At 44.9% G+C, this 141,284-nt stretch overlaps 11 protein-coding genes across 18 annotated transcripts in view; 5 read left to right on the top strand and 6 right to left on the bottom strand.

Moving 5' to 3' along the window:
- The window catches only part of smarca4b (SWI/SNF related BAF chromatin remodeling complex subunit ATPase 4b), a gene marked incomplete at its 5' end in the record, with an annotated part of 20,813 nt that extends 9,605 nt beyond the window's left edge, over positions 1–11,208 (bottom strand). For all 4 annotated transcript variants that reach the window (XM_084440502.1, XM_084440503.1, XM_084440504.1 and 1 more), the window contains 18 exons: positions 1–116; positions 476–586; positions 952–1,018; positions 1,303–1,466; positions 1,705–1,852; positions 2,259–2,368; positions 2,478–2,532; positions 2,891–3,021; positions 3,177–3,224; positions 3,490–3,660; positions 3,816–3,989; positions 4,265–4,438; positions 6,918–7,044; positions 7,939–8,197; positions 8,443–8,541; positions 8,792–9,337; positions 9,576–9,708; positions 10,981–11,208. The exon at positions 1–116 is cut by the window's left edge and continues 127 nt beyond it. In XM_084440502.1, coding sequence (XP_084296628.1) covers positions 1–116; positions 476–586; positions 952–1,018; positions 1,303–1,466; positions 1,705–1,852; positions 2,259–2,368; positions 2,478–2,532; positions 2,891–3,021; positions 3,177–3,224; positions 3,490–3,660; positions 3,816–3,989; positions 4,265–4,438; positions 6,918–7,044; positions 7,939–8,197; positions 8,443–8,541; positions 8,792–9,337; positions 9,576–9,708; positions 10,981–11,208 — 2,861 coding nt within the window. The remainder of the gene's footprint in view (positions 117–475; positions 587–951; positions 1,019–1,302; positions 1,467–1,704; positions 1,853–2,258; positions 2,369–2,477; positions 2,533–2,890; positions 3,022–3,176; positions 3,225–3,489; positions 3,661–3,815; positions 3,990–4,264; positions 4,439–6,917; positions 7,045–7,938; positions 8,198–8,442; positions 8,542–8,791; positions 9,338–9,575; positions 9,709–10,980) is intronic.
- A 1,115-nt stretch (positions 11,209–12,323) lies between these two features.
- Positions 12,324–22,284, bottom strand: atg4da (autophagy related 4D, cysteine peptidase a). The gene is made up of 11 exons (XM_084441136.1): positions 22,001–22,284; positions 20,103–20,383; positions 17,866–17,949; positions 17,107–17,280; positions 16,408–16,774; positions 15,961–16,025; positions 15,641–15,804; positions 15,453–15,531; positions 15,278–15,354; positions 14,896–15,015; positions 12,324–14,703 (listed from the first exon to the last, which is right to left on the bottom strand). Exons 2-11 carry the CDS (start codon positions 20,344–20,346, stop codon positions 14,527–14,529), a joined length of 1,551 nt encoding a protein of 516 aa, XP_084297262.1. The 5' UTR covers positions 20,347–20,383; positions 22,001–22,284; the 3' UTR covers positions 12,324–14,526.
- An 8,930-nt stretch (positions 22,285–31,214) lies between these two features.
- kif16ba (kinesin family member 16Ba) lies at positions 31,215–54,827 on the bottom strand. 3 transcript variants are annotated; one of them, XM_084441197.1, is made up of 27 exons: positions 54,528–54,827; positions 53,400–53,469; positions 53,090–53,203; positions 52,583–52,699; positions 51,810–51,907; positions 49,607–49,716; positions 49,118–49,260; positions 48,426–48,594; positions 47,959–48,090; positions 46,830–47,005; positions 42,195–42,260; positions 41,967–42,026; positions 41,670–41,789; positions 41,425–41,476; positions 41,095–41,232; positions 40,909–40,991; positions 40,518–40,606; positions 39,225–39,278; positions 37,629–38,939; positions 37,116–37,271; positions 36,772–36,877; positions 36,535–36,582; positions 36,125–36,175; positions 32,093–32,218; positions 31,824–31,913; positions 31,646–31,729; positions 31,215–31,392 (listed from the first exon to the last, which is right to left on the bottom strand). In XM_084441197.1, the coding sequence occupies exons 1-27, from the start codon at positions 54,572–54,574 to the stop codon at positions 31,231–31,233; spliced, it is 3,972 nt and encodes a 1,323-aa protein (XP_084297323.1). In that variant the 5' UTR covers positions 54,575–54,827; the 3' UTR covers positions 31,215–31,230. The 3 variants fall into 3 exon arrangements, with proteins under 3 accessions (XP_084297323.1, XP_084297324.1, XP_084297322.1); XM_084441198.1 differs by having other exon boundaries at positions 32,093–32,215; XM_084441196.1 differs by lacking the exons at positions 31,215–31,392; positions 31,646–31,729; positions 31,824–31,913; positions 32,093–32,218 and adding an exon at positions 33,173–35,380.
- A 341-nt stretch (positions 54,828–55,168) lies between these two features.
- Positions 55,169–58,299, top strand: snrpb2 (small nuclear ribonucleoprotein polypeptide B2). The gene is made up of 7 exons (XM_084440843.1): positions 55,169–55,187; positions 55,517–55,600; positions 55,948–56,120; positions 56,621–56,755; positions 56,871–56,909; positions 57,267–57,355; positions 57,927–58,299. The coding sequence occupies exons 2-7, from the start codon at positions 55,537–55,539 to the stop codon at positions 58,084–58,086; spliced, it is 660 nt and encodes a 219-aa protein (XP_084296969.1). The 5' UTR covers positions 55,169–55,187; positions 55,517–55,536; the 3' UTR covers positions 58,087–58,299.
- Positions 58,300–62,274: 3,975 nt separating this feature from the next.
- prokr1a (prokineticin receptor 1a) lies at positions 62,275–65,391 on the top strand (the record flags this gene model as incomplete). Its single annotated transcript, XM_084441409.1, has 2 exons — positions 62,275–62,657; positions 64,689–65,391. The coding sequence occupies 2 exons, from the start codon at positions 62,275–62,277 to the stop codon at positions 65,389–65,391; spliced, it is 1,086 nt and encodes a 361-aa protein (XP_084297535.1).
- A 2,573-nt stretch (positions 65,392–67,964) lies between these two features.
- aplf (aprataxin and PNKP like factor) lies at positions 67,965–80,052 on the bottom strand. Of its 2 annotated transcripts, none has more exons than XM_084440703.1 (11): positions 80,013–80,052; positions 79,567–79,662; positions 77,895–77,966; positions 75,899–76,062; positions 73,959–74,154; positions 73,746–73,872; positions 70,996–71,360; positions 70,404–70,678; positions 69,689–69,805; positions 69,335–69,381; positions 67,965–68,251 (listed from the first exon to the last, which is right to left on the bottom strand). In XM_084440703.1, the coding sequence occupies exons 2-11, from the start codon at positions 79,660–79,662 to the stop codon at positions 68,046–68,048; spliced, it is 1,665 nt and encodes a 554-aa protein (XP_084296829.1). In that variant the 5' UTR covers positions 80,013–80,052; the 3' UTR covers positions 67,965–68,045. The 2 variants fall into 2 exon arrangements, with proteins under 2 accessions (XP_084296829.1, XP_084296828.1); XM_084440702.1 differs by having other exon boundaries at positions 69,705–69,805.
- An 86-nt stretch (positions 80,053–80,138) lies between these two features.
- fbxo48 (F-box protein 48) lies at positions 80,139–85,277 on the top strand. Its single transcript, XM_084440791.1, has 3 exons — positions 80,139–80,194; positions 83,590–83,943; positions 84,630–85,277. Exons 2-3 carry the CDS (start codon positions 83,722–83,724, stop codon positions 84,789–84,791), a joined length of 384 nt encoding a protein of 127 aa, XP_084296917.1. The 5' UTR covers positions 80,139–80,194; positions 83,590–83,721; the 3' UTR covers positions 84,792–85,277.
- Positions 85,278–86,089: 812 nt separating this feature from the next.
- cnrip1a (cannabinoid receptor interacting protein 1a) lies at positions 86,090–87,425 on the top strand (the record flags this gene model as incomplete). The annotated part of the gene is made up of 3 exons (XM_084440849.1): positions 86,090–86,268; positions 86,842–86,986; positions 87,261–87,425. The coding sequence occupies 3 exons, from the start codon at positions 86,090–86,092 to the stop codon at positions 87,423–87,425; spliced, it is 489 nt and encodes a 162-aa protein (XP_084296975.1).
- A 1,287-nt stretch (positions 87,426–88,712) lies between these two features.
- ppp3r1b (protein phosphatase 3 (formerly 2B), regulatory s1ubunit B, alpha isoform, b) lies at positions 88,713–104,867 on the top strand. The gene is made up of 6 exons (XM_084441228.1): positions 88,713–88,891; positions 92,417–92,456; positions 101,496–101,672; positions 102,105–102,164; positions 103,717–103,901; positions 104,007–104,867. The coding sequence occupies exons 1-6, from the start codon at positions 88,889–88,891 to the stop codon at positions 104,052–104,054; spliced, it is 513 nt and encodes a 170-aa protein (XP_084297354.1). The 5' UTR covers positions 88,713–88,888; the 3' UTR covers positions 104,055–104,867.
- An 8,069-nt stretch (positions 104,868–112,936) lies between these two features.
- Positions 112,937–116,686, bottom strand: etaa1a (ETAA1 activator of ATR kinase a). Its single transcript, XM_084441201.1, has 6 exons — positions 116,361–116,686; positions 115,936–116,067; positions 115,676–115,758; positions 115,370–115,479; positions 113,546–115,254; positions 112,937–113,255 (listed from the first exon to the last, which is right to left on the bottom strand). Exons 1-6 carry the CDS (start codon positions 116,539–116,541, stop codon positions 113,131–113,133), a joined length of 2,340 nt encoding a protein of 779 aa, XP_084297327.1. The 5' UTR covers positions 116,542–116,686; the 3' UTR covers positions 112,937–113,130.
- Positions 116,687–132,051: 15,365 nt separating this feature from the next.
- meis1a (Meis homeobox 1 a) overlaps positions 132,052–141,284 on the bottom strand; it is a gene marked incomplete at its 3' end in the record, with an annotated part of 25,224 nt that continues 15,991 nt past the window's right edge. Inside the window, exons 8-11 of one of the 2 annotated variants that reach the window (XM_084441052.1) lie at positions 139,444–139,520; positions 134,393–134,478; positions 132,754–132,843; positions 132,052–132,110 (exon numbers count right to left, since the gene is read on the bottom strand). In XM_084441052.1, the coding sequence (XP_084297178.1) occupies positions 132,052–132,110; positions 132,754–132,843; positions 134,393–134,478; positions 139,444–139,520 (312 nt within the window). The remainder of the gene's footprint in view (positions 132,111–132,753; positions 132,844–134,392; positions 134,479–139,443; positions 139,521–141,284) is intronic. The other variant, XM_084441053.1, reaches the window with a different exon arrangement.

Raw genomic sequence — 141,284 nt, 5'->3', positions numbered from 1 at the left:
CCGGTCAGGAGCACGCGGCGCGGCGCCAGGTAGTGGGTGTTCAGCACCTGGGTCAGCTTGCAGTGGTGGTTCTTCATGCGGTGCCCCTCGTCCACGATCATGTACTTCCAGCGGATCTGGGGGGCGAGAGGTGTGTGTGTGTGTGTGGGGGGGGGGGAGATGGGGGGAGTGGGAGGGGTGAGGAGATAAGAAAGGTAGGAGAGAACGGAGAGAGAGGGAGGAGGAGGAGAGAGGGATGGGAGGAGATAAGGGGAGAGAGATCGCCAGGACTTTGTTTAAAACAGCTCCACCCGGATGAAGCCCGGCTCCTAGCCACTGTTTCTATACAGTATGGTGTGTGTGTGTGTGTGTGTGTGTGTGTGTGTGTGTATGTGTGTGTGTGTGTGTGCGCGCGTGTGTGCGTCCCAGGGTTTTCTGAGCGTGCGCGTTCCACCAAAACCGTTACCCAGAAAAAGAATGGCGTGTCGTCGGCTACCTTGGCCAGGATCTGTTTGTCCTTGATGATGTACTCGTAGGTGGTCAGCAGCACGTTGAACTTGCCGCTGCGCAGCTGAGGAACAAACCCTCGCCTGGCCGCGGGAGACCCCTGGGGAGAGGACACACACACACACACACACACACACACACACATAGAGATATGGAACCTAACGTTAATACAATTCGTATCACATTTGTACTCGCGTTTCATAGACTTCAAGATTGTGGGGGGTGGCTATGGGTGAGGCGGTAGAGCAGGTTGTCCAATGATTGTAGGGTTGGCGGTTCGAATCCCGGATCCTCCTTCCACGCATCGAACATGGCAGCTGCCACCATTGGTGTGTGAATGTGTGAACAAGAGGCCATTGTAAAACGCTTTGGATAAAAGCGCTATATAAGTACAGTCCATTTACCAGGTCACGCTCTTAATTCAAAGTAACACATATTTAACTAAATATCACCATACAAACTCACCTTGTAGGACACTTTGACCACTGACGGCGCCCACTTGTCAAACTCATAAACCCAGTTAGACAGAGTCCTAATGGAGAGAGGAAACGCAGGTCAGACCATCAACCTACTGTACATCATACGCTAAAGCCTGTTGTGACATACAGTACAAACATCTGTCCCGACACGCTCCATTAATGAGATCTAATGTTTGAACTCTGACTGTAAAGGAGAGAGATACAGAGAGAGAGAGAGGGGAGAGGAGAGCAATATACAGAGAGAAACAGCGACAAAGAGACAGGGGGAAAGAGAGAGACCGGGAGAGAGACGGAGACAGATAGACAAGGACAGACAGAGTCCTAGAGTCCGGCTCACGAAAGAGGTACTATGATGAGGAAGGGTCCGTTCAGGCGCTTGTTCTCCATGAGGTAGGTGATGAGGGCGATGGTCTGGATGGTCTTGCCCAGGCCCATCTCGTCAGCCAGGATACCGTTCAGGTTGTTGTTGTACAGGGACACCAGCCACTCCAGACCTTTAATCTGGGGGGGGGGGGGGGGAGAAAAGACATTTCCAGAGAATATTTCAAACTTTCACTAGTTACTTACATTAAAAACATAAGAAACACAAAAAATTCGAGGCTACTCATTTCCCTTTGTTAATTTCTTCTTAGTTTTAGTTAGCCTCTTGTTATAGTTTATGTGGTGCTAATTTAACACTAGAGAGCATTCGTTTTCTCAGTTAGCCGTAATGCTACCCAGTCGCGGCTAGCTAGTTCACCTGGTACTGTTTGAGCTGCCCGTTGATGAGCAGCGTGGACTGCCTGTCCACGTGCTCCGTGACTGCGTGGGCCACGGCGTAGTAGGACTGGAGGCCCCGGGCGAACGCCGCGCTGCCGTACTCGTCGTCCACATCCTGCTTGGCGTGCCTGCATTCGGAGGGAAAGAACACAAAATGGCAACCTGCCAATGAGCGGCGCTTAATGTGGAAACTACACTACTTGGTGGTCGTGTCTACGGAGAGAGAAAAGATAACATGAGGAGACACAAAATGGCCGCCCAGTTGTACTGTACTGTGAGGAGCTAGTGGTAAAAAGTAAGTGAAATTTATTTATAAAGCGCCTTTCTCAGACATGGTCACAAAGTGCTTCACAGAGATGATAAACGCATAGATACAAATTTGCTGAACATAGAATATTAACCCCTCCTCCCACAGAAAGAAAACTAAAACAACATCGGACATTTGGTTAGAGCATGGTCCTAAACATTGAATTCCCCCTGGGGGACAGCTATAAACAGCTCATCTCAGCCTGGTCAGTAGTGTGGTTTACGTACTCAATGATGTGTTGAACGTCCACCTCCGACACGTCCTCGCAGTCTGGGTCCGGTATCTTCTTCTTCTCCTCCACCGGAGCCTGGGAGGGCTGGGGCTCCTCTTCTTCCTCCTAACAGGAAGTGGGGGGGGCGAACAGCAATCATAAAGCACCTCAGGGGAGAACGAGGAAGTGAGGCGACAGTATTTGTTTTGTCACTTCAACTACAAAGCGAACGCACCTCTTCCTCCTCCGTGCAGCTGTCTTCGCTGTCCGAGCGAGGGGCCACCTCGTACCTGAACACACACACACACCGCATTACACACAGAAACACCACACACACACACACACACACCGAGTTACAGCCAGAAACACCACACACACACACACACACCGAGTTACAGACAGAAACACCACACACACACACACCGCATTACAGCCAGAAACACCACACACACACACACACACACACACACACACACACACACACACACACCGCATTACAGCCAGAAACACCACACACACACACACACACACACACACACACACACACCGCATTACAGACAGAACCCCCCCCCCCCCCCCCCACACACACAAAGACCCCTCCCGAACACTTATCCGCCCTACTTCCCCCACCGCGCCACCCGGTCTCACCCGGGGTTCATCTCCAGCCAGGTATCCAGCTGTCCGGCCCTGGGGGCGTCCACCCCCGTCAGGATGTTCCCGCTGTCCACGTGGATCACCTTCACCGGCAGGTCACTCATCTGGCTCGTCTCATCTAGGGGCTGGGGGGGGTGATAAACGTTCGCTCAGCTATGAGACATTACATTACATTACAGTCAGTACACTCAGACCTGTGAGTGTGTGTGAGAGAGTGTGTGTGTGTGTGTGTGTGTGTGTGTGTGTGTGTGTGTGCACTAGAGATATAGAAGTGGCTCACCTCACCATCAGGGCCCAGGACAGGGGGCTGACCCTCTGCGTTCTCCCGCTGTGTGTGGGGGGGGGGGGGGGATGGGGGGAGACATCAGCTCTCTCCCACACACTGATAGAACACTCCAGAAAAGGATCCATTCACAGGCGTGGAGACGACCACGCAACCAACCAAACTCGAAACCCCCGCTAGGACCGAATGAACGACCGTGGACTGTACAAAGACGTATACGATACCTGAAACATGCCCCCCCAAAAAATATGTGTCTGGGTCAACACCCCTCCCCCCCCTTCTTTCTCTCTCTCTCTCTTTCGCTCCATACCTTCTTCTTCCTCCTCTTCTTCTTCATCCCCTTCAGGGCCTGCAGGGCCTTGTGGGCCCGGACCAGCTCGGTCAGGTTGGCCACGTACTCGTCGGTCTGCTGCAGCAGGTAGGCCAGGCGCTTGTCCTTCTTCTGGTCGATCAGCTTCCTGTAGCCCTCCTCGTCCTCCGCCTGGTGGGGGGGGGGGGACAGAGACACATGTGTGTGTGTGTGTGTGTGTGTGTGTGTGTGTGTGTGTTGGCGAGTATTGAGAGCAATGAGAATGAATTAGGAGAAGTGTATGTGTGCTCCAATGTGTGTGTGTGTGTGTGTGTGTGTGTGTGTACCATCAGCCTCCTCATCCTCTCCTTCTCGATGCGCTCGTTCTCCTTCTTCTGCTCGCGCTCGGTGTTGGCGTGGTAGGTGGCCACCGCCTTGGTCAGCTTCTGGCCCTTGCCCGTGATGGAGCGGTGGTACTCCTTAAAGTCCTTGGCATGCTGCAGGATGATGTTCAGGTACTCCTGGAGAGGAGGTGGAGAGGAGAGAGGAGGTGGAGAGGAGAGAGGAGTGGAGAGGAGAGAGGAGTGGAGAGGAGAGGAGGAGAGAGGAATGGAGAGGAGAAGAGAGGAGGTGTAGAGAGGAATGGAAAGGAGGGGGTGGAGAGGAGAGCGGGCTTTAGAGCATTCCTAAATTCCTAAAGACAAGGAAAGTTCTCGTGACAACCTTCAATTGAGGTGTGCATGTGTGTGTGTGTGTGTGTGTGTGTGTGTGTGTGTGTGTGTGCGTGCGCGCGCACCTGGTGTTTCTGGCGCCGCTTGCGCTCCTGCTCGATCTTCTGCTGCTTCTCCAGTTTCTCGGTGATGCGCGCCTCGCGGAGGGACTGGCGCTTGCTCCGCTTGTAGGCCTTGGCGTCCAACGCCGTCTCCAGGGCCGTGTCCCGTCGCATGCACACTACCACCTCCTGACGCAGCTACGGGGGGGGAGACGTGAGGAAGAGTGGAGCATTTCCACCATCACCATCATCATCATAACCCTTTAGGACAATGTCAGTCTGTTTTTTTTTCTAAGTGGTTTTATTCAGCGAAAAAAAGAAGAAGCTTCTTTTCATACTGCTGATCTAGAACCAGTCTTAGGAATGAACATTCTTGTGTCCCTAACAATAAGGAGTTCCAGACTCATGAATTCAAGTGTAAAACAAGTAAAGGTTTGATTTATTGCATTTTTAAGAAAATAAAGCATTTCATATTTGCCAAACTAGAACTTGGAGGTTTTATGATCACAGTCTTGGCGTCCAAAGACTAAAAGGTGTGAATACCTATGTACATGTGATTTATTTATTTTTTTTGCAAAAAAATCTATCATCGTTCACATTGTTATTATGATGTGTAGTGTGTAGATTGATGAGAAAAAAAAAATTTAATCCATTTTGGAATAAGGCTGTAACATCACAAAATGTGGAAAAAGTGAAGGGGTGTGAGTACTTTCAGGATGCACTGTAAGCGAAGTTCATCTCAAAATATCTGTGTAGCTCCAACCACTTGAGGCCTTTAAAAAGGTTACTATTAGATAATGATTTCAATTACTAGAAAACTGATATAAAGTACAAGATATAAACCCCATTGGTAAAATATTTACAATTATTCCTTGGGGGAAAAGTACAGTGACAAACCAGTGCCAAGTCAAATGATGTATAGAATAATTAATAAACGGTCATCGATAAGGAATCCTTTGTCTGCCCTGACTGCCATGTCCTTAGTGAGACAGTATTGATGACTGATGTGCTCTTCGTTGCTGATAGAACCTGCGTATAGTCGGGATATGAAGCTGATTGGTCCGTGAGGAGCTGTCATGCCAAATAGTGTCTGGTCGCCAAAATCTGTCCGGGTGATGAAATGGGACTCTCGTTGCTATGCCAACGCAACGAGCTAGGATTCCTGACATTCCTGAGTAGCGTTCGTCTACTTTACCTCAGAATCAACCTTGTTTATTGTACCTGGTAGGTACATTTGTCCTTAGAAATAAAAAGTCAGCAGATATCTTAGTTACAACAAGTGTGTTTATGTCAGTTTGGGAAATCCCATGATTTCAAGAAAGCATTAGCACCAGCCTGAGCGAGGAGTAATGCTTTCTAGACAGGACAGGATGTGACGGGGACGCCATCTTGTGAGAATGTTGGTGAGTTGCAGCTATGAGTTGGAGGCAGTCTTTTTATTTGTTTATTTATTTTGGGTGGGAAGGGGCGGTTTGTGATTCTGGAAAACGTTGCCATGGTCAGTGCTGCTGCATCAATACCTGCCATAGTTGGTCACACCATCATTCAGGGAGAGAACTGGACAATGGAATGTTTTTTAAAAGAAAATAGCCTCCAACTCATACCTCTAGCTTAAGCTCACCAATAGGCAGGGATCCTCACAAGTAGGGCTGTAACGATTATTACATAATCGTCAAACTGTGATTATTTTTTCTGACCGCGATTGTTTTTTGTAACCGCGGTTATGAAAAAAATGTTTTAAAATATTATTATTATTATTATTATTATTTTTTTTTATAAAATCAAAATCTGTTGCAGAGTTGATATGGTAGCAACCCTAGTTCAATGGAATTCTTCAACTAGTTGGCACTTGTCCTATAAGTTCATAGCAAATAATGACAAGAGACACTGTATTAAAGAAGTAAAGAAGCACTGATGCATTGTCCACTTCATGTGCTATTTGTATACTCCAAATTTAATGTAATCTTAATTTTTCAATGCTTTTTTTATTGAGGAGGATATATGTTCTATGTAAATGTTAACATTCATGATATTAAAGAGGCGTGGTTTTAAACCACAGGTATACTTCATAGGCTGAGTACTTGTGTTATTAGGCTAAAAATGAGTCAGAACCCGGAACCCACCCACCCACCCTCACTCACTCACTCCCTCTGTGTCTGTCTTTCTCTCTCTCTCTCTCTCTCTCTCTCTCTCTCTCTCAAACACACACTCTCTCACTCAAATCATGTGGACATGAGCATCAGTGCCAGGGCCGGCCCGTGGCATAGGCGAAGTAGTCGGCCGCCTAGGGTGCCAGATCGGCAAGGGGCCCTAGTGGTGTGATGCGAGCCCCCCCCCCCCCCCCCCCGGTCAACAACTCTGACAATTATTGTAATAATTATTTTTCTGACAATTAATCGTTAAGCAAAATTCATAATCGTTACAGGCCTACTCACAAGATGGCGCCAACGTCCTAACATGCGTACCTTCATATTCTCTGTGGGTCATAACCACAATCCCAGTCCAGCTACACAGGGCTTAACACCACGAGTAAGCATGTGCTAATGATTCACCATGTAATGTACAGGACTTTCTCCAGCCTAATATGGTACTGTACATGACTGTATATGGTACTGTACATGACTGTATAACAGCATCTGAAGGCTCGTCCAGCAGCGCTGCAGTCTCTCCCGGTTACCTGTCTCTGGAAGTTGAGGAGGCGGAGGGCCTTGAGCTCAATGGTGGCCTTGGTCCTCAGGTCGCCAGCCAGCGAGCCGGGCAGGTTCTCCAGCTCGGCGATTCGGTGCGTGATACGAGCCTGCAGCCTGACATGCCACGCCACGCCACGCCACGCCGGGGACACGCCGGGGACACGCCAGGGACACGCCGGGGACACGCCAGGGTTTGGGGTGAAAGAAAGCCAAAAATCATCTAACATCGATCTTCATTATCTTAAGAGATACTGTAATGTACTGATTATGTACTGTTACTGTGTGTTGAATCGGGGCCCTCTTATCCATTTTTTGTCTGCCCTGTGAAACCTAATAACAACTGAAGCCATTCAGAATATAAAAAGAAAACAGTAAAATACCGGTTTGGTTATGAATTCTAATCAAGAATGCCATCATTGATGGACAATGGTAAATGGTAAACTGCACATAGCTCTTTTTTCCAAAGCACTTTACAACGGCCTCTCATTCACCCATTCACACACACATTCACACACCAGTGGCGGCAGCTGCCATGCAAGGTGCCACCCTGCTCATTGGGAGCAATTTGGGGTTCAGCGTCTTGCTCGAGGACACTTCGACATGTGGACAGGAGGAAGCCAGGATTCGACCCACCGACCCTCCGATCATTGGACGACCCTCTCTACCTCCCGAGCCACAGCCGCCCCGTGAAAAAGAGAGGAGCAGAAGAGTTTTTACTCGTTTTTGCGCACACTGCTGTAGTACAGTGCGCTGCAGCACGCCACCAGTTGGGTCTGTGTTTACATCAATCAATCAATCAAGTTGGATTTATATAGCGCCCTTCATGAAACCCAGAGCGCTTTCCAGAGTCCAGTATTCATTCAGACACAGTCATACCGGTGGTGGTCAGATACATCTGTAGCCACAGCTGCCCTGGGGCAGACTGACAGAAGTGTGGCTGCCAATAAGCGCCTACGGCCCCTCTGACCACCACCAACATTCATTCACATTTATACGTTGCCTGCCCACCTGTACTCCCTCTCCTGCAGGATCTCCACCGGGTTCAGTCCGCAGGGCTTCTGGATGGGCGTGATGCGGTTCTGCTTGGCGTGGTGGGGCAACATGGGGGCGGGCTGCACCGGCTGGCCGGGGGACTGGGTCTGGGGGGGCATGACCGGGGAGGCGGCCGGTGGCCCGGAGGGCGGGGCCGGGGAGGGCCGGCCGGTGGGCTGGGGCGGGATCAGCTTCTGGGGGGCGTTGGAGGGGGCGGCGGCGTTCACCATGGGGCCTGGGGGAGGGAGGGGGGAGGGAGGGAGAGAGGGTAAGAGTAGGATAGGGGTTGGGGGAGAGAGAGAGAGAGAGAGAGAGTGGCGGTGGAGTGGAACTCAAACAGATTTGACAGTAGATATTGATCAATAACTCATCGACTGAATGAATGTGTTAAACCTAAGTTTACTGCACAGGTAGGTCTCTCGAACTTGACACTTCGCAATCATCTCATCACAGCCCATCCGATGATCCTGTAGAGTCTACCTTCAGGCCAGGACTTGGGGGGTCCGTTGGGGTTTGGCCCCTGCATGCCAGCGGGCCCCCCGGAGGGACCTGGTGGAGGCATGTTGGGCCCCATCATCCCTGGAACCACAGAGAGACAACACCATATCCATGTCTGAGACACCAGCAGACCCTCCAGACCCCGCCCCTCTTTTCTCTCTCATTCATCCATTGGCCGACCCCCCCCCCCCTATAAAACTACCTGAAGTCTTCTGGATATCAAACAACTGTACTAACTGTAGTGACCAACCGTCAAAATGTCACAGCCTGACTGCTAAACACGATGTCTTCCCCTATTCCCAAGACCTAACCCGAACCCCCCCCCCCTCACCGTGAGCTCTACTGTACCCCTGGCCCATGGGCCCGGGTCCCGGAACTGGTCCTGGTCCCCCTGGCCCCGGCCCCCCTCCTCCGCCCCCAGCTCCCCCAGGGGCCAGGCTGGGGATAGGCGGCTGCTGCTGCTGTTGATGCTGCTGCTGCATCCCGGGCATGGGCCTCTTCCCCTGAACGGCCATCTGGAGGTGGTCGGGTAGGGGCTGCCCGCGGGCCAGCATCTTGTAGGCCATGATCTGGGCCCTCAGCTGGTGGAGCTGGTTCTGGTTGAAGGGCGTGGGCCCCCCGGTACTGGAGCCGGGGCCGGGTCCGGGTCCGGGTCCGGGTCCGGGTCCGGGGCCTGGGCGGCTCTGGGGGCCCGCAGACTGGGGGTCCGCTCCGGGGCCGTCCAGGGGGGCTGACGCCGGGGGGCCCTGGCCCGGGCCGCCGGAAGAGGAGGAGGAGGAGGAGGAGGAAGAGGAAGAGAGGAGGGGACCGGAGGGTGGGCCGTTGGCGGGGACCGGGCTGGAGACGTGGTCGGAGCCCCCCAGCGGAGAGTGGTAGCCTGGAGGAGAGAGGGATAGAGGAGAGAGAGAGAGAGAGAGAGAGAGAGAGAGAGAGAGAGAAAGTAAAAAAAACCAACTACCAGTACGATGGCGTAACCTAACAGCAACAAACCAGACAGTTGAGAGCCATATAATCTCCCCTCCCCTGTGACTCATCCAAAATCGCGTCTCGCCACTGGGCGGGGCCGTCTGGGCTCCTCCTCCTGGGGGGGGGGGGCGGTGGGGGGGGGCACCCACCTTGAGAGTGCGGATCCATGGGGCTGGGCGGGGGCCCCATGCCGCTGTGCCCGCCCTGTCTCAGGGGCAGGCCCTTCAGCTGGGCGAAGCGCACCTCCTCGCTCATGCCCTTCTCATGCATGCCCTCCATCGGCTGTGGGCACACACACACACACGCATGCATGGGCAACCATCTTAGTACAGACTACAGCAGGGGTTCCCAGCCTTCCTTCCCCGGAGCCCCCCTAACTTACACTCGATGGAATTTGCTGTTCACATTCTGTGAACGTCCAGTCTGTGTGTGTATGTGCGCAAATTCCATCAGGTGTAAGTTAGGGTACAATGAAGCGTTTCGCCAGTGTAGCAGAAATATTAATGTTGACACAATTCATAGTCTCATTAATTTCTTGAATTTATATGGTATTGTAGTGCCGTAAATACAATAAAAAAAATAAACTTTTAAATAAATAAATACTTTTTGACCCTTCATCAGATATGATCATCTATTTTGTTAAAATTGTTGTGCGTCAATAACATGATTCTTTGTCTAGCTAATATTAAGTCCTCAAATTGTCTGGGGCCTGGCGCCCCCCCTGCGATTGTTGGCGCCCCCCCAAGCGGGGCCCGGACCCCAGGTTGGGAAACCCTGGACTACAGCATTATGACAACGCGCTTGGTCAAACTAGGAGAATGAGATCACGGTCAAGTTGTTACTGAAAGACGGTCGACCCAGTCCATGTCTGAGCAACAGGCTGGTGGACTGTGTCGTTGAGGCTACCGCAGCAGAGTACGGCCAGAAAGCCACAACCTGCAGACGCGTGGCTGATTGATCCATGGCAAAGAACGTGCCTTCTATCTAGCTATCCAATCACAGCTGTGCGACGAAAGTGACGGCATCTGCGACATTAGACATTTTGGTGGGTGCAAGACACCCCTGTCCGACACAAAAAAGCGTAGACAGTGACGTCAATTCTGTCTGTCGACACTTTGAAAAGTGTCATACGACGAAGTATAAAATGTTACTTACTACGTCTTAAATGTTACTCCTGTTCTGTGGCTGCTCTGTTCCCTTTACTGTATTGCTGGATGATGTAACTGTATGCAAGTAGAGGGTGTGTGGGGAATGATCGGGTCTGTGCTGCTGTTTCGTCCTGTGTTGAAAATGTCGGGATCTGTGCTGCTGTCTTTTAAACAAGTTGAAATGTTTGGATGTGCGCTGCTGTCCGTTAATTGTGATGACTGTTTGGATGTGTGCTGTTGCCTTTTAACTGTGTTGATTTTAAATTAACTTTGACATTCCTTTTCAGTCCCCCCCCCCTTTGCCGCTTGCCAAGCCGCTATTGTAAATAAGAAATTGTTCTTAACGGCTTTGCCTGGATAATTAAAGGTTAAATAAAATAAAATAATAATATTCAAGTCTTCTTACTTTGTGCAGGGGGTGCATGTTGTCCTGGGTGTAGCCCGATGGCCCCGGCTGCGGCAGAGGGTGTCCCCCAGGGGGCGGCGCCGGCCCGGGGCTGGGGCCCATAATGCTGTGCGAGGAGCCAGGTGACGGCCCGGGGCTGGGGCCCAGCATGGCCCCGGGGGAGGGACCCGGACCCGGGGAGGGACCCGGCCGGGGGGTGCCCGACATGGGCGGGTCTGGGGTGGACATCCTTCAGGACCCTCCTCCCGCTAGCGGACGGACAGCAGAGCCAGAGATGTCTGGGAGGCAGACAGTGATTAGGAGAGCGAGAGAGGGAGGGAGGGGGGGAGGGAGGGATTCATGCTCTCTCTGGCCAATTTGGTACCCAATATACCCAGAGGACAGCCAATTGAAACTGACAGTGCAATGAGCACTTTCTGTCAATTCCATGCAACATGCATCGGAGACGAAATACCCCTCTAAAATAAATAGTTTATGTTGTAGGGGGTTGAGACGTTCGTTTATTGATTCAGGCCAACATGCGTTACGGGTCCACTTATACACAGAGGTAGACAAAGAAATGATACTGGTTAATAACAATGCAGAATATATTTAATTAATTCACCCCGCCGCCTAAAAGCTCACGCTGCCGCGCGCGGCAGGGCTGCGCCAAATTCCTCGAGCCGCGCGCAGCCACAGCTGCACTGCAATTGCAGCGGTTTTGTCTCGCGTTTCAACTCGGAACACGAGAACGGGGAATCGTGGAAATATGAACATGAGCAAGCGAAATCCTTTCTATGCACTGCATGAAAGTGAGTCTCGATTAATTTGAAAATGGGGGAATGGCGGATTGTGCTTATGCTACGACACTTACCAGAATTCATTCAATGCTCTCCAATGTGAGTTGTGGCCTTTGTCTTGAATGTGGCTACATCAGAGACGGAGCGACTGTAATTACAGGCTATGCATTGCTTACCCTAGTAGTTAGAACAGAATCTGCCGTGATGCGTTGATTTGGTTCAGAGACGTGGCTCGAGCGCCCCCCTTTCTCCGTTATGACCAAGTGTCGAGTCACGGCAACGGACAAAAGCGCATGCGTGCGCGCGCAGCTCACTGATAATTGTGCTCTGTGCACTGTAGTGTTTTATTCAACTGTATTGTAATGTAGTTTAGTGTAATCACGCCTCCTTACACAACTAATACACTAATGTTTTGAGCATTGGAAATGTTAAGTAGGCCTATTCCAGCCGACTATAATAATTCCAATCAACTTCCAAGTTAGTCACCAGAAAGCTGAAATAATTCCATTCAACATATGAAGGTCGAGAGTGCACAGTTTGGAATGAGTACACGGATAGAGCAAATAAAAGTTAAAATGTTTATTACCTTTTTAATATACAGCAGTTCATACAAACCCACCCTTTGCTGTGGAGCTATGAGCTTACCTATGAGCTAAACATAGGACATATCACCCAGGACATGATTCATTCACTTGACAGTGAAAATATGACTTTTATGATATAACAGACATGAAGGAGAGTGACATGTAGATTCTGAGAAGGTGGCCTAGTCACATAGATAATAGACTCCAAAACACAAGCTCACTGCTCTTCACTCACTCAAATGGACCTCGGCACGAAGGGTACCTAGTAGGCCCTGTTGGCAAACTCTGAAAATGCTTCCTTCCTTCCTTCCTTGAGGTCATCTCTGATCTAAAATGATGGGATAGGCAGAAAACACGCACTCCAGCTAGTTACCAATCCACTCACATCAGGTCAGTGATTTCCCAGGAGAGGAGGAAAGAACAAGGAAGCATTGTAACATAATTCCAAGAGCCAAGGAAGTATCTGCCTCATCCTCCCTACAGGCTGTGTGGTCCACCTCTCCAGCAGCTGACAGGACTAAAGCAAGCCATTGTATCTTCAGTGTCACATGTGGAAGGAGATCGCAGCAGACGTCATGACTGAGGCGCCGCCGTCTGCGGTCTCTGGGTGAGCGGTACATTCATTCAGCAGTCAGTCTCTGGGTGAGCGGTACATTCACTCAGCAGTCAGTCTCTGGGTGAGTGGTACATTCACTCAGCAGTCAGTCTCTGGGTGAGCGGTACATTCATTCAGCAGTCAGTCTCTGGGTGAGCGGTACATTCATTCAGGAGTCATGCTTCATTCCCGGAGGAGATGTTTGTAGGAGACTGGTGGAAATTGGTAGTAAAACCCTGATTCTTATTTAGTGTCTATTTCATTCTAATGAGTGTCCATTTCTGTCCAATGGCAGGAGGGATAAGACGAAAGGAAAGGATGTTGCAGCGAGGACTCAAGGGTTTGAGGTTCAACCCCAAAACATGATATTCCAGTGTTGTACGATTGTAGTTCAGTCTAAAAATATGGAAGTAGTGCTCAGCGTTAGTGCAACTGGCAAGAATAGCCCTGTACAAGAACAGCCTTGTACGAGACCAAGAGGGGGAACTAACAACCCGAATGACAAATAACATTCATAACTTTCAACGCACACACGCACGCACACACACTTTGAACACAGACAAAACTAATTCTCTCAAGATGATCTCAAAGCACCATATTCCTTTCCACCACTGGAACCAATCCAGTCCCATCAGATCAGTGATTTCTCAGAGTTAGGGAGGGAGGAGGGAATGTTACATACACAACAAATACACACAAACATAACTAAACACAAAACTAAACTCTTTGTAAATTATTTTCTCCCCAGCTGGGTGTTGCTGTAACTCTTTACACTAGGGGTGTGTTGTAACAGCGGACGCCAGGTTGATCACACTGGCTGGACGAGACCAATGGCCAGGCTGTTAGAATGAGAGCGAGGGGACAGGCTGGTTAGCAACTCATTGTTGACTGCAGGTTACGGGGTGTGCGTGCCCGGAGGCATCCGAAATCTAGGCTGGGCTACTGCGGTGGCAGACTTGATGATGATCATGACGCTATGTTGTAGGGTTTTTTGAAAGGAAGGAAGGGAGGGAGGGAGCTGACGTTTGTGATTCAGTGTACGATCGGCTACTCCACCCACTGGACACGCTAACAACTCATTTCAGTAAAGATGCACTTGTACACACGCGTACACACACGCACACACACAGAGTATCTCTTAGAAAACGGATAAATTAATGTCAACAAAATAAGAACATAAAACAATTTACATTGATAGATCACGGCAGAACTGGTGTATAGCAGACCATACAATACCATCCTTCCCAGAAAAAGAGTTCCTCATGTCCAAGAACCAGACTACAATGTCCATTCAATGAATTTGTGGACGATATAGCCCATCACCTCCAATGCCGCCAACTGCGTTCGTCCAATGAAATTGCAGTACCAAGTAATGCCTAGCTTATACCCGTTTCTGTCCGAGCAGAGACCACAAGATACAGTGACCGAGGCTGTGAGGTCAAGCCATGAATGCCGTAGTGAGCGATGTCAGCACGATGAAAGCAGCAGTGTCCACTGGAAGCTGGACTGGGAGGAGTCCCACTCAAAGCTCCCTTCTGCTGCCCCCTAGTGGCAGGAGCTGGAACCCCCCCAACACCACCACAGGGTGTCACAGGAAGACGAAGTCGTCGCTGCTGCCCCTGTTGTGATTCCTGCTCAGCTTGCCTGGGGGCAGGATGTGGGCGGGGCCGGGGTCGGCGCTGCTGTGCCCCTCCAGGGCGTAGTCCTGCCCCTGGCCCTCCACAAAGGTGAAGACGGGGTACTTCTCCTTGGAGGACGACAGGGCCTGCCAGAGAGAGAGAGAGAGAGAGAGAGAGAGAGAGAGAGAGAGAGACAAAGAGGAGGAAAGGGCTCGTGTCAGCACATGACTAGGCTCGTGCAAAGTAAGAGCTTTCAGGTGAAAGGTGAGTCGTGAGACGGGTACTTCATTGTCCATTTGAATAGGCGACATGAGACGAGCACAGGAGGAGTGACTCACCATGCTGACGGCGGAACACAGAGACTCAAAGTCCTTCTGGTTCTTGGCGTAGAAGCCAATGGTGCAGCTGGGGTCCATTCTGCTGAAGGGCATCTTCCTGGGCGAGCTACAGTGGAACGACTGGGGGGGGAAGAGAGAGAGAGAGAAGAGAAGAGGAGGGAGGAGTGGGTAGAGAGAGAGAGAGAGAGAGAGAGAGAGAGACAGCGGTAGACAGATACGTCAGGGAAAAGGGGACACAAAAAGTGCACCTCGCCTCACAAACACAGGACACTAAGTCTAAAAGCCTAGACACACACGGATAACGAGCAGACACACACAGATAACACACACAGATAACAACAGAGCACGTCGGTGATAAGAGAGAACGAGTTGGAGGTCTCACCTCCAACGAGGAGTTGTCCTGCGTGACGTCCACCACCGGCTGACAGTAGTGCGGGTCCAGATAGAGCAGCTGCTCGTCTGAGGGGGGGCAGCAAGAGGGAGGGGGGGGGGGGTCAGGTCAACCAAGAGACCAATCGGAGACCACCTTAATCAGGAAGCAGCGTCTGGGCTCTCACCTTGGTAGCCAATGAAGAAGAGCGAATGCTTGGGCTTGCCCCCGATGATCCCGATGCAGCTGTCCAAGTTGAGAATGTTCTAGAAATAAAGATAAATACACAGAGGAAAAATGCTTTGTAATTCTGGGTTTCAAACTGTCTGTTAGTGTTGTGTGTGTGTGTTTGTGTGTGTGTGTGTGTGTACCAACCTTCACACACTCGATGTAGCAGGGGTTGAGAGACTCCCCGCCAAGTCGTACTGGGACCAGTATAATGACGGACTTCCAGCCGGGACTGGTGATCGTCTCAGACTGGTCCTCGGACGACGAAGACGACGACAGGTCGCATAGATGCACCACGTCCTCTTTGTACACTGGACAGGGAACGCGCACACACAAACACAGACACACACAAACACGCACGCTACATTTGAGATAAACGTGGACGCGTAGAGGACGACTGGAAAACAGCTCGAGCGTCCGCCACCCCGAGGGAGTGAACTACAGCGGGTTCAGAAGGTCACACTCACCGGTGCAGTCCTGGGCCACATACACAGCCAGGTTGTGCACCTCCGTCGCTTTCGCTACCGCTTTCCTGGAAAACACACGCACACACACACACAGAAACACACACACAGAAACACACACACACACACACAGTGGTCAGCGTTAGTGCAACTGGCAAGAAAAGCCCTGTACAAGAACAGCCTTCTATGAGACCAAGAGGGGGAACTAACAACTCAAATGACAAATAACATTCATAACTTTCAACACACACACGCACACACACACACGCACACACACACGCACACACACACGCACACACACACGCACACACACACACACAGAGATCACAAATCCAGGCATCGCATCGTCCCCGCGGGCGTCCGTAGGCGAAGAAACGACACGGAACGATGCGAAACGGCGTTAAAAAAAACAAACAAACAAAAAACGCCGCCGTCGTCCCCGTCTCTCACCTCAGTATGTGCGCCACCACCGAGGGGCCGTACCAGTCGCCGGCCTTCTTCCCGGAGCTCTTGCCCAGCTCCACCAGCTGGTGGACGCCGAAGGGCGTCGGGGGCTGGTCGCCGAACCAGCCCGCCAGCCGCCGGTGCACGGGTTCGGCCCGCCGGTCTCGCTCCGACTCGGGCCTCCTCTGGCGGGCGCGCTTGGGAGCCTGCTCCCCCGTCGTCGTCGTCCGCCGGGGGGTGCGGGCGGCGGCGGCGCCACGCGAGGAGGAGCCCCAGGAGGGGATGGGGACGCCGGCGGCCCGGGACGGGGAGCGCGGGCGGAACGCCTCGAAGTCTACGTCGGCCAGCTGCTGGGCGTCGGGCCACGCCCAGTCTACGAAGGAAACGGTTAGTTGTTTATTTATTTATTTGCGTGCACTCCAGGACAGAGAGAGAGAGAGAGAGAGAGAGAGAGAGGGAGGATGAGAGGATGTACGAAAAAAGATGGAGGGGACGAGGAAAGCGGAGAGGCAGAGACGGGGGGAGGGGGGGGGCGGATATCGAAAAGAAAGATGGAGAGTTGGACAAAAGAACAAGCATAGACTGTACAGCGGGACCAAACATCACAGGTCTCTGAAAAGAAAAAAGAAAAAAGCAGAGCAGGAAGCGGGTCCAGAGAAAGAGGATGGAGGCGGTAGCTAGGGGGGGGGGGGGGGGGGGCCTCACCGCGGGGCAGCAGGTGGACCAGGAGGCCCTGGGCCAGCATCATCTGGCCGCTGCGCAGCATGCAGCCCCAGCCGCAGTCCGTGGTCCAGCCGGAGCCGTCCAGCGCCGGGAACTCCCTCCGGTACGTCAGCCAGAGGCACGACACAAAGGCCAGCCGGAAACGCTCCACCTCGTCTGGACGGACGGACGGGGAGGGAGAGAAAGAACGGGTGAGAAAGTGAGAATTTTTTATTTAAAAAAAATAAAAAAATAAATAAAGAACAAAAAAGAGTTCGACCCATTGAGGAGATGTTTCTTCTTTTTTTACCACATGGAATCAAGAATTACTTAGTTCCTTTTCTTCCGAAGAGAAAACACAGCTGCGGGGTAGGGTGTGGTGGACAGCCGCGTTCGCTCACGTCACACAAGAGGAGAGACACGCTAGCCATGCCCGTTTGACAGAGTGATAGAGAGAAAGAGAGATAGCTCACGCACACACACACTCTTATATTTGTGTTTGGTCTTTACCTTTACTGTTAAGCAGATCTTATATATGTGTTTGGTCTTTACCTTCACTGTTAAGCAGATCTTATATATGTGTTTGGTCTTTACCTTCACTGTTAAGCAGATCTTATATATGTGTTTGGTCTTTACCTTCACTGTTAAGCAGATCTTATATATGTGTTTGGTCTTTACCTTCACTGTTAAGCAGATCTTATATATGTGTTTGGTCTTTACCTTCACTGTTAAGCAGATCTTATATATGTGTTTGGTCTTTACCTTCACTGTTAAGCAGATAGGTGTGTCCCAGGATGATCACTGGTGAGGTCTTGTTGAATGTTGTTTTAGACTTGACTGACCAGCCTGAGGGAGAGGGGAGAGAGAGAGATCAGTTATTAGATTAGAGATTAGTTATAGAGAATTCTTTAATGACTAAACAATAGGGGGAAGTTCAGGAATAGGTTTTGGAATAAAAAATGTTTGGGGATTAAATAGGCCTTTGTTGTTTAATGGAAATGTTTTTAAAACACCCACATGATGTCATTCCTTTGTCATTTAGAAACCAAAACACGTACACTACAAACGTACACTACACACGTACACTACACACGCGCATACACACGCGCACACACACGCGTGCGCACGCGCACACACACACGCGCACACAAACACACAGACGCACACGCACGCACACACTATACACACTATACACACTTGGATGGGGATGGGGATCATTCATTTTTATTGATACCGTTATCGAGTCTGCTTAATGATCCGGGTCCTTATTGATACCACTATCGATACTTTTGTATGGGAAAAACGAGACGGACGGCAAAACATGTTTAACAGAACTGGTTTCGTTAAATATGTATTTGTTTATGTTTCACTAAGTATTTCGTTTTCACACTTAAGTGTCTGTACTGTCACTTTAAAGTCGCACAGAAACGGACGTGAGATCATCCAACTTCCGTAATTTGACGTGTTTCCGACGCAAACAAGCTATGAGTGTGGGACATGCGTTTAGAGGAATTTGATTGGAACATTGACAAGTGGACGGGTTTTAAGAACTTTAGACAGATTCGATAGAAGGCACACACACATGTACACACACATACACCAGCCAACTTCCGGCTTAGGCCTGGGCCATAGCAAACACACAACAGTATTTGCCATGTCTCTCCTATGATGCTTTTTTAGCCTCTCTTCATCTGAAATGTAATTTAATGTAATGTACTGCTTTATAAATGTTCTTAGCCGGTAGACAAACATACTCCTGGAGCTTGCTCGATCGCCTTGTTGAGAGGGGTCAGGGAAGAATTTTTACAGCTCACTTTTCTGGCCCCCGGGTGATTGTTTTTTTGCTTCCCTCTGGAATATGTAGAGGTGGGTCGTATGCCCATCTCCCTTGTTCTCTGTAAAGTGCATTGTGTTGCCTCTGGGTATGAAATGCGCTATACAAATAAAGCTTTGATTGATTGATTGATTGATTGTTAACAGTGCTCACATAGGTCTGGCTATGATTGATTGATTGTTAAGAGTGCTCACATAGGTCTGGCTATGATTGATTGATTGATTGATTGATTGTTAACAGTGCTCACATAGGTCTGGCTATGATTGATTGATTGTTAACAGTGCTCAGATAGGTCTGGCTATGATTGATTGATTGATTGTTAACAGTGCTCAGATAGGTCTGGCTATGATTGATTGATTGTTAACAGTGCTCAGATAGGTCTGGCTATGATTGATTGATTGATTGTTAACAGTGCTCAGATAGGCGAGACTATCTCCACACTTTGTTTACGCTGTGTCAGCGCCGGAGACAGGTCTGGCTGGACGTATTACCATTCTGCAATAGGGGTGGGAAAATTTCTTTAAACCAATCACAGTTGTCTTGGGCGGAGCCAGCCCCGGACGCAGCGACAGTGCTCTTGCAAAATAGTCTGGATCGAATCTGATTGGTGCCGAGAGAATCTCTCAGCCCGAATCAGATTAATTTGCGTCACCAGTCTCGCCACTGATTGGGCAGTGTGACAACGAATGACAAGGTTTATTGCCAAAACCTACATCTGTTGAGTCAGACTAGCACTCACATGACATTTATCAAGTTAATATGATCTTTACGTCGGCATTCCTACCTACAAGACAAAGTGTAGCCGAGTGTGTGCAGACCAATATGTTGCTTGCTGGGAAGCTGTCCATGATGCTGAAACTGAAATACTTGTATCATTCTTGAAAACGCCTGGTTTTGGTGCTCGAGAATTATATATGCCTACTGTACTTGTGCGCTTGCATGAACGTGCAGTAGCCTAGCCTACACTTTTGATTGTCCCAGTTAAAATGGTCACTCGGCTGTAGGCTCGATAGCAGACCTGATAAGCTCCGACGTTATTAATTACTGGGTCTTGAGAAATTTGGAACAGGTCCTTTTGGAACCGGGTTTTGGTCCCCATCCCTATACACACTACACACTACACACTACACACACACACACACACACACACAAATACCCCACTCACCATACTTGACGTTATTCCACGCGGACATCAGCTTGGCTTTCAGTTTGTCCACCTCGTCCGGCTCCCCTCCCGTCCCCCCCTCCTTGGCGGGCTCCGCCCCCGGGGGGACGCCGTTCTTGTGTCCGAAGAAGCTGCTCACGGTCTCCAGGGCCTGCTGCTGCTGGGGCCTCCTGGAGTCCACGACAGGCTCGTCCTGCCCCGCTACGCCCACATACTGGGCCGAGCTGGGGGACACGGAGTTCATGGCTCTGGCTCACAGCTGGGTAACCTACAGTAGAGGTCTGAGAGAGGGAGAGGGGTAAGAAGTAACGATAGAACAGTCAGCGGGCCTATCTGATTGGGCGTTATAGTACAGCGAGTAGTCTCTCTCCAGACTCAAATAGTATGTTGAATCGCTGCGCTCCGCATGCTACATAAGAGTTAGTGCCACTTCGCCCCCCAAGCTGGTGTGAGGGTGTATCGATGGGTCAAAATTGAAAAAGTGACAGCCAGGTTGTATCAGCCAATGAGAGACACTAGCCCAGGTTAGATGGGTGGGAACTATGGGTGGGAACGCCTGATCGCGTTACTGATTCATGTCGCCGGGATTCCAGCGCTACCAATGATTTGCCAGGATCTGAACACCAGATTTTTGCATGAAGTGTTCCAGACCCATAGAAAGATCTGCAGCATGCAGTATGTAGCTCACGTACATATAGTGTATCAGCGAAAGAACTCTCATGGGTCTGGCATTGAGACTATACGGAGGGAGACTGAAGAAGAGACCTTTGTTAATCAGTCTAGAGATAACACACAGCCTAGTAAGTAAGTAAGCCTCTGACTCGCAATTCCAATCAATATCAGTCTTGAATAGATAACCTTTTACCCATCTTAGGTCGTGTTAAATTATAATCTTTTCAGTGGCCAGATTAGTGAGTCCAAAAGAGACTGTCAAAACCAACTGCAGGGGATGTGAAATGCACAGTAAATGAATCCCAAAATTGATTCACATCTACGTAGATGAGGTCTCCTGACTTGAAGGAGTCTAAGGAAATGTATCATCACGATGGATTGTTATTTTTTGCATATATTCTCTATTTATTCCCACTGCTGAAACACCAAATTTCCCCCACGGGGATTAGTAAAGTATCTATCTATGAGAGTGACAAAGACAGAGGGACAAAGACAGAGAGACGGAGAGAAAGAGAGAGAGAGTGAGCAGAACGTTACACAAATGCATCACTAAAGTTAGGAATGCATAATGACTTCGCCGTTTTGCTGATTAGCTCTTTGACCTCAACCCCAACAAGAAAGGGGACCACTGTCCATCCCTACTATTAACGGGAAGTTCGATTCACGTGAAAATACCCGTCATGTGAGTTTAGTGTGACCAGAGGAGCTTAACAACCGTCAAATCCTTGGTTTAAGTCACGGATGAGGCAACTGTAGACGTATACAGTAATGACTGTAGTATACTATTTCCAATGTCTATAGAGATCCATGATTATCCAGACAAATAAGCCTGTTAAGAGGTTTCAAGTGAGTTTTCAGCGTTACGAGCTTCAAATGAATACTTGGCGACTATAACGTTAATGTAGATTCTACTTATCGGTCTCCGACTATTTTCTGGAGCTGGAACATTACACGGAGAGTACCACGTGAGGTGACCAAACGTAGCTTCGCGTGGTGTCCAAAAACAGTTTAAATAATAATAATAATTTAATTTACATGTTCAAATCATAACTTTTTTTAAATCATGGATTCCAAAAATGTATCTGAAATGTTTGTTTATTCCTGGCCCTCTGAACTGTTAACTTACGTTTCAGCAAATAGACGGAACCAAACACACCAGCTATTATGTTAGCTACCAGTTACAGTTGCTGCTGCCTGGGTGGCCTCATATCAAACACTGTCCTTACCCGGTGAAGAGTATCATGGTGTTTCTATCCTCCAGTTTTCATCCAGATAAATCCAGTTCGAGGTCGATGGCTCGAACGCAACGTTAAATTGACCAAACTAACGTTAGCTAGTTTGCTAGCAGTCCGACGAGTCAGATTCGCCGGCGGCACTGGGCAGCTAAAAACGTAACGTTATGCCCATACAATGTCACTGATATACAGAAGTCATTATTCTACATGAAGCTACTAGTCAGTAAACCCATTCGAGGTATGAATGTCTTCGAGGACACGCGTTTTCGAGCGAGAAACCAGAGAAAATAGCATTCGACGGCAGATAGCCAGTGCTACGTGCACTTCCTGTTGTCCTTGCCCGACACGGCGTAAAATAACGTGATTGGATAATCTGCTATACAACGCACCCCAATTGGCTAAAATTTTATCAATCGGCTGCATCACATGTTTCATTGGCTAATATTATACACTGAGGTTATGTAACGTCTGACGTCCATGAGCAATGCACCTGTGAATTAAATTTACACCTCTTCTTCTTCTTCTAAATTTACACAGATTATGAACTATGAACATATTAAATCTGTCATGACTGGGTGGAAGAGGTAGGCTACGGAAACACACTTGGTCTAATTTGATGTCACCAAAAAACAAAGTAGTCTACTTTTTTGTGCATGGCTGTAAACCCATAGCTGTAAGCCATGGCATTTGTCGGGTTGTCACTCCCTCCCTTCCTTACTCTGGTCAATGTTGACCTGCATTTCTCTGTTGGCACCAGAAGAGGCAGTAGTTCCAACACACCAAAATAAAGAAAGACACCAAAATCAATTGGCCGATCTCCACTGCACAAGTAGAGTAGTGGTGAAAGTGGCAAATTTAATAAATGAAAATAATCATAAAGCAAATTTATGATTAGGTTAGTACTGAAGAAGTGATGATGGATGGATAGATAATTGACTGAGATGAAGAAAGAGCGGAAGAAATAAGTTAAAATGTCCCCTAGTGTTATGGCGATCAGTTCCTGATCAACTGGATAGAAAGAAAAATTGAATTTTTAGCCTACACAGTTATAATACCAGCTGACCGTCATGGTTCTAGTAATGGAAATCAACACCCCTCCTGACTGCTTCTGGCAAAAGTCGTCCCCAGTCAGAATCACGAACCCCCCCCCCCCCCACACACACACACACAGACACACTCAAATTAACTACCATAGGGAGGAGGGCTGACAGAATAAAACATTCCAGCAGGCAGGAAGGTGGCCTCTCTGAGTAGTAGGTTGGTGAATGCTGTGCAGTAAAAAACGAATGCTGTCTAAACTGCTGGCCATCATGGACAATCTCTCCCACTCTCGACATGACACTCTGGTCAGGCAGAGGAGCATAATCAGTAGCAGAGTAATCCTCCCATGGTGCTTGACAGAGACCGCGACGGTTTCTTCATGCCATGGCTGAAGCAAAACAATGATCTTTGATGATGGATGGATAAATAGTCGGTTGAGATGAGTTGCTTTTCCTCCCGGGGAAGGGCGTCCCACACTCGGACTGTGAGGAATCTGGGTGTGACCCTGGACAATCAACTACTATTCTCATCAAAGACTGCATTGGTTACACACTCCTGAAGATTCCTGCCCTACATTAGGAGAATTCGCCCCTTCCTCACTAACGAGACAGTGCACTTCCTCCTTCCCAGCTAGCAATCAATTGTTCTAAGAATGTGAAAACATTAGCAGAACGTGTTGGGAATGTTCCCCAATGTTGTGGAAACATTCCCTGCTAGCTGGGTTGTTGGTGCCACGGCATCTGCCATCAGACCTCTGGAGCTGGTCCACAAAGATGCAGCTCTGCTTGTGTTCAACTGCCCCAAACAACTGTCCCACACAACAAGGGAACTGTCCCACACAACTTCCCTCTCTGTTCTCTCCACTGGCTCCCTGTAGCAGCTCGTATACCGTTTAAGACTCTGGTGATAGCCTACGGTGCCGTGAAAGGAACAGTTCTGTCCCCAGTCAAGCCCTACACACCCACCTGACCACTTCTCTCTGCTGCTTCGAGGTGACTGGGTTCACCGTCGCTCCATGGCCCCTGCAGTCAAGCGGTCCTTGCCCCACAATGGTGGAATGAACTCCTCACTGACGTCAGGACAGCAGAGTCGCTGCCCAGCTTTTGCCGCTGGCTGAGAACTGGCCGTTTTTCATTATTCTGAATCGATTGCAGGCATTTGTTTTACACCAAAACCACACCTTGGCAGTAAAATGGCCACCCCCACTTTTCCCGCTCATCAGAAAGCCATTTTTTGGGGATGAAAATAAATTTGCTGAGCATGTAAATTAAAAAGTAGCTTTATTAGTTCATTTCAATTTCAAGTTAAGGTGTGATGGGTATTTGCCTCTACCTACAGTAACATGCTGTGTATTAGAAATGTCGCTCAGAGAGCACAGACCTCCACCCCTGATTTAATTTCGTGGCCCTGTGCATGCCAAAATTGAATAGGTTCTAAATTGGCCCATGCTACACCCCTCCATCGAGTTTCATAAAAATAAAAAATAAAAGGATGTGAATGGCCATCCGGGCCGTTTTGGCAGTTCATGGACCCACCGTGTGATGAGTTAAAAATGACTAGAGGTGAATGGGTGGCTGTATTTGGCCGGCTCTGTTGCTCCCCCCTCGGGTCACAGCCGGCGGTGAGCAATGCGGTGGGCTCTCCCCTCGCAAACCCAAGTCCAAACCCTGTGTCTCTAGCACCCTCACACAGGGAGCTGGCTTTGTTCTAAGTTTTAAGTTTTGTTTTCATCTTGTGTAATCCTAGTCCAAAAAATGACTGGAGGTGAATGGGTGGCTGTATCTCTGCCACGCTGCTCTGTGGCGCCCCTCTCGGGCAATGTGGTGCACTCTGGGCTCTCCCCCCGCACACCCCAGTCCAAACCCTGTGTCTCTAACCAGGGAGCAGTTTGGTCGGGCGGCCAGCTCTAGGAAGAGTCCTTGTGGTTCCGCCCATCAGCCAAGGGAGCAACAAAGCCAGGGACACACAGAGGGAGGGAGGGAGCATGTGAGAAACAAACAATCACTAATATTGGGTTGCGGGCTGTGCCAGCCCGTCAGCCAAAAAGAGGGAGAGAAAGACAGAGTGATAGAGACAGAGTGGGTATAGTGAGAGAGAGTCAGTGTGTGTGCTGACAGAGAGAGAGAAAGAGAGAGAGAAAGAGAGAGAGACAAGGGGGTAGCTGGGACTCATGAGGCCTCCATCTATAGGGTTGGGGGGAGATCCTGCCTGACAGGCAGTCCCATGGGTACACAACGTGTTACACAACCGCTTCCCGCCTCATTTGCCCACGCTGGGATCGATCTCGGGTCCTCTGACTGGCACGCACTTGACCACCACTCATGAACATTACTGTAGCCAGCTACGATTTGATTTGATGGTGTGGCTGGGAGATCTTTATACTGAGTAGTGAGTTTAACTAATTCCACTCGGTTACATCAGCCAGAATGTTGCTTTAGCCACAGTAGGTGTCCTGGGTCTAGGACTGTTTGCAGTACACCTGGATAGATCAGGGCACGGCAGGATATGAACACGTAAACACAAATAAATAGATCTTTAGACCTCAATATTGAGACTGTGTCCGATTCACTTCTAACATGGGTTGGAAGACTGTTTCAGAGAAATGGGGAGTTATCTGCATATCAGGTATGATGGCAAATTAGCGATATTACTGTTTTCTTTGACATTACTGGACAGCTACACACTTGTAATTTTGTTGATTAACGGCTTACAGCGTGGTGGTTTAAATCTAAATGTACTGGGTCGGAGGGAGTGTAGATCAGGGTTTAAATAGACTAAAACTAATGTTGTCCAGGCAGTGATCTACTCAGATATTGTATACTACTCTCTCAGTCACTAAAGTACCCCATGCTGCCGTGTGAGGGAAGGAGAACACTGATCTCATCATCACAGTTAAATAAGAGAGGTTGGTTTCTCTCTTTGCAGATCTCCTATTCCAACCTATTATCTCCCCGTCTTCCTCCATGGGAAGGGTCTCCAAGGGCCAGCAGCAGGGGCTGCAGGTGTTCAAGGACCACAGCTTCAACATGACCTGCTCCATCCGGCCACAGTACTCTGGAGGCTCCTTTCCACCTCAACTTCACCGGCTCCAACACAACCCTGAGACGCACCCTCCCAGCTGTCAAACACGCTGCCAACTTCCTCTTTCCTGCTGCAGACCATGCCCACCAAGGAAACTACAATTGTATTTATGAGGTCCACGTTTTCTCTCATAACTTCACGTCTGAGAGTGAGCTCCTTTCTGTCACTGTCACAGGTAACCAAGAATAGAGTTTTGAAACCAAAATCTATACCTTTTTCACTCAATCGAAAGGGTTGCCATGAGCCATGACATGTTTTTGTAAACCGCTTGGGGTTGGTCTTGGGTGAATCTACTGTAACTGTCAGTGAGTCATTTGATTCCCGTGATCTGGGGATAGGTGACCACAGAATTCTATGTAGAAAGTAGCAGCACCTTTGACTGGAAATGAAAGTTAAATGACTTAAACATTTCAGTTGACATCTTAATCAGATTTGATGATTACCAGTCATGCTCATTCGCTGTTTCAATCTGCTCAGAGCTGTCAAGACTCTCCTCTGACAGCTTTCGTCATCAGAGTGATGGTGGTGCTGCTGACTATGGTGATATACAATGCTGCCCTCTGTCTGTTCTTACAGGTAAAGGTTATTACCCAGTCGGGAATTATAGCTATGGCACAGAGCTCAAGTCTTTGCTTAACTACCAAGTTTGCACATCTGCTTGCTGAGCCTAGGCTTGTTCATGGTCTGCGATCTGTTCGTGTAGGCCTGTGATAATTAACTTGCTGCTCATTTCTCCAAGTCTCCCCCTGTTCCTGACTCTTGGTGTTGTGTCTCTCAGATCAGGGGGCGGAGGCCAGCAGAGAGGGAGGGCATGGAGATGGGGTCCCTGCATTCCAGTGCTTAAGCGGGGCCAGGAGAGGAACGAGCAGCCCAGAGGATGGAGTAGGAAGAAGCTGCTCCTAGAGGCTGATATTAGGTCAGTCATATGGTGTCCCAATGGGCCAATGGTGACTGAGTTTTGGGGGAAGGTGGTCTGATCCTGGATCTTTGAAGTTCAACCCACAATCTTTTTTATCATAGCTTTTTTCTTTTTTTTGTTAGCTTTTTAGATTGAATTAATTGCCCTTCTTTAGATTGTAGTTGCATGATCCGCTATTAACATTGTTTACTGATATATTTAGTATGCTGACAGTAAAATAAAAAAGAATATAGAATCCTGGATCTGGGCCTGAGGATAAATTCTACCCAGAGTCCCTGCATTTTTTGATTATGAGCTTTTCTTATTCAAGCATTTCTTCATTCAATCTTTTATAGATTTACGTAAATGAGTATTTCTTGTTCGTTAACACGTTAGTGATATTTTCGTACATATATATTTAATTTTGCTGAGGATATTAGGGGCTTGGGACTCAATAAGTTAATAGTTCTAGATAAGAGATAATTTCTACTGGTGTTTCTATGTTTGATACAAACAAATTATGCATTTGGCTTTTATCTTTATTTCTTTTACAATTACTTCAGTTTTCTGAGATGTGCTCTTGTCTTTTGTGAATGTTGTCTTTTATAGAAAAATATTTTTTTACTACCTTCTCCTGACCTGACATAGTATAAATAAAGTTACAGTCAAAGTCTGGCCTTTGTATTTATTTAAATTTATTTTTACTGTATTTCACAAGTCTCTAGTTTATTCATCAACAGTGATTTTATGAACCTTTATTTAACCAGGTTGAACCCATTGAGATTAAAATGTCTTTTTCAAGAACGGCCTGGCCAAGAGCGGAGGCAGTATCAGTTTCAGACAGGTCCAGCCTGGCTTATGTGCGTGGCTGGCTTGTTTCTGTTCAGGACTGGTAGGACAGAAGCTAGTCATGCCACTGAAATAGCTGTGAATTGAAATGACATGAAATAATGTCTGATAAATTAAGATAGGTCTTGTCGCCTCGACACATCAGTTCCAATGCTTCCAATGCTAATCCAGCACAATAAGAGCGGGATAGCCAGTTAGCTCATGAGCTCACAACAACTAAGTAGCAGCTTCCATAACATTAATGGTAGCGGTCAGTGGCTAAAGCAATTACACTGATGATTATCATCCCCACCAAGTCTTGAACCCCGGTCTCCCAGATGGGAGTCCAATGCTCTCACCACTACTCTACTTGTGCAGGAAATCGGCGGGTTGATTTTGGTGTCGTCCTTTATTTTGGTGTGCTGGGACTACTGCCTCTTGTGGTGCCAACAGAGAAATGCAGGTCAACATTGACGACAGAGCGACGGAGGGAGGGAGGGAGAACCGGACAAGCGCTATCCTAGGTGTGCTGGCTTACAGCCACGCACAAAAACAATAGATCAACTCAAAAGTGCTGTACAGTTAAAGTGCAGGGAAGCCATGAATCCTATTTTAATTAAAACTAGAAACAGTGCACAGACCTCCGCCCCTGAATGCAATTGTGGCTCTGGGCACGCCACAATTGAATGGCCACCCAAATATGGCTGGGCCAGGCAATTCACCGCATTTCATCTTTTGGACTAGGATTACGCAAAAACTACCAGACTGCTTTTCATGAAACATGGAGGGTTGTCGTATGGGCCAATTTAGAACCCATTCAATTTTGGCGCACACAGAGCCACGACATGCATTCAGGGGCAGAGTGCTCTCTGAGCACCATTTCTAGTTCTTTATTCTTTCAATGTTTCTAAAGATACTCTTGTGTATATTTTGTTTCTATTATTATGTTAGAACAATGTTAGATCAAATTATTGTGCATTAATCTTGCTTCTAAGAAAAATATAATTAATGTGTAGGCTACAGTAAAATACTGCATCAAATAATGTATGGCTGTCCAGCTTCTCATACAGATGTCATCCAACTTACATACAGTATGATGAGAAAAAGTACACAAATGTAAATATTTATCCATGTGAACTAGACATGTATCTGAAAAGTGGTAGATGCCCAATTTCCCTCCATTTCACACTGTACTGTAAATGACCACATTACACAGTGAAATCTATTGCATGAGATGCATTACATTTATTAAACTAATAAATGTATGAAATACAACAGCCATAAAATGATAGATTTTGAAGATGAGTGTATCATTTTGTTTCCAGGTCAAATACAAAATACACAAATAAAGTTGTCAGTTATGCAAAAACCAATGCTTCCATTATATTCCAATATGACATTACTGTCTGGAAGTACAAAGTAGTATTGAAAATCAATCGTCATCTCGGATCCACAGACTTTTAATCCCAACTCAAAATATGATGGGGTGGAATACAGAAGCTACTAATATTATATTAGAAAGCTGCACTCGGTCTGAAATACCGAGTTTCCGAATACCGAATTACCTACAGGGCAATGAAAGGAACAGCCCCCTCCTACCTCCAGGCCATGGTCAAACCCTACATCCCCTCCCGACCACTACGCTCTGCTACCTCAGGGCGACTGGTTGCCCCGTCACTCCGAGGCTCCTGCGGTCGATCGACACGGTCACGGCTCTTCTCTGTCCTGGCCCCGCAGTGGTGGAATGAGCTGCCCACTGATGTCAGGACAGCAGAGTCGCTGCCCATCTTTCGTCGCAGGCTCAAAACTCATCTCTTCAAGAAGTACTACAACAATCCTCCCACCTAAGCACTTATTATATTATATTGCACTGTACTTTAGATTGTGATTCTTGCACTTTGCCTTCAGCACTAGATTATGCTCTTAGTCACTTGTTTGTTTTAGAAAGAAGATGCACTTGTGAGTTCTGGCAAGTAGTAGTACATTGGCTCTTCCTACGTTAAATGCAATTATTGTTAGTCGCTTTGGATAAAAGCGTCTGCTAAATGACTAATGTAATGTAATGTAAAATATAAGTGTACATTCCCTTTAATGACATTCAATGTCAATAGTTACATAACATGTGTACAAGCCGTTCAAGTAGAAAATGATGCACATTAACATTGTTATACATTCTATGTATATAGTATGGCTTATAAAAGAGGGTAGCATTGTATTGGCTATTCAGACAATTGTCTTTCAGTTGCTATTTAAATAAATTCTTAATGAGTAGACTTCCAGAGCCAAATTTATCTTGAATTCACTCTATGAAGTACAAGTCTAATATTTGTGTTCTTAATTCATAGGTCAAAAAACAAAGCAAACCTGTATCTCAGAATTAACGTTTATCATCTACAACTTAGAATTATTAGTACCTACTTTAGTATCATCTGATCATTAGCATTAAAATATGTAACATACAGTAGATGAGAGGAGTGGAAGAGGTAACCAAATCATTCTCTAATCCACTATTCTCTTTAGAAAAATAAAACACATTTGCATGGCGCAACAGCTTCCAGGAGTAATACTTTGCCAAACTACTAGTCCACAAATACAGTCCATGTTGCAGAATGTACTCTGATTTTCTGAAAACCGTTTTGAGCACTATTGAATATTTAAGTGGATGTGACAAAAGGGCAGCTGAAGGTTACCAAAAAGTGCAATATGAACATACAGTACGCTTACCCCTGGCCTAGGCTAATGTTTCAAATCCACTTCCAGTGATTGAGCTAAGCTAGGCTAACAGCTCTAACAGGTCTCAATGCTTCCTACTGCATGGAGAGAGAAGAGAAGGGTATGTATCCTCTTATTCGACTCTGGGGAAGATGGCTTATTCCCCCAAACGTTGGCGAGTTCCTTTAAACAATTGATTTGTTGATTGACCAATCAACACAAGGTCTTTGGAATGTGAAACAATGGGGTCATTATGTATGGGAAGATAAATGTACTTAAGCAAAACAGCAAGTGACTACCGGTACACTGAATGTCAGATATAAATGAACAAACTTCTGTTAATGTTAGAACATTTAAGCGGTACAAGTTTAAACATCATGGCCTATTGCTTTAAGTTGAGTCAACATCATCTAGTCTTTACACTGGGTCAATATCGTAACAACTTCTCATTGTTTACATATCAAATAAACTTAAACAAGTATGAAAACATGTTTGGCCAACAAAGACTGCCCTGGTGGTAAAGAAGAGAAGTATTAGGCAAACTGCTCCACAGCACTTTGGCCAACTGAGATGAATCCCTAAGACTGTCACCTAGAAAGGCACCAAGCATTTTGGTTTTTAGTATTACATTTGCTTCAACAGTAGTTCTTTCCAAAATGGCTCAGCCAGTGCCATGGCTGCTATAGTCAAAAACACCCTTCTTAAAGAACGGCGAGAGCTCACAGATGGCGTGCTTGGACAGCCGCAGCCCGCCCTCAGAGTAGGCCTGGAGAGGGTAGCCTGAAGAGGACATCATCACCCTGAAGAAGTTCTTCAAATACCTCTGTTAAAAATTGAGGGAAAGATCCGTTAGGGGTTACGCAAACAAATTAGGCTCATAAAGCAGGTTTTACACTTTCATGGACCGATTTGACCCAGTAGAGGATTGTCTGGAAAATTGCAGTACTGTGGCCCCATCTTGGTTTGTCATCAATTTACACATTTCTCTTTAGCTCATTAAGTTTAAAATGTTAATAGCAATAGCATGCTACTATTTTTAGTGTTTGGATATATTCTGACAAATTGAGAGCACTAACCTCTAGGTGGTGACTCCTTTCAGCAACCATTCTCTCATCTCTATTTCCAAAGAGTTTTTTGGGAGGAAATTCCAGAGCTACAAGCTGAAATGGAAGCCATTGAGAACATCAGTAAATTTGTTTGTCATACTTATAATTTGAAAGAACAGACCAGGGTGTTTGTGGGTGCAAATGACACCTCTGGATACTTCAGCTTGAGAGTTTTGTGCATTTCCCGAAACCGGCTGTATCGCCTGAAGACGGTCCATGTTTCATCCATCACTGTGATCTATGGATTTAGATAAAAAACATAAAATAAACAAAGTTAGCAATTTTTTTTTGTCAAAAATGACAATTATTACAATAAAACATACCTACATAAGAAATAAAGACCAGGACAAAACTGCATCCAGGAGCAGAGGTGGAAAACAACAATCCAGGAGCTGAGGGGCTAAATAAGACCCTCACCTTGATCTCAAACTCAAAGTGCTCATCTTTCCCCTGCCCTCGGAGAACGTAGCGAGGAATGCTGATTTTAACAGGGTTCTTCAGGTAGTCAGCGTTGGTTCCCAGAGGGACCGAGACCAGTCGCTGCTAAAAGAACAAAGGTGGAGAGAGAAAGATGTGGAAGGAGGGGGTGGATATACAGTATCTCCATATTTATAGAATAATAATCCATTGGTAAGAGTCAACACTAGATATGAATATGACATCACACTCAAAAGCAGCTGCATAAAACAAGACAAACCAACATATTTATACACAAGTACTATCTTTATTTATTCTTTTGTTAACATAATGCTCTTTTAGCAACATAAAATCATTGGTCATATGTCACATACAGTATATAGCACAAACATGTCTCCCTTGATTTATACAGCACATTTAACATTCCTCCTGGAATTATGTTCGATATCATTCATATTCCCCCTGAAATTGTACACATTGCACATTGGATAAAAGAGTCATTTCCCAAATACCACCAGAAAACATTTCCTATATATAACATTTTTGCAAATCTCCAATCAAATTCTGAACTTGTTACTAACAAACTGTCAAAAATCAAAGCGCAACAGAACCCCCACAGTGTGAAGAGAAAAGTACCATCATGTTCACTCACAAGAGAAAGGAGGAGTTAATGAACAGTCCACATTTTCTTTACATCCACTACGTTTCTTTTACTTTAACTATTGGTCATAATTTGAGCAAAGTATTCCACCGCTATTACTTGGAATTACTGGTTTCTACATGAGCAACAAGTTAAAAAACAACAACACATAAAATATTCTAAAATCAACTATTAATCCAATTAAGTCAAATTCTTTAAAAAATATCTAAATTGATACTACCTAAATGTAGAAATCGTATGGCACCACCATGTGGATAAATATTGTAGTCAGTGATTTTTACATACCTGGTGAGCACCCGATGTGAACTTTGGAACAAATGTTTGTAACAATCAAATTGTATTGCTAAATTCCAATTGAGAAAAATCGATAAATCGATAAATGTCTTGTTTTTCAATATCCAATTTTCTTTCATCCACCATTATATTAATAGCATTTATGCACAAACTGTATAAAGAATTCCTGAGTGACTAAAAAAATTAGGACCAATTTAACAATAATTTGCAAGACAAACAACATTCCCTTTATCAAAGACCAACTTGAAATAATCATTGAATCTCATTGAAAACAGACATTTTCTTTTCGTTCTTAACTTGGCTGTTAATCAGTTGGACAAATGATTAATCAGGGCCAAGGCTTCTGAGGTGCAACCAAACGTCAACTTCCAGGAATTATTCATGGGGCTGCCATCAGGAGGGAGAGGAATGTCCGCTGAGTATTCCTTGGCTTTGATTTTGGTCCCAACCTGTATTTTCTGATCCTTGGCAAACAAAATGTCAAGTACCATGCAGTCGTCATTGTGTCTCACAAGAACAAACTTGATGTCTGAACGTCTGCGAAGTTTAACTCCCTGAAACTGGGGCTGGATGGGAACGAAGCTTGAGCATCGCGGAACCGGGTGGAACACACCATCCTCCTGCAGCAGGCCCACATGGGTGTCAGTGAGGAAGAACTGGGAGAGGCCATCTTGACATGGGTTGGAAAACTCTTCCACCTTGACACTTGCGTAGAGAAGAAGGCGAATGTCAGCCAGGGAGGGCTTGTCATGTCCTTCCATGTTGCCATGTATGATGTACAGCAGGTCAGCAAGGACCCTCTTGAAGCGGGAAGTGAAGCGAACATGGCTGTTCAGGATGAGGTCTGGGACATGGGAGCTCCAGTCCAGGGAGAGCAACATGAGGTCTCCATGGAGCAAAGGGTGAGCTGCGGCATCCCCATGATCCTTTGATATCGCAAGGATGTTCAGAAGTGCTCGGCATAATTTCTGGGTAAGATCTTTGCTGTGGGTCAACACAACCAAGATGGTTCCCTCAGAGGAGCCGGTGAGCCGGACATGCTGCCCAGCCAAACTCACTTGGATTTCCTGGATGTCCAAGAGACAGGAGTGGTGAAAAACTTCCAAGGCCTGGTTGTCTTCATGAGAATCAATTCCACAGGAGATTGCATATAATTCTGTTTCAAACAAAAGCAAGCAGCCTGGCTGGGGGGTGGGTTGCTTGTGGTTGGCAACTAGGAGCCAGTAGATACCCAAAAGTTGGTGAGAAGTGCAAGAGTCCTGGAGCACTAATCCATTCAAACGTTGTAGCAGTTCCAGAGGTGGAAGAGACTTTAGTACCAAAAGGCATGTCGGAAACCTTACAAGCCTCTGGAAGAAAACTTCAGGATTTTCAATTTTGCATGACTTCACAGAACCTTCAGGACATTCTGTGGTGCCCTTGACTGCAAGCACATTGTCCCGGTCAGAGGAACTGAAATGCACTTTCTTTTCTCCAAAGCTAGATTTTGACACCAACTTAAACTGCCCTTGCTGAACCAGTGGAAGCTCTCTTGCCACTATGCTCAATACCATTGTTTCTTTTTCTCGAATTTGCCAAATTAAGTTCCTTGTGCTTTGCAGCGGTTTTCCAGCATCATTGTATGTGTCAGTTAGCTTTCCTGCTAAGTATCTGAGAAGATAACCCTGTCTGGCTCCCAGCATTCGGGTTAGCAGATCAGTATCAGAGTTCCCCTGATTCGGCTTTTCTTGACCATTTGCAGACTCTTTGGAGGTCTGGTTTAGACCAAAGTAGCCATTCAAAGAGATCTGACTCTTTAGCACTTCAGCATCTGCCACAGTTTCAGGATACCTTTCTTTCTCTTTGGTTTCTTTTTCAGAGTAGAAATGTGAGGATCTGTCCAGTGGTACATTTTCTTCCCTAGTCTCTCTGGATTGGCAGCACTGAAGTTGTTGTTTCTTGTCACAGTCAAGAATGTAGTGACTGAAGTTGATTTCTTTTTCCCCATGGACATTTTCATTTACATAGCTACCCGTTGTGACAGCCGTTGATGTGTATCCAAGATCTTTGGTGCCAATATCACAATCATAGTGCTTGCTCTTAACTAGATCCACCTTTCCACGATGTACCATCACTTCTACATGCCACAATTTGGCTTGGTCGCCTTGTTTGTGAAGCGGACTCTCTCCTTTGATAAAGTCTTTGCTTGTCTTTTCTGCATTGCTTGCTTCATCTAACTCAAACTGATCTTTCCCCTTTTGTTCCTTTGAAGTTTTATCACCATTCAGGTGAGTGCTTGTCACATGCCCAGGGATGTGCAGGGAACTCCGCCACAGCAAGGGCATGGAGTTCATCTGTGTGGACAAGGGGGGATTCCATGACTATAATTTCAGACTAGAGATCAGGCTCTCAATTACAGCCAATTACATAACAGTAATTCACTGCAGTACGTGATGGTGGTGCACCAAGTGAACCAATCACAGCCATTGAAATTATGCAAAAATTAAGTGACAGTTCCAATAGAATTAGAGACAAAGGGATCATTCTGGATAGAAATGTGAAATTATACACTTTTGTTTGAAAATCCAAAACCCCTATCTGGGTAATGCTAATACTTTTCACCATTTTCCAGTCTGGTGTCCTGAATTATTTCAGTTCTCACACAACACAAGGCAAGCCAATTCACCATTTCTTGGTTATGATATAGATTTTTCTGGTGTATTTAAAGTTACATGCCACACTTTAATAACTACTTTCCTGTAGGTTGTGCTAAAACTGTGTGAACATGTTAAATGGTTAATCTTTTTCCTTGTTGTGGAAACAAATTGTTTTTAGTCTTGCTTTTTTCCCCTTTTTTTTTTTTTTTACATAGTCTTGCATTTTTACAGAGGAAAATGCAAGACTGAAAGGCATTTTGGTTTCTAAAATGCCAGAATAAATGCCATCATGTTCCTACTGTACATGATGCTTCTTGAAGTGGTAGTAGCATGTGTTAGTGAAGATTCAGCGTGATTAACATTTTCTCATGTTACAGGATTGTTTACTAAATTCCGGTTAGTGTTCTCCACAGACAAACAATTATGGGAGAGGAGACCTACCTCATATTTCAGTTTCCTTGGATTTGCAGAGTTTTGTAGCTTTTCATCATCCTGAAATGAAATTAGTCCAAATTAAATTAGCTTTGACAAAAAATACCTTCCAAAGCCATGTTCTACATTTACTAATGGCTAATACATTTAGGCAATCTGATTAGGAAGAACAAAAACAAGCAAGAACATTGTTTTTCCTCCTTTTTTTTCTTTAAATAAAAAATAAAATAAAAATAATACATTTTACATTGGTAGACAGGATAAACAAATAGGCAACAAGAAAAGAAGAATGTCCAACAATTGGTTGATTGGTCCAAAGAATTCATGGAGAGAATTATGGGAAAGGCATGCAGATTACAAGGCCATTCTGTACTGTACCTCCTATAGTGCAGTACATACTAGGCATGATCTGGGCTTACCTCGTCTGTTAATCTAACAGAACTAGAGTCACTAACTTCTTCCTCCTCCTGTAGAATTAAAGAACTGGATATCATTTCAACTTTTGAATGCCATTTGGACATGGAGTGGGAAACTATGTGTATGTCGTTTAAGAACATGGGAGGTTCCTGAATATGAAGCTTCAACAATATGGTGAGACTATCACTCACCATATGCATGCACAGTACATGGGTGAGGTGGATGTCACTGACACCAACCTTCAGTGATTCAGATGAAAGGGAATGCTCCATGTTATTGTCTCCATTGAGGCAGTTCAGCTTCTGTAACCTTCTTTGTACCTCCTCCTCAATGTATGCATTGATCCTGTCACAGAACAAAATATTAAGACAGTCAACATGGTTAAAGATGACCAGGCCAACCAGTCAAAAAAACTGCTACATTACCATTGTTATCATCAACCACGTGTTACACTAACTGTGTAATAGGCACTTCATTGTGCAAGGTGCCTGTGGTACAGGAATTATTCATAGTTATATAAATTTAACATCACAGTTGTTCAATGGAGACGTGCTGCTAGGAGGGTAAGGAGAGTGAGGTCCACCTGTCGTCTGCGAGGGGCAGCACAGCAGGGAGGCCGGGCATGGGGCTGATGGGGGAGTCGGTGTGACTGCTCTTGTCGTCACACGCAGAGTGACTCCTCCCACTGCCGTCGGCCTCGCTGATCCTCTGCTTCAGCTTCTGGATCTCTCGCTCCACTCTGAGGAGAAACGGCGCAAACAATTGTGGTTCATTGTTTGTCCAAAAGAAAGATTATATTATGATTGTATCGTGATATGATTATATAAGAAGTTAGCTAATTTATCTTCTCTATGAGTGCAGTGCTTTTACTGGAGCTGCCATTTCCAGGCCATTTCTTTTCTTGTTATCTTTAACCAATTGTCCAATAACAGCATTATCACCATGCATGATCATAATGCATGAACATGTACCTGTAGGCTACATTTCAGCACAAGACCACGGGAAATTGCTTCAACATGCTATTCTTTCTGCCATATTTCCGCCCGGTAATTCAGGTCGCTAAACCCAAAGCAACAAGCGAAAGTGTGCTGCTGACCTTTCCTGGTCTAGCTCCGACCCGGGCCGCGCGTCCCCTGGGGCCGACCCTTTGCGCCTCTGCTGCCCCTCGCCCTCCTGCTCCAGCGAGAGGCTGCGCCTCAGGGCTGAGTGCCTCCTCTCCAGCCTGGCCACCGCCTGCTCCAGGGCCTCGCGCTGCTGCTTCTCCCGCGACTCCAGGATCTCCATCTCCTTCCGGCGGACCTTCTCCTCCTGGCGCGCCACGTTGGCGGTGAACTCGTACTTCTCCTGGAGCTGCTGCAGCTGCTCGGCGCCGGCGGCGTGCAGCGCCAGGCGCTCCTCCCTCTCCTCCAGCTCCTTCTCCACCTGGTACAGCGTGTTGTCCAGGCAGGGGGGGCTGTCACGGCCGCCGCCGCCGCGTCTGACAAGCTCCGAGGCCCTCTGCCTCTCCTCCGTGACCGCCGGCAGGTGGCTGTCCGACAGGCTGGCCAGCTGGCGCTCCTTGAACAGGAGCCGCTGCTCGGCCTGCTTGATGCACTGCTCCTCCTGCGACAGCGCCGAGGCGTCCTGCACCCCCTTCTCCCGGGTCTCCCTCAGCTGCCGCCGGCGCTCCCCGTGGGCGTGGACCTGGAGGGCAAGGGCGGCGCGCTCTGCGGCGACCTCCTTCTCCAGGCGGTCCCTCTGCTGGCGGAGCCTCTCCTCCAGCCGGCCCAGCTCTTCCGCCTGGGCGGCCTTGAAGTCGGCGTAGCGGGCATGGGCGGCGCGCCCCCCCTCGTCCCCGCCGCCGGCCTCCTTGACGCAAAGCAGCTCCCCGCGGATCTCGGCGAGGGCGTGGCGCTCGTCGGCCAGGCGGCGGGCGTCCTCACGCGCCAGCAGGGCGGCGGCCGCCTCGCGGCGCTCGCGCAGCTGCTCCTCCAGCCGGCCGACCGTGCCTCGCTGCTCGCTCTCGCGCTCAGCCAGCTGCTGGCGCTCTGCCGCTAGCCGCGCCGCCTGCCCCTCCCGCTCGCGCTCTAGCCGCTCCAGCTCGCGGCAGATCTCCGTCTGCTCGGCCGCCTCCAGCCGCCGCCTTGCCTCTTCGTTTTGCGCCTCCTCCTCCTCCTGCTTCCGCCGCTGCAGGTCGAGCTCCTGGGCGTCGCGGTCGCGCTCCTCCTCAAAGCGCTCCTTCTCGGCCAAGAGGTCGCGAAGGCGGGTCTCGATGTCCTGGCTGCGAAAGCGGAGGCTCTCCTCTTGGCGCCGGATGCGCAGCTGGACCTCCTCCGACTCCTTGCGCTGGGACTCCACCTCCTGCTGCAGGCGCTCCAGCTCTGCCTTCTCGCACTTTTGCTTCTCCTCCATCTCCTTGATGAGCCTCCTGTAAACCGACACACACACACACACACACACACACACACACACACACAACTAGTAATCGTCTTATAGTGAAGACAGTGAATAAGACCTCACCCAAGCATTACTTCCTGATAACTAGAGGTTAAAGTCTAATATTCACATATCGCCATTGTCTACAACACTAATATTTGGCATTTCTTGTCGCTTGAGAGTGAGGTCTCCTTCGTGGTGTGTAAATCAATTACAAGCTTCATTTCACCAACTGTTGCAAAAATAGGTGTCATAGAACATATCTTCTCTGAATTACCTTTTGAGCTCCAGCTTTTCCAGTTCTTCGCGTTGCTGTCTCTCAAACTCCAACCTTTAAGCAGAGCAGAGAAACGCCAACACTCAATAAGGATAGAGGGTTTAGGAGTCCCACAAACAAAACGGTTATACTTCACATGACCGGTGACAAAGACAAGGTCTGCATTTCGCACACGGAATGGCTGGCTCCATACACAAAGCAATGGATGAAAAGCTCGATCACGTTATGAGACGTCAAAATGATGACAAAAGCAAGCGGGGCAACGTGCAAAAGAAAAAAGTTTTTTTTTAAAGTTTTTTTTAAAAGACAGAGGACATGATGAGGTTTTATATTAAAAACAGAGACCGGTGGAGCTCAACACATCAGAAAGATGACTAGGACTGTTAAGTGTACATTCAACATTGAACACGCTAGTTCGGTCTACCTGAGAAAGATTGGCCCCTTTTCAGTGAAGAGACTGCCCGGGGTGTGGGGGGAGGGAGGTGTTCGGAGAGAGGCAGAGGTAATTTATCAAAGTACATTTGATTGAATATTGTGTAATTGCACAACGTAATGAAACCAACAGCATTTTCATTTGAGTGTTCACAAAATGGTGGTTCTTTTCCTTAGATTGACTGATTATACTTTTTTGGGCCTGACATCGATGAGTAAATAATAAACCTATGCCTACTCAGTATCACAAAATGACCAAGTTCCATCACTGGTGTTTTGTATGACAGGATGATGCTGTAGGAATTCTCCACCGGGTGGAGCTACACAACAACAAAACAACCGTACTCTGAACAAGCATCAAAGTTCGAACTCACCACATTTTTTGGAGAGTTAGTAACAGAGTCAATGAAGCCTGTGAAGGCTGAGTGATTTGGTATAGGAGATAAGCAGTATGGCCAGCTCACCTCATTTTACCTTGAGTAAGAGGAAAATGCAATGTTACAGACCTCATCCTGTCCAGAGTTCACTTTTAGCACGTTTTTGCAACCACACGACCCATTCATATTGTTTTCCCGGCACCGTAACATAGCACGTGAAACCTGTCCTTTTACTCAGCGATGATGGGGGGGTGAGCAGCAAATACTGGCAGGATATTTCAGCACATGGAGGGAGACGAGAGCTAGCCACTGCGTGGAGGGGGGGGCGGGAGGGCATGGCCTGGGGGGTGAATTCTACATACACTCAGTCTCTCCCGTACGTTGTCTCTTCGAAACAGGCACGCACGCACACGCACACGCACACGCACACACACACACACACACGCACACACAGCCTCTCACAAATACACTCACACTCACTCACCCTGGGTTGTAGAGCATGACTGTGGAGAGGCTCTCGCATGACTGGGACAGATTCGTCATGGACAAACTGAACGTGCTGAGCAGGCCGCTCTGGGGAAATCAAACACACACATACAAGGTTGGCAATACGACTCCTCATGACTCGTTATTGATGAGCAAATCTGAATCCCATCAGCACAGTGATTACACTAAGTGTGCCATTCTACTCAATGCTAATCTACATGATTAATAAGCTCAAGTGGCTAGACTGAGAACGAGAGAGAGAGAGAGAGAGAGAGAGAGAAGAGCAAGACAGAACGAGAGGAGAGAGGGAGACAGAAAAAGAGACAAAGTGAGAGAGAGAAGAGACAGAAAGAGAGAGACAGAAAAGAGGAGCAGCATGATTGTCGTACCTTCCTCTTTTCCCTGAGCTTAGCTGCCTCTTTGGGGTGGTTGAAACGGAACATGTTGGTTCTGCCCAGCAGGATGACGGCACCTGGCAAAACAGTGAAGATCAGCACTGGTAAATAAAAAAGGTCTTGCGAGCGTGAAATGACCGGCCTGGTTAACTGAGATGGCTAGGTATCTGGGGGTCCTACCTTGGTTGAGTGGGGACGGTTCTGTCACTTGCACTCCATTCACAGAACACTGGGCCCCATTGAGAGGTATCAAGGTGACAGTGCCATTCTGGTTCTCAAACATGCAGTGTTCGCTCTCCAGATCCAAGCCATGGAGAACTGCAGTGAGAGAGAAACAGACAGAAAGAAAACCGGGATTTAAACAGCAGCCAACTATAATCCTATTATTTCCATTTACCCATTGCTAGAGACATCAAGTTATCGCAAGTTTGTTTCCCAGGTAGATCGCTGTTTAGTTAGCATTGTCAATAGCTTCCAATGCCAAATATTATCAAAGGAGAAATCACTCACTGATATCCTGTTCTGTTGAAGCGTCATCTCTGCCCACATACGTCCTGCCCTCCTGAAAGTGCAAAGGTACGCCAAATACAAACTGCTTTTAACCAAGCTTACAAAAATGCATTATAAAACTTTTGATGTTATAATACTGTATAACCGATTTGTGGCGCAGTCAAGATCAGGAAGAAGGTAGGAAATGCAGGAAAAACTTAAGCCTATCGACATCACCCCAAAGGTGGCGCCAGCAGAATACCGACCTTCAGATGGTAGAGGATGATCCCTGTGCTGAGGAGGTCGTCGTCAATACCGATAAGGTGAGGCAACTCGGAGTCCAGGACCACGCCAATCCCCTCTTTCCTCAGGGCAAGGGTCTCTTCCTGTTGGGAGAGTGTTCGTGGAAAGATTGTTAGAATTTGGCTGATAGTCCGTATCAGCTACCTAGCCACCTCAGTAACAGCTACCTAGCCACCTGAGTTAATTTTTCATATACATGCATTGAGTGTGAAGTGCACTAGATGTGACGTTTTGTACCAACAGCTTTTGAGTCTGCTCACCTTGAGGATGTTCTGCGTTTCATTCCATTTGTTGGTCCACTCCTTAGTTAGCTCTAACACCTGAAAGACAATCAGCAGGTAAGTCAACAATAATAATAATGTGCTGCAGGAAAGTCAAGGTTCCAGAAAAAAAAAGTCTTCACTGAGGTCGTGTCACCCCTTCGGTTTCAAAGATGGATTGTTCACTAAGGCAAACAACTTTTTGAAAGAACAACACATTAGCCTCACCCTGGCTTCGTTCTGGAGCAGTTTCTCCTCCATGCTCAAAGCGGTGGGCGAATCCAGGAGAGCAATCTGACACAAAAACAAACAGGATCGATGTACTACAACTGCATCAATCATAAACTGCCGACACATTAGAGACATTAGCGATGGCAGACAAAAAAAATCTGAGATGCCTCTGTAGTACACACAAAAAAAAGCTATGCGCATTTTGGTATTTGCCATTTTATATTATTCTATTATATTACAATTGTATATTATTCAAATTACTAATTAATTCTACATACACTAAGAAGTTTAGTTTAGATCAGCCAATGAGGTTAGGATAAGGAGGTCATGTAATATTCTGCCCAGCTCCTCTTGAGGGCGCGCGCATTTCCGTCAGAGATTTGGGAGAGAAAAACGGTTCACGTCTTTATCATGTGACTTTTATCCTGTTTCCCAGGTCAGTAGATCGTGATAAGCACAAGAAACTAACTTCTAAGGTTGTTATATTCATGTAGAATACGTCTGATGCAGTTTGTGTACATTTGAGTGTCAGTATTTGAGTTTAGAGTACAGTTGTGCCCCGCTGCCTCTCTGCATTTGCCAGCTAGCTAGAAGTTAGCTAGTAGCCATTACTACAGCCTACTTACTATAAGTACATGCAATTTGTAGCATACAAACCAGCATGAATGCTGAGACGGTGGACATTGAATTGAGATATGGACATGGGCATTACACACTAGCACAAGGGACATGATTGAATGTAAATTGTATTTTTTTTATTGAATGTTGTTAATAAACAGAGAAGATTTGGGAGAGAGAAAACCGGTTCACGTCTTCATCCTGTGACTTTTGTCCTGTTTCCCAGGGATTGAAGGGCATGGACCCAGCCACAGTGCTAAGCTTTGTAGTCTGCTAAAATTTGGAGGCTCGTCAGGGATCCATCCTCTTCACAAGCATCAGAGGGATGGGTCCAGTGATTCCAGAACCACGAGAGACAAGGTGACAAAATGTACTGCAGACCAGGAGTCAGGTGGATGTCCATCGAGGGAGATCAAGGTTGGGTCTTCACTTCGCTACGGAGCTGCAGTGCCGATCCGAGGGTCAACACACAGTCACCAGGAGCCGCTGGTTCATCAGACCAACACACACACACACACACGGGACGATAAGAGCTGGTGTGGAGCATCAAAAAGAACTTGGTCAGACTAACATGCACCGACATCTAAAAAGTTGCCAGGGATCTTGCACCTGACAGCGACGACCAAGCCAAGCTGAGCCCAAGTGACGAGGAAGGCTGCACAGACTATGTTGTTGCCTACATACAGTCTCAGAAGCTGCTAGAAAGTGAGGATGAAGGTATGGCTCAATTGTTGATGTTGAATGATTTGTTGAATAGTGATTGCTTCTGTTGATGTGCCAGCTAATGGGTCAGGTGATGTACATGTTGGTCCTAGTCCATCCACTGTGAACACAGACTATGTAACACACCCTGAACCAAACACATTCACACAACCACATCCCCACTCCAAGACACATGTCCACACAACTTCAGAGTCGGTGGGGGAGCTGAGAAGAATATATAAAGAGATGGGTGAGCAACTGAGACGATGTATTTAAGGACATGCTCGTAAATAAAGATGAGATGAGTTGCAGAACAAGGGCTTCCTCCGATCTCACCTTGGTGAAAAAGCAACAACAGAACTGTTCCAGGAATTGATGTGTACTAGACAGCTCGAGCAAGAGTCACCCCAGCAGTTCCTGTACCGCATGATTGGACTCAAACAGAGACTCTTTTTCCAGTCAAAGCAGACTAACACTGACATCTCCTATGATCCTAAAACCATTCAAGAGGTTTTAGGATAGGAAACGGCCAGGCGGTTTATCCACAGACACCACCAGCCCAAGCGCGCCTCACCCCCAGCCCTGCCTCTCTCCTCAGTCACCCCCCAACCGATATCCCCAACCCCCACACACTCAAGAGAGAGGAAGAACATCTTGTTGTCCAAAATGCTCTGAACAGAATCAACAGGAGTGTAACCACTGCTTTGTGTGTGGCGAGACAGGACACCGGGCAGTAGGGTGCTTGAAGCGGACCAAGTTTCAGGAAAACGGGAGCCGGTCCCAGCCAAGGGAAAGCATCAAGCAGAAGAAGACGAACATCAAACTCTCCCCTCGAACTCGTCTACATTGACTATCTCCATCTAGAGGCCAGTCGGGGTGGATGTGAGTACATTTTGGTCGTGGTCGACCAATTCACCAGATTCGCGCAAGCGTACCCTACCAGGAACAAGGCTGGCAAGACGGCAGCTGACCGGCTGTTCAACGACTTCATCCCCAGATTCGGCTACCCTGACAAAACTCCCCCATGACCAGGGAAGGGGGTTTGAAAACGAACTGTTCAGAACTCTCAGACAGTTGTCCGGCGTCGGCTATTCAAGAACCTCACCCTATCATCCCAAGGGTAACCCCGCAGAGAGACTGAACCGGACCCCGTTACAAATGCTTCGTACCCTTGGTGAGAAAGAAAAGGAGACCTGGAAGGACCATCTTCACCACGTGATCCACGCATACTACTGCACGAAGCATGAGGCCACGGGCTTCTCCCCTCACTTCCTGTTGTATGGACGTCATCCACGCCTTCATGTCGACCTTCTCTTCCGCCTGATGCAGATGAAGTAGCTGAAACTCCAAGAGGATATGCTGAGAAATGGGCCGGGAAGATGACAGAAGCATTTCGGATGGCAAACGCAAACAGCCAACAGTCCTGCTCCAAGGGGAAGAGATACTATGACAGAAGGAGCAAAGGTGTAACTCTTCAGCAAGGAGGCCGGGTCCTGGTACGAAACCTCAGCGAAAGAGGTGGCCCCGGAAAACTCAAACTATTGGGAGAAAACAAGCTACATTGTGAAAGAGAAAGTGGGGGACAATGCTGTCTACAAAGTAACCCCAGAGAGAGGAGGTACCACCCGCACTCTGCACCAAAACATGCTGTTACAAGTGAACGACCTACCTGTAGAGCTGCCCGAAGACACAGTCACTACCAAAATACCGAAATCCCAAAAGAGAACTAAGAGGTTCCCAGCATCTGAGGCCACAGGACGGACACAGAGGCCAGATAGCAGTGACTCTGAAGAAGATGAAGAGATGCCTGGTTATTGGCTACGGATACCTGTGAGACAACAAAAGGGCGAGTACCTACCAGCTCACTTATCTAACAAACCTGGACAGAGGGAGACCCGCATGAGGGAGATAATCCATATTGAACCTGAAAGAGAAATGGAAAATGGAACAGATGAGGACCAGGGAAATCACACTGACAATGAACATACAATAGGCTCACCCCAGCTGAACAGTGATACCCCAGAGGCACCCAAAATAACTCATCATGAAGAAGAGGTCCCCTCACCCCCTCCAGAGTACCAAGTTCCCTGAGACAGTCCACCAGAGAGAGACGACCTCGCCACATGTTCACATAGACCTCCATTGGCCAACCTACCTATCAGTTACATCCCACGGTGAATGCAGTCGGAGTCCGGCCAACTCCTTGGACTTACCTGGGTGACCCTTATCACTACATCCAACCCTCCCAACCGCCATCCATCAACCCATAACCATACTCACCCGTCACACACCCAATACATTATTTCTGAACAACTACTGATTACACACAGACAACAGTTCATACTTACCTTTGAAATCCTGTGTGTTGCTGTTTACATGGTGATGTTATTTTTGAATTATTATTGTAAAGTGTCAGGAGCCACTTCTGTTTGTGGGGGAATGTGTAGTACACAAAAAAAAACGATATGCATTTTGGTATTTTCTATTTTATGTTATTCTATATTATATTACTATTCTATGTTATTCAAATTAATAATTCATTCTACATACACTGTAATAAGTTTAGTTTAGATCAGGACTGAAGAGTGGAGCCAATGAGGTTAGGATAAGGAGGTCATGTGATATTCTGCCCAGCTCCTCTGAGGGCGCGTGCGCATTTCCCTCAGAGAAGATTTGGGAGAGAGAAAACCGGCTCACGTCTTCAACCTGTGAATTTTGTCCTGTTTCCAAGGTCAGTAGATCGTGATAAGCACAAGAAACTAACTTCTAAGGTTATATTCATGTAGAATACGTCTGATGCAGTTTGTGTACATTTGAGTGTCAGTATTTGAGTTCAGAGTAGAGTTGTCTGCTGCCTCTCTGCATTTCTCCGGTCAAAACGTTAGATGACTGTATTTATTCACTTGACAGTTTAGAACATATTTTTATGGATTTGTTGTTTATAATTACCAACCAAGATAACCTACTCGTGTTACGTTTATTGAATGGTAAAAGTCTCATAGTGAGACTAGTAGACTAGTAGACTAGACTGGTACTCGTGACACCTCTATTCTACAATACAATTAGTAGCAATACTCAGTTATTATACGCTGTTTAATATACTTTATACCTCAAATAGAATCCTTTTGAGCTTACCATAAGATCAACCTATTTCACAGCAAATTTTAATGGACAGAATTATGAGTTTCTGTTTAAGGGATATCGGTTGGTGTTCAGGAGGGCTATAGGAAACGTAAAAGAGGCTGTACATTCAAGAGCCATCATCTTAGACCACCGGCATAAAATCTAATTAATGTCTGTGACAATCCCAACCTGGTTTCCCTGGACCAGCAGCGCCTTCAGCCGGGCGATCTCCGCCCTCAGCTCCCTGATGAGCTTCACGTTGCAGTCCTCGTTGATCGTGGGCTTGTTGATGATGTTCTTGGCGCGGTTGGCGTAGCGAAGGGTACTCAGTGTCTCGCCATAGTTGACATCGGCGGGCGAAATAGCTGCCGTGACAGACAAAAAAACACTTTGGAATAGTGGCCTTACTGCTAATGTACCACAGCTGAACCCAGGGGCCACGCCTCAGGCTAACGATAGCTTTAAAGGTATACTTAGTTGGATTTTCCTAAAAAAATAAAGTATAGTCATAGAAAAACAATCCCTCTCAAGGATCACTTAGGCCTCACTAGAATGTGTGATGGTGTGTTTATCTGCAGAGGCCCCTCCGTCTGGCTCTATTTTGTTGTTCATTCTTTGGGACATTTCTGGGCATCAATCTTTGGGCTGTGCAGGTGGGGAGTTCGGGGGAAGTGGGGTGGGAGTACCCCTCTACCAATACAGTTGTCAGTCTGACTGGAGAGTGCAGTCTGACTGAGTGACAAATTGAGAAGCTAAGATAATTGAGGGGGCAGAATCTATGTAAAATACCAAAATATAGCAAGGCTAAATGGCAAGACTGACAAAGCTCTTTCAAAATCTGGGGTCGGCGTTCACCCACTGGCGAACACTGAAGCAGTGGATGGTGATGAAGAGTGATGCGGAGTTGGCTTATTTTCAGTTCGACAGGTATGTCACTCTTACTAGCTAAATGCAGAGGCTTTTCCTGGCGAAGTTCATTCTAACTCAAGTGGACGAGTGCGCGCTGGCTTTGTACTATGGGAGAAAAGCCTGTGTGTGTTTGTGGATCAATTGAGCTCTTTGATGTTGTGTGTGTGTGTGTGGGGGGGATGTGGTTCGTTTCTCGCTGACTTGCAGATGTTACACTGCAGATGGAAAAAATCTGTCCGGCTTGGCAACCGTGGTTAGGGGGAGGAGCAGGGGAGGAGGGGCGGAGTTTGAATGTTGTGTTTACAAAACACAACCGACAAATCCTACTAATTATACCTTTAACCGATTTGAATGAGCATTTCTGTTTACTTTCCAAAGCATCTTTTTATTTAATTATTATCCGACTCACTTGCGATCATGATGGTCTTGGCGTTGCCTCCCAGGCTGTCCTTCAGCAGCCAAGTTAGCACAGAGTCTCTGTAAGGAACGAACACCTGCTTCTTCTTCAGGTTGGTGTTCACGCCGTCCTGGGTGATATCAGCTGGAACACGAGGTCATCAGTCAATTAATGATAGTCATGTCTCTCCTGTGAAGTATTTAGCCCATGTTTACTGCTCTGTAAATGTTCTTAACCAAATAGACAAATATTTTCCAGGACCTTGGTGTCCCTGGGTGTAACTGTTTTTTGTTCCCTCTGGAATATGTAGGGGTGGGACCTACGGCCACCCCCCATTGCTCTCTGTCAAGCGCATTGTGTTGCCTCTGTGTATGAAATGCGCTATACAAATAAAGATTGATTTGATTTAAGCCAATAACACTGATAAGCCACAGTAGAAAAAAAAGAGCCCCGCACATGCAGGACTGAGAGACGCTCACCCAGAGCGGAGATGACGTTGCCGAGGGTGACCAGGGACTTGTTGATGTTCCCGCCCTCCTTCAGCCGGACGCCGGTGGCCCCTGTGGCGTCGGCCCGTTCGCTGCCCGCCAGGTCCACCAGGTGGATCTTACTGACCGTCTCGCATGGCATCTCCGCGTCGAACTTTGCCTTACGCGGGGAGAGAAAAAGAACAGAGGACTTAAAATTGACTAGCAACGATGACGCCGTGATTAAAAGGAGTAGTTCAAGCAAAATGTTACTATTGTTATTTACGGGTCTGCCATTTGCTAAAAATAATTGCCCCGAAAAACTGTAAATACCATTCGAGCCAATCATGCATTTTGTAGCTGACTGCATGCTTTGGCGAAAAGCCTCATGACATGATGAATCATCGAAAACTGGTGGGGTAGTCTGACAACTCCATTCACAGTATCTGTTAGGCACGAAGTGGAGTCCACTCCTTACAAGATATGCAATAAGGTCAGGCTTACTAGTTTTCAACGCTTTGAATGATAATGAAGAGCTGAAGAGTAGAACAGCAATCCAACATAGCAAGTGAACTGGTACTAAACCGTACGGCTACAGTGTGAAAATACAAGATTAAAACAGCAGTGTCCATACACATGGTAACAAAACGCAGCCGGCAAAAATATCTTCCAGGGTGAGGATCCTGCTGGTAGTCAGCGCCCACCTGGGTGAAGTTGATGGTGAAGATGGCGTGTGAACGGCTGCTGGTGTCGTTCATGCTGGTGCTGGCCGTGGTGCGGTTGATGTTGCCTGCATCCATCAGCTCCTCCACGTCGTTGTAGTTCTGCACCAGGTGCTTGGACAGATCTGGGGTCAGGGGAGAAGGTCGATTTAACGCAGGCATGTATTATTATAAAGAGAGACGATCTGATATAAGCATCTAGCTACGGGTTGATTTCTCTGGCATGGACAGTTTGGAGACCAGTCTTAGCACTGAAAGCAGCAGAACTATGGAAAATTTGAAAGCACTAGGGTTGAAGTGTACTAGCACAATTTCCTAGTGTACTTTTGTGATCTCGGAGGCAATACAATTGACAAAAATTGACCAGTTTAAAAAAAGAAACGTAAAAGTATTTCTAAACTAAAACCCATTTGATTGGCCCAACTCTGATCCCCAGTATTGAGCACCGTGCAGGTCAGCCGGCAGGCCTACCCTCAACGTAAGGTCCGTCTTTGGGGTGCTCCCGGACCCTCAGGTTGTAGGTTTGGCTGGACTTCCTTCTGAGCAGGTCTCTGACACGCTCATTGTAGATCTCCAGGTAGCTGACAACAATAGCAACAGGGAGATAGGGGTCATGGCAAAGTTTGGTGCACTGATACACAAGAGAGTAAAGGCCCTGACACACCAACCCGACGTCAAAGAACTACTCTAGCACCGACGATGACAACTGCTGTGTCGCCTCGCGTCGCCCGTTTCCGGGCCGACAAGTTTCACTTGAACACACCAAGCGGACAACAGCCAGTAGCTGACGAGCGCGTACATTTGAGCCTGCGTGAGATTAAATAACTCCACACCACCAGGTGGCAGTAGTCTGTAACATCAAGGGGAAACGGAACACCGCCGAATGTATAAACCGTAAACAACACAGCATTTGTTTAGCTACATATACAGCACTCTCGCTCAGCATAGACGGTAATCTCAGAGAATGTGTACTAAATTGTGTAAATTGAAGAGGTCTGAAATTGCACTGTCGTGATCAGCCTCTATGATGAAATCAGATGCAGATGGCCCATCTCTATGCTAAAATATCCGGGAATATTGTGGATGATGATGAGAGAAATTTGGGTGCAATCATGCCAGGTGGCATAGAATACATGTAGCCCCACCTGGACAATCAGTGGCCTGTACATTTCATGGGTTGTACAATGCAATCATTTCACCTCGACTCGGGGTCCAAAGCACGACACATTGTATTGTCTTGTTTTCCAGTGCCCAGACACAGTCAAAGAGTGGCAGGAAGTAGCAGATGGATTCCAGGCCCAGTGGAACTTCCCAAACTGCCTAGGTGCTATGGATGAGAAACGCATCAACATCCACCCCCCAGCCGGAAGTGTCCCGAAAAGATAGAGACAAGACCCTGACCTACGGCCTGGCCTCCCTGTCACACACAACCAATGCTACAACACGAGCAAAGCTGCAGAAGGATGAACCACAGTATGCCGTTACTGTGTCCGATAGTGATGTGGTGCCTTTTCAGTGGGACAAAATATAGGAAATGTCATATTTTAGTGTAGTGATTTTGTTTTCTCGTGCGCTACCCGCGTTGCACGCCACGCCAGCTCATGTGCAGCGGAGGAATAAGGAAGTGTTTATGAACGATGACTAAACTGAAGTTCTGCCGTGTGTGGCCAACTTCCATTTGTATACCTCTGTCTACTTGTAAAATAATCAACTGTAACAAAACAAAAGTAATTGACTGACTTCTATCTTTCCCCCCTTACTTAGTTCCCTCAGTCGATAACCCATTGACTTCCTTTCTGCAGCTCCTTCCAGCAACATTTTAATCAATTTAAACCTTTTGATTTTAAATCACGTCGTTACGTTCCTACCTTCCTTCCGTCCTACCTACCTTCTGTCCATTGTAACCAAGGGTGTAATGGAGGGTAAACCCAAGTAAACTCGGTTTACCCACCTCTTTAAAATGAGGCTGAGTTTACTCAGCTATTTTCTGATCAACTATTATCATCAATGAGGGGAAACTGCACTCAACAGAGTTTACCCACCTCTGTATTTACCACTACACCCCTGATTGTAACTGAAGGTGTTTGCATTATCCCCTCTATGTTGTAAAAGGAACTGGATTGTTACTCAAGACTCTTCTGTGTTTGAAAAGAAACCAAGGCGTAAACTACTCATTTTCTTCTAAAGTCGTCACATTTAGATTCTGAATAGAATGCACTGATAGCCTATCAGATGAGCGGAGATGAGCGGAGCCTATCAGATGAGCGGAGATGAGCGGAGAAGTGCAGGAAAATTGCTGCTGTGTTTTCTTTTCTTCATACAGTACTTCTACTTCATACATGGGACATGGAATCAATTATAAAATTGTCCTTTACACAACGTTCTAGATTACATTGGATTCAACATTGCACCGTTGCCTACAAGTAGCTGGAAGGGATTCTTTTAAGTCCTCTAAAATTGGCCTGAAACCTACTGTAATGTGTGTGCATTCTAAAGTCTAGTAATCTACTTTAAGGAGGAGTAGTGATTCAAGTTGAGACTTGTTTATTGACGTTTTGGATCTATGGTCTTTCACAAGATGAGGCACAATGTACACAATGTACAAAGAGTTTACCTGGTTTTATTGATGTTTTGTGGCACCTCAGACAGTTTTTTTTTTTTGTTAATCTCTTACCTGACCTCCGTGCGGAACGACGCCTCATCCCAGCGAGCCATGCCGGCGATCCGGCTGAACAGACCCTCACATATCCTGGGGATGAGGCCCGCATCGGCCTGGAAGACAGACAGGATACAGGGCTCCCTCTTAAAGACACATTGTGAACTTACCGCATTTTATTGAAGAATACTCTACAATAATAAAAAAATAAAAAAAATAAACTACTACAACAACAATAACTATAATATATAACAATAATCATAATCATTATTTTTTATTGTTATTATTATTATTAGTGAACTCCAACCTTTCTTCCCAGACGCTTAAAAGTGAAACTGACACAGACCGATAGCCTGGCGTTGCCAGCCTGATCTCGCGAGCTCACATTCTATTTCACTCCACAGATCAGTCTGGACATCCAAATCATTGTTCTAAATGAATCCACTCGAACAAAGATTGGTTCATGACAATCGCAACCGTTTATCTAATATGGGGCGGGTTTAATAATATGAAGGAACAGAGGAGCGCCGTTGAGGCATTTTCGCTGATTGGTTGTAGGTCTGTCTGTCTATGCCCGTTGGTAACGACCCTTGGGAATCGGAAAGCAACTGTGAGTTTCCAGACCATTCGCATTTTAGAGAATTGGGTCTGGAGAAGCCAGGCTAACAGACTGAGCCCTCTCTCTGTAATGCTCTTTGTTAATTCTATACAGACAACCAGAGTCCAGATAGCAGATAACAGTGCCTGTCATGTTTGATTTGGTGTTTAGCATCTAGATCTGTTAGTCTCACTGGATTTCCCATCATGGTGTAGGACTTTCCCGATCCGGTCTGGCCGTAGGCGAAGATGCAAGCGTTGTAGCCTTCAAAAGCAGCCTTGAGTACATCAGAGCCCAGGTCTTTGAAAACCTGCACAGGGAAGGAAGGAGAACAGACACAGGTTCTTTAAACAAGAACATTACCTACACAGTTAAAGGAAAACATTACCCTGCTTAGTCAAATATTTTAAATGTAATAAAATCAAGCAAATGCATGTAATGTATTGGAAATCTTATGCATCAAAATGGAAGTCATGTAATTATCACGCACTGTTCATTACTAAGAGAGGGACTATTGATATTGCATCCACATTGCTGGCAATACACTGTTTTGCATTTTACCATATCTAAGCTCAGACATAATATCATAAAGCTGCTTTTTTCATAATCTGATTTAAGCAAAACACATTTTCAAAAAAAACAACCAAAAACTCCTCCGCTGGCATGAATGATTTCCTCTGACCACGATGTGACTTTTTACCTTTTCCTGTGAAACAAAGATGGTGCTTTTGCAGTCAGCAGAATCGTAAGAGAAGTCATATGTGAAGCTCTTGGTTCTCTCCCTCATGGAATCTCCGGTAATGCCATCTGGTATCTAGTGAAATAATAATGGAACAAAATTATAGCCTTCACAGCCTGCCAATAATGCTAAAAATATGTATATCTCATAAGCAGCTGAAGCTGATGTACATTATCAGAGTGGAGGAATGAACTTCACATTTGATGATTTCCAAGCTGTCTTGTGCAGGCAGACTTGCCTTATATAGGTCAAACCTTAAAAACAAAATCACCTTTAGGTTTGTAACTGATGTCTTTGTGCCTTCCATCTCAATTATACATTTTGCAGACAAATCCTTCTCCCTGTAAAAAAAACAACAAAAAAACAAGACAACAATCAGGATAAAATATTACTGAATGGTATCGTCATTTACATATAAAGATAGCTATGCCAATGTTCCAAATCACTGAAGCACTTTATGGAGTACAAATTGGAGCAACAAAAGAGAACTATTCCATAGATTATAAAAGACATCCTGCATATATTTAAAAGAAAACAGCAGTTCCAGCATTACCCACGATATAATCACAAACACACAATAGACTAGGCACCTTATACAGTAATGCTATAGCCTATCAGATATGTTTGCTAAGATCCTACAGTATCATGCTTTGCTCAGATCATGTATTGGACCTGGTCATTTTGAGGACCATTTTGAGCTGTTTGGGGACCTTCTTACCGACGAGTGTGTGTGTTTTATATGGTTGCTTATGTTTTATTTTGTTAGGCCTATGTGTTTTATATCTTTGTTTTTATGATTGGTTGCATTTGATACAAATAAATAAATAAAAACTGTAACTGCAGGACTCTGTTAAACAGACTTTGGTCTCAGTGGCTCCCCGATCAATGTAAAGTGTTCTAAGCTTTTTCTCAGGTGACTGTAAACACAATGCCAGCTGGCTCAGGTTATGGTCTCTAGGGCTAGACAGTGTTCTGTAAATGAGGGAAACGTTACCCTTTTCAGTAGCCCATTGTTTTTCTGGCAAATAGCTTGGAGTTAATTCAGGTTTGTTCACAACTTGATACGTGGATGACCAAATATACAAGCAATTCAACATGGGCAATACACAATATCGAAAAACATCGCAATAGATCCAACCAGTCCACCGTTTCATACAGCTTGCTATGCAGCAGTAGGTCTCTCTACCTTTTGAAGTTGAGCAATGTTCTAATCAAGTGAGTCATGCAATGTCGTATGTTGACTTCACCCCTTTCGTTACACGCTGAAGTTAAACTGAAAGTAAAGCCGCCCTAGCTACCTAATCGCCACGGAAATAATATAACGGTCGAATTCTCAATGCCAACATTGTAAAATTGTAGCTAGTAGCCAACTACTAACATCATCTCTTCTGTCACTTACCTCCCGTTCATGGGCCTGAGCCGGACAGCTACCCGTACCGATGCCATTGCACATCCCTCTTGTGTGCGTCCACTACTAGCTACATCCAGTTAGCCGTGAAATCTTGCAACAAATAATTGTGTTTAACACGCAGAGCTTCAAAACTCCATTCGGGGGGCTATGTGACAGCCGGTTTGTGGTAGGTTTCCTCCGGACCAGTCAGAGCACCAGAATGTGGATATTTTCACCAGAGTAGTGTTGTTTGTGTCCTTCCATCGTGCACCCTGCCGCGTTCCCAGCGACCGTGCACAATTGATTAGATTGCTAGCTTTAGCATCCCAGAAAGTAGCCTAATCAAACTCCTGGGTCATCAGCTGATAAACCAGAAAGCTGATACGGATGCTCGGAGAGGACAAAACGGTACGGAAACTCTTCAAAAAGAGGTAAACAGTGTCAACTAATCAAATATCGCAAATTCCCAGGTGCGTTGAGGAGAAAATATACACTATAGCCACAATTCATAAACAAAGACACGCCTTTGTTTACATTTGTGGCAAATTTGACTAACACAATAAATATGATGTGTAATCCCACCCCTGCACAGAGGGTGGCAGTAGATTGTCTGCTTCAAGCCCCCGCCAGCCACCACTTCCTATGTTCTCTGGAAAAGTGCGAGAAGCGGTGAGTGCAATATAAATTAGATACAATGTACATTCTATATTATTTAATTATTGAGTTAAGCTTAATTACCACACGTGGGATTGTTATGTTGATACTACTCAGTAGTATAGATCCGTACGACCTCAGGTAGCTAGCTATAGTATCTTGCGTTAGCTTCATAGCCTAGATAAAGTTGGCGAACGTTATGCTAGCTAGTAACGTTAGCATGTCCACGACCAGTTTTTCAATTCATTGTAACGTTAGGCTAATGCATGGAGCTACCGCCGGTGTCCAACTAGCGTGCTAACTAACTTAGCTACTGTACTTCAATGTTGTTTGTGTTTCTCCAGGAGCAGTTTTCGCGTTAAATATGGATATTCGACCTAACCACACCATTTACATAAACAACGTAAATGACAAAATCAAGAAAGATGGTAAGAATGAATATGTTTTGGACCACAATCTTAGTTAGGTATGGTAGCTACTGTAACGTTAGCTGCGTGCCATGCTCTTCTCCCTTGGAAGTTAATTGTGAACTATAAACGGAAAAGACAGATTATGAGCTGCATGCAATGTATCAAAACCCTCTGATTCAGTTGTGGTAGTTTTATGATTACATCTTGATACATATCCTCAGGAAGTCCATTGGCCTGTTTACCCACACACACCACCCCACAGCCCCGACCATGAATTTGAGTGGTTAAACCCCCAACCCAAATGGCCTTTTGAGATCAAGCATTGGGCCTTGTGAAAGTAACCTTTGCTTTGTGTCTGTTGGCAGAACTGAAGCGCTCGCTCTACGCCCTTTTCTCCCAGTTTGGGCAGATTGTTGATATCGTCGCTATGAAAACGATGAAGATGAGAGGACAAGCGTTTGTTGTGTTCAAAGAGCTCGCAGCATCAACAAATGCACTTAGGCAACTCCAGGGATTTCCTTTCTACAATAAGCCCATGGTAAGTCCCACCTAAGATAATATATACTTTATTGATCTCCCCAGGGGGAAATATACTTTATTGATCTCCCCAGGGGGAAATTAGGCATTTCAGCATTGAAAAAATATATAGAAATGTTGGAAAGAAGAGAATTAGTTACAGAGTAACAAAAGAATACTCGATAAGGGGGGGTAGCAGCATAAAAAGGGATATCGGGGACTAAGTGCATCCATATGTACTGTGCAGTATAGAATAAGATATATATGTACCCGCATACATTCAGTCTATAAATATAAATAACTATACAAATACAAGTTTAGGAGTACACAATATATATGTACAAGATAAACATGTACTTGCATACAATGTCTGTAAAAAATATATATAAACAATACAAGTATATAAGTCAAGTAGTATACATATACATGCATACACCTCACAGTTGTCCTCGCTAAAGGAGATGGAAGCGGCCTGGTACGGTGGAAATTCTATATTGAATGTATTTCGTCTCTTGTCCACAGCGTATCCAGTATGCCAAAACAGACTCTGAGGTCATCTCCAAAATTCGAGGCACGTACAGTGACAAAGAGAAGAAGAAGGATAAGAAGAAGAAGGCTCTAGAGCAAGTGGCCAACATAACCAAGAAACCACCGCCGGTGAGAATGGTGGTACTATTATGTGAACAGGTTGAGCCTGGTCAAAACTGAAGGGAGGTGAAAGTGAGCAAGCAGCCACCAATGCCATTTACTAATAGTTTTTCCTCGTTCACAGGGATCTAACACACAGCTGAACGCACCAGCAAACACACAGGTAAGATTTTCATTTAGCATCTGATTTAATCTGATTTCCAAGATATGATATTCGTGGACAGCAAATATACTCCCATTGTAATTTTGTGTGGGGAGGCCAGAGACTCCTGTTCCTCTTTTGATTGGCTGTTCAAATGCAGCTAGATTTGAAAGGTAATACTCTGGCTCCGCCCCTCTGCATAAGTTTTCTGGTGCTTGAGCATCTAATTAACAAAGCAGGGCTTTAAAGATAACTTGGTTGGTTGTTTTTTTTCCTTTCTAGAGTCTAGAGTGTTTGCTAATTGATCAAGCTGTGCAAATGGTTGATGGTGATGGGTTTATGGAACGATGACAGTTTTCTTCTGTTCCATGACTCTAGGTCCCAGACAATCCACCAAACTACATTTTATTCCTCAACAACCTACCAGAAGAGACGAATGAAATGATGCTGTCAATGTTGTTTAATCAGTGAGTATCCTAATGGAGTTATAATGACGTGACAGTTTGGATGGCTAATGGCTGCATTCAGTAGCTTGTCACCTAATATGCAGGGCCGCTCTCCTGAACACATACTAAAGTCCCAAAAATGTCAGTGGAGGTTGTGAATTGAAAGGACCTCTTAGTTCAGTGATTATGTGTCTGAGAAACGAGTCCACTGTCAAATTAACTGTGTGTGATATGTGTGTACAATTTGCTCTCAAGCCTCCCATTTTCCTAACCTGATGCGCCAGATGGTTTGAGCAGGATGATCAGCTTAATTTTATACTTATAGGAAGGGTACTTATTGTGTAATTTGTAAAATTGTATTTTTTGTAAATTTGTCATTTGAAAATTGAGTATTAGAGTTTATCTGTAGCATAATCTTGGAGCCGGCAGCAACATGTCACTGTGACTGTACACTGACATTACATGTGACGGATTAAAGGAATCTGGATGGTCTCACCAGGCTACCATTTTCCAAGTGGAGGAGGCAATGCATCAGATGGTAATCAGTAGTATATTGGCAGCATCAGATTTTTTTTCTCTCCTCATTTTACAGGTTTCCTGGTTTCAAAGAGGTGCGACTCGTTCCTGGCAAACACGACATCTCCTTTGTGGAGTTTGAGAGCGAAGGGCAGGCGGGAGTGGCCAAGGACGCACTACAGGGCTTCAGAATCACGGCCACCTGCGCCATGAAGATTACCTACGCCAAGAAGTAGTCCCCAACAGAATGTCACTGGACAAGGGACAAATTTGGACTCTTGAGTTGGAGATGCATCGGCCCCTTGATTATATATTTTTTTTCTTTTTCTTTTTTTCTTTCATTCATTTTTGTATTGGCTGTGTAGAATCAATAAGAGTTTTGTGGTTTTGATGGATTTCTGTGCAGTCACTGGGATCAAGTAAGATACCGCTGACCCTTGTTTCTACTTTGTAAGGCAGAGTAATAAAATTACCTTTTATATCTTGCATGTGTCAGATAAATGTTCTGATGCCCCAGGTTTCAATGTAGATCTTCTAAGGAATGCTGATTGCTAACTGAGCACGGCCCAAAGGCTGGCTCTCCCTTACCTTATGACCAAATACATTGGGCCCTAATTATAAGCTCTCACCAGTAGGGCCTACGGTGCTTCCTGATTGGTTACAATGAAAACCTAGGCCGCTCTAACATTTTGTGTTTGAACTACAGGACTCATGACTATAGACCTTATATAGATCTAGTATCTAGTAGGCCTATATACAGATAGTACTTGTTTTGATACCTGTCGGAGCACTATGGACACTTAACTTAATACTGTACATCAGCAATCACTCCAGCTTAGCCCATCCAATCAACTTTTATCTGCTAGTTCTGATACCCATTGGAGCAATCATTACCATTATATGCTAACCCCCCCATCAATTAACACCAAACTTGCTACACTGGATCTTCAGACTGTCATTCACAAACTCATTGACCAGATTATTGAATTATCAAAATTGATCTTACAATGCATCAAAATGTTTTACAATACACAGTACTGTCAACAGCTTTCTCTTTCCTTTGTTGTATATTATGATCACTTCAGCCACTCATCCACATTTTGAAGGGCCACTCATCCACATTTTGAAGGGCATACCATCATTATATGATGCAACCTCTATTGTTATATCCTTTGTTTCAGTGTGTATACTTTAATCAACAAACATCTTTTCACGTGGGCTTTTACACATACCACACGTTCAGTGTTTTATGATGAAACAGATTATGACCTCTTATCCTGCACCCTGGAGACTGGCTTAGTCAATTTGTGAAGCCAAACATGAGTTGTTGCTAATTATCTCAGTGAGATAGAGGATATTGCTTGGTGTCAGAGGTTACAAGTTCAATCCTCAACTGATGCAAAATGAACATTGGAACTTTCTTGTTGTCTTCCTATTCTCTCGCTTATTGCTCCTAAACTTGTCTGAAATTGCCTGGCCCCGCCTAATCGCTGCGTAGCAGCTTTAATTCAATTTTGGTGTGCACAGAGCCACGAAATGCATTCAGGGGCTCTCTGAGCACCATTTCTAGTTAGGTCTAGAGTGTTAACAATGGCACCTTAAAAAGGGGATTCAAGTTTGGTTTGAAAGGAGCAGTCATTCAATATTTCAAAGGCCGCACTCTTCTCTAAATGTTACCGAGAGTGAACTGGACTCAAGGGAATTGGCATGTTCAGTTAAGGTAATCACATGTCTGTTGCAGAGGCTTAACAATTAATATTTCACAGCAGGTGCTAAATAGTGATCCCCAACATAAAAATAATGGCCTTGCACAAAGGACTGAAATGTCACTGGCAAACTTGTGCAATTACAATAACAGCGGGATGGTTGAAGTGGTTTGTGCAGTTAATTAGGTTCCAACCATCAGCCTAATTCCGAGAGGTGGTCTGCCTCTGACAGAGGGCATGGGGGAGGAAAATAGCTTGGTATGCCTGAAAAGAGAAACATTTCGGGGCATGGTTTTGTTCATTTAATGATTTGAAATGTTTGTGTTAACGGCTGTTGAAATATGCATTGGTTGTTGGTTCTTCACAGCGAATGAGAGATGTGCACTTCTCATCAATTCCCTTTTGTTGTTCTGTAACTCTCCTTAACCACCACTTATTCTGGTAACACTTTACAATAAGGTACACAAAAATGAGTAGTTACTGAGGAACTACTACAGTAGTTACTGAGTAACTACTGTTGAACCAATAATTAGTTAATGATTAGTTACTAATTAACTCTGAGCTTAGTTAATGAGTAGTTACTTACGGGGACTACTATGGTAGTTACTGAGGAAGCAATGATTAGTTAATTGGTAGGTAATGATTAACTCTCAATCTATCACTGTATAGTAGATCATGATGGGTTACTAGGGAACAGACTGGGGTCTACTATAGTAGTTACTTAGGAACCAATGATTAGTTAATGAGTAGTTACTAATTAACTCTGGGATTAGTTAATGAGTAGTTACTGATGGGGACTAATATAGTAGTTATATAGGAACCAATGATTAGGTAATGAGTAGTTACTTATGGGGACTTCTAGTAGTTACTGATTAGCTCTGATTTGGTAAGGAGTACTAATGGGGACTACTATGATGGGTTACTGGAGAACAGACTGGGCACTACTATAGTAGTTACAGAGGAACCAATGATCAGGTAATGAGTAGTTACTGAATATCTGATTAGTTAATGAGTAGTTACTGATGGGGACTACTATGATGCATTACTAGAGAACAGACTGGGGACTACTATAATAGTTACTGAGGAACCAATAATTAGTTCATGAGTAGTTACTGATGATTGATTAGTTAATTGGTAGGTAATGATTAACTCTCAATCCATCTAATCACTGTATAGTAAATCATGATGGTTAGAGAACAGACTGGGGACTACTATGGTAGTTAGGGACCGGGGACGACTTTGGAAGTTACTGAGGAGCCAATGATTAGTTAATGAGTAGTTAATTATATATTTACCAGGTAGTCCTTCATTACCTAATAATTTCTTATTCTTTTGCGTGCCTTATTGTAAAGTCAGACAGCATACAGAGTAGTTAACAGCTAGTCCTCATTACCTAATCATTAGTTACTCTTTTGCGTACCTTATCGTAAAGTACAGTTAATCAGTAACTACTCATTAGTTCCTCAGTAACTACTATAGTAGTCCCCAGTCTGTTCTCTAGTTCCTCAGTAACTACTATAGTAGTCCCCATCAGTAACTTAACTAATCTCAGAGTTAATCAGTAACTAATCATTAACTAATCTTTTGTGTACCTTATTGTAAAGTGTTACCCTTATTCTTGTTTTGTTCTCCAATCACAGTTTATAGAGGCCTTTTTTCTTTTTTTTACTCTTGAAAAGAAGCAATTATCAGAGAAACACATAACTCATCATACCCAGGCCTATTTAGGTGCAGGTTTAGGTGCTCCACAATACGTTTCTATAAGAGGTGCAGCAGCGCAAGCAGTAGGCTATATTTGAGGTGCCATTGCTACTCAGCTCCAGTGAGCTCCTGACCAATTTGTTTCTTTCACTACCCAATACGTCAAGTCAAACTCAGTCTGGTGATATGTAGCCTTTGGCATCAACTGGTCCTGCAATAGGAACTCATTTGTTTAGGAGACAGCTTGAGTCGAGTGGATCGTTGATAGTTAGCCCACTGGTCCCAGTGCTCGGAGGCTGACGCTCTGTTGCCACTAGATGGGGAAAAGGGTCGAGTAGGGATGCTACACCAACAAGGATCTATTCACTTTGGGGAGATGGAGAGAGCACAATGGAGCAGTTCCTCTTCCACGACACATCTAGGATACTAAATGCCATTTGAGTGATGGTAAGTGACTTGGAATATTTCTCCCGATCTTCCTACAAATCCCTTTAGCACAAATGTTTCGATGTCTTTCAAAGTGTTAACCTATGCTAAACACTTTGATTTAGTTCCACGCCATCCTATTCGCAACGGATTTTAATTAATGTCTATAATAATTAAATAAAATAAGCTAATGGTTCAAGATGAGAATCATAAAAATAGGCACATTATGCTGCATATTGACCAATAAGGAGACTTTTATCAATTGGCTAATCAGTTCGAATAAAATGCATTTAGTACGTTTTTTTAAAGACTAGACCAGACTGTAAGAAAAGTATAAATACTTGAATGAATTAGGGCCTACTGAATGAGTCATGGGTGAATGTTGTATGTAGGCTATTGTTCACCTGTTCCAGCATTGTAATGAAATAAGTTTACTTATATTCCCTTACTGTCTGCCAGGCAAACATTTAGGCTATTAATGCTTGATGTTGTGATTTTTTACAGATCATTTGACGATAATCAAACATGGGTGAAAACATCAACAGCAGCTTCGTTAACCACCACGACCTGGTTGAGAGCTCGGACTCGTTCATGGCCAGTTACGACATGGACTACGGAATTCCTCTGGAAGAGATACCTGACACGACTCAGGGTCTTACTTTCTTTGTTGCCACCATTGTTATAGCCGTGCTGTTGGTTTGTATAATTTTGGTATGTGGAGTTGGCAACTGTCTTTTCATTGCCAGTTTAATGCGCTACAAGAAATCGCGCAATCTCACCAACCTCATAATCGCCAATTTGGCAGTGTCGGATGTTTTGGTGGCTGTCGTTTGTTGCCCGTTTCTGTTGGATTACTACGTGGTAAAGCAGCTGTCATGGGACCATGGACTCGTGCTGTGCGCCTCAACCAACTACTTACGCACCGTGTCTCTGTACGTGTCCACTAACGCGCTATTGGCCATAGCTGTGGACAGGTGCGTGAAACGGAGCCTACAGGACACAACACATGCCAGCATTCACACATTATATAGATAATACGCCAATATGATAAAAATATAATTAGTCAGATATTGTAACAGGGGCTAGAAGGTGGGGGTCTGAATCCTACATTATCTAAACTAATATATGTACTTACTCTAAACTAAAGTGGCTTGCCACCACCACCAGGCGGCCCTTCTATGGTCTTATCAATTAATAATGGACAACAAATAACTAGGCTATGGGCAGGGAGACAATAAACTAAATTGTAATATAGCCTAACATTAAAGTAATAAACCCAACAAAAATACACACAATCCTAACCGTGTAACATGTCTTATAATGATAAATACGGGACCAGTGGACCAGGGGACATCCTAAACCCAAAGGAATGAAGCAAGAGTCAATTAAGGTCACAACAGGTGATCATCAGATCAAAAAGGACATAGAAACCAGATACCAGCCTTTCTATCTTCAGAAGTGTTTGAAAATGAACCCACAGATACTGATAGACTGATAGACAGACATGCAGGCAGACAGACAGACAGACAGACAGACAGAGAAAGACAGACAGGCATACATCAATGCTTTGGTACTCCCACCTGTCATCTGGATGATATCTGAGCGTTTACCCTCCCGATGTCTCTTCTGTTCATTCACAGCACAGCTGTTTACTTACTTTATTCAACAACACAATTGGTCAATTTAGTTTAGGATAACCCAAAGCCACTCTACCTCTGGGCCAAAAACTCAGGAGATTTGTTAGTCAGATTGTTGCATGGGCCAATTTAGAACCCATTACATTTAGGAGCGGATCTAAATTACGGGGAGGATCCACAAATTAAAACAAATCTCCTCCTCCATTCATTTGGACTTATTTAATAATGGAGAGATGAGATCAACTGCTTTGAATTAGCTAGTTATGCCCTTAGCTAGATAGATTGCTACTGTCAGTCCTGTCATATGTCACTACAATAGCTTGCTAGGTAGCTGTGATACATCAGAGAGCAGAGAGGAAGAGCACCCAGCTGCTCACAGACTGCAATGGTGATGCACCACCAGTATATACTAATGTCAATGTACATGCTGACAACATGACGTATTCATGAGCGGAGGTATGCGCTCTCCAAGTGTCCTTTCCAGTTTGCTCTCTTTTATTTATCTTTATTAAGGGTGTAATTAAAAAATGAGTCCACTGTACTATGTAAACCAATGTAGGTGATTATGACAGCTAAACTACCTTTATCAGTTCAATGGTGATGTCACAGAGCCCCCTGACTGTTACCAGTCATACAATTAATAGCAAAATGGAAAATATTGAGGGAAAGCAACAAAAATGAAAAAAATTGTTGTTCCTTCTATTTAGCCTTGATAAATCACTTTAATTGCCTCATTTAAAGCAGGAAGTATTTTAAGTGGAATTTAGCAATGAAAAAAACCTTAGCCTAGTTTTAAGTACCCAGTGGTATTACATTACATTAATCACCTCAAGACAGGTGTGGTAAACTTTCCCATGACCAATGGGTTTTGCAGTGAATTCCATCACCAGCCTTAGGTCACGCTCTGGCCTGCTCATGGGACCATATTGGGGGGGAAGTCACTTGGACAATGTTGCTTCACCACTTCAATTAATCACCACTGTATTCAAAAATAGAATGTGTGAGAGAAGATGGAAACCACCTTTCATTTCAAAGTCTCAATGGTTCTTAATTCCCCATGAAAGTCCAGGGCAAGCCAAGAGACCACAAACCCATATGCCTCATTTTAAGTTCTAGGTCTGTGTTCCATGTACTTTTTTGTCACATGAATCAATTGCTAAATGTTCCAGAATTCAAGTCAGGGCTCTAAATCCAAAAAGCTTGCTAGATCATCAATGGAGAGACTTAGAAAGTCATCAAAGAACATCATAGTTTGCCCAATCCACCTTGACACACTCCAGTATCTGGCACACGTACAAGTTAAACTACCCACAACACCAAGATAGTCTGCCGCACCATTGGTTAACGGTCCTTTCCCTGTGTCCTCAGGTACATGGCCATAGTGCACCCTCTGAAGCCCCGGATAAAGTACCAGGCAGCCTCCTGTCTGGTCCTGGGTATATGGGTCGTACCTATCCTCATCTCCATACCCTCTGCCTACTTCACCTCCCAGACCACCTACCTGCACGTCGCCAGCCGAAGCCACAAGACTTTCTGTGCCCAAATCTGGCCCGTGGACCAGCAGATCTACTACCGCTCCTACTTCCTCTTCATCTTCGCCCTGGAGTTCGCCGGGCCCGTGGTGATCATGACTGCGTGCTACGTCCGGATCTCTCGGGAGCTGTGGTTCAAGAGCATCCCGGGCGTCCAGACGGAGCAGATCCAGAAGAGGCTCCAGCGGCGTCGGAGGACGGTGGCGGTGCTGGTCCTGGTCCTGGCCGCGTACGTGCTCTGCTGGGCGCCGTACTACGGCTTCGCCCTCCTCCGCGACTTCCACCCCACCTTCATCTCCAGGGACAGGAACTCCCTGGTGGCCTTCTACATCATCGAGTGCGTCGCCATGAGCAACGGGGTCATCAACACGCTGTGTTTCGTCAGCGTCCGGAACAATGCCAAATGCTTGAGGCGGGTGGCCAGGTTCCACTCTGGACCGGTGGCTTTCGCAGCGGGAAATAAGGTGGCTGACGAGGGGGATGGACGCACTACTTTGCCGCGAGTAACTGAGGATGTGGAGGGTAAACGTCAGAGATAGGGGAAAAAACACTTGGCGATGACGTGATTGCCTGTCCGAACCTGACAGGATTGGTATCAACCACTAACTCAATCCTTTTTTGCCAAATTGCTTTGACCTACACATCCAAGAACCTTTACTAAAGACGATCCTCTAGGGGGCGTATGCGAGTGCTGAGCCTAGACACCTGGCTTATCTGTTCCTTCTGCTTATTGTTTTTGCTAATGTAACAAAGTCTGTATCAAGTTTATAGTGGTGTAGGCAAAGCAGTTAGTCTTTCTCCTTTAACGCCAGCAAACACAGTTCTCACCTTGAACATTGCCTCCTGGTATTGGAACTTCTCAGTTAAGACACAGGAATAAGATGAAGCTAGTTGTTTTTTTTTGTTTTTGTGCGTGGCTGTAAGCCAGCGCACCTAGGATAGAGTTTGTCCGGTTATCACTCCCTCCCTCCATTGAATGTTGACCTGCATTTCTCTATTGGCACCACAAGAGTTTGGTGTGCTGTTGGCAAACCAAAATAAAGAAGGACACCAAAACCAACCTGACGACCTTTACTCCTTGCCTTTTAGGTCAGATCCTGTCCCAACCCCAACCCTTATTCTAACCCCAACCCACACTAGGGACTGGAAGAAGGACATCAAAACCAACCCGCCGCTCTCCGCTGCACAAGTAGAGTAGTGGTGAGAGCATAGGACTCCCACCCGGGAGACTGGGGTTCAAGGCCCCGGTGGGGATGACTTTATGGGACTATACCCCAAACCTCCACACGTTCATCCTTTCACTACAATATTTTTATCCCTTACCTTTGTCCAGAAACAGAAGTTGAACCAATTGCAGCAAAATAGCTAACGTGCTTTAGCCACTGACCGCTACCATTAATGTTATGGAAGCTGCTGCTAGTTGTTGTGAGCTGATGAGCTAACTGGCTATCCCGCTCTTATTGTGCTGGATTAGCATAGGAAGCATTGAAACTGATGTGTCCAGGCGACAAGACCTATCTTAATTTATCAGCCATTATTTCATGTCATTTCAATTCACAGCTATTTCAGTGGCATGACTAGCTTCCGTTCTACCAGTCCTGAACAGAAACAAGCCAGCCACGCACATAAACCAGGCTGCACCTGGCCTGGTTCTTATCTTATCTTAGATTGGTTTCATATTGAACCATATCATCTACTCTCGCAGACTTGAGTGACAATGATTGCTAAGTGACTCAATGTCAGATGACACAAACAATATTTAACCTTCACAATGGTTGCCTTTTTGACATGTCAAAGGCAGAGAGGGTTTGGTGGACATAGGACTTTGACAGGATTAACGAGCGACGATTGATAGACATTTTTATAGAGATTTTTTAATTTGTTGCAGGACACTATAACATTACTCCTGCTTAAAGCACTAGTTCTAGTGTCCTTATTTCTAGCTCCTAGTGCTACTCCCTCCAGTCTACTTCCAAATCGCACACTTCCATACTATATAGTATGCCAAAAATTGATGTAGTATGTACCAATATGTATGCCACATGCAGTATGGCAAAAATACCAGGATGTCCCACTACATCCGGTCGTGTTTTGCAGTATGCAAGCCAGCATACTTTTCTGGCTATTCTGACCCACGTAAAACAGAAATTATGTCACATGTGCGAAAGTCGCACCGGAGGCGTTTTGATGAATCCCAGCTGTCGACAAATGTCGCTTTATGGACAGCGACGGATGTGGTAAAATTTCAAGCCGCAATGTTATGACAAGGTAGTATGTCCCAGTTGGATGCATACTGTGTGCAAAGTACATACTTTCTAATGACAGCTGTAGAATGAGGCATAGCATAAGGGCCTTATGCTATGCCTCATAGGCAAGATCAAAATCCATTCATGATGGCATCTGGAAGTTCCATAATATGTGGTGCCAAAGAATGTAACATTGTTTGAGAGGTTATGTGTGAATACATGCAAGATGCATGCACATACTGTATGTGGTCGCAGCTATTGCCAATTCATGCTTGTTTAAAACAAAAATCTCCACTTCACCCCACCTCGAGCTCTCTGACTCTGGCAGGCTATTCCACAGGCTGAGGGCATACAAGCTAAAAGCTGCCTCTCCATATTTCTTAGTCCAGACTCCTGATTTCTTAGTCCTGACCCCTGATTTACTTTTCCTTTACCTATTCACTGTGCCGATCCACGCCTGAAATGGGCGCCAGACCTGCCTCCAGGCAGATAGCGGTGACATGAGATGGGCTTCAATGTAGCATTGACCTCAGCAACAAACCTCTTCACCACGTCTACTGTACATGGTTGTCCCATACTTATTTAATTAATAAAACTCACAACAAAGATGTTTGTTTGTTTGCTTGTCAGCAGGATTACGCAAAAAACTGCAGGCCAATTTTCATGATACTCAAGCAGGAACAAACAAACAAACAAACACGCAACTTTGTCCTGGGTGGAGGTAATTAAGGATTTTTAATTCAGAGTGCCTCGGATTCTCTTTAGACAACCAACCTGCACCATGAACAGTTACGGTTGTTCTTTATTATTGTTGTACAGTATATAGTATATATTGTACAGTAGTTTTGTACTTCATGTATTGGGAACAGACAGTAGGCCAAGTATTGTACATTTTGTTGGGAGTTTATGAAAGAAGTGCTACAGTAAAAAAAGAAAGAAAAAAAAGTTCATTTCTGCCTCTTGACGAATGCCTTGGCTTCTTTCTGGAGTCTTTTGATGTCCTCCTTGCCACTGTCATCCGAGTGAGGAGGGACATAGTCCGAGTCTTCATCAATGTCCTCGCTTTCATCATTGATGAAGCTGTCTTCGTCCCCCAAGTCATCATCTTCCTCATCATCATCATCGTTGTAATTTTTTCGTACTGACCTCTTTGCTGTAGAAAGAATTATGCAATGAGTGTACTGAATAATTCAGATATATAAATAAAAGCTAGGTTGCAACATTTTTGTAAAAATTATTGAATTGTACAATGTGTACAAGATGATCTTTAAATAAAATAAATTTTTAAAAAAAAGAAAAAATAATAATATTTTTTAAAGTAAAACGACTTTGGGTACCCAGAAAAACGCTATACAAATTTGATGTATCATTATTATTATTATTATTATTATAGGACTTTCTGCAAATGAACCAGTATCGCCTACTAACTCACACCCTCGTCTGTTCAAACAAAGCAATGAAAAAGATGAGAGAATGCAAATCAGTGCTTGTATCACTGTAGATCAATTATGTCCTCATATCGCAAGTTATAAAATATTATAAAATGTAACTATGGGGCAAACAACAGCATTGTTTTGCATGTTGTGTCTTTCAAATAAAAAACACATTTTCCAGTCATACTTTATATTAATCATTCAAGTCTTGTTAAATATTGATATAATATATTGATATTTCGTGAACACAGTATTGTGTATCGTATCGTAAGCTGAGTGCATCATCACACCCCTAGTACATGTGTGAGATACAATGTTCCCCATAGCAATCAAGAGAGGGCTCCTACTCAGAATATACATTAGATCGTATATGCCTCTGGTCATGCTGCCATTTCTAATCAGTCCACAGTACGACCCAAGGGGCTCACAGATTGAGTTACACCTACAGGATGTAACAGAAAGTCGCTCCCTGCCCATGTCATATATGTCATACAGGGAGATGGAGGGACAAGTGGTATGAGATGTTTTGATCCTTTGATCTTTTGAGCTAGACACATAACCATATATAAACTGTATGAAAACCGGAAGGTAGAACTGCTTCACCAAACTGTTAAAATCAACAAGAAAACCAGACGAATCTAAAAGCCCAGTGCGATAATTGGACGTCTGCAGACACCATTTCCTAACAAGTGTTTCTCTTTCTCTACTCTGCATAATAATTTTAAAAGTCATGTGTCATGATGCCCTTTTGTTTACTACAATTCCTGAACAAAAGGAAATCATGTGTAGTGGAGCAATCATACCTCTGGTCGCAGAGTGACTGTATTCTTTCCAGTGGAGAGGATTTTTCCTGTAATTAAATAAAGAAATACATAAATAGAAATATATACGCACGCACATGCGCGCGCACACACACACACACACACACACACACACTGTGTCCCATATTTAGTATTGGTTCTGCTATCACAACTGTCTCCTCAAGATGATCCTGCTGCTTGAGACCACTAATCACTGGCTGATGATGAAAAACATTATTCTCTTATCTCGTCTAACAGGACCTTTTATGGTTTTACAACAGCTGGTAAATGGCCGCCGTTGTGTGCGACCCATCTAATCTGCACGGTTGTGTGACCAAATCGTTGTGTCCATCGCACCTATAGCAGTCAGCACCGTAGGGACACTCGGGCCTGTCGGCATCCTCCTCTTCCTGCTGCTCCTCATAGTCACTCTCTCCAGGATGGCTGCATTCTTGGAAATGAAGTGGATTTTTCCTTTAAAGACAACAGGTATAACAAGATTAAAGAAACCAAAACGTGGCCGTGCACAACTGACTGCCTATGCGTGCTCTTTTAAAGACGCTGTTAAATTAGAGCAACGACAGCGATGCGCTGCATCTGTTCAGCCCCTATTCCCTTTACAAAGAAATCTGAACTTGCTTTCTGCCCTTTCATCTCATGGCCGGCGGCCCTTTCTGATCCTTGTTTACTATACTTTCCAGTGTGCTGTTGTTTATCCTGCACACCATCACACATGTTATCTATCTGCGTTTGAAAATCAACAAAACCTTTAAGTAGAGACGGAAAATACTTGGGGGGAAAACATACTCCTCATGTTCAATTCTTTGAAATCAGACATGGAGACAATTTGAACTGAATAATAGTACTGTGGCTTAAATATATTTATCTCATCTTTAATACCATGATAGACATAAAAGAGAAAAAAAAAACATACAGAATTTGGCTACCCTGTAAATTCAATGACTGGTTGGAACATTAGCCCATCTAAATTATTGCTTTAGTCTGGGTCAAGTGCTTTCAACATCTCCCATCGGTTCTGTTTCAGGTGCTGCGAGGATGTATTCTACAGTACCTGTAGCAGCTTTTCCCGTAAGGGCAGGGCGTTCTGCGCCGAACTTCGGGCTGGGCGGGACCAGGCTCTCCGTTCGACCCGCCGGGCTTCGCCCCCTGACCGCTCTCCTCGGAGTCGCCGGGCTCCACTCTGCTCCGGGAGCAGCTGACTTCTGCCGCGGATGTGGCTCCTCCTATCGTTTGCTGGAGGTCGTCCTCCAGCACCGGCTGAAGGTTGTCGGACTCCTCGCTGTCCTCCGCTCGACTGACTTTCACCTCCCGTGTGGCTTTACGTGCCTGAGGACCCACAGTCTGTTTATCACAAATGATCTGTGGTGCTGTTAACATACTGTAGGATGGATGTTAGTAATGATACTGTTAACATACTGTAGGATAGATACTAGTAATGATACTATTAACATACTGTAGGATGGATACTAGTAATATTGGTGCTGTTAATATACTATAGAATGGATACTAATAATATTGGTGCTGTTAACATGGGATGGGTACAAGCAATGGTGCTATTAACATAGGATGGATACTAGTCATTTAATAATGGGTACTAACCAATCAAAAGCATTTCATGGTGTGTAACACTGTAATTACTCAACTGTTACTGACTGTGCCTCCCCGTCCTCGTCGCTCTTCTTCTTCCTCACCCTCTTCCTGGGCGTTTGCTCCGCCTCGCTGTGTCCAGACTCCTCCCCCGAGGAGGGCGCCGTGGCCCGGGCCCGCTTTGGCGCCACGCGCTTGGTGCTCGTCGCCGGGGTCGACGCTCCTCTGCTTCCGTTTCCAGCGGCTGGAACGTGTTCCTCGTCGCTCTTCTTCTTCCTCACCCTCTTCCTGGGCGTTTGCTCCGCCTCGCTGTGTCCAGACTCCTCCCCCGAGGAGGGCGCCGTGGCCCGGGCCCGCTTTGGCGCCACGCGCTTGGTGCTCGTCGCCGGGGTCGACGCTCCTCTGCTTCCGTTTCCAGCGGCTGGAACGTGTGAGCAACGATTTCAGGCGCCAAAGGCCAACAGCACATAATTTAATAAGCAAAGACAATCATTAGGGCCCGAGCACTGGCGGTGCGAGGCCCTATTGAAATTGTAAGGATTATTATTCTGCCTTCTCCTACCTTCTCCTACCTTCTTCTCCTCAAACAAATGGCCTTTTTGGCAGAATAAACATAGATGAAAACGCATGAAACTTTGCAGATACGTCAGTCCCGTGATATTTCATGGGTGACGGAAATTGGCGCGGCAAAACGGCTCAAGGAAAATTTTGACATTTCGCCATAAAACAGGAAGTCCTCATAACTCCTACATACATTATCCGATTTGCACCTAATTGCTCACGCTTCATGAAGGTCGCATCCTGAACACATCTATGCATTGGTATTGAGTCAAACTTATAGCGCCATCTACTGGTGAAACCACAAGTGCCTTTTTGGCGGCCTAAACATCCATGAAAACGCTTGAAACTTGGCTGATACGTCAGTCCCAGTAAAAAAAAAGACGATATTTCATGGGTGCCAGAAATGGGCGTGGCAAAACGGCTCCAGAGCGCCCCCTGGAAAGTTTAAAATGGCGAGCCCCACCTTCCAGTTTTTCGTAGGCAAACGAAAGTTGATAGACATAGCTAATTTATCCACACACAAAAAAAGTCTCTTGGAGCCATACCCTAAGTCCAACAGGAAGTCCGCCATTTTGCTCGTTTTTGACATTTCCATCCCTCGTACTTTAACAAACTCCTCCTACAGATTTCATCCGATCGACTTCACACTCGGTCTGCTTCATCTGGAGACCTTTCTGATTAAAAGTAATCAAAAAAAATGTGTTTACTAAACACCCTTGCAGCGGCGAATTTTGACGTTTCGGCATAAAACAGGAAGTCCTCATAACTTCTACATACGTTATCCAATTTAGACCAAATTGCTCACACTTCATGAAGGTTGCGTCCTGAACACATCTGTAGGTCAGTATTGAGTCATACTTATAGCGCCGCCTACAGGTCAAGCAGGAAGTGATAACTCCTACATACATTGTCCGATTTACACAACATTTCTCACGCTTCATCAAGGTACCGTCCTGAACACATCTATGCGTTGGTATTGAGTCACGCTTAGAGCGCCAACTACTGGTGACAGGAAGTTTCTCTCAGTACTGGACACCGAAATAGCACACCCTTTAACGGCACTGCACCCCGACACGCGTGGGGTGCGAGGGCCCGCTCACTGCTGCTAGCAGCCCTAGTTTCATATTGTCCTTGCTTACAAACAATTTCACATCTTCAACAGTGAAATTGTGATTTACGAGACAATTGTAATTGGAAAGCTGCAATGGGGCTATACTACAGTAAAAATGTGCTATTTTAAACATTCACGGTGAAATGATTTAAGGTCTGCCCTGAGATTAATTTCTTTCCTCAAGAGGTAATGGACATCCTCAAGTATTGTACACTACTTGAGCTCAAAGTGGAATGTTATAGATATAGCCCTGTTGATGTAAGGCAGCTCCATTTGGAAAGATCCATTCAAATTTGAGGCCCAGTCCTTTCTCATAAGTAAATATTCTGAAGTTGCGTATTAATCAGACACTGATTGCTACTTGTCAGAGGAACATGACTTGTTAAAGGGGACCATTCCTATCTAGTTTAAGCCTTGTAAGTTCAGGAACTCACAAACGTGTGCACACACACTCCCTAGGGAGAGGCTCATCACTGAGACATTAGAATCATAATAATCCTAACATTTAGCTTTCTTTTTTTCTTATAAATTTGAATAAATGTTCAATGTTCAAGTAATAACATGGCAATTCCAATTAATGTAACTGGAACATACTGTACGGTGACCTGATGTAACTTGAAAGTACGGTAACCTGATATAATTTGGAATGTACGGTGAACTGATGTAATTGGAACGTACGTACGGTGACTTGATGTAATTTGAACGTACAGTGACCTGATGTTATTAGATTTAAGGGCGGTGACCTGATGTATTGAAGATTGAAGGTCACTATTTTGGACCTCAGACTCTATTCATGATCTGTCTACCATGAACCTGACACACAGAGACCATAATTTCACTGATCGTTCCATTATTGAGCTTGCTACAGTTTTTCTGCAGACACACGTTCGGCTACAATGGAAGTCAATGGGGCACCCTAAATGCGGTTGGAAAACTCAATGTTCTTTCCTGAGACGGGAAGCACAGGGTGTAATCTTAGCAGTGTCAGTATGCTCTCCTGGGCAATGTAGTTATCGCAAACCGAATGTTGGAACAAAAGTTCAATTTGAAACAGAACTATTTTGCCAACCGCACTACCTCATCCTATCCTAACTTATTGTAAGTAAGCTAGTGATGTCATAGTAGGGGTGATACCTTTGGGGGTGGAGGGGCTCTTGGGAGTTGCAGTTGCTGCCATCATCCAGGCAGGTAACACCCTTTTCTTGGGTTCTGGTTTCTGCTCGTTCACGCTCTCTTTCTCTTCTGCTATCACTGCCATGGTCTGTATGAGTATGCCAGAAAACTAACATTTAGTTTTGTTTATTAGATCAAATAGTGCCCAAAATGGTACTCAACTGATTTCCTAACCTGGTTCTGGGTTGGTTTGTTGACTCGTTGTTCTTCTGTTTCCTTGCCCGCTGTAGCTTCCAGTGTGGGTTCTTGTTCTTGGGAGTGTAACGTCAGTACCTTGCCTTGTGGAGTGACAGGATGAGCTGGCTCTTTGCTTGGCTCAGGAGAGGCAGATGTCTTTACATGCACTTCATCTTGAAAATCTTGACTGTTTCTGCAAAGAATTTCACATCATATTTGAACCATGTCCAACTCCAATATCCTTAAGATACTGTATGGCTACCTTCTGCAGAAGGCTACATGACAGATTCTGCAACATAACCAGCAAAGATGGAACTACTCAGTCAATTCTAGACTAAAATACTTGTTGTGGGCTTCTGACACTAGCAACATAAGCTTGGTCTGGTTTTGATCCTTTTGATCGAACATTCAAACAAAAAACACTAACACATTAAAGCCATGACGGTTGGCAATTAAGGGAAAAAAATATACCCTTTCCAAATGACAAGAGTCAATGTTGTGTCTCTGTTGGTTTTTATGGAAAGAGATATCAGACACTGTTGTTGTTTGAACCTTTTCAGTCCCACTCCATCTAGACTGCTTTTACTTCCAAATTACTGAATTTAAAATCCATTAGTTACCAACTGTGACGACAGCAAAAGAAAACAAGCTTTAGGCAGTCTCTCTTGGTCCGGGCTAACAGATAATCTTAAAGGAGTAATAAAGGGAAAATGCATGTTTAGCCCTGTTTTAAGGTTACTTATGATCATATACAATGGTTCAGATCAAAACGTTGACAATGCTCGCATTTTCGAGAAAGTTGATAATTGCTCTACCACCGTTTTGGTTTTATTTTGGTTTCGGCTTCAATACAAGTCAATGGATTTAATAAAATGATCAATAAAACCCTACAGGATTCATACTTTGCAGCGAATTTGATGTCAAAACACCAACGAACACCAATTACACCCTCGGTGAGCTTCTTGTCTATGAAATCGAGAGTTTAACATGTTTTTGAAGGATTTTTCAAGATGCCCACCCACATCCATTGTATGACCAAAACGGTGGTAGAGCAATTATCAACTTTCTCAAAAATGCTAGCTTTGTCAACGTTTTGATCTGAACCATTGTATATGATCATAAGTAACCTTAAAACAGGGCTAAACATGCATTTCCCTTTACTACTCCTTTAATGCATTCCTTGTCAGTGTAATAAAATAATAATTTATTTTATTTATAAAGCACTTTTCATTGTGAGACAATCTCAAAGTGATTAAAAGCGTTTAGCTAACGTTACCCGAGTCCTTCCCAAATGCGTTAGCAAATGTTAGCCTTACCTCAGTCTCTGAATTTCTCTGACATAGCGTAGCTTAACATTATCTTAACTTCATTCAGCTTAATATAATTTTGAGTGTACTAGGAATATCCTGTTTCCAAGACCCCAGTGCAAATGGGCCTTAAGGAGGTTAACGGGAATGATACAAGTGTTTGTTTTTTTAAATAAACTCTTTCCATGACTTGCAGCCCAGAACAATTATCAAGATAGGAAAAGAATCCAGGCCAGAATCTAAACAAAGAAATTAGATATATTCACAAGGCTGCTGTGTCACAGCACATTCTGCATGTCAAGAAAATGTAAATGGATCCTGAAGAGAAAAACAAACATATTTGCAGGTTCAGATGAGGTCATAAAAAGATAATTTGTTATTTGGACAGCTTGTTCTTAGATGTATTCATTTGAGCCATTTCACACAGTGAAATCAAGAACATTAATGTACTGGGCACATTAACCATCCAATATCCATGGACTTATCAATTTCTTCTACATAAATAACCACGATCTGAGTTCAACTTAGAATTTGAACAACACTGATACAATACAGGCTAAATGGAAAGTGGTAATACTGCAGCATGGTGCTTACGTCTGGTCAATTTCAGAGTTAGGATAAAAGAGGTACCTGACTGTGCCCTCTTCCCCACCAACGGCCAGCACCTTGTACATGTATTTCCCGGGGAGAAGGGAGAAGATGTCTCCCTGTTTAAGTGTGTGCCACTGGTCCCTGTCCAGAGGTTGTGGGGGTTCATTCAGCGACGACTGGCAAAAGCAGGGGTTCAAGTGGGTCTACAGTAAAAAAAAAAGAAGAAATAAAAGCTTTCATTTTGAGCATCAACATACAGCACTTGCCGTCATGTACAGCTGGATAATACTGGTCATTATAGTACTTATGATAATAATAACATTAATAAGTAATAAACATAATAATAATAAACTATAGCACTCTGTAAACAATAATGCTATTCATTGTAGACGCTCACTGAGGTGGCAATTCCAGAACTGTTGACTTAATAAAAGAAAGCTGAAGTTAAGTTATGAAGTTAATTCATTTTCAGCAATATTTTGATCCTTCTACTTCAACCGCTAGCTGTATTTTATACATATTAGAAATGATATACAATGTGATCGACTGAATGCAAGAAGTGTTCTATCCTCTTTAGTGATCTTTCCAGTTCAGCAGGTCAATAATTGTGTTGTGTAAAGCTTTTCAACTGTTCATTAAGGTGTTACACTTCATGTGCTGAGAGGACACTTGAATAGTCTAGACTGAGCATTTTGGGAAACAAGAGGACATTAAAGCTGCTACGCAGCGATGAGGCGGGGCCAGGCAATTTCCGACAAGTTTAGGAGCAATAAGCGAGAGAATAGGAGGACAACAAGAAAGTTGACATTCCAATCTTCATTTTGTACATTCGTATCGTATCGTAAAACATTTGTAAAACATTTTGATGCATTCTAAGCTCGATTTTGATAATTCAACAATCTGGCCAATGAGTTTGTGAATTACAGTCTGAAGTTCCAGTGTAGCAAGTTTGGTGTTAATTGATTGAAAAATGTGGGATGAGATATGTTTATTAATTTTTACAGGTTTTGTTTGCTTTTCTTCAAAATTGAACATTAACTTCAGCAGCTGTGTACTCAGTCAGTTGCCAATCAATCGATTTAGTCATTGTTATCCTCGGCGGGGGTTAGGTAGGGTTGCCAACAGCGATGTCTCCGATTCGTGGAGCTTGCGTTGGATTGTGGGTAACGTAGCTTTCTCTGTATGAAGTGTTGGTTTCAGAGGACAGTATTAAACATATTTTAAAAACTTTATTTTTTGAGATAAAATTCTGAAAAAAATCACACTACATCTTGGATATGTGGCTAATGTTGTCACTTTTTATGAGGATGATCAGACATTGATTTGGCGAGAATTAATAGGAACTGTATACAGAACTGTTAACAGTAAAACTTTTTGATGTGCTGTGGGCTGAATTTTTCATATTTCAAAAATCTGTGAGGATCGTTTGGTAAGGACAGTCTGAAGATACAGTAGATCAATTATGGTGTCAATTGAACAAAAAATGTGGGAGGAGATAGGTTTGATAGGTTTTACAGTTTATGAAGAAATCAGAGTGATGGATTTCAAAATTCCTGCAAGGTCATAGCATATGAAAGTTTTGTCTCACTTGGGACTACATTCAAGTGGTGGTTTTACAGTGATAGCACCTATGGCTGATTTGTTATGATTTTTTAAAGTTTTAAACTTTAGACTGTTGCTGTAGCGCCACCTTCAGGTTTATTGACCTACAATGCAGGTTGAGGACTTTGGGTATAGTACTGGAGCTATGTGCAAATTTTGGTGATGTTTTGTCCACGGGAAGTCAGACTTCAGTGGAAGATGGAGAATAATAATATAGGCAAATACAATAGGGTTCCGGCAGCTACGCTGCCTGGCCCCTAATAAAGACTCGGGCGCAGTGACATGGGACAGTGTTCTGGGACATAATTGAATTCATATTTCCATAGAGAGAGTTCTGTCAAGCACAATAGCCCACCTAAGCACTTCACCTTTAATGAAGGCAGCATGCACACACTTCAAGCCCAGATGAAAGACGCAGTGTGTTCAAGCCTACCGGTTTGATGCGCAACCGCCCACCCAGGCTCTCAAGGAGGCCATGGTGTCTGGAGACCCTTTTGTCACTGACCTAAAATAAAACCATATAAAAGGAGAGAAAGAAAGGGAGAATATTTAAGATTACATTTAGATTCAGAAGGTAGGTGAGAAGTTACACAATCAACACAACAAGTGACTCGTATCAACGCTCCACTTATTCAATTGATATGGTTCTCTGCACTGAATTTGACCAACAAGCAATTTGTTAACAAATTATATTTAATCTGATGTTTACTGGATTTGACCAATGGCTAATAATCTACCACTGCAATTAAATGCATATCAGAGCCACTAAAAGCAAGCAAAATTGAAGACAAAGCTACACAAAACCATTGGACCATTTGGACTTCAAGTCAACTATTTGCATGAGCCTCACTGTATGAATCTTTGTAAGGGAAATGTGTCTACCATTTGACTTTCTTACGTCTGCAGTCCATGTGAAAAGAGAATCAGACTGAGTCTTACACAAAGTAAGCACCAAGAAATCATTTTAGATTGCCACAAACAATAAGTGACTGGGGAAGTGATTTAACCATTGCCACAGGCAGTGGTTAAATCACTCATGAGCGCAAGGGTGAGCTGAGAGTTGATAGCTGAGTTATTTATATACAGCATTGTTCATCAAAAAGCCATGGTCGTATTTTATCAGATTAGTATGTCCAAGTTAATCTGAAATTAGTCCTGGAGCGACATCTGGAGGACTAACATAGCACTGCAACAACATGGGACTGTCAGAAATACATCCATGCTGTCAGACCGCCATCAGCTTTCTACACTCGGATGGACGATGGAAGTCACACTTGCCAACCCTCCCGATTTTCGCGGGAGACTCCCGATTTTCAGTGCCCTCTCCCGGGGTCATATTTCTCCCGCATTCCTCCCGATTTCTGACAATCAGATTTACTCACGAGTCACGACCTGTTTCATTCTAATATAACGCTCCAAATTTTACTGTTTCTACTCGGACTTCAATACAGCTACACAGTTTGGTTTCCATGGTAGCTGTGTAGTCAGCGTTACAGGACTCCCTGAGGATCTAGCATCTACCGTCTCTTGACCATGGATGCCTACTGACTGACAGAAGAGAGAATGAGCTCTTCAAAGAAAAAAAATACTCATGTAAATTCCAGCCTCAGTGGAAAGTAGAATTTACATTTCTCACTGAGAGTTTTAGAGGAAAGGGATAGCCTATATTTGATAGTGATATGACTAATATGATACTGATATATACCAATACAGATATTGCCCATTCAATTTCAGTTCAATCCCTCATGAAATAAAATTATTGAACAATATAAATCCTGTTGCTGTGTGGTTTAAAAAAAAAAAATCATTTTCATACAGGAAAATGTCTCAACCTATTTCTGAGGTCTCAAGGTTGGCAAGTATGATGGAGGTACACACAAATAATTGTGGATCAGCTCAGTAAGGTACTACAGGCTGAGATTTGAATAACTTTGGTAGACTGATACAGTACGTTTATGCTAATTAATTCAATAACATTATGACTGGTTAAAAGTCGGGCTTTTTATAACAAAGATTTTTTTCTGACACGTTCAATAATATCCATGAATATGGTTGAACTTATAGAGGGGCATCCAGAGACGTTTTCATAAATCATAATAACTCACTCCGAAAAATGGACCCCTTCCCAGTACTGTTTCTCCTTCAGGCAGGTGTATTGGACTGCCACTGTCGCCCACAGGCAAGAGGTCGAACCCCGCCATCTGAAACGTGGGCGAGTTGCAGGGTGGTTGGACGCAGCAGGTTAGATGAAGTCAAAGCATGAACTTTAGCTTGATGCTTTTCAGTTGCAAGCTAGCCATTTTTTCTTAGGTTATATATTTATGTTCTCATTCATTGCAAGATAGCAGGCTAGCTAGCTACTGTAGTCCGACTTCCATTATCTTAGCTAGCTAGCATAGCTAACATGTTTGCATAAATATACTCCTCGAGGATGAGAAAGAGACTATTCTATTCTTGAAAGTTGGCCTTTATTTTATAATGTGTACATGTGCACAGGCACTGTATTGAAATTGTTACTGAAAAAGTATGTGTAATATTATTGTGCAATTACCTGCTGTTGCTTATCTCCAGCAAATTTGTCAGAAATGTGAAAACTTCCGACCAATGCGTCCTGGCTATTACTGGGCATGCGCAAAGAAATGTGTGGCTCTACGCATGCGCTTTCCGCTTTATTGGACGTAAACAAGGGAGACATTTAAACCGTGGGCTGTCAACTGGGAAGACTCAACCAAGGTAGGCTACGCTAGCTAACTAGCTATCTATGTCTCATTAAAATGTCCGGGCAATATTACATTTACAAGTGCAATGTCAATATTATTCATATACATCTTCAGGATTTACGAACGTACAGGATGTACATGATTTACAGTCCGCAGCTAGCTGTTAACAACATGGTTGCTACCCTGTTGTCATTTATCGAGCGTGGGTGTGGCTCAACACAATACAGCCCGGTGGGGGAGTCTAGATGAAAACTATGACAACAGAACGGTGTTTTGTGTTTGCTGGGGTGGGATCTACCCGCAAGACAGTTGTGGTTAGCTAGATTTTTTTATTCAACGTTGATGCCAAGCCTGCTAGACTAGGATTTGGACTTGGTCTGATATAATCTTTGTACAATGTAAATGTGAACTTTAAAAATGTTTTATTAGTTTGACTAGCAAAAAAACACTTAATACTTTTTAGGGGCCAAGCCCCGTAGGGGCGAAGACCCTATTGTAATTGATGGTATTATTATTATTATTTATCTGCCATGGGAGTCTATGGCAGGCCCTATAACCGACTGGTCGCTTTTTACAAAAAGCGGCAGAGTCGTAGAGGCTTAGGCCCTGAAGCCATGGAGCAAGTCTCACATGGATTGGCCAAAAGGTGGCGCTATAGCAGCCGACTGAAGTTGCGAACTTTGAACAGGCATATCTCAGGCCCCGTTTGACCTACAGACATGACAATTTGCACACATATGTCTATCCTCATGACGAACAAATTTGCCTCAAGGACCCATAACTTCCGGTTATATAGATTTTCCGCCATTTTGAATTTTTTGAAAAACGCTTAAAATCTATCTCCTCCTAGAGACTTTGACCAATCTGCATGATACTGGGTATACACAATCTAAGGACCGATATCTATAATTCCATCTCGGCAAAAGTAGAAAAAGTTACATTTAACAGCAACTATGAGCCAATGAAAATGGCATGGGGCGTGGCTTTTCACATAAAGGGGTATACTTTCTTAAGGGTTGTGCAGAACACCACGCCACTTGGTAGACATCTGTGCAGATATAACCTGAGGCGGCCACTGCATTATTGGCCGAATCAAACCAAATGGGGGCGCTAGAGAGCTCATTTTCAGTTTAGGCCTAACCGCCATGCAGAGCTTTCCGAACCATGGTACAGTGGTACCAGGGTATGTCTAATGGTCACTCGAGAAAGAAGAGCCTGATTGGCCACAGGTTGGCGCTATAACAAGCCAAAATACATAAAAGGGGCTAAAATGCTAACTTTGAAAGGTCATATCTCATGCCCCGTTGGAGCTAGAGTCATGACGCTTTGGAGGCATATATGTCTCATCAGGTTGAACAAATTTGCCTCAAAGAGCCATAACTTCAGATTATGTTAATTTGCAACAATTTTGCAATTTTAGAAAAACACTTAAAATCTATCTCCTCCTAGAAAGTTTTGTCAATCTACATGAAGCACAGTAGGTAGAATCTAGCAATGAATATCTAAAGTTCCATCTCGGCATAATTTGGAAAACTTGATGAAAAGAGCCACTATGAGCAATTGAATATTGCAGAGGGTGTGGCTTTTCACAAAAAGGCATATCACTTCTGATGGAATAGATGGAACACCACAAAACTTTGTGTTCATATCAACAATGTCAGCCCAAGGCAAAGCCTCCATTACTGGCCAGAATAAACTGAATGGGGGCGCTAGAGAGCTCATTTCCTGTTGAGGCCTAACCGCTTGGATGGTATTTCCGAAAACAGATATAGTAGTACCAGAGCATGTCTTGAGGTAACTGAAGAAATATAAAGCAGTTAGGCCAAAGGGTGGCGCTATAACGAGCCCAAATTCTTAAAAGTGGCTTAAACGCAATTGATTGCTGTAGCGCCCCCCGTGGCTAAATGGGGTTCATAATGCTTGTATGGGTCGCGGATGGCATGCTCTACAACTTACTAATTGGGCACAACACTGTCAGATTACATTTTGATGTTTATATAAGCATTGTTGTGCAAAGGGACCACCATTGCACTTTCATTGTATTTTCATTGCTAGAATTAAACCAATGTGTCGTCTCTTCTTATATGAAGAATGTGCTTGTTTAACTGAAATAATCAAGATCACTACAATTGAATGCATATGGACTCCACGTTAGTTTGGCAGTAGTCATTCAGGTCAATTGGATGGAAATGTAGACCTTAAATTACATAGCCTACTTACACCAAATGTATGGGTAGGAGAGGGGCATTCTTCTGAAAACTGTGAGGCTAAGAGAGAAACAAGAATTGTGAGTGTAGTTCACAGATTGCTGAATTGTCAAGCTATCCTTGCAGTGATACTTGATGGTAAAGGTGGGTCTCCCAGGCAGATGTAAGGCCTGAACAATGACCAGGTCGGATGTTGACATGCAGAGAAATAGTCACATGCATAGCTCAAATGTGGCTATGGCAGATGTAAGCCATGTTTCTGTTACACAAATGCAATCAGCGTTCATAAAGAATTGATGTGTGTGTACATCTTTAAAGTCTGCTTTAAGACTGGATATTGTGTAGAGCCATTGTAAATGAACTGGCTTTTGTAGGAGTCAGTGTGTGAGAGGCATTTAGTGTAAAATGTGACATAGGTAGAGAGGTAATAGTTGGAGAAGGGTGCAAATGAGATTAAACTAGGGAATGTTATGACAGGTTTGATGGGAAGGTTAGTTGTCCAAAGAGTAACGAGTGCAGTGGTGTGTATTGTATGTGGCATGGGTGACAAACTGGATGGTAGAGTGGTAAAGAGTATCAAGTTTGGATAGTGTACCTTTTGCAGTATATAGCTTCACACTTCAACCAGGGAGAGGGTTTTAGCCTTTAATCTAAACACTTCATCCTGGGAGAGGACAGTAGCCCACAGACTACATAGCCTACTTACATCAAGTGTAGGGGGGGCATTCTTCTGGAAACTGTGAGGTGTAGAGAAACAAAAGTTGTGAGTGTTCTTCATAGGTAGCTGAATTAACAAGAAATCCCCGCACTGAGACTTGATGGTAGAGGTGGGCCTTCCAGGCAGATGGAAGGCCTGGAGAACGATCATGTGGCATGTAGACATGCAGAGAAATAGGTTCTAAAACATATGTACCAAAATACAATAAATGTAATGAGATTCAAAAAAGGACCTGACTCTCACTTGATGCTGTCAGATTAATTGAATGTGAATGAAGTTATATAATGATGATGATGATGATGATCATGGTGATGATACTTTTGCATGAATTTGACCTGATTCACCTGGTCAGGTGACATAGATGCTCACATGCATAGCTCCAATGTAGCTATGGCGTGTTTTCCTCGTTGGCTTTGATGCGTTTGTTGCGCTTGGCCCCGTTCATTGCTGCTTGCAGCTATATTTCCTCTTGTTTTTGATCAGGGGCACTGTTCAAACCCCTTGGACCGTTGGACCCTGAGCTATGCAGCAGTCTCCAAAGGGAACTGTGATAGCTAGGCCTACTCTGTTACTCTGTAAGTGAAGAAGTTTGCCCCCTTGACCCTCCCTGAAGAGATGGGCCCGCACAATTTTGCAGAAACTCTGCCGACAGAGATGAGCTTGAAAATTTTCAGCGAGCTGGACACCCCCAGCCTCTGTAATTCAATGCTTACCTGTAAGCTGTGGTACCACATCATTGAAGACAGCGACCATATTTGGAGGAATAACTGCCTGACTGTGAGGGCCATCTGTCAGAGGGAGGTGGATAGAGACAGGGAGGATGGCCAGTCTTGGAAGGTGGGTATTTTGGTTCAGAGCACCTGTCCTTCAGTAAATCAAATCAAATCAAACTTTATTTATATAGCGCATTGCATATATAAAGGTGACACAATGCGCTTTACAGAGAGAAAGGGGGGAGAATGTACAGTACTTATCCTACCCCTAATTTTCCAGAGGGATGCAAAAAACCAGTTCACCCATTGCAAACCAGTTCACCCATTACAAACCAGTTCACCCAGTAACAGAGGACACATGTTTTTCACTGCTGCTCCTGCATGGGGAAAATTCTAAATTGTATTTTTTCAAACTTAACTGAGCATTAGCTCACCTCATTTTGATAATAGATAGGTATTGATAATTAGGTAGCCTATATTGATAATATATATGTATTGATAATTAAGTAGATATAATAGGTAGGTATCTATTGTTAAAAAATAAATAAAAAAATAAGGTGAGCTGTCCACTAGCGCATTGTGTTGCCTCTGGGTATGAAATGCGCTATACAAATAAAGCTTTGATTGATTGAGCTAATGCTTAGGGGAAAAAAATAATGTCAGCAGTTGAATAAGGTGAATTGGGGATGGGCTTCAACCAGTAGAATGACTGAGAACATTGGTTGGTTGTGCCCTTAAGACTCTGCCAAGGATAATTCAATCCTTGTATGGTTTGTTGTCCTAATCCTTTTTATCCTTCATCGATATCAGGTCACCCTGGTGCGGAACTACAGAAGAGGCTTTTTGAAGAGAGACTGGTTAAGAGGATGCTACAGCAACATTCACTCTGCAGACGAACTGCTGGATATTCACATGTGCCCACTGGATGTGGAGACTTGGGGCGAGATTCTAGAGGCAGAACTAGACAGATAGCCAATGAAATTCTGTCACAATCTGTAATTAGATTCTTTTGAATTTTGTTTTAATGATTATGTTTAAAGTATTTCATTTAATTTCTTAATTTTTAATGCTGTTTTATACTATGATGTCACATGTATGGAAAAAACCCGAATATACTGTATATTTTATAACGTTCTGAAATTATAATAGGAAGAAATAACAGTTCTAAAATCAGTGATGATCTCTCTCTCTTTCGTGTCTTTGAAGCTGGTTGGTTATATGACAGTTTCCCATGTCTTTACACAGTCCTTTGCATTTTTATTGAACACTGCGAGGTCCTTTGAGCTGCACTGGTTGGGTAGTAGAGGGCAGACGAGGCAGTGCTGCATTGTCTGCTCCTCTTGTCCACATTCACAGGTGGTTTGGCCAGTTTCATAGCCCCATCTGGCCATGACAGCTTTGGATCGCCCTGTTCCTGTTCTCAGGCGGTTTAGCGTCTTCCACTGGACCCATGGTGCTTCTGAGCCTGGAGGGAGGGCTTCAGAGGGAGGGATACCCATTTCAATGGGAGGGGGGTCGTCCTCAAGCCTTTTAGTCCATAGTTGGAGTCTGGTTTCTTCCCGTGATGTTGTTAGGGGCTGGACATGGCTGAGAAAGCTTCTCCTGGACTTCAGCCGTTGTGATGATGAAATTATGATGAAAATGTGCAACATGCCTTTACACTGAATAAAGTTATATTAAGCTAGGCTATTTGTTTGCTTTTGTATCGTATCTAAAGTTGATAAATCACAAAATAACAGTCAATGACCCTAGCCAATGTCTGGCAAAGACTTTGATGCATTTTCCAAAAGTTTTTAGAAAAGAAATCCCCACAGCCCAGTTCAGCAGCACCCCGGACAGGTTATCCGGACCGGAGATAACATTCATTTGCTTTCCAAAGACTCACATTTCAGCACTTCGGACAGTGGTTGTAAATCCGCTGGGAGGAGGAGGATTCCGGCAGGACATCCAAGTCCACCGTAAAGATAGGCTATATATTCACAATGTGTAGCATCACATTCGATCTACAAGGGCTAACACAATTTAATTCATGGAAGTCGAACGATTGCTTTGGTTGGATTGGGGATTATGATTGTGGATGGGGAGATAGCCTACATGCGGCTATGTCGGCCTATTGTTGGTAATTGCACGCTACTCCTTTAGCGAGCTGTACACGTCACAGCATCCCCCTGTGCGGCTTTTGGGAATAGCCAACACCATCGCAGCATCATTCCTGCCCGCTTCCTATTTAATTATAGTGGAAACCCAGTCAGGTATATTATCTTGGAATCATGGACGACGTTCCACCAATAATGAACATTGCCATTTCTCTCAAAATTCAACCAAACGATGGACCGGTATTTTTCAAGGTGGATGGGACGAGATTCGGTCAGAACAGGACAATAAAATTGCTCACTGGATCAAAATACAAGATCGAGGTGGTTCTGAAACCAGGGAAAGCCGAGGCCACGTAAGTAGTAGCCTATAATATACTGCAAATAACGAAAACAGGCTAGATTTTTATTTAGGCTAGTTCCCCGTTCGCAATATAGGCTACTACGGTGAGTAGGCTAAGGCTACTGCTATGATGAGGATTCAATACTTGACGTGCATTTTTATTACACAAAAAATGAAGAGTAGGCCTATGCAAATGAGAGAAAATGAAGAGAATGTAAATTACATGTAGCCTATCTGTCGGTAATGTAACATTTTGGATAATAAATGTTTTTCTTGGATTTGATATTCGCATTAGAACGCCAGAGAGAGTCGAGTGGCCCTCTCTGCAGGCCTGCATCCAATAGGCTAAGGTCCGTCTGTCTGTATGAATAAATAATGTTTTGACGCGGTGTGTGGATGCATTTTTTATTAAATCAAATGAGGTGAAGACATAAGGCATCCTTTGCCTGATGATTCACATCAATGCGAAATAAGAAATTAGAAATCCTTGTAATTACCTGTTTGGCTAGCTACGTGGTCCACCATACAGCCATACTCAGGTGGGTGTGGTTGAGATGCTACTGACTCTGGTGCATGGAATTCACAGGACCATGAACATTGGAGGCATCACCTTTCCCCTGGAGCAGCAGTCTAAAGACGAGGCGTCTATGGTGTACCACGGCCAGTACGACACGGAGGGAGTGCCCCACACCAAGAGTGGGGACAGACAACCTGTCCAAGTCAGCATAGAGGTGAGTAAACCACTTCCCTTAGGCCTACTTTATCCAATTGTAACTAGTTCCCTTGTGGTCCCTATTGACTACCTACATTAAATGCAATTATTTGGATAGAAGAGTCTGCTAAATCACTTTAATGTAATGGTCTAGTCACGGTCTATCAGACCTGGTCTTGATTTTTGGAGGCTAACCTGCATTTGAATGAAATTACTAATATTTTGTTTTTAATCATTTGTTTTATGTTTTGGGGTGAAAAAATGACTTTCTTTCTCTCTGTGTTCATGTCCAGTTCCCTAAGGCAGGCCAGTTTGAGACAGTATGGCAGGTGAAGTACTACAACTACTACAAGAGAGAGCATTGCCAGTTTGGCAACAAGTTCAGCGACATCGAGTACGAGTGTAAGCCCAACGAGACCCGCAGCCTGATGTGGATCAACAAGGAGATGTTCAACTGAGAACCTGCACATCAACTCATAAATCTTCTTCCACCGAAACCAAGCAAGGGAGATGAGTTGCACTAGAACTGTTTTTTAAACATCTACTGTAAAAGGAAAGCCTTATCGTATAGGCATGCGTTTCAAGTCGGCGAGCACCATAATTGTATACTTCAGTGAAGGGATGGGAGGCGGTTGTCGGTTATGCTGGTCTTGGAGGTCATTGGGTTAATATACAGGGATGTCAGATGAGCAATACTCATTCAGGAAATGAAACACATGTAGAACATCAGGTGAAGGGACTGACTGAGTCCATCCACACCAGCTAGAGCTGTGGCCCTCTATGACCAGGATTTAAGACACCTGTGGATAGGATGTATAAAACAAAACGTGTATCTAACCTGACTTATTACCCGTGAGGTATGTGTGCTGTGTGAATGGGCATCATAATTGTATTCTATTCTCCTATGTGTTAGCTGTAGTGTTATTTATGCCTTTGAACAGTCTGTCTTCTGAAGAGCACAATAGTGATCAAATCGATCAGGAAGCGAGGCAGCTTTAAGTTTGACTACATTCTTCAACAGAGACATGCCTGTCCCTGTACCCAAGTGTTTCTCATGTTGTTACTTTGTGCTTTGCTTTGGTTGTTTGAGTTTCACAATGATGTGTATGGCTGAATAATTCCAATGCCAAAACGTTTTTTTGTTTCTTTCGATGGTTCACCATGATATCAGATTACCTAAAATGTTCTGTTTGTTACATATTGAATGGACAATTGTAAAACGTAATGAGTGAATAAACTGATATAGGCCTACCAGTGCTACCACAAAATAAATGGAAACAAGTGGATCGTTGTTGTTGATAGTTTTCCGAGGTGTTTCTACATGATTTCCATTGAATGACAAAGCTCATAATGAATTTGATCTAATTATGCAATTGTGCTCCCTTTTGATCACCCAGTCGTCCATTCTATGACACATTGACACTTCATCTGCATATCAACCATGACGAGCTTCATATCCTTATTAACACGCTTTGTAGGTGTGGCATGTATTAGTTGTTCCTCCTCTCACAAATACCCCACATGCTACAAACTTGTAGCTATTCTGGAAAATATTTATGTTCACATGCGTTAATATGCATTGCTTTTTAAAATGGAAAAGTGGTGGACTACATGTAGCCTACAGTACAAAAAAGAGAGAGTACCCGGATGTACTGTACCGTTTGCACCTCCCCCTACTCCCCTTTCAACCTCTCTCGCTCTCCACACCAACACAACCTCCTCTGCCTCGTCCCCCTCTCTGCGGATCCACGGTAGCTACTGCAGTGAATCCGTCATCCGTCGAGAGAAACGGCGATTGCAAGTCGAACGGGTCCTATCGTACAATTAGAAAAAACATAGCGTAGTGTTAATTGATTGTGCAACGTTGTCCTTCCCTGTTGCTCTCTTCACACAGTAAACGAAGACCCTCCCGACCGCCAGAATGGTAAGGAAAATATCTGTTCAATAATAGTATTCTAGGATCAAAATGTGTACACAATCTCGCACCATACCGCATGCATGCATAGCACCCAGGGCGATCATGCAGCTCGCTTGCACTACGGCTGCGTTCTGCCATTTACCCCATTTAGGTTTCGTTATGTTTTTATGGTCTATATGCAAATGCTCCTTCGGTTCTTTCTTGGCGGTAATGTCAACGTTCTGCCTGTCTGGTCATTTCTCTTCTGAACACTGCTAACCATATTTTAGAATTATGCTATCACGTTTGCATGGCAGAATCCAGCCAGCTAGCTAGCTTGCTAAGCACAGTAATAATGGCGCGAGCTTGTGGGGGAAAAGTGCAACATTGTATCGTTTCCGAGGCCGCTAGTGGGTTACATTGTAGCAGTATCGATAGACTGTCACTCCTTAGTTTGCACATAAATTAGACGAGCTCATCAACTTGTATCGAGCAGATTCTGCGTTTGAACCGCAGGTTACGGCTAAGCTAATGCTGGTTACAAAATACCGTATGGACACATTTTCCTGGTTGTGTCATAGCTCGAGCTCTCAAATTAGAGCGTGTCAAGATAAGTGTTATACAGTAGACTTGTAGTAGGCTAATTGCTAATTATTTAAGCAATAATATTTCTTACAGAGAAACTAAGGGTTCTCCCATTTATTCAACAATCATTGCACAGCCTCCTTTAAAAAGTTACCTGAAATATTGCATTGCTTTTTTTAATATAACACTTTTTAATTGAGCATAGGTTTCCTGTTTCTATTGTTATGTGACTGCATAATCAGTCTCGTGTTTCCTCACAATTTACTACATGTAGCTCATCTGCAGAGTCGGCTTCAGTATATTGAGATACCTTCATCTCCAGTATGCTAACAGGTTATATTTAGAATATACATATAGAGATTTTTAATAAACTACTTTAACACATTTCTCTGATTCCCTCTGTCTTATAATGATGTGTGGCATCATTACAGCTAGTGGCCATTTTGGAAATACTATAAAAGTATCCATGGGGGTAGTAGGCCACTTTCTTCTGGGGGCATCTGTAATACCTCTTGAAAAACAACACAATGCCTTTTAACCATAGACACTATGGTGTATCCACCTATAGCAAATGTGAATGTTGCTGGCAGCGAGGTCCTGTCGTATTTTAACTTGTGCTACTAGTCATCTGAGGTGTTCTACATAATTGCTGTGATGGCCAAGCTGATCTTCGCTAACACGGTGAATTATTGTTGCAGCACCTGCCAATTCCAGTACCCGCCACCTTTTCTTAATCAGAATGCTGGCATGCTATTTAGCAGCACATGACAGATCATGCAGCTCACTGGCAAACATTTAGTTCTACAAAGCATAAGCAAATGCTTAGGGCGTACTGTTGACTATTGGGCTCACGGACCACAGTGTGTCAGATGATTGGTTCTCCTTTAATGCAGATGTTTTAGATAAAACAATGGGGGAGTGTTTTGGAAGGAATTACTCTTTCCATTCCTACTGGAAACGCCAGTTGTAATTGTAGTATGAGAGGGAGAGAGAGAGGGGGAGAGAGAGAGAGAGAAACCAGGAGAGTAGCACAATGCATAGTTTAGACACTCTACACTGAAAATGAACATAGAATGAAAACAACAAGAAAGTGATGATTTTGTGAAAGCAAAATGGTTCTTTTGATTTTTTTGATATTGAAAATGACGACAATTGTGGTAAACCTGCACACAGTTTGAGTAAAACCCACCCATATTCAGTACACCTACCATTTTGAATTTCTGCCTTACAAAACAAGCGTCACTTATAGCGCTGCCTCTGTTTGGTTACCCCTCAGTCGCGACCTTACACCAAGTAGATGCTGTAATCCTAAACCCTCAATCCACTTTAACTTAATGCTCTATCTTGTGTGGCCTGAAGTCAAAGAGGCATAGGGCTCAGTTGCAGCATCTACTACGACACTGACGATTTGAAGACGCATCAGGGAGATGGATACCTCTGTCGTTTACTTTGCCATGTCTTATCCAGTGATGATGGTGTAGAAACGCTTTGATAGTGAACCCAATATGGCTCCACAAAGCCCCACACAGTGGGTCAGGGAGTGACAAAAGTCACATGTACTGCCAGGATGTTTAGGCCTAATCCTTTGAAATCTTATGGTCATCCCTGACCTTGAAATAAACTATCTGCCATAATGACTCTCTCTCTCTCTCTCTTTGGCTGTGTTGTGGCCTCAGATAAGTGATATGCTCTCCACAACTTTCCTGTCATTGTTTCCAAAAGGAAGATGGAAATATTTTGGCGGCCTTCATAGCCATGCTTTAGTTAGTGAATGATCCCTGTACTGGGGTTGTGTGGTTGGCAGCAAGTCCCAACAGGCCCTCTGCTTTCACTGTTTTTAACCCATGGTGTAGCAAAGGAATTTACTTTTGGTTTTGTCTCCTTTTTGATAATCTTTGATGTAGGTACGCATATGCCGTTGTTTGATTGAAAGGAAGGACATATTGAGTGTGGTATGATGACCTTATGTCTAATCCAATGTCCTTGCTCACAGAATGGATCACTATATGACTCGTTAAGATTTCAAAGCTTCCAAACTCTTCCTACCACTGTGATTACCTCACCTAATGAGCTGTATTGCCCCCTTTAACAACTATGTCAATATCAGGACAAAAGTAAGGATATAGCTAGCAGCTTTTCATTAACATTCAAGAGGTTATTCAAAATCAATCCGCTGAGTGTTTTCATGTTGATTTAAATAGATGTATATGATTTATTTAAAGTGCGACCAGCACACCTTTTTGAGTTAAAGACAGACTGATTAGCCATTATCTAATGAGGAGAGCTACAGCCCCCCATCCTTCATTTTATTCAATTCCTGCATGTCCCTCAGAGATGCGGCAAGGCAAAGGCAGTGGATTGCCCTAATTTCCGGGGCTGGCAGAATCCAGTTCATTCTGTTGTTCTCATGCATAATGGAGATCGCCACTTCTTAGGGATAAACACAAGCCAACTATGGGTCTGAGAGGTTTCACATCCACCTGCTGTTTTAAGGGCAAGGCATATGGCCGCCTATACACTACTGCACCCATATATAAACACACACACACACACACACACACACACACACACACACACACACACACACACACACACACAACATACATGTGACTATAGTATACTATATGCTACTACACCCTATATTATCACACACCCATACATAAAAACCTACACGTGACTAGTATACTATATGCCCATGTTGTTTTCACCGATTTGCATCTCAAGGTATTGACGCATCTGGTGTTGATGTACTGTTGATCTACACACAGTAAAGACAGTGGTGGACCCGACCTTGGAGTCTCTGTCATGCAGTGGTGGATGCCATGTGAAAATTATTAGCCTACTTGATTTTTGAACCTTACTTTTGACAATGAAGGGTATGCAGCCTCATAGACCCTGGTGATGAATGTTGGTCCTTATGGTCGTCTGGTACGATCGTCATTCTCACTTTCCCCTCCTTTTTTTCAGGGAAACGAAGCAAGTTATCCCTTGGAGATGTGCACACATTGTAAGTATCTGTGATTATGGCTTGCAGGTAGTAAAAAAACACTAGCTTCACCATAAGGTTTAAGAACACAATATTGACTCACAAAGGTCTCAACGCTAAACTAGATATGTAGGCCATTTGATTTGTTTGAGACATTTTTGTAATTTACTCACTGTGAACACCCGGGATGTCCAAAGTTTATTGGTTTGCATTGTTTCTAGTTTAAAGAGCGACAGGTCAACTCAGAGGCCGGCGTGCACCACAGGCGCTGGCGTCATGTGTCAGGGACACTTAAGCGGTAGACAACTGGTGAGAGGGAATCGATACGGCGGGGATCGCCAAGTAGACGAATATATACGTTGCCCCCCCCCCCCCCAAGTCACCCAGCCTCCACACTGTGGGGGTGTGCACTCTGCTGCCACAGCTAAAAATGCCCCTCCTCTCATGAAGGTCAGTTTCAGGGCTGGTGGGAGAGCCCTCTTTATTTTTAGTCGGGAGCAATATTCACGTTTTAATTGGTATGTCGCCCCTGCTGCACCAATCCCCCCCACCCGCCCTATCTTCAAAGAAAGAGGGGGGCTACATAATCAGAAATTTCAGGCCCGATCTTTCAGACCCTAACTTAGTGGGAAGTACCTGTGGAGGAAGTGCGGTCCGCCGAGTTTGGTCTCGCTGGCAGCCAGAGGCAGGTGTCGAGTGTGCATGTGCTGAGCCGGTGGGGACAGAGGGGTGTGGGGTGTGGGGGGGTGGGGGGGTCACCCCTGCGCGTTCTAACGAGCTGTTAGGCCTGGTGTCACGGACCGGGCCACCGGGCTGCTCCTGATTTATGATGGCCGCGCTCGCTCACTTCGCTCAACATCAGCCCCCGAACAATCCCTCTCTCTCTCTTTCCGTCCGTCTCGGGCTCTTCCAAGAAAAAGACCGCGCCACACTCACTCACTCTGAGTTTGGTTAGCTGGAAATGAAATGTTAAGTGTCGGGGGTTTTCTCCTTGAGAGAGACCAGGCCCTGTCTGTGGCACGTGCTCAGGTAGACATTTCCTCTTACTGCAGTCAAATTCGGGGGTTCCCACTTCATAAAGGACGTTCCTCCCAGCCTCTCAGTACTGAGGTCTCCTCTATCAGGATGGGCTTCCAAGCCAGCTGGCGCCGCCCTCGCCACCAAAACACGCCTGAGTTCATAGTGTCACGCTAGGGTCATGCACCTGCAGGACAATCAAGAACAAGGGGAGACTTTGACAGGAGTGTCAAGGCCCGCGTGATCCGTCTCTAGCCAGCCTGTGGCCTTCCCCTCAGTGAGATATTTTTGGGAGTACCCCGACTCGCACTCAGACTACCCCCTCTGCTCTTGAAAGCATGGGGCGGGGGCAGCTGTTGACCGTGTCAAGCAAGCACACAGCCTTAAATCAGCTGTGTGCTCAATAACTGCCAGGGTTGGAAACACAGCTCTGATCCACTCATATCTTCTTTTTTTTTTTCTTTTTTTACCTCCCCCAAACACTGATTGATGGTCAGTTTTATGTTTGGTACCCCAAAAAGTAGAGTAGCCTAAGTTTTCCCAATGTACCGAATTAACCAGGATTTGTCCTCTTGGCTGTACAGATGATGCCTGAGGCCAGCTCACCCTACTAAGCAGAGCAGCGGTGAACTGCTGTGCGCTGGCCTGCTTACTCATCCACCACAGCGGCTGGGGCTTTGCTGCAAAGGACTAGCCTATGTCAAAACAGATTAACTGGGCCACAGTTTAGAACAATAAAGTGAAAGTATCTGAATGCCAGAGGAAAGACGGTCGACCCCCCCAAACCCCACTAACGGCTCAAAATGTCGCTCATCAAGCGGGCGGTCTGATGAAAACAGTGGGGGCTCTGAACATCAGGACATATTGACTTGGTGGGGCCACATTTTCAGCTCTTGTTTGGAGCTGTTTGGAGCAGTTGGGTTGTCCGGAGCGATTACTCAGCCTATCAGCATACAGTGGAGTTTTCATGCTGGAGGAGGCCTAAGCCTAAACCCGATAAAGCCAGCGCTAACGTTAGCTTACAGCCGGACTCCGATGTCTTGTGATATCTTGTTTGTATAAGGCTGTTTGTATAAGGCTGCCCTCATGAAACGGATATAACTAGCTAGCTTAAACTATTTGAAGATTAAAGTCAGCAAGCAAGCTACCGATTACATGATCTGCATGTTACCGTTTTCAAATGTCCCTTTCACTAGTGAAACAACAACAACCTCTGAGCTAGGGATTGTGATTGGTTTACACAAGACAATTGTGATTGGCTTAAAGAAATGCAGCGTCCCACCCCTCCCCTATCTCCGAATGGTAATGAGTGCAGCCATACCTTTCTATAGCACTGGCACGGCATAAATGAAGTTTGGAGTAAGATCTTGTTATGCAAGAATAGTAGCTAGCTAACCTAGCTGCATCTTCAACGAAACATTGGCTAGCAGGCTGTCAGCAGTCAACCAGTGGGAACAGACCCCAGAGATAGCTAGCTTCCTAGTGCTAGTTAACTAGCCAGCGTTACATGTAGCCACAGCACTAAATAAGATATCAAGCTAAGAAAGCCAACCCTAACATGAAACATAAACATCAGTGGTGTAGTGGGGATTTTCTTAGTGGCGGAATGCTATTGCACGCGCACACGCACGCGCTTGCACACACACGTAGACTTAAAATAATCGCCAGATACAGATACTGCTTACTTTAGCTACTGTATTACAAAAACAAACATTAGCAACAACATTCATAATGTGTGTGCGGCATTGCTTCATTTCACCACACACAAATCATGCCAGCTCGTAACAATAGCAGACAAACAGGATCCGCGAACTAATTCACGCCAAACGCAGTCAAGTATGTGTAATTAATTACAGGCCAGAGTAGCTCCAAGTTGGAGGGAGGGGGTCATTGCTATTGTTTATTATTCAACCTGACTTACATTGGTTTACTGTAAGTAGTTACCAGTCATTTCAATGACATAATACAATTTGAAGTTTAGTTTGCAATCGCCGCCTCGATGAAAACAAAATAAAATCATCCGCATAGAAGCCGGGGGAAGCCGGGGGAAGCCGTTCCTGCCCGTCCGACGCCCGCTACGCCCCCGACAAACACCTCTTTTTAAGAGCGGCCGAGCCGAGAGTGTCTCTTGCCGCTCGGGAGGCTGCAGCGCTTTGACGAGGCTCGGTGGGTGCAGCGTTTGGCAGGAGGATCGTGAGCGCCGTGACGGGGGCCCCCACATGTGGGAGGTGTTGTGTTTCTGCTGCAGTATATTATAGAGGGGTGGCAGCCCTGGTGAGGGCACTCCTCAGGCCTCCTTCACTCAAATGGCGGCGCAGTCACCGTCTGCCTCTTGTCTGACACGGACCGGTTGATATGTGTGACCGCATTACACCGGCTGGGCAAACCCGCCGCGCGGCCTGTTCATGTCTCTGGAAGAGCATGATTTCAGCAGGTTGTATTGGTCTCCAGGTGGAACGTCAAAAATACTTTAGCTTACCCGTTGGTTGGTTGGTTGAATGGGGCTCTCTAAACTCGCGTTCGGGGCTTAATTTAGACCCCGCACTTGCCTGAATGTATTCTGGCTTCAGAGGTCCAGTCATTGATAATCTATTCGTGTGGTGGGCCAACCCTCTTGCTGATCTGGCATGTCATCTGGCCCGAGCGAGTCGAAACCTTGAATCACGAGGACCTGGCGACAGACTCCTAACTCGGACGCTCGCTGGACTGCGCTGGCTGCTGGTAACGGCCCGCTTGGCTGTTCTGCGGGTCCCTGGTGGGGCGGGAGACGTGGTGAGGACCACTGAGCCCTGTCATGAAACCCTGTGTGAATGTAACACGTCTCCGTCTGCAGCTCAGCGGTTTGTGAAAGCCTCTCCAACTGCCGCCTGCAGCCTTCAAAATACACCCTCCCCCTTTCCGTATGTACGCTGGGTTTCCTTGTTGCCAGGGGTTTCCCAAGGGTACTCTTATGCGTGTATGTGTGTTCGTTTGTGTGTGTGTTTGCTTTTGTGTGTGTGTGTTAGAGAGAGACCAGCGAGGGGGGTGGGGGGTTCTCTGCCTTGTTGCTAAAAATACTCATATTTTTTTTCTCCTGTGTTTCAGACATACTCATGGACCGTATACACGGACTGAAATATACCCTCACCGGCATATGCTCTAGTGGGGCTGGTGTAATTGAATTAGTTCAGTGCAGTTGTTGCACGTAGCCCTGCAGTGGCATGTCCATGTCTCTAGCATGGGCATATGAGGAGTGATGGGCCCAACCCTCTCCTATGTTATGGTACAGTAAAAACTAAGTTGAACAAGCGACCCCCCCCCCCCCCTCCATGCAAGTTAAACTGCTACGTTATCAACATTACTAAAATCTGTAGTCAACTGAAGGGGTGATTGTTTGACTGGCTCTACTCAAATAGTCTTTTTTATTTATTTATTTATTTATTTACCGGGGCTGGCATCCTCTAGCTGAGAAGCTTGTTGTTTAAATGGTTAGAAGCATGTTGCCCTAATAGCACTTTTGCTGTTGCTCTTACTTAGGCTATGCAGGGAAGGAGACGTTTTAGGATTATTGGGACACATGCTCATAGTTTCTGGCCAAGTGCCTACAGATACCATTGCCCTTCCGTGCACAAGGACAAACTGTGCAGATCATATGCCCTTAATTAACTGGCAAGGAGCAACATCTCCTGACATGGTGGTTAATAGCAGCACAGTATATTATAATTCTTTACAGTGTTGTCTAGGCCAGAATACTATTGTGACCACTCATCAATAGGCACAGCCTGGTAGAATCAAAGGGGCTACATTAATTTTTATTTTACATTAATTTATATAAGTACCTGTTGCTTGGTAACAAGTGCCATGTAAATTTGCCATATTCCGCCTCTGGGGGAGAGGGATAAGTTGTGTTAATTAAGATTAGCCTACTATAGGGATTGGGTCATTAGTATCCTTGGATTTTCAGATAATATTTTTTTTTCATGGGTGATGCTGTTTATTTTCAACTATGGCTGATTTGGTCATTTCAGAGTTGACGGTGAGCCATCTTCTCTGTTAGCGGTGTTTGGAATCAGGCCCCCCCCCACCCCTTTGGAAGAGAGGGATGTGGAATTTCACATAACTTTACTGAGTGATGCCCTGCCTACCGGTCAAAGTGCCAACATTATTCTCCCTACCGCCAACAGGAAGACGGGCTGAGTGGGAAACGGTGTCAGTAACGCGCCCACGGCGCACCACTGCCGTGTCATGGCGTGAAGTGCGGTTATTCCTCTTTGCCAGCCGCACTTGACTTGAGCCCTGGCGGGAGCTAGAGGCCGCACTGCCCGCAGGGCACCGTGCAATGAAACGCTCAAACGCTTAGCTGCGCCCGACGTGAGGCTCAAGCCCACGAACCTGAGATGAAGAATCTGGTGCTCTACGGGCTGAGCCAGCCGGCCGGCCTGTCTGGCGCTCCCATGCGTTGTGGAACGTGGAGGGGTGGGGCCTCTGCTCTGGCTGTAGGTCCTTGCTTGTTAAAAGCCTGTCGCCTTGGTGCGATTCTGCTGAGTCAGACCAGAACTGCTGGTGAGACACTCAGGGTATATAGAACTACTATGGTGAGACACTCGGGGTATATAGAACTACTGTGGTGAGACACTCAGGGTATATAGAACTACTGTGGTGAGACACTCAGGGTATATAGAACTACTGTGGTGAGACACTCAGGGTATATAGAACTACTGTGGTGAGACACTCGGGGTATATAGAACTACTGTGGTAAGACACTCAGGGTATATAGAACTACTATGGTGAGACACTCAGGGTATATAGAACTACTGTGGTGAGACACTCGGGGTATATAGAACTACTATGGTGAGACACTCGGGGTATATAGAACTACTATGGTGAGACACTCAGGGTATATAGAACTACTATGGTGAGACACTCAGGGTATATAGAACTACTGTGGTAAGACACTCAGGGTATATAGAACTACTGTGGTAAGACACTCAGGGTATATAGAACTACTGTGGTGAGACACTCAGGGTATATAGAACTACTGTGGTGAGACACTCAGGGTATATAGAACTACTGTGGTAAGACACTCAGGGTATATACAGAGATGGGCATAAATGCATCAAAATGTAATTAATTAGAAATTACAAATACTTGCTCAAAAATGTAATTAAGTATAAATACAAAATATTAGTCAGAAAAAATGTATTAATTATACTGACGGGTGGATGTCGTGAGATTATTGGCCTAAAATCGAAGGTACCTGTTGTCGTCATTGCACGTGAACTACCGTTTTCCAGGAAGTAAGAAATTATATACTTTGATATAAGATTACAACAAAAGTAGAATTTTGTAATTTTTTTGGCATACATCGTTGAATAGGTGAACACTATGACCAATTATGTGAACCAAAATGGGACAGAATGCTTTTTTCATTTCAGTGCGACTTTAACATTACTTACATATGGTGAGCTAGACTGACACAATAGCTGCGGTGCAACAAGTGGCTCAGATGAACGACATGTTGCAGTCACTCAGTCCACCCCCCCCCCCCCCTGCATCCCGCTTCACGTTAACGGGTTCACTTGTGCTATGCTAGAAATGTGTCCTCAGTTAGAGAAGTTGCATTAACAATATGGTTCGCCAATGAAGCTCCCTAGTCCCACACTGCTACATCACAAGACACCACTAGCTTACTAGCACTATTTCAAACACGTTATTAGCTATGTTAGTAGTAACGCTAGGCTAACATTAGTAGTGAGTTGGCTAGCTAGGGTGAGCGACAGCTAAAGCACATTTCAAATCGCTCTGTTGGGCATTTTAGTGCCATGCAATAACATTAAACTTGCTTTAACATAGCCTACAATATCTGATCATACAGTTAGTTTAATGCTAGGTTACACAGACCAATCTTTGTCTCCGGGAGAAATTCCAGCTGCCTGCAACTCGAGGCTTCCAACAGACAATATACCCACGCTACTCTGCCTCTGATAGGTGGGATGTATTGTTTCAGATTTGACATGTCGAGGCATGAGATTTTTGTTGGTGTAAGCTAAGTCAATCAGACATGAGTAAATAATAATAATATAATATATAATTGTGTTGTTTTTTTCGAAGGGGAGGATAAACATGTCATTTCAGAATAAAATGCCATAAAATAAAAACATGTATTTTATGTATTTAAAATACATAAATTTTAATTATAATTTTATTATAATTATTATTATACAACAGCTAGTTACAATCGCGCATTATGATTGGCTAAGATGCCTTCCAAGCAGTGCCTTAAAACCCTAAGTTAAGGCACTGGGTTAATCACCAAATGTATTCCTACTCCCTATAGCACGTAGCGTACTCGCGTTGCCTAGCAATCGCTTGCTTGCTCTGTTTACGTTGTGGACCAGTCCAGCTGTAAGTTGCCTATAGCAACGGTAAACAATTGGGAACTATTTCGGATTGCGGAGGGCCGAAAGCAACACAATTTAGCGAAATTTAACACTAAACCCTTTATTTATTTATTTTTAAAGATATTTAATGACAGTGCAGTGCTGTTGTATAAAAGCAATAAGACTCTCGAGGTCATGCTTTACTGTGGTTATTGGCACGGCTGTGGTGCCTGTGGGCAATAAACCACAGTAAAGCACTCCCTCTCGTTATTGCTTAATTATAATTTGCATCACACCAGAGCATTTAAAAAGAAAAAGCTTGGATCGTTTCCACTTCTGGTTCAAATTGTGCACGCGTGCTATCTAATCAGCAACACAGGGCGTTCCTCTATGGCTTTGAGTACCCAAACCGTACAATTGAAGCAGACTGAATTTAACTTAACAAATGGAATTTTTCCTTGTAGCTAGCTTGTAGTGCAGGAGTTACATATTGCATCTTAAATTTGAATTGCAGTCTTCATAATACTTAAAATAAATATAAAAAAAACATTCCATTTTCATTAACCTAAGCACTTCATTTATTACTACTTTCATTGAGTAAATCATGTAAACTTTAAACAAGCCCCAACTCCTGACACCCAATGCTGCCAAATAATGATCTTCATGCTGCCAATTAATTTTCAATCGCTGAGCAACACCATCTGAAACAGAACAGTGAAGTCAAGGACACCTCCGTTATTACCTCCGCCCACGACAAAGTCAGTTAGCTCGTTAGTCAGCAGACCGAATGTCATGAAACTTGATGGAGGGTGTAGCACGCGCCAAGGAAAAAAAATTTTTTTTTGGGGGAGAGGATCTAAATCACAGGGCAGATCCACAAATTATCTTTCACTTTCGTTTTCATGGCGAGATGGCTTAAATTATGCCCCAAAGTGCCATCTGGTGTTTATTTTTGATATTTGCGAGATAGGCCATTTGGCGGATCCACATATTATTTTTCGCTTTCGTTAACATCGAGATCGGATCATTCTCTAAAGTAGAAAAGCCCACTTGCTTACACATTCAACAACTGTAGCCCACATTCTGACGACATGCTTCTTGGGCAGATGTTTGCGCTCTTCTATTTAAAGCACTAACATTAGACTAGGACATTTTCCAAGCAAGTGTAAGGGCCCAAGATATGATCCTGAACACCCCCTCACACAATCGCTCTTAAATTTGTGAGGGGGTGTTCACACATTTAACACACAGCAGTGTGTCTGTTATAATTAATGGCCATCAGTAAAGTGATTAGTGGGGAAGGCAGACGTCACACGGCTCTGTAGGGGCTTAGGAGTTCGGAATTCAGAGGCGTTCTAGTTCAAGGTTCACCCTTCACTAGCACACTAGAGCAGCACCTTGGGAGGGCTATGGCCAGCAGGCACAAGAAAACGGGCAAGATTCCAGCCAGGACAGGTATGCAGTATTGTTTCTATAGGCAGTTAGGGGGCATAATACCAGTTGTAAGTTGGCGGCCAGCGGAGTTACCCCTTCCCTGTGATGAAAGTGCGTCTCTGGAAATGAGGATACCTCGATCTACCTACAACAATGATCTACGGCATGTACGTTTTGCTCCAGTATTCATGAATAAGTTCTATTTCTAACACCGGCCTTCCCTCTGTCTCCTGTCCCTCTTCTATTTCAGTTGATGCTGATGAGATTAAGAGGCTAGGGAAGAGATTTAAGAAACTCGACCTAGATAACTCCGGCTCCTTGAGTGTGGAGGAGTTTATGTCTCTACCTGAACTCCAACAGAATCCTCTCGTACAGCGAGTTATTGATATATTTGACACGGACGGCAATGGGGAAGTCGACTTCAAAGGTAGGTTGATCATGTGTCAAGTATGTGTAAGTACTGTATGTGTGTACTTTGGTAGATTTCCTTTTAAGGTGGTAATTGGCTATTTACTCGCTGCTTGTTTTCCGTTTGTTTTGTTTGTTTTCTTGTGTACTCTATGAAGGCCCATACTGAAATTTTTTCTTTTAACCTTGAAACAAGTAATTGAGTGTACTCTATGATTGAATGAGTGTTCTTTATTTACTGTGCTTGAATATGCCCATGACTTTGTTACATGCAGATGACCTATTTTTTCAAATGAAAATACCTTCACATTTAGCAGTGAAATACTATGTTGTGCAATGGGTTTTTTCCTTGAAGGAACCCTCTGTCTACAGCATACAACTGTGTGAATACATTAAAACAAGCCATTGATGTTATCACTTCTGAAACTAGTAGTTGGACATTGTTTTACAGAATTCATCGAGGGTGTGTCCCAGTTCAGTGTCAAAGGGGATAAGGAGCAGAAATTGCGCTGTAAGTATGTAATGTAAACTGATCACAGCTTGTGTTGCCTAAATATTACAGCATATCAGAGGAAAGAAAAAACATGTCAGCTTTAAAATGTTAACATGTTTTCAACCAATAGAAACTTGGAAAGGAGGGATACATTTTATATTAGTCATTTAGCTGATGTTTTTATCCAAAGCGACTTAACAGTACAATAATTGGAACACAATTGGATAATGGATACAATTCTCTAACTAACTAGTCTGGCACATAGTAAAACTTGTCTCAAGTCTGGCACATACTAGTAAAATGTGCTATTGATTGAAAAAACAAAAGTGTGGAAGGGACAAACGTGGGAAACTGTTTGCTAAAAAGAAAACGGCGTCATTCAAAAACCAGGCCAGGTCCAGCCTGGCTTATGTGCGTGGCTGGCTTGTTTCGGTTCAGGACTGGTAGAACGGAAGCTAGTCATGCCACTGAAATAGCTGTGAATTGAAATGACATGACATAATGTCTGATAGATTACAATAGGTCTTTTCGCCTGGACACATCAGTTTCAATGCTTCCAATGCTAATCCAGCACAATAAGAGCGGGATAGCCAGTTGGCTCATGAGCTCAGAACTAGCAGCAGCTTCCATAACATTAATGGTAGCGGTCAGTGGCTAAAGCAGTTACACTGATGATTCCTGAAACATTAGCTATTTTGCTGCAATTGGTTCAACTTCTGTTTCTGGACAAAGGTAAGGGATAAAAAGATTGTAGTGAAAGGATGAACGTGTGGAGGTTTGGGGCATAGTCCCATAAAGTCATCCCCACCGGGGCCTTGAACCCCCATCTCCCAGGTGGGAGTCCTATGCTCTCACCACTACTCTACTTGTGCAGTGGAGATCGGCGGGTTGCTTTTGGTGTCCTTCTTCCAGTCCCTAGTGTGGGTTGGGGTTAGAATAAGGTGTTGGGGTTGGGACACGATCTGACCTATAAGGCAAGGGGTAAAGGTCGGAGTGAAAGGATGAACGTGTGGAGGTGTGGGGTATAGTCCCTTAAAATCATCCCCACCGGGGCCTTGAACCCCGATCTCGAGTGAGTGAGTGAGTGAGTCCTAGATAGATAGATTACCGGACAAACGCTATGCTAGGTGCGCTGGCTTACAGCCTAGTGTTGGCTGGGGTTAGAATAAGGGTTGGGGTTGGGACAGGATCTGACCTATAAGGCAAGGGGTAAAGGTCGGAGTGAACACGTGGAGGTTCGGGGCCATGAACCCCGATCTCCCGCGTGGGAGTCCATTGCTTTCACCGCTACTCTACTTGTGCAGTGGAGATCTTGTGGTCCCAACAGAATGCAGGTCTACATTCTATAGAGGGAGAGAGAGAGAGAGGGAGGGAGTTATAACCGGACAAACGCTATACTAGGTGTGCTGGCTTACAGCCACGCACAAAAAGCTTTTGAAAGCACTAGTAATGTTATGTCAATGTTAAGAGAGCCTCCCTTCAAAATGAATAATATGTCTCTCTGTAAATGTCTGACACAGGTTTCCATCTCGAAATAGATGTCAGTGTTCCATCTCTCTTCTCTCCGCAGTCGCCTTCAGGATCTACGACATGGACAAGGACGGTTACATATCCAACGGGGAGCTCTTCCAGGTGCTCAAGATGATGGTGGGGAACAACCTAAAGGACACCCAGCTTCAGCAGATCGTCGACAAAACCATCATTAACGCAGACAAAGATGGCGACGGGAGAATATCCTTCGAAGAGTTCTGTGCGGTGAGTCGATGACACGTTGATCTTAGTGTGTAGAAACTTGAAATGCAAGTCAAAAGTTGAGATCTGTCACTTTGATTGACCTTTGCTGCGTTCCGTCTCTCGCAGGTGGTGGGTGGATTAGACATACACAAAAAGATGGTGGTGGATGTGTGACTGACCTCACGAGCCCCTCTCAACACTCCCCCCCCCCCTCCACCCCCCGGCTTTCTTATCCATTTCTGAGGATATGCTCAAGCAAACGCGTCGTTCGGCAGCGCTCTCTGTGTATTTTCAATGGAAGTATTTTCTCTGTGAAGCCACCTTTTTTTTCCCCCCAACCCGAGCCTTCTGAAGCCAACCTTTTTAAGTGTTATTGAATATTCATTTTCTCAATAACCCGGTGTTGCACTTTAAAAGCTGAAGGACAGCTTTTTATCGTTGAGCGAGCATTTCAGTTTGGTGGAGGAAGGGAGGAAGGTTAGTGTTGTTTTTTTTCCGAGGCAGTTCTGATTTTTTTATATTTATTTTGGTCTTGTCTTTTTCTTGTCTTTTTCTCTTTTTTTTTAACAAAGTATATCTTAGGGGATGTGTGTAGTTAGCTGTGATGTAACTTGATGTACTTGATTTCAACACAACACATACATAGAGCATGAAGTGCCAATCAGAGCATATTAATGATATGAGCAGTTATATATGATCTAGCCTACTGTCTGCTGTTCCAAGATTTGGGAGAACTGCTTTTTCTAGGATTTAGGAGTCCAATTTACTTTTCAGGTGTAACACTTTTTCTTCTGTATCACTTAATTGGTTTATTGTAAACATTTTAGTTTCCGATCATGATGTGATAAACTAAATTTTGTAAAAATAAATAAATAAGGGGATTGTGCACTGTACATGTTTATATAGTCAGGGACTACTGTTTTCTTGCTTTATGAGATAAAAAAAAAAAAAAAAAGTAGTGAAAGAGTAGAGAGAAATATATTTTAACTCCTGCACACACGCAAGTCTATTTTGAGTCATAGGTTGGTTCTGGGAATTCTTTCCACCATAGAAGTCTCTAATCTCCCAGTTGAATGCACATTACAATCAATCTGGGTGGCATACAGTTGTAGGCAGTTTGACCATTCTGCTTTTGTATGTAGGCCTACTGTATTGCTTTATTATCACCTAAGATAAAATGGTAATGCTATTCTCTTAGTAATTTGCTAAATGATAGATCACATAGGCCTATAATTAGAGATGCTGCTTTTGTTCATTTGTGCACAAGTCAATGCTTGCTTGAAAATGGTTTATTTAACGGCAGGCAGCATTTTCAGGTGATTTATCTTAAGGTTAGGCAATAGGCTCATGGATGGTCCTACACTGAGGGCTGTTTGTAAGTAACTCTCAACTTGCAGATTTCACCTTCTCTACAGCGTCATTTGTTTTGTGTCAAACGTTGGATTGGGTTTAGAACCCCCCGTGTTTGAGTCCTACTGTCAGTTCTGAATAACAGGTGGGAGGCTCTTCCTCCCCACATCCCACCATTTTCTCCTTCTCTTGAGTTTTCTCGATGAGATGCAACCAACAAGGGCGTTTATTACGAAGCCACCGACATTTTTACACGGCGGTGAGGAATACGACTGAACAAGACTCTCTCTTACACTTATGGAAGTTAACGTATTCAGTTCGCGGCTGCGCTTTTGCTCAACTAGATGCACCCGTGCGGGCAGGTGTTTCGAGCGCGTGACCCCGTACCGCACACGCGACTGCTCGCGCCGCCGTTTCTTCAATGGAGTGCTGCACGACGATGGCTCTTATCTGTTCCCGGAAGGCCCCGAAGTCTTGTGATGTGCTTGCATGACATGGAGGGTTTTTCTCTTTTTTTTCCTGTTTTTTTTGTGTGCATGTAGATCAGTTTTTGAAAAGCTCCTCTTGTTTACATATGAATAATAATGTTAATATATTATAACATGAATGAAAATTACCTATACATGGATGTTGCCAAAAAAATTGGTGAAAAATGTTTAAAAATATGAAGAAATGACTAAAAGTAACTCCACTACATGTAACTGTTATAACAACTATAATCTTTTGGATCTGTGTGTCACTTTGATTCCAGCAAAGCTTCACTTATGCCCCAGAGTCAACTGCCAGATGGTCTTTTTCAAGGGGAAACCATATGTTTTTCTTTCTTTTTCAGCTGCATTTTTTGTACAGATTTGTTATAAACATGTAGTGTTAGTGCTCCTCTCATTTTTGTTTTTCTTTTTTAGGTCAGTGCTAAAATGTCCGTTATCGGATGAAAGGGATATAAAAGTGTGTGTTGATTATGGGGTGTTGGGGTGGAGGCACAATGGTTTCAGTCTTAGGTTTTACTTTCTCTCTTTCCATCTCTGCATGCTGCATCATATGCTGTGGGAACCATTGAAACTTCATACATGAAAATAAGAAATAAACTATTTGAAAGTTGTTACAGATGTGAATGGTGTGACAATGTATGGATTTCTATGAGCACCTATGCTACTGTATATCCTCACTGTAATATAATTTGGGTAGATGGTTGGTTGTTTTCGTAATGCACTAAATTGTCCACTAGGTGTCAATATAAGACAACTTACAACAACTTCCCTTGTAGGAAAAGCAAGAAGGTTAGTCCTATAGTTCACCCTCAGTGTAGCCTACCCCTGATTTAAGGTTAGTGTTGTAAGTTTGAGGGTTTGTTTTTGAGGTGTTTAACTGCATGTTCATTGAATTGAAATTGGGGGATATTTTACTTATTTGCACAGCTCATGTTTAGAATAGTTAATTCCAGTATTGTTGAATAATCTCTTATCACAACAACTTTTCCTGATCCTCATTATATAGTGTATGTATTCATTTTGATTAACCATAGGACCTAATGTTCTTCTAATGTTGCATGCTAAGCCTACTGTCTGGCAAAAGGAGAAGAAAATGTATCGGAAGCTCTGGGTTTGATTTTCAGCTCAAGGGCAATGAGACCCATCAACAATTGTAACCAGATAGCCTTATTTTGACTGTACACCGTGAAACCTATTTTAGCCCGCGCATGCATGTGTTCGTACATACATCACCGGTGAACTAGATTCTCTTCCTTAGATAACGTGTGACTGTTTCCTGAATGGTCCTAATTGAGCTTGTGTAGAATGTGGCCAGTTGTGCCCGTCACTGCCAATTAAAACTCCCATTTGTACTGCTCCCCTCCACACATGGAGCTCTGGAGACTGCCATTCTCATGGAACCTGCTCATCTGTTTGTGATTTGGACTTCAGCAACCCTCCAGATTTATTTTCACACAGCCCAACATGAAAGCCTGACCAGCCGACTTCAAAAATGCCATTTTAGCCCTCAAAATAATCTGGCATAATGGCTGAAACTACATAAATACAATTACTGAAATTATGTATTTTCTCACACGTTTGCTTGAAATTCCTTCAAAAGTAAACACAGAAGGCTCTGCTTCGTGCTTGGACAGGGCAGTTCTGTCCTTTCATTCTGGTCCATGTTACTTGGATGGAATACACAAAGATGTGAATATGGGCTTCGTTAAATTATGCAGAACAAAAACGTTTGCCGGGTTTAACACTACACACCGTGTATACTACAAAACCTGTGTCCTTTACACTGTGGAACAGGGGGGGGGGTCCAGCTGCAGATGGGTTTACAGTAGCCCAGGCTATCTGCAGATGTTTTTACAGTAGCCTAGTCTACTGCAGAGATGCTTATAGTAGCCTAGGCTATCTGCAGATGGGTTTACAGTAGCCTAGTCTACTGCAGAGATGCTTATAGTAGCCTAGGCTATCTGCAGATGGGTTTACAGTAGCCTAGTCTACTGCAGAGGCTTATAGTAGCCTATGCTATCTGCAGAGAAGTTTATAGTAGCCTGGGTTACAGTATCTGCAGAGAGGTTTACAGTAGCCCAGGCTATCCGTAGAGAGGTTTCCAGTAGCCTGTGCTATCTGTAGATGGCTTAACACTAGCCTAGGCTATCTGCAGAGAGGTTTACAGTAGCCTAGGCTATCTGCAGATGGGTTTACATTAGCCTAGGCCATCTACAGCCATGGACAGTCCCCCTGGGTGAGGCACAGAACCTGGGCGATATTGAGGACCATTATACCTAAGAGGTTCTTTGTCTCAGGTTTCTACATATTTCCAACCAGAGAAGGGACAGCGGGACTAAGAATGAACTCCAGACATCCAGCAGTAACACTAGCATGGAGGGAAAAGCTGCCTCATTTGTACAGATGTCATGGTCAATTCCTCTGAGGTGTGAACAGCTCAAACCAGAGCGTTTAGACCAGGGCCCAGCACAGTCCTGAAGAAAGTCCTCCAAGAAAAACAGTTTCACACTGAAGAATGGTTTAACTTAGAAATGACCTAAGCCTCAGAAAAGGGAGTCATATCAAAAGGTCGGGGGTAACACGATTAGAATGAATATTTGATCTCTAAATTTCTCTAAATCTCTACATTTTGAATGTCTACTGCAGTCCTACATTTCTGACCTCCTACACCTTGGCCAAACATCGGTTGTGCAGTAGCCTACTCTCACAATTTTAAAAGAAAAAAAAGATAAACAGAATTACCCTCTCTCCAACAGTCCACTGGTGGTCTCTCTCTGTAGGCTAAGGTTCTACAGTCATTTGATTTGTATATTCTGAGAAATTAGCTAAAATAATGGACAAAAGATACAAATGCCAAATTTAAGACTATAAAAGTAAGTTATCATCTGTGAAAGAAATGAATTAACCTCTCAAACAGCACTTTCTTAAAGATACATTTTTACTGTGGAAAACATTCTGAACTCTTCTGTGATTACTTGGTACACTTCCACAAAATGTCATGGACCTCAATATTTTTTACTGATTATGTGAATACTGATTATTTTTAAGCTCTTTAATGAGATTTCCCTCAAATTCCTAGCACCCTGTAGTTGTTATTCCAATGACCCCTATATTTGTTAGCGGTACAATAAAAACTAGAAAGTACATTTCCTGGAGAAAGTGTGAGGTGGGCTAGCTACCGCAGCTTTTTGTAGCAACTACTGCTATTACTACGGACCGGGCAATCTCCATGCACCCACCGGCGAAGACCGTGTGTTTCTAAGCCACTCAGGGGCTGAGTTGTGGGGTCCGTGGCGTGGATAGTGCCAGGGGCAAGACTCCGTCCCCTCAGGTCAGAGCCAGTCAGGCACAGTGTCCCCCGCTCCAGGCCACCCACCTGCCCCCACCGGTGAAGACCGTTTGTCTCTATCCCACTCGGGCTGAGTTTTGGGGACTGTGGCGTGTATAGTGGCGTGGTGGTGAGACTCCACCCCCTCAGATCACAGCGGGTCAGGGGGCAGTGCAGTGACCTCCAGGCAATCTCCATGCACCCACTGGCGAAGACCATGTGTCTCTAGTCCACTCAGAGGCTGAGTTGAGGGGTCCGTGGCATGGTTAGTGGCATGGTGGCGAGACTCCACCCCCTCAGTTCAGAGCTGGTCAGGGACAGTGTACCCCTCTCTGGGCCACCTACCTGCCCCCACCGGTGAAGACTGTGTGTCTCTAGCCCACTCAGGCTGAGTTGTGGGATCCATTGCGTGGTGGCGAGGCTCCACCCCCTGGGTCATAGCCGGTCAGGGACAGTGTACCCCTCTTTGGGTCACCCATCTGCCCCCAGATGTTGAAGACTATGTGTCTCTAGCTCATTCAGGGGCTGAGTGTGGGGTTCCGTGGCATGGATAGTGGCATGATGGCGAGACTCCACCACCTCAGGTCAGGTGTCAGGATCAGACGGTCAGATAGTCGGGGGCAAGTCAGTGACCCCCGGGCTATCCCCACCCAGTACTACACTCAAAAATAGATTAGACTACTCATTATGACTCATACAGTTTTAATAAGTTCAAAAAGTACAAAAGGTATCAGAGTTGACAGCCTGAATACGATATGTACGAAATGTCATTCTGAATATTATTTGAATATCAGGAAGGTAGGACCGAAGTTAGTAAGAAAGGAAGGTGGGACTATAAATGCTATCACAGTAGTCATAAAAGTGTGCCTGTATCTTAAAGAGAGCCTGCTTGTGTCCCTAAATTCAAATCCCAACTGACACTAAACATCCCATCATTCACTTCAATGGGAAGGCATGTCGGCTTCAGACAGCTCTATCTGGCTAAGTATAAATGTTACAGCTTAGACATTGACACTGTAGGAATCCTAGAAACCAGATGAACACTGTTCATGTATAATATGTCTGTGTAGCTTAGAAACTGTAGGCATGGCGACAAGTTAGAAAATGGGTATGAATTCAAAATTCAACAGCAGCACAAAAGTTAGAGTGGTGAGCCATTTGTTTGAATGGGGACCACAGTTGTCGAACAAATACCTCGAACACTATAAGTCACACAGCTTAGATACTTATATTGTATGAATCAGCACAATCGTGTGAACATTTTGATGTATAATGTGTGTATGAGCTCTTAAAATTGCAGGAGTGCCGGCAGTTTATTTTCAAAGCAACAACTGACACCACTCTAAAAACATCAAGTTACTCAACATTCTACCAGCAATTTCAATGCTACAAAAACTACTATTAAAAGTCAAATTACAAAAAAAACTATAAAAAATCTGAATAGATCTGGAAAACAGCTAAACATCATAAACATTTTAAAGTTTGAATAAAGTTCCTAGGTGCTCAGTTCGATTTGTCTTTTCTTTTTTTGGCCACTAGATGGGGCAGTGGTGCAGCGTATCAGAAACAAGTGGGCATTTTCACTCCATATATGGACATATATGAATATATGTATGTATACATGGTAGCTAACATTTTAGGGGGACTATTGCTTATGAACTTGAATTTAGCTACTTATGCGTCGAGGAGAAGGCGAGCTCCGAGTCGCTTTTGATGCCCAAAGTAGCTCTAACCTCTCTCCAGATAGTAAAAGCCAGCCCAATATTGATTTGTGTACATGATCTTCTTTTGTCTGACTCTTTTTTAGCCGAAGACAGTGGTGTCTTTGCTCCCGGACTATAACTTCTCTCAGCCATGTTCAGCTAACATTAGCTATATAGGCCTATTCCCAACGGACATGTCTCAAACGTCCATCAAGATGACGCTGCCCCTCTCTTATATATGTTGCCGTTCAGGGGGTGGGGCTCAGTGCCAAGCCGGCTTCGCTCATAATAAAAATAAATTCAGCATTTGCTCCACAGGCACTACACCGTTGGCTATATTTTGTGAACAGATAGTTATGCCTACCTTGGACCTATTTCTTGCATATATATATATATTTTTTTTTTACAAAAGTAAATCGAACAGAGCACCTTTAAGGGCCAAGAAATTGAGGAGAATATTAAAAAAAGAAATAGTGGGAATATCACAAATATAACTAAAACAAACTCCTACTGTATGTTACTGATTGAGCCTTTGCAATTACTACATTGCATTGGATTATTAGGCCTACTTTAAATGTGCATTGGAAACAGAAGGGCGTGCAATGTTAAATCATTTATTAATACGTTAATTGTAGAAATAAAAATAATTAAATTATACAGTAGCCTACTTTCATACGTTTGGCCTCTGTAAGGTAACAGTCTCTGCTTTGCAATGTTAATGATACATACTTGCCCAGATTATCAAATTTGCCTCGATATTGCAGGGATAGAACATGAAACAGAAAACTCATGTTTCACCACAGGAAAAGCAACAATGGGAAGCAAGGAGGACGAGACTTAACTTGACAGAGATTTAAAAACAAGATATCAAGACAGCGATCTTTAAAGTGAATATTTTCTCATTATTTTTCTGTGCAACCATTGTTTGAGAGGCCTGGCATCTGGCTCGACGCCTGGTGCCGTGTGTAAAAGTATCAGTATCATCACTGATTGGGAAGGGAATAATTAATGGAATGCTGGGAAACAGGGCAAAGAGTTCATTCAGAGTTCAATGCAATTCTCAGATAACTTAATTTCACCTGGAGCGACTATTCGAGGGCCGCAATAGGTAGGCTAGTATCTGTAATAAACACTTTCAGCCATCTTGTTTAAGATGTGTACCATGAAACTTCTCTTCCTTAGGTGTGTCACATAACAGAATGCTATGGATGCAATGAAAGGCAACTTGGTAATTGAAATAGGTTGTGATTTGAAGCCAATACTTCCATAAGCCTGCATCATTTTACATACTGTGGGCTGCACTTGGGCAAGAAAGCATTAAATCTATTTTACAAGGAGAAAACTAAATAATGGAACAGTTTTGAGACAATGGCGGCGTGATTAAGACCGGATGATCTGGGTGCCACTGATTTACAACTATGCGCCCGGACTACAGTTACACACCTGTCTGGTGATAACGGGACTCACCTTACACGCTGCCCCAGCCAGGGGCGGCTATCTCTCCCATCAGACAGCTGCCAGCCCTCTAATGAAGGGGACCTGACCAATCCGCCCGGACGGTTGACTGTACAGGCCAGGCTGCAAGGCCAGGTGCCTCACAGCACTCCTCGGATGACACTGTAACATACAGTACTGGGTTTGGAGTGTGTGTGTGTGTTGGGGGGGCGGGGCTGAGGCTGCCCTGCCGTTGAATTACATACGTTTCCTGAGCATGTCTACGGTATATCCTGGTGAGGCACTGCGGGAGGATTGTGGGTAAAACCACAACTCCAATAATCGCTGTGAGCGTGTATCATCTCTGTACGGAAATGATAAATGCAGTCGGTCAAAGTGATTGAAGTAACGCCAGATCCAACTGGAGGGCCAGCTCCAATGGCTCCCATGGTGTCAACTGATACTGGACTGAAGTACTGAAGGATTCATATTTTCCCCTGTTACAGGAGCCTAAATAAGTTCAAGTCTCTTCTTCCATGCTATTCCAGATGCACATGATGTTAGGGAAAGTTTTATAGGGCCTACTGTAGCCTACAGTCATACCCATGCTCATCTTGTTAGTAAGAGGCAGTGGTTGTTCGACAAGAATAGAGAGTGAATTAGCAAGGAACAAACAGGTCTGAGTTACAGGCAACTCGGATAAAAAGAGAAAAAAAATACACTTCTGTTCACAAACAGAGAAATAATGACTAGTTCTCTAATTATGTTCAAATTTAATAAGGAGAACAAATAGCATATTGACTGTCACTGACAACTAAGCTTGGCCTAAAACAGCCCCATGTCTCAGTATTGTGCAAATAATCGCAAACAAGACATCAGGAAAGGAAAATAAGCTTGAATAATTATAACCATTTATAATTACACACAAGTGACAAACGGCTAGATCAGGATGGAGCCCCGGGGTTCTGTGCGGGCTGCATGCGCTGCCGTCTCCTGGCCATGGCCTGCTGCTTCTTCAGCTCAATCTCCTCCGCGGAGCACTTCCCAACAGCCTGGGTCGATACGGAGCCTGGCGGGGGCGGGGGGGGTGGGGTGGGGGGCGGGGGTGGGCAGACGGGTCAGAGAGGCTGCGGTACAGATCCTTCACTGCTCTGTCTGGGTGAATCTCAGTCTAATAGCATAATCACAGCAAAGCGGGCGGTTCAAGCTACCAGCCGGTTTGCTTTACGTGGATGTCATGCAGGAAATAGTCCGGCAACCAGATGACATGAAGCATAACAAGCAGTTCATCTTTTTTTTCAATGAAAACATCAGGAGTATGTTGCTAACCAATTAGGGCAACAGTCTGTTAATGCCTACCTTTACTGGTTGATGTGCCGGCAGGGTAGGATGCACAGCCGGCTGGCCTCTTGAAGGTAAACTGACTGGAGGTCTCAGTGGCCTTTACAGGTGGCGTGAAAGCAGTCTGCGTCCCAGCCCTAAGTCCCTGGTGATGGGCTGCGCTCCCGGCTACATAAGTGCTTTTAGCTTGAGCGAATGGGTATGGCTCTTTTCCTGTGCGGTTCTGTGGCCTGAATGTGGAGTTGGTTGTAACCTTGCCAGCCGTGTCATTGACACTCAGTGTATTATAGCCAGTGACCACAGGTATGTGTGCTTTACTTGATACTCCATTGTTGGGGAGAGAGTGGATGTAAGTGCTACCAATTCTTTGGGCAGACAGTGAATGGGTGGAAATCCCAGGATTCTTCCGTTGTACTGGCTGCGTCTCTCGATTGTAGCTGCTACAGCTCGAAGGGGCGGGAGCAGACGTCGGCCTCTGTATCCGATTGTTCGCTTGTGAGCACTTGATAGAAGGCTTCTCCACGCTCTGCACCTGGCTCTCAAGATCATCGCACACTTCGCACAGCAGGTCATCGTCTTTGTCACCCCAAACATCGTCCGAGGCAAAGAACAAGTCCAGGTCATCTTCGGGGATATCGCCGTTACCACCGAAGGCTGTGGCTTCTTTTATTTCCTTAACTCCCATACTTTCCATTGGCTTTTTGAAAAAACTAGTCTCTTTTTGAGAGGTCCTCATTGGACAAGAGTTGGTAGAGACCAATGTGTTTGAACTGGTAGTGGTGCGTGTACTTTGATGAGACAGTGGTACTTGGGGCCTGGTATTTATTCCACTTGATTGGTGCTGCAGGGCTTGCTTACGTTGGGAGCCAGTTTCTGCAGGAACCACCCTTGTGGTTGGAAGGGACCTTAATTGGCTTTGCTGTATTTTCATATCCTGTCCCGGTCTGACAAAGTCTGATATAGGCTCGCCGTTTGGTACTGCTTCTGTGAAGAGCTCATTGACTTGGAAATGCGGATTTGCTTCAAGCTTAAAGGTTTTTCGTTTTGTCACATTCTCCTGTCTTTTAGAAACAGCTGGTTGTATATCTGCATTTTCTTGCTGAGATCGTTTATATACATGACTTGCTATGGTTGATGGATCATTGTTGTCAGATTTGGTTTCATTTGAACCTCCTTGAGTCGAACTATGCCTAGGAGGCCCAAAGTGATGTGGATTTTGGGTCATCTCAAGGACGATTGAATCATCCAGCAAATCGTCATTCCCCCAGTCGTCGTCAAAATCACCATGTACTGACCCGTGTTTGACAGTATGTGACACAAGACCATTTGCCAAATTTGTAGATTTTCCAGAAATATCTTTGGGGGATGGCGTACTCCTCACTTCCAAGCACTGAGTCAATGCAATCTTACTTAAATTGGCACTTGTGTCTTGAGTCGGGCCATCAAAAAGAATATCCAAGTCATCCTCCATGTCTTGGTCTGGTGGAAATGGCGCTGAGCAGTCTCTGATGCTGGTCGTCTGAAGAGCAGGCTGTGCCCTATTACCAGGAGCCCTATTACTCTGTACAGGCGGAGGCTTGTTCTCATCATCATCTAAATCAAATATGTCATCCGAAATTAACTCCACACTCTGCTTGTGCATATTCTGGACTTGTTCTTCATCTTGACGAAACATGTTGAAATCAAACTGTTTTGCCAACTTCAAGAGGTCATCAACTCCATTCTGCCTGTGTTAAAATAATAGGACATTTGCACATGATTTGGGCATATAGCCATGGATTAGGCCTTCTTTTATTTTTTTTACAATACCAGTGAGTTCCAATATTTAACATTATGACTCACCTTGGAGATTTCCTCTTGGGTTTTGGCTGCTGTACTTCAGGGGTGCAGGGAATGGCACTGTCTCCTATCCACTGTTGCAAGGAGGACTCTGGAACAATAGGTCTCCCATGCTATAGTTAAGAGGCCACAGACCATATCACTGTCATCATAAAATATATTGTGACTGAATATGCCCCAATGCCACTAATCAATAATGCCTTATTTTTACCATCATAATCAAATCAAGCCTATTCCTCTGATTCCAGGTTCTTCTCTAACATGTATGTGGTCCCGTTCAAGTAATAATGCAAGTCAGTATATCCAAACCTTGGGAGCAATCCTGTTGACAATTTCTGAGATGTCCACAATTCCAGCAGTTGCCCTGGAGTACTTCTTCTTGCCTCTTTTATCTAGAAACACCAAAAAACAAGAGTGTGGTAGTGAAACAAGTAACACAGTGCAGTTGGACAGTCACTCCCTTCCTCACTACCTCAAAGCATCAATCTCATGTGCCATCACAGGCAATATTCACATAATATATATATTATAATATATAATCACCTGCAGCAATACAACAACAAACCTACCAGCCCTAATGGGAGAGGGAGACGTTGGATCCCAAATGATATCCTGTTGAAGATCGGAGTCACTAAGTGGCGACTCTCCATTGAACCCACTGGTGTATCTGAACCTTGTCGGTCTTGTTGGTGTCTTAAATTCTGTAAACATAATGAGATATATCAATGGAAAATGTATAATGAAAAATCCATAATAATCAGTTAATTATTAAATGAATAATATCCTTGGGTGGCATGATTGGTTTGCCTAATATGCTGTTGTCTGAGCTAGCAAAGCACTTAGCACTACAACCATAGCTGGCCTGAAGCTCCACAGCCAGTGCAACTTTTTCTAATGCAATGTTAGTGCTAGATAGCCAACACGGACTAACGTTAGCTCAGATCAAAAACAGAGGTCTTGGCATGCACTTAAAACTGTAAAATGGCTGGTCGACCTTTTAGATCGTGATTAGGAGAATCAAGGGGTGGTGGTTGCTGGGACTGTTTTACGCTTCTCCTCAGTCTGTTTGTTTTCAGTTTCCCATTCGAAATGTTCAGACTTTGTACTCCTTCTTGGAACTCAGAGCCAGCTGCAGCCACACCACCGTATTTTCTACGTTCAGTCATGTTGCTCATCAAATAACTTAATTAGCTCCCAGCATTTGTAAGTAAAAAAGCTAACAATACCCACATGGGATTTGAATAACAGCATTAGCTCACAGCGCTATATATAATATTACGAACTAACACAAAACTTCACAGCTATTTGATCTTTCCGACATTTTGCTGTTCCCATCATTCAGTTCGGCTGGGCTCTCTGTAGATGACTGTGTTCAAGAGCGTCGAAGCTCTGCGAATGCTGCGCAGCATCGGCGCAGTTTATAAGGACTTCCCAGTCGCATATCTGCCCGATGGACATCAGCTACAACAGATGGAGCAGCAAAGCCACAGCCTACCTATTTGTAAGTGTACAAAATGTACCGTTATATTTCATGAAAATATTTTTCAATCATCTCAAAGTTCTATGGAACAAACAGGTATTCAGTAGCCTATAGTTCACAAAAGCTCCACCTTTTGCTGTAGCCTGGTTACATCAGTTGAATATCGAATTGAATAATCGATTCACATAGCCTACTTTTACTTTCACTCAAAACAGGAAAAGCCTTCTAGATAGATAGATAGATAGATGGCCTACAGTAGATAGATAGATAGATATATAGATATATAGATAGATAGATAGATAGATAGATAGATAGATAGATAGATGGATGGCCTACAGTAGATAGATAGATCTAGATAGCCTACTGATAAGTAGGCTACTGATAACTATCTCTGAGGGGAAATTGTTGTGTCTGCCTACATTAAGGACAACAAAAAGGCTCAGTCAGAGACTCATTTCAGTAGGTAGGCTACACAGCATATACAAATAGGGCCTATGCAAAATATATTTTAAAAAAAATACCACAAGGTCTGTAATAAAGCTGTGCAATAGTGTGCAACACCTACATTGTCTGTCAAATCAAATCAAGAGTATATGCCATGTTGATAAATAATAAGTGAACTGTAAACTGTTACTGTCCTGTCCAAGAAACGTCTGGGCACCAAAACAAACTGTCTTAGCTCCCTCCAAGTTGGCTCAGGTCCATAGTGTCCTGCCAGTCAGGGGATGCACTGAACAGCCAGATGGCATCTGGTAGGAAGGACCTACGGAAGCGCTCCGTAGAGCACCGTGGCAGAAGCTCAAGGTGTTCCTCCGCCTGAGAATGCCATGTAGAGGGTGGGAGACATACTGTCCACGATGGCCCGCAGTTTGGCCAGCAGTCTTTTCTCCGCAACTAGCTGTAGCTGAGTCCAGGCTAAAATGACTAAGAATTAAATGAACCGCTTATATTTCTCCTACCTTTAGTATAGGCCTCGTCAGGCTCGTTCACAGGAAAGGCTGCAGGCTAGTATACCTGCTGTGGCACGGGTGAATATGGAGTCACAGTAACACCCTCCGTCACACCTAATGTGAACACTCGGCAGAAATGACAGTGAGATGAAAGAGCAGGGGCCACAGGCATGTCACTTCCAATTTGGCTATGAAAGCGTCAAACCCATCGCTAGCATATCCCTCGGTGGCCTCTTTTGTTGCACGTTCTCAAACAAAATGCCATTTGCCTAGGAGGGGACACCATGACAGCACATGGGAGCACATACAGTAAGTATCAAGGCACACTGTTTGACTGGCCATAGGTGGCCATTACCAAACGGAATGAGATATTTAGGGAGCTCATTAGGGGAAGGCGACTGTTGCAAATGTGAGAAGCATATTGCATGGTTCGGTACCAGTACCAGCGCAGCTGGGGTTGGAACAGAACTTCTAGTACATGAACATGTTGCCAATGGCAGTGACAGACTCATCTAGAATCATCAGGCCCCTAGTTACAGTCAGAGATATTGGGATTGCATGACTGCATCGACGGCCATGTTTTAGACATATAACGCAGATTGAAAAATTTCCCCAACACTGCAGGTTCTACTTAATTGTGAGCGTGTTTACACACTCGCGAGGCTCCAAATGGGGTGGAGTTAAGTTATGTTTCCCCTGCCGATTCTGGACTGTGACGAACACGGAGCATTCATCAACGTCGCTTCGGCCTGACATTGCACTGCACTGGCTCCTGGCCAGAGACAGATATGCACGATATTTCATGGCGGGTGCCTCCGAATAGAATACCCTGCTGTGCTAAAGACAACATTGCGTTTCTATGGACTGAAAAGGAATCCATCGCAAGGCTGCCAGACAGGGGAAGGCACCTACCTGTTTTTTGCATTAGAGTTGCGTGAGGGTAAATGACTCTCTCCCCTCCGAAATATTGTCGTTCTTTGAAATGTGATCCAGCACAATAGTGCAAGGTCTAATAAAGAGGCTCGGTGCTTTTAGGTGTACCAGATCTTAGACTCGTGTCAGATGATGCAGTGTAAGCTCCCCAATCCATCATCATCTACTTGGAGGTGCCAGCTACCCCTTGGGGGTCTGGTCCTAACAACCAGGATCCACAGGTCACTGTAATCATATATGGCGTCTCATAAGTCACAAAGCAAATTCATCCACCGTGTCATGTAGGCTACTGGGTGATCGGTCTCTTAGATAACAGATAGGGGTTCCTTTTTTTTGTGTGTAATATTTCTCAATGTTTTGCCTCGAGTCCGCCAACGATCAAATAAATCTGGATGACACATTTGCAGGCACACAGCCTGCACGTGGCCCACTTGCAACGGTACAGTATCGTCCCTCATTTGTCATCAACACACTCTCTGCCACTCAAGAAGAACATAGAGTAACTGATGTGTTACTGTTTACCATGTGAGCTTTGAACCGTTGTCTCGTTTTAACTTCTACTCAAGAGTCCTTCCTGTCCCATAAAGCATATCAATGTAATGATCTCTGTGGACCAGATTTATTCTTTTCTAGCTGTGATGGGTTTATTTTGGTTCCTCCTGGTATTTTTTCTCAGCCTCCAAGAAACTGTCAGTATGTTTCAGCTCTATTTATTCTTCAACAAAGGGATAGGGTGCACTGCAAAAAAAAAAACTTAAAAAAAAAAGAGAGAAAGGAAAAAAAGGGGGAAACAGACAGTAAAGACGTAGCAGTGTTTGTGGTTCACTGCCTTTGGGAGCACCAGAATTAGGATAAATGGAAAAGTATCTGCATGAAGACATTTCTACAGAAACACTCAGCCTCAAATGGTGTCATCCAAAAAAATACAATTCAAAGTGATCGAGAATGTTGATGCCCTAATTTAAAACAGGGGAGCTATTGCTTGACTACAGAAAGACAAGAGAGAGAGGAGTATTTTTTTCTTGTGAAAGTGTGAAGCCCTTTTTCATATATATATATATTTTAAAAGGACCTCAGTGGAACATGGGTGTTGGCCCTTGACTTGAAAAAGATGCCACATGAAGAAGAAAAGACGACCAAACAGACATGACGTCATGCACCGCATCCCGATGTCTTCCTTTGACCGTTGGAATCACGTTTAACAGTGGGAGATGTGCAAAATTTCATCCGTTAACCCTCTTGGCGAAGCTTGAAAGGACGCTCATTGACAAACACATTTGCTAAGTCTCCCGAGCTGCAGCATTTACCGTTTATGCGCACTGCACTTGAAATATAATGTTTCGAGAACCCCCCTTTAGATTTCCACTTCAACACACACTTTAATGTGCGCAAATGACTCCAGTTACGGTTTCATTACCGCCCCATAAATTATATGATAAGTGGCTCAGTCAACTCCATCTGAAAGTGGTCCAAAAACTTGCCCTGAAAAAAAGTGCTCACTTATTCACTTCAATGTAAAGTATGCCTGTGTTTAGGTTGGGTTTAATATAGCATTCATTGCCACTGACTGGTCCATTGTAATGTATGTCAGATGGCTCCTATAGTCCTTTTGTATTGTGAGCTGTAAGAATGAGAATCAGAGCTAAACCCTGTCATATCAGGAGGTGCCAGGGATCTTCAACCATCCTTAAACTAAGCTTCAAGCAACGTTGCATGCAATCGTCTTCTTGCGGGTACTGAACTGAAGCTGTGCTCCACTGCTACAAAGGTGATGCTGGGCACTAGATCCCCTTAGAAAAAAGGTTAATTGACCATATAAACAAACAACATAACATCCTACTTCAGATGACTAGCATTTGACAACACATTGGAACTTGCGTCTGCTAATTTAGCATGTAGCTCTCTATAGCCTACATATAACATTGACTGCATGAATGCATGTCATGAACCACCACTGTCTCTTTTTGTCAGTCAGGCGTATGCGGTAGGTCAGGCCTACCTCACAAGTATGTCTGCACCTGCATCTGAGTTTCTTGCATTGGCCAAAGGTTCCCTGAGATATTGCAACAAGCATCTGTACGACAACCTAACGTTCTTCCCAGACAAATTTCTTCCCTGGCTCCCTAGACGGTTCTCATATGAAGCAGTGAAGCCTGTTTGCTGCTCCAGAGGCGAGGCCTGTTTCAATTTATGGAGAAGCTTTACTAGGCTATCGGGAACCAGCATGCAATCATTGAACTGCTGTGAAACTCTGGGATTATTTTGTCTTGGCCAACAGTTGCTTTGTTTTGAAACGAATATAGTACTGATTCGAGATATCAGAACAGCTCACAAATTCTCCTTCACCTGTTCGTTCTCAGAGGTCATCAGCTCAAAAAACAACTCTGTTCCCTCCATCTGTACAGCGTTTATGAACACTTTTGCTCGGACCCCTGAGAGACGGGCATAAAGTGTGCAACCATCAGAGGGATGTAAAAAAAAAGTTCATAGAAATTAAGTTCTTTTACACAAAGGACTTATAAAGAAGAGGAGTGGCTGTGCAAGTAGTTTGATCATAACCTCCGCCCCAGCGAAAGCGCAGGACAGAAAGTAATGTTTTCAGTGGTGTGTGTTTATTAGCTGATTTATTGGTTTATTCGTTAGCAGGATTATGCAAAAGCTACTAGACCGATTTTCACACGTGGAGGGGTGTAGCATGGGCGAACTTAGGAGCCATAAAATTTTGCAGCGGATCTGACCTGATGAGGGCACCACAGAGCCGCCCAAACACAACGGCCCATTCACCTCCATTCATTTTTTGGACTTAGGCTCAGGAGCGGTGAAACAGTCATATCTCGACGTGGGAAGGTCACAGAGACATAGGGTTTGAACTGGAATAAACCTCTCGGCCTAATGAATGCAGCAATACCAAACATGTCCTGCTCGCACGCACAGTGCCACGAAATGCATTCATGGGCGGAGGTCTGCGCTCTTCAAGCACCATTTCTAACAGTATAGTAGTTAGTAGACAATATCTCTTGGCCAAACTAGCTTACCTTTGAAGTTGCATGTTAGTACAGTACGTCTTGTACAGTTATATAGTCAGTGACACACTGTCCTTTATCTTTGTTTTACCAGACAGGACGACCCAGAGCAGTCACAGACCAACCGACGTGATACGAGGACAGAGTAGCAACTCCTTCAGTACCGCATCAGCATAATGAGGCCTAGCCTGCTAGAGCAGCAATGTTCCTATTTCTTCCGGGGGGGGGGGTGAGTGTGTGTGTGACCCCCCCCACCCCCCCCGACAGGGGTCAACGTGACTGTTTATGTCTCTTCCTGGGACGGCCAGCTCCTGTGTCGCCACGCTCGGCCGCCGGCCGCCCTGTTGATGGATGACCAACAGGGAGGCGGCTTATTGGAAAAGGGCTTGATTTACAGCTCAGGGATGGCCGCCACCAGCTAATGGCTTAATTTCTCTTCTCCGTACGATCGGCCCACGTGATGATGTCATCAAGCCAAGGTCATTTGCCCCCCCCCCCCCCCACGCCGCTACCCGCCACCCCCAATAGCTCTTTGTTGTGGTCGCCCCCGGTGATGACCATGTAGTAGTTGGGTACCGGTTTGAAAGGGTTGGGAGGGGGGTGGGGGGGGGGCAGAGGAGTGATGTGGCTTTGATCATTGGTACGTGCCAGACCATGCTTGCGTGTATGTGTGTGCGTGAGCTCTTAGCTTAATTACCTTGATTCTGGTGATTATTTATGTAGCACTTATTATATACATTCTCTATTTCTTCCATGTTATTGAAACCATTCGGGGGCTGCTCTATGACGTTACTGAAGCCATGTACTAACAGGATAAGGGTATCAAATACATTATATCTACAGTAACTTATATAAAATGTATATCAACTTCAGGATGAGATCATTACAGTACTGTGTAGACAATGTTAAAGGGGAGCTCCAAGGTTTGTCTTTTTTTTTCTCAGATTGGGGCTTTTGGATTTCAACAATTTCTACGACGTCCAGATTATCCAAAGTGCCTGGAGTAGAGCCACAAGCGTCTGCATCCTTCTGTTATACTCTCAGTATGTGTAAAAACAAATGTAAAATCTTGGAGCGCCCCTTTAAGAACATCAGTGGAAAAACTCCCTACACCACACAGTAGCTACATAAGTCGTAACACAAAAGGTTGAATGTTGACATGCTTGAAAATGTCTGAAAACAGATCTGTTTAGATCTGGCCTGGAGGCTAACAAGCTTAGCTAATTTAGCCAGCTCTAAAGGTAAATGGACCACAGTTGGGCCAAGACATTGAGTGTCATTAACTAGATTAATACAACCCCCCCACCCCCCCCGCCCCCAACACACATGCCACCTTCCTCTCAGGTATTGATTTGTTGTCATTCCATGTCATTAGGTGTTTTAGTAAACAGGAAAAATGACTCTAGTCTAGACAGAGTTGGCAAACAGAGGAAGAATCATTAACAAAAGAGGATGATGGTTTCCAAGTGCTGATGGCAATTCCAATGACAAAGCCATAGTAGGGACCTTTAACTATGGTTGTTTTTTATTTGGCATAACAACATGAACATAAACAGTGTGTTTCTCGGGGTTAGAGAGTAGGCACACCCTTCATAAGGTTTCACACTAGATTATGAAAGAACTGGTGTCGCATTTAGAAGCTTCTGCAGAATTGCTATCACACAATGTAATTTGTGAGATATTGGGTTGCAAATGTAACGATTCATAAATACTTTATAAGCCTTTCATTGAACGTATGAGCCAATGATGAGTTCAGTGCCATGGCGAAGACCCCTAGCTGCCCTCTGCTTGCCCGTAAGGCCTGTCATTTTTGAAGTGTTTGTCTTTCTCAGGTAAATAAATGGTAATTGTTCCTTTAAATGAGGGTGACTTCCTGCCCAGTGGGTCGATGTCTCCCATTGGGGTAACCCAACCTCCCCTCTTCCTCTCTGTGGTAACCATGATCCACGACTCCCTTGGATTCCTGGATCCTCTGTCCGACACTCAATACCACCCCCCCCCCCCCCCCTCCGAGCCTGAGGACCAACACATTTAATCCGTCTTAAATCAAGTATCTAATTAAGTGCAATAAATTATCCAACTTTCATTTGAATTCATCCAGGCTGCACAGGCGCGACACAACCCTAAGCGTTCGCGGAAGAGACTTTCTGGAGGGTTTTCAAGATGTGGAATGAGCTCATGGCAAGATGTTGTTTTAAAGCAGACTATTGATGGGCTAGGTCGCGGACGGGGAGACCTGGAGGAGGAGGTGAGGGGAAAACCTTGCTCTCAGATGGATGTCTTGCAGGAATTTGGGGTCTGCTCAGACTAATGTTCTTTATGTGAGTCCAAATTAGGAGCCGCGTTGTTTATTTAAACCCTTTACCTCTCTCTCTCCGGTCCTCGTCTCTCGGCCAGAAAAGGGTCATCCCGTGGGCGCTAACGCTAGCTCCCATCATTTCTCGCGCCTATTTATCTCCATATGTATCTCGCACATTCTTTCCTGTTGAGCAAACGCAGAGAAGGGGCTGTGAGGGTTGCTTCAAATCAAAGTGGCTCCACCGACTTACACACACACACACACACACACACCCACACACACTTACACACATGCATACACACTTTTATATGTGGTAGATGCAGAAAGGGCCACAGGGCATTAACTCAAACCAAAGTGCCCAAACACACAGTGTGTCACACATGCACGCGCGCACACACACCCTCCCTAAAGCCTGTTGAGTGCGAAGGACCTGTCAGACAAGAGGCCGCAGAGGGACTTATGGAGGGAAAGTGCTGGAGAGAGGGCAGGAATGCGTCGCCTTCAGAGTAACCGGAAAAGCCGTCAAAGAGGAAAAATACCCCAAAAGCCATTCATTACCCTCCCCCTGACACTTTTTCCAACACTGAGACCAATAAAATATCTGTATACCTCCAGGGCCGATGATTCTGTGCGCATTACCGATTGCACTCTTGCGAGAGGATGACAAAATCCCATCATGCACCCCATCAACATAGGCAGACAGACTGTCTGTCGGAGTGGCCTATATACTGTAGGTTCACCACACACACACACACACACACAAATCACATGACGCTGCGACTGCCGGTATCCACACCACTCCATACCGTAGACCACAAAAAGGAAGTAAAAATTAAAAAAGTATGGAGTATGGGCATGTTTAATTGAGAGGGTTGGTAGACTAGTAAAAGGGCACCATAAGATGCTAACCTATAACATGAAAGATAGTTTAGCAGACAGAGAAGGGTAGACCATGCTATGTGTGTTGGCTCCAATAATCACTTATTGGTCACAATCAATTAGGGAGGTTGTGGGGCCCCTGCAGCCCAATGTAAATACACTGGCAAAGTTCAACCGCCAGAGCCCTTGACAAATAAATGGCCTTGTCACAGAGAGCCTTTCATTAATCTCAACTTGTCACCCTTGTTTATTCAGGTTAGAGTGGTGTGTGTGTGTGTGTGTGTGTGTGTGTGTGTGTGTGTGTGTGTGTGTGTGTTGGTGTGTGTGTGTGTACATATGTTTGCTGTCTTGTTGCCTATCTGTCTGGCTGGTTGGCATTTGTACTAGGGTATTATGCATTGGAATCTATTTTTTTTTTTTTTTTTAAAAGGTCAATATTGGATAGTGATGGATTTGAAGTGATGGATTTCCGCCTGCAAATAGCTTGAAATGTCCACTAAATGTCTATAATATATTATATCTTTAAGGAATAAGTAAAACAACCTAGTTCTTGCAAGACTCTATTTACTATCTAACACTTTTTGAAGCTAGCAAGTTTGCTTTGTTAGACCAATGTTTACAACATTTTAAAAGGGGATTTGTATTAGGGTTAATAAATAAATAAACAATACATAAATACATAAATAAATAATATATATTAAATACTTTAATTATTTTTATGTATATATATACAAGTATATTAAAAGTATGGCCTTTGCAAATATTTCTAAGATACACTCTTAGAAATATCAAAATTAAGATTTGCAAAATAGTTTTGGAGGAATCATTTATATATTAAATTGAGGGAGAAAGCCTATCTTTTAACTTTAGTTTCAAGCTGGAGAGTGGAAGGACTTCTTTAAATACATTTCTGGCATTCTGTATGTTTGTTTTTCACTTTGCGTTCTTTAAAAGTTGCCCTGCAGTGATTGATTGTGTCACCGCATGTTTGAAATAGCGACCATACCCTTCTCAGGACTTGGGTGGCCATCTTGTACAGATATTAGCCGGTCTATCTCTCCTCACCTAGATAACTTGATATTCAGAACACAAGACAGTGTTAGCATTATGGACTGCCTCCCCTACAGAGCTGCAGATACTTGGACTGCACTGTATTTTGAATGGCAATCGGAATTTTATGTTGGCAATATCTTGGCAGCCATGGACCATTACCACTCAAATCTAGACATAACATTTTAGAAAATCAACCATTTAAAACTACTCACACAACCATTAGTGGCTTTGACAAAGACTCTTTGTTGAACAAAAGTTAACTAAAATTGACTTCAAGCTACTGAATCGAGTTAATTCAACTTGATCAAATTGAATTGATTTGAATGTAATATCCTCATGTACAGTATCTTTCCTAAGTCCTTCATCCTTCTATTTTCTCCTTTTTGGGGGTCCTTGCTGGCGCCCTGGCTGTGTCATGCCCCCCGCACCCTGACAGCCCCCCTCCCCCAGGAGGCCAGTCATCCGTCACTGTGTGTCAGGCTGGGAGCCCGAGGGATCGAAGCCTGCTGATTCCAGCCATTGTTTCAGGGTGACTGCTCTTCCACAATCTCCAAAACAAAACCTGTTTATATTCACTGCAATGTCTCTCGGTGCCTTCTCATTCCTCCTCTTGCTCCAGGAGTCAATCTGGTATTTCATCTAAGAGAAATGTTTTGTAACGCGTTACTTTATAAAAATCTTTTCAGTAATTTAATTCAATGGGAATCATTTTTATAGATCCCCATGATATATCATTGATTAATGTGCATGTGCTGGAAATGTATGTACTGTCCAATTAATAATTTTATTGACAAATAAATACACATTGATTGACTGAAATAAGCCATCTAGGTCTTGTTACAGCAGAACAAGTCAACAGATATAATCTATGTGTTGATGCGCAACTTGAAATTGGCACAGGGTCGTCTCTGAAGTAACTGCCAAAAAACTTTCAGGGCCCAAACTAGCTCTTCCCACAGTGCTTTCTTGCATTTTTAATCAAGCGACGTCAATTCCAGATGGGCAGATGTGCAGCTGATGTTTAATCACACATTTAAAGTAAAAACAGCCGGATCCAGGCAGTTTTCAAAACCCCCTAAAGATGGCAGTCAAACATGGGACTTCACACTCTCTTTATCTAAGCAGGAGGCAACTCACTCAGGAATTCAAGACTTGCAGAGGAGAAAGAGAGAGAGAGGGGGAGAGCACAACACTAAAAATATTTTCTGAAACACTATCATGTTCACTGATAATGTTGAAAAATGTTACATTTGTAGCAGATATGTCAGAGGGCCACCAAGTTTGACTGTTTTTCTATTTACACCGTATGCTATATTTGCTACATAGTAATAACTAACTGCATTTCTACCAAATTGTCCTATCCACACACTAAATTAGTAATTGATTTTAAGAGGAAGATAAATGATCTCTTTGTGGCTGCCGGCTTTGAAATGAGGTGTATCTAGGAAACTCCCAGAGGATTGGGACTGCGGATCTTTTGAGAGGGCCAACTGGAGCGTGAGGAGGAACTAATCTCTCCATTTAAGTGTTTGGGGCAGATTTACCCAAATCACCTTTTTCCCTCCAAATTCCAGGGAAGATCCCATTTGTATCAGTTAGTCCTCTCACTATGGAGCACAATACTGCTGGATGTGGCTGTTTTCCCTCTTCTCTGTGCGGTTGTGTATCACATTAGCACCATTACACCCACATGATAGCATGTCTATGTATAGTTTAAGACTCTGTTCTACGTGTCGGAATATGTTCAGTCCCTTTCTGCATCCAGCGTTTGTAGCCACAGCCAGGGCTGACTTTTACTTCCATGTGTTTCATATGGGGCATATTAATGCAGATTTTTTTTTATTAGGAGTGATGCAAGGGTTCCAGATACCATACCACATCTATGCCTCATAATAGCCTAACCTTAACACTTTTTCAATTAATTGGGAAGACGCAACAACATAGGTTAAACGGTTTAGTCAGCACAAAAATGCAGCGGACGTGCGATAAACTTTCCATGCATAATCACTAATTCTAAAGTAAGAATTCAAATTGCGAGTTTTATCATGTCGATACATTATTTCTTGATTCCCTTACTTAACTTAAGAGCACAAGCAGCGACATGCTTAGGGGTCCATAAACATTTAGGGGTCATTTAGGGGCCCCACCTGGTCCTCTGTCCTTGTGTTTTGGACGCGACCACCTCTGACAGGCCGACCTTTTGGCCCTGACCCCGTTTCCCTCTGCCACACCTCCGCCAGCAGCTGAGAAACCACAGAGGAGTGAGAGATACCATCCCCTGAGAGATACCATCCCCTGTCTGGCCGCCACCAGCACCGGGTCCTCACAAACCTCTTCCACCACAGTGACTCGATTAATTAGTAAATACCGGGCCAGCCAGGGCGAGGGGTGGGGTACCTAGCAGTAGCACAGAGGTAATCCACAGTTGCCACAACTGTACTCCTACTCTGAGCTGTAGGTCTGCTCCTGTAGATAGTCTGTACGGGTTATTTTCACAACATCGCAAAGAGGTACTGTACAGTGTGTGCTATTGAGTACTGTATACAACAGTCAACCAGAGCCTCAAAATGGTTCCCGGTCACAATTGTTTACACAGCAACAATCAAGTCGTTTCACTTATTTATTTTTATTTTCAAACGCAAAGAGATTCAGTTGGGGTGGGGGTGGGGGGTGAGGGTAGGAGATAAAAGTCTATGAAAAAAAAAGACACACACATAGTGTGAAAAGTGAGTAAGACAAGTCGGGTCCTTTTTTTGTTGTTGTTGAAAAAAAAACAGCGTAGTATGCGAAAGCAATACCGGAGGACTTGCAACAAGTTTCTCTCTCTTCTGCGGAGAGTTCATTGTAAAACAGTAAAGAGCACTCTATTGCATGACCTTATCGCCATTTTCTTTTCAGAATTATGACCTTTTCTTTTCGTTCTTTTTTTTCACAAAAGTTTCCCGGGGCTCCGTGTTTAGATAGTCCAGCCCGGGGGTAATACAGACATCAGCTTTGTTCTCGGTACGTGCGCCAAGAGAGAAGTGTCCGGGTCCTCCGCCGTCCGGCGTCCATGCAGCGAAAGAGGAGGAGAGAGTTAAGGGACCGTCAGTTTGTTTTGGTCTAATCAAACAGGCCCGCTGTGGGGAAATCCCGTAATTGTAGTCCTGTGAAGAGGAGGCCCTCGTAGACCCGGCCCTCGCAAAGGCATGTGGTTTCGGGAGGTCTCTCGGTCGTGGTCGGAGCGCGCCAACGGTAGCCTCTCGGAGGGGCGGAGAGGGAGGCTGGGGGGGGGGGGTTGGAGGGGGTTGGGTCAGGGCACAGCAGCGGCAGCCCCGTTGACAATCGACCGGGCTGTGGCGGGTGTTGGGCCCGGGCGCCCGTGTATTCGATATCATCGGGTCACGGAAAAGTCATCGAGGGCGGGGGGGGCAGCACCGGAGAGGTCAGGTCTCGGCGAGGTTGGAGGGTGGGAGTCGGGGGTGGGGGGGGTCGGGTCAGGGAGGGGGCACCTGTTGAAATCCATGCCCATCATGCCACTGTGTGAGACAGGCGACCCTCAGGCTGTATCTTGTAGTTCTGCCAGGAAACAATGGACAGAAGGCGACAATGGTTAAGGAGAAAATAACACTTCATACGAGGTATTTAGTGTTACTGTAAAACATAAGAAGAAATAGACTAAACAGAAATCCTAGACCAGTGTCCTTACAACCTTCTTAGGAGAATCTCTGGGCCCTTGTTAAAGCGTAGGAATAACACAGAGGTTCGACAGGTCCTACATGTACCGTAAACTCTACTGTAACTATAAACCCTGTACTGTAACGCTGTGATGTGGTCTTTCTAGCGCGTGTCGCGCCGCACTTCAGAGACACCTCCAGCGAGATGACACACACTGCCGGTACTGGGCGCCCCCTCATCCCGACCTTCCCCGACCTTTCACCGGATCGCGTTCGCCGGGGAAGCGGAGCGGAGGGGGGGGCGAGAGAGCGCCCGAGCGAGGGGCCGGCAGCGCGCCTGACCCGTCCCGTTTCACAGACACCAGGGGACCCAATCAACAGGCGCTACTTCCCGCAGGAGAGCAGAGGCTAAACACCCCTGAAGCCTTATTTTCTCTTTCTCTCCCCCCCCTCCCCTCCTCTCCTCTCCTCTCTTTTTTTTTTTTACGTCCCTTTACAAGCCCTCCCCTCAGAAGACGGCAACGCTGACCCCAGCCGGCGAGGTCAGCAAGCCTCGGACCAATAATTGGGGGAGAGCCTCTGTTAAACAAAGGCCTCCAGTGGTGTTAGGCCAACGTGCTGGGGTCATCGCAGGAAGTTCACCAAAGCAAACCCGAAGGGGCTTCTGGGTAAAGAACGACTGGGGGGGGTGACAAAGGGGGGAAAAACAATAATCTGGTAAACTTCATTAATAATTACCCCTGCGATCGCCGCGGATCGCTATTGTCTTGAGGCGGGAGGGGGAAAAAATGACGAATTTTTCATCCAGCCCTGACTAATTTTGCGGAAGGAGAAGAAAAGGCAGAAAGATGAAACGGTTGTTTCCGTGCGACGGAGGGCTTCCGCACGGCTCGCCGCCTCCGATCCCAACTGACAGGTGTATTGTTTCCCAAGACCCATAAGCTCGATAATCGCGAGGGGGAAGAAAGCACAACGCTGCTTCTGAAGGGTCTTTAATTGACTTTGGTAGGAGGCAGGGGCAATGTTGCCAAGTGAGTGACTGTGCTCGCAAAAAAACAGCTCGGTGTAAGTCCAGAGTCTTGGGACCCTTCACCCCCCAACCCCCCACCCCCCTCCGCGCCCAATAAAAGTCTGCTTAATCTCCCCTACCGGAACATTCGCCCGCCTTAATGAAAATGGCTTACGAAGTAACTGGACCCCGTAATCAAATAACGGGGCAGACCGTTTTATGTCTTTCGGTAATGATCAATTCATTCAATGGGACGTAAAAGAATATCGTGCATCTCTCATGATTAATTGACCTTTGGACGTGAGGGGGATTTACCTTAATTAGTGACGCTAGGCTGAGATAGAGTTAACAGTGAGAGAGACACTCTGTGCCCCCCAAACAGCACCAACACTCCATAGGTAGCATCACACCATTGCTACAATGCTTCACTCAGTTCCTAATTATCTTTCTGTCCCCGGGATTTACGATGTCACCTCCTCATGTGTGTTAGCGGCTCGTGCCAGATGGGCTTTCCCTAGGTCTGTGGTGCACTATGGACTTTGTAGTTCAGAGTGTACTGTAGTTCAAACTTTGCCTTTGTACATTTTCATTTCAAATGGTATTTGTGAATTCCAATTGGTGTTCACAATCGGTGTTCACAATTGTGATATTTGTGAACACCAATTCCGACACAATTTATGTCATTGCCTAACAAAATCTCTCCCTCTTTCTCAGTGACCCTTGACCCTAGACTGAGGAGGCTAGTGTTACCCACAGGCATTGATGCAGTACTGCCCTGTACAGTGGTTGCTTGCTGACATGAGCGTGTGAGAGCTGTAGGGGCCGGCCTACAGTAACAGGCCTCTATTTTTGTCCCGATAAATCAATTGGTCACCCCCCGGTAGTGAAGGCATATTTAATTTGGACAAAGTCAATTAGCTCTCGAAAGCCTTCTCATCACGGCATAATGTGCCAATATGCCGCACTAATACATTCCACGCTCAGAAGTGTGCTCGGAAATGGACAATCAGACGAAAGGGTCATCGTGGCCTCTGGAGACACGGTGGGAGGCAGTAGTCTGTCTTCACTGGCCGAGAGTTTGGATTATCTTCAGATTTTATCTTGGGTTATTATTCCCGATTTTATCTCGTGCGCACATCACACCGACTGAATCCAACGCCCTAACGGGTGTGTCAGTCAGCTAAATACACTTCTGGAGCGCGTATTCTCCCAAACTAACATACTACATGCAGATACCGATAGTTGCGACGTCGATATGGAGGGAGTGTTGTGAGTAAACAAACTAACACTGTCTATTGCTGATCTAGCATGATCATACTGTAGGAGACTGAGGAGGCGGAGCCTGCGCGGGCATACTTACGGCGCCTCCCCCTCAGCTGTGCGTCGCGACCTCCGGCGGAGGGTCACATGTAGTGCCACTGTCCCTCCACGCCCATCCCCATGCCCATCCCCGCCATGGGGCCTTCGAGGAAGAAGAAGAGAGAAAGAACACATGACAAATCCAATGACACGTCCAGGACTGGGGTGATACCTAACACTGGTCACAGTCTTTTGTGGGTCAATGTATTCGTTTTGCAGATGAAACCTAGCCAGGGGGGTGTGTGCGTGTGAATGTGGCCGGGCAGCGCGTGTGACCCGGGCCTATCATTTGCATATGAGCAGATAGGTAGAGGCTCTGTCTAGACGGAGGCTAATCAGCGAGGGACGGATCTGGGTCAGGACAGGACGGAGAGGCAGTGAGACTGAACACACCTGTAATTGTGTCATGGTTGTGGGTGGGTGGGGGGGCAGACAGCTATAACTGCATGGGGAGTCTGGAGTGTACTGTGTGTGTGTGTGTGTGTGTGTGTGTGTGTGTGTGTGTGTGCGCGCACGTGTCGATATCTGTGTGTGTGTGTGTGTATGTGTGTATGTGTCGATATCTTTGTATGTGTGCGTGTGTGTGTGCATGTGTCGATATCTGTGTGTGTGCATATATGTGTGTGTGTGTGTGTGTGTCTGTGTGCATGTTTCGATATCTGTGTGTGTGTGTGTGAGTGTGTGTGTGTGCGTGTGTGTGTGTGTGTGTGTGTGCGCGTGCGTTGGGTCTAGAGATAGGGTCTTACCAGGTGGTCTGATTCCCATGTGTGTCTGTCCGTCCATGACGAAGCTTCCCATTGGCTGACCATCTGGGGTGTACGGCCCTCCTTGGCTCACTGGAAGCCCAGTGGTCAGAAACAGAAGGAAATGCTAATTAGGGTCTTACATGAATTTTAATTACCGGGCCCAGTCCAATTCCAGCTCTGCTTAGGGGGTAATCCCACTATTGTCTATCAATTATCAGATTATCAGGAAGGTCATTTCTTCATCAATTGGATTAATCATCAACTAATTGCTTTGTATGAACAAGCAGAGATGAATACCAATTTGACCTCATATCGTAGAACATCTTCCTGTTCAGATGTAGTAAGTCGCTGGTTTAAGTTGTAGAAACTCAAGTGTACTTCAGCCTTGAAGTGATTTACGAATTATAAAACCTGTGACTTGTTGAACACGCGATCAAGGGCAGCACTGGATCGCGACTACAGCTTGAGATTAACGAGGAACAGCCGCTATTCCGACAGGTAAATTCACCCCTGCGTCACCGACGACCAATTAGCAGCCCGGGGAAGAAGTGGCCGCGGTGTGGTTGGACGCAGACGCTCAATTCCGCCCCCTGTCTCCCCCGTATCGTAAAAAGGCGGCCGTCGCCCTCAGGTAGAGCCTGTTTCTGGTTACTTGAGCCGGAGCAACAGTTCAAGCCTCCTCGGCCGTCTTTGAACTTAACAGAGTCCCCCCCTAATGCAACCCTAACCCCTAACCCCCATCACAGGCCATAAATATTACTGCAGCTCCACAACAAGGCATGCATCAGGGGACTGGTCTGTTAGCAGTGAGAATGAAGGGAGGGTGAAACAGAGAGAGAGAGAGAGAGAGGGATGTGTGGGGGGAGAGAGCGCGAGGAAAAGACAGATGGAGAGATAAATAATAAAGGGAGAAAGAGCTAGACAGAGGCGGGAGGAGGGGAGTGAGGAAGGAGGGAGGAAGAGAGAGGAAAACCAAGCAGGAAGAAGAAGAAGAACCCGCGTTCACCCACATGTCTCGTCATCTTCCCTCCAATTAGTTATTCGGCTCTGTTAATACGCCTTCCACGCAAAAGTCAATCCAGTGTGATTTGTAAGAGAGCTGGGGGGGGCAGCGACGCGGGTCACATTTTAGCCTCAGTTTCACTCTAACTCCTATTTTGTTCTAATCCAAGGTTAAAACTTTCAATGGACTGGCCAGTCAAAGCGATTAGCGTCATTGTTTCGGCTAATCCCCCGGGTCTTAGCGGCCATTCACTCCTGGAGTTAAGTCCGTCCGTTCAGTTAAACACATTGAGGACCAAAGGCGGCTAAGCTAGCTAGAGGTAGCAGCAGAGTCACAGCCGTTAGAGGGAGGTGGCCCTGGTTCACTTTAAATATGTTCAGGCTAGATCATCTAAATTGCTAAATTGAACATACATACAGTAACAGTCAAAAATTTGGACACACCTTCTCATTCAATTGAATGAGAAGGTGTCCAAAAAGGTGTGTCCAAACATTTGACTGGCACTATATATATATATATATATATATATAATATATATATACTGTATATATATATATATATATATATGTTGTTGTTTTTTTCCAAAGAGAAAAAGTCTTTCTCTGTTCTTCCTCTGACTTCAAACAAATCTGACACCCACTTTAGTTAGATGGGACGACTTGCCTGCTCTGTTGGACTGGTCGATCATGGGTTGAACTATCCTCCGTCTTGCATTGATGAACCTGAAAGGGAAGGGAGGGAGGGAGGGAGGGAGGGAGGAAGGGATGGTTGGGGGAGAGGAGGGGAGGGAGGGAGGGATGGTTGGGGGAGAGGAGGGGAGGGTGGCAGAGGAAGAGAGAAGACAGTGACACGTTATAAATGAGGCCTGCCGAGCGACATATGATTTCAATGTTCTGTTTTTGGAGCCACGGAGAGAAAAAACATTCATTCATTTTGGCGTTGTGAGAAAAAAGAAATACACTGGCTGTCAGCGACGGCGGCCTGACGTTGTCCAGACGTCTCCTCCACACTCTACTCCGGGAACGTGGAAACCTCAACTTCCTTTCAACCCACGGCTTTTGTAGAAAAAAAATCGTCCCGGACAGTAAGTGTGTGAGTCTTACCACACCAAACACCTGGATTATCTATGAGTTCACAGGAACACGACACTCCCTGTGGAAAATTAGTTTTAATATCTACCAGTCGAGTACAAAGTTAATTTAGTGTGGCTACTCAAAAAAGTGTCTTTTCTTTACCCTATATTTAATTTCCAGACCAACTCTGCGCTGTTTTTTTTCCATGTAAAAAAAACAACACCAAGCACTGTAAGCCTCTCAATAAAGTACTTAAAACCTCTCAATAAAGTACTAATATAGTTTTACTGGGTATGTAATACAGTAGGAGACATAACAGGAAAAAACATACTCAGGTTGTTTGCAGAGAGTTGTTGTACATCCATACTCGTCCTCCCTGTATACGTGCGCTCTTGAGACCCATCATCCTGGTATGCATGACCTTTCACCCGCCCGACCCCGTGACCCCGTGCCCTCGGCAGAGGAGCACTCTGCTCTTGCTCAGCCCAAAGCCTGCTCTGAAACCGGCCGGTCGACCCCTCCTGACCTGGGGGAGTGAAAGCTCAGTGGTTCCCACTTGATTTATGTCCTCCTGCTTTCTACCCCTGGTGGGGCGGTTCCATTTCATCTTTTCGGGAAGAAAAAAAAAAAAAAAAGGGGGAGAAAAAAAAGGGGAGGTACGGGTTTCCTTTTCAGGAAACAAAAGCCATGCCGCTCTTTTCAGGCCTGAAAAAAGGCAGAGGAGGGGGCCGGGGGGGGGGGGTAATACCGGGGGAGAAGTAGAAGGTCCTTAGAGAGGATAGATAGAGAGAGAAAGGGGGAGCGCTAACGGAGTTGGCAGACAGGGTCTACCACGGGGCGCGTGCCGCGTTTGCACGCCCGACGCCGGACAATATTTCGGGTGCTAGAAGCGCAAGTTAAAAAAAAAGAAGCAAACTACCATCCTATCAATAAAGTTTCGGGAGGACGACCCCCGAGTCTTAAAAGGACACAGTGCCTCTGCGAGGGCTCAAATCCTTGACGATGCTGTGACGAATCGCAGCGGTTGCTGGGGGTGCCAGTTATGCCGGGGGTCTCTCGGGGGGGAGAGAGAGAGAGAGAGAGAGAGAGAGAGAGAAAGAAAGAGGGGCGAGAGTGAGAGAGCGAGCGCCGGGGCGTTCTGTTGTGAGAGCCGGGCGCCACACACCCCCGGCTCCGCCTGTTAAGCAGCCAATGAAAGGGGGAACAGAGAGCCATGCGGCGCGCCGAAGCTGCGCCCTCCATTAGGGAGTTAAAAGTTCACCCCTGCGCGACCCCTTCGCGCCATGGGACTGCTTTTATGGCCCTCCGCTTCCCAGCGCACCGCGAGGACGGCTGTGCCCCTCTCTCCGCTCCCCACAATACGGGCCTATTCTTCAACAGCTAGACGTATCATAAAATTTTTCTTTTCTTTTTTTAAACGCTTTCTGAAAACATTGTTTTTCACAGGAAAACAGTTGGGGTGTTTTTTTTTATTTTTACGACGTCTTTGTCGAATATGAACCTGTGCCCCCCGGGCACCCGGGCGAGCGCTCCTGAACCCGCCGCGACCCCGCTCCGACCCGGCCGGACGTCGGGCCGACTGACAGGAAGAGGCGGGCGGGCGGGCGGGCCGCCCTCGCAACGAGCGCAAACGGAGCGGCGTTTCTTTCTTCGAAGGGACGCGGGAGCTGTGAAGCGCCCCTCCTGTGCGTCGCTCAGTTGCCCGTCCTGTGGCCGGGGGGGGGTGAGGGGGTTGGGGGGGGGGGGCATCTGGTCCGGGCGCACGGTGTGACACGCCTTTCGTGAGGCTTAAACAAACGAGCGCTCCCTCCGGTCCCAGCCCCGCCCCCCCGAACCCCCCCGCCCACCACCACCACCGCTCCCCCCGCTCGTAAAATGGCCTCTAAACTCCGCCTCTTCGGGTGTCATTCTCAGGTCAGCTCGACCCCCCCCCCCCTCCCCCTGCAACCATCTCCAAAACCCCCGTCCCTGGGTGTGTTTAAATAAACCAGTCCAGCTGTTTGCCGTGAAAACGCCATTCACACCAACACCCACCCCCACACTCACACACACACACACACACATTCTCACACACACTTACTCCCTACACTCACTCACTCACTCACACACACACACACACACACATTCTCACACACACTTACTCCCTACACTCACACACACACACACACAAACACACACACACACTTACTCACTACACTGATACACACACACACACACACACACACATACACCCCCCCTCCTCTCTCTCTCACCTGTTCCAATCAACACATGGTCCTGTGCAGAAGCGAAGAGGCTCTAACGTTCTGCCAGCCTCTCTGCACTCACATCTACAAAAACTAGGCTAATGCCAAAATGTTGCTCAAGGAACTTGCTCTGTAAATGGAATAAGATAAGAATGTGTGTTTCAGTGAGTTACAAGGAAATTGGCTCCTCCATCAGATCTTGGCAGGGTCATGAAAACAGAGAGGATCTGCCGTGCCAAGCAGGTTCACACACTCCACAAGACTTTCTGCTATGTTTCAGCATAGACCGCTATTCCAAGAAGAGGTGTGTGTGTGTGTGTGTGTGTGTGTCTGTGTCTACATATGTCTGTTTGTGTATGTGTGTGTTTGTCTACATTTATATATATATATACTGTGTACAGTATGTACTGTGTATGTCTGTGTTTGTCTGTGTTTGTGTGTGTATGTGTACATTTATATATATACAGTATATGTCTGTGTTTGTATAGGTGTGTGTGTCTACATTTATATATATATATATAGTCTGTGTACAGTATGTACTGTGTGTGTGTGTGTGTGTGTGTGTGTGTGTGTGTGTCATCCAAAGGTTGGTGCTTTTAGCGAGAACCTATGCGGGGGTCCCCCACCGTTCTCCACGGCAGCGCGAGGCTCTGTTGTTGTTGAGCAGTGGGCGGCCATTACCTCATCACTGAAGCCCCCTGGCCCCGGGTGCCACCGCGCGCCAAACGCAGGGCGGTATTTCCATTAACCTAAACTGTGAAGTCCCGACCGTTACACACACACACATACACACATATATATATATATATATATAAACCAGACACACACATATACATTATGCAAATAGGGCCTCAAAGACATAGAGACACACAAACAGGGATGACGACACACACACACACACACACACATATACATAGGCGTGTTGTACAGTTGTAAAGCCAGACCAACGGAAATCATACCGTAAGCCAGAGACTATATGCTGTGGGTGTAGCCTGCTCCAAGTGCGATTGCTTCGTTCGCGGCCTGCTGGCTGAAGCCGCCTGTTTACTCATAATCCTCAGTATGAGGGGGAAATCGAAACTGCCCCTGGTTGCCGTAGTAACGGCAAAACAACATCGAACACAGAAGTGGGTCCACTAATGGCAACAGAAGCCAGACCCCAGAAATGAACTGATGTTTCACCAGCTCGCTCCCTAGTGTGGTACGTGTTTTTCGACGTAACCCAGCCGGTGAACCTCTTTGGCGTGACGAGGGGTCTGAACCTTTCAGCGCCTCGTTATACCTAGGCTTTAGCTCGGCAAGCTCAGACAGTCCGACGGGCACCGATCTCTGTTGGCTACATATGAGATGCATTTCATGGGTTTCCCGTAATCCTGTGTGGGTTTTCACAACACCCGCAACACGAGTCCCGAAAAGCAGAACAGCAACTCTGCAAACAACGCGATCCCAGTTCAATAAACCCCCCTCCATTCATCCTCTTCCAAGCTCTCTCCCCCTCTACCTCAACCCTTCTTCTTCTTCTTCTTCTTCTCGCACGCCCCTGGTTTCCTGCAGAACTGGAGTGGCGCCAGCACGCTAGGTTGAGCAGACGCCTCTCCGACGAGTCCCCCCCCCCCCACACCCCCCGTCTACACCGGGGCGGCGGGCGCCGTCCTTGAGGAAGGAGAAGCGCGCAACCGAGTGTGCCGGCGACCCCGCAGCGCTCTCTACCTGGCTCCGGCACCTGTCCCCTCGCCGCGTGGCCGATTAGCTCCATCCGGTAACGAGGCGAGCCCGGCGCGCCCCGCCAGTCATTACCGTGCTATTTCGGGAAGAGCGATTTCAAGCTGTATTTTTGTTTGATATTCCGATGGGTCTCTGATGGAAGCCTCCCCTAGGAGGCGAAAGACTGAGTGCACACATGCAACCTTTAATATTTTTGTGTAAAGTTTGTTTTTCTAAAATTGTATTTTCCTCTATGGATGGGCTTCGGGTTGTGTGGACATCTGTACTTGTGATGTCTTTTCCTTTGTTTCATCTCCAAACATTGCATAACTTAAGCTTTCATGACAACATCACAATCTCTAGTCTCACACTTTAGCAGATCCTTTTTTTCTATTTTCCAGAACAGAAGAATGCCAGAGTTTCCTTTGAATAAATATCCTAATAGAACACATCCCTAACCACTAGAAATATTCCACAGGTTTTCAACTCGTACCAATTAACCAGCCCAACCGACTGTAAGGGGGGAGGGTAGAAGGGGGGGGGAGGGTATTTTGAGTACAGCGTCCCCAGAGGAATTAATCATTCAAATCATTAGCCGTGGGTTGCCTAGGGGGCTAAACCATCGCTTGCATCTAAACACAACAACGGCACCGAGGAGACGACTCACCAGTTGTTGACTTGTAGGATAGTTAACCCCGTGTCCTGTGCCAACTGTTTCTTCTGCTCTTCTGAAGGGTAAGGATGCTGTTTCAAAGACGGGGGAAAAAAGAGAGAAAGAAAACATGAATACAAAAGAAATAACCCCGGCTGAGACGCAACAGCAACAAAAAAGCTTTTGTTGTTGTTGTTGCTGTCGGTGGTGCTAGCCTAAAAGCAGCTGCTAATTAGCGTTAAAGAACGGAGGTGTGTCTCCGACTCATTAGGGGAATATGAAATGGAGCATAATTAATGGTAAAGAAATGGCGAGCCAATTAGGGAGTTTAGCCGAGTGGAGAAACAGCTACATTAATTAGTGGTGCGCTACGCTACAGAGGCTCCTGATGGACCTCAGACAAGGCTGGTTCCCCGGCAGTAGGGGATACAGAGAAGGCCTGAGGCTGCACAACCAGTTCCCCGGAGCAAGTGTGTGTGTGTGTGTGTGTGTGTGTGTGTGTGTGTGTGTGTATGTGTGTGTGTGTGTGTGTGTGTGTGTGTGTGTCACACTGGAATAAGATGAGACACTAGGGATGAATCCAAATCCCACTTCGTCGACGCACGCCGCCTTAGTTTCTCCCTGTCTGTCCCCGACCCAAAAGGACCACAGGTGCTGGCAGCAGCCTGACACCCTCTCGGACTGGACTACTCGATAGCTAAGTCAAAATGAGTACTGCCCAGGCGTCTCAGGCCACAAGAAATACCAGCTACACAGTGTGAAGGAGCGGATTACATTACATAGGATTCACCAACATAACGGACAGCATCAGACTAGGGTTCATCTGTGACCAGTTCAAACCGCCCAAGGTGACAAAAAACCTCCCAGGGCCAATTCCACAGCGTAAGGCTGAGATGACTTGCCTGTCACCCCACTTGACAGAAATTAAATCTTTTTTTTCTGTGGCGACAGAAAGAAAGTCTTTCATGGGTTCTTTTTTTGTTGCCACCGAAACAATTTGGAGTGGCTGCCTTGCCCTGTTGTTTTCATGTGATCTGATTGTTGGTAATTGGCCTGAACTGAGTCTAATTCTCCACCCATAGTGATAATCACAGTGTCGCCTCATCACATTTTTTTTCTTCCTCTAGCAGCCAGTCTCCAATCTCCTGAGTGTAGTTTGGTTCCTGGATAACGTTGATAATTCTATCAAGTGGCAGACAGGAAAAATAACTGTTGGAAAGACACATTCCAGGGCTATGAACTCTCCGATCTTCAAAGGTGCGTTGGATCCTGTCACGACATAAACTGTTTTGATGACAGTCGTACGCGGGGAACTGCGCACGTCAAAGCAAAAAATAAAAGACCGCGGTGAACAACCTGGAACATTCCAAAGTAGGCCTATACAATATCCAGCTATTATGTACAAACTGCGTTTGAAGTCCACAGTGACAATTCATACGGCGACTACTTGGACACCGCAACATCTCATAACTTAAGAAAACGAAGAAGAAGACGAAAAACAAACACGCGGGAAGGGAGAGAGGAGGGACTCGGCCCTAGTTTCCACTCCGAGGCCTAATCCTGACCCACCCGCTCATTATAAATTATAATCCTGTTAGCGGGAACACTGGCTCGGACCGATCCTCGGTTCCCAGAGCAAAAATCCCCAGAGGAGGGATGGATAGCGGGCCGACCTCGAATCAGCCGGCGGGCTCGGACCAGGGCCACGGCACGGCGGTACGACGGCGGCCCCCGCGGACGAGGAGCCCAGATCGGGTTATACGTCGCTTCCCTGTAGTGATTGAGGCTGATTTAGTGGGGATGCAATAAAATACTGCCCATGGAAATCCATTTGTGAAGGCTCTGCCGCATAAAAA

This window comes from Borostomias antarcticus (assembly GCF_949987555.1).
Source record: "Borostomias antarcticus genome assembly, chromosome: 7".
NCBI classification, from domain to species: domain Eukaryota; kingdom Metazoa; phylum Chordata; class Actinopteri; order Stomiiformes; family Stomiidae; genus Borostomias; species Borostomias antarcticus.
Note: the sequence above shows the minus strand (reverse complement) of the source record. Positions and strands in the feature narration are given on the sequence as shown.

Excerpts from the sequence above, each read along its gene's own strand:
- ppp3r1b (XM_084441228.1), top strand. Across the intron at positions 102,165-103,716 it reads TAAGGAGCAGAAATTGCGCT|TCGCCTTCAGGATCTACGAC; the intron begins GTAAGTATGTAA and ends TTCTCTCCGCAG. Across the intron at positions 103,902-104,006 it reads CCTTCGAAGAGTTCTGTGCG|GTGGTGGGTGGATTAGACAT; the intron begins GTGAGTCGATGA and ends CGTCTCTCGCAG.
- atg4da (XM_084441136.1), bottom strand. The coding sequence starts at position 20,346 with ATGAACTCCGTGTCCCCCAGCTCGGCCCAGTATGTGGGCGTAGCGGGG. Across the intron at positions 16,775-17,106 it reads GGTCCACCTGCTGCCCCGCG|ACTGGGCGTGGCCCGACGCC; the intron begins GTGAGGCCCCCC and ends TTTCCTTCGTAG. Across the intron at positions 14,704-14,895 it reads TGTGTTCCGCCGTCAGCATG|GCCCTGTCGTCCTCCAAGGA; the intron begins GTGAGTCACTCC and ends TCTCTCTGGCAG.
- snrpb2 (XM_084440843.1), top strand. The coding sequence starts at position 55,537 with ATGGATATTCGACCTAACCACACCATTTACATAAACAACGTAAATGAC. Across the intron at positions 55,601-55,947 it reads TGACAAAATCAAGAAAGATG|AACTGAAGCGCTCGCTCTAC; the intron begins GTAAGAATGAAT and ends GTCTGTTGGCAG. Across the intron at positions 57,356-57,926 it reads CTGTCAATGTTGTTTAATCA|GTTTCCTGGTTTCAAAGAGG; the intron begins GTGAGTATCCTA and ends CTCATTTTACAG.
- fbxo48 (XM_084440791.1), top strand. The coding sequence starts at position 83,722 with ATGGGCCCGCACAATTTTGCAGAAACTCTGCCGACAGAGATGAGCTTG. Across the intron at positions 83,944-84,629 it reads AGGATGGCCAGTCTTGGAAG|GTCACCCTGGTGCGGAACTA; the intron begins GTGGGTATTTTG and ends CATCGATATCAG.
- kif16ba (XM_084441196.1), bottom strand. The coding sequence starts at position 54,574 with ATGGCATCGGTACGGGTAGCTGTCCGGCTCAGGCCCATGAACGGGAG. Across the intron at positions 41,790-41,966 it reads AAACGCAGAACATCCTCAAG|GAAGAGACCCTTGCCCTGAG; the intron begins GTGAGCAGACTC and ends CTCTCCCAACAG. Across the intron at positions 41,233-41,424 it reads TTCAACAGAACAGGATATCA|TTCTCCATGGCTTGGATCTG; the intron begins GTGAGTGATTTC and ends CTCTCACTGCAG.
- etaa1a (XM_084441201.1), bottom strand. The coding sequence starts at position 116,541 with ATGAGCAACATGACTGAACGTAGAAAATACGGTGGTGTGGCTGCAGCT. Across the intron at positions 115,759-115,935 it reads TCCCTCTCCCATTAGGGCTG|ATAAAAGAGGCAAGAAGAAG; the intron begins GTAGGTTTGTTG and ends TGGTGTTTCTAG. Across the intron at positions 113,256-113,545 it reads CGGCACATCAACCAGTAAAG|GCTCCGTATCGACCCAGGCT; the intron begins GTAGGCATTAAC and ends CGCCCCCGCCAG.
- aplf (XM_084440702.1), bottom strand. The coding sequence starts at position 79,662 with ATGGCGGGGTTCGACCTCTTGCCTGTGGGCGACAGTGGCAGTCCAATA. Across the intron at positions 71,361-73,745 it reads GAGCCCCTCCACCCCCAAAG|CCGCTGGAAACGGAAGCAGA; the intron begins GTATCACCCCTA and ends CACACGTTCCAG. Across the intron at positions 70,679-70,995 it reads GGGAGGCACAGTCAGTAACA|GCACGTAAAGCCACACGGGA; the intron begins GTTGAGTAATTA and ends GTGGGTCCTCAG.